Source organism: Strix uralensis, chromosome 38 (assembly GCF_047716275.1).
Source record: "Strix uralensis isolate ZFMK-TIS-50842 chromosome 38, bStrUra1, whole genome shotgun sequence".
Taxonomy (NCBI): domain Eukaryota; kingdom Metazoa; phylum Chordata; class Aves; order Strigiformes; family Strigidae; genus Strix; species Strix uralensis.
Window position 1 is genome coordinate 1,352,646 of NC_134009.1, and position 136,248 is coordinate 1,488,893.

The window sequence follows — 136,248 nt, forward strand, 5'->3', positions numbered from 1 at the left end:
CCCTGGTCCCCAGCGGTGCCCGGGGCCGGGCTGAGCATCCCCAGGGGCCGGGCTGGGGCCGTGGCGGGGGGTGCTCGCCCTGCGCTGGACTGGGGGGGCCCCCGGGAGCCCCCCGCGCAGGATGCGGCTGCGTCTGGGGGTGCTCCCGCTGCACCGGCATCACCCGGGAGCTCCCGGTGAGGGAGGGGGCCGTGCCCAGGGATGCTCCCGCTGCGTGGGAAGGGACCGTCCCCCCCGGGGAGCTCCCTGGGCAGGGTGGGGGGTCCCTCGGGAGCTGCCGGGGCTGCGGCCGCCCCACGGCAGCCGCCCCACTGACGCCGCCCTGCCCCACAGGATGAGTTCCACCCCTTCATCGAGGCGCTGCTGCCCACGTCCGGGCCTTCTCCTACACCTGGTTCAACCTGCAGGCCCGCAAGCGCAAGTACTTCAAGAAGCACGAGAAGCGGATGTCGAAGGAGGAGGAACGCGCCCGTCAAGGACGAGCTGCTGGGGCGAGAAGCCTGAGGTCAAGCAGAAGTGGGCCTCGCGCCTCCTGGCCAAGCTGCGCAAGGACATCCGGCCCGAGTGCCGCGAGGACTTCGTGCTCTCCGTCACCGGCAAGAAGGCGCCCTGCTGCGTCCTCTCCAACCCTGACCAGAAGGGCAAGATCCGCCGCATCGACTGCCTGCGCCAGGCCGACAAGGTTTGGCGCCTGGACCTGGTGATGGTCATCCTCTTCAAGGGCGTCCCGCTGGAGAGCACCGACGGCGAGCGCCTGGCCAAGGCGCCCCAGTGCGCCAGCCCCGGCCTCTGCGTCCAGCCCCACCACATCGGCGTCACCATCAAGGAGCTCGACCTCTACCTGGCCTACTTCGTCCACGCGCCCGGTGAGTGCCGCTGGCGGCGGGGGGCCGGGGGGGGTCTAAGCCGGAGCCGGCGGCGCAGCTGGGGCGTGGCGGGGGCTGCTGTGCGTGACAGGGCTGCGGGTGGAGACTCCTGGCTGTGCCCCCCCCCCCAGCTCCGGAGGGGCCCTGGGGGCACCTTCCCTGCCCCCGTGATGCCCCAGGGGCACCCGCAGCCCCAGCGAGCGCCCGGAGGGATCCTGCCCGGGGCTGGGCTGGCTCTGCGGCAGCCCCGGGGCCGGAGCGGTGCTGCAGCCACCCCGGGGTCCCCCTTCAACCCCCGGCCCTCCCGGGGTGGCCCCGGCCGGGGGTGCCGGCCCCAGCGTGCCTCGCACAAAGCCGCGCCGTGTGCCAAAGCATGCGCCGCGTGCCGCGTGCCGCGTGCCAAGCCGTGTGCCATGCGCCGTGCCAGACTGTGCACCGTGAGCCGTGCACAGAGCCGTGCCGTGCACCGAGCTGGGCGCCGGACCAAGCCCCGAGCCGTGCCGTGCACCGGGCTCCGCACTGCACCGAGCTCTGCCGCGCGCTGAGCCCCGAGCCCGTGCCGGACACCGAGCTCCGCCGGGCAGCGAGCCGGGCTGCGCCACGGGCTGGGCTCCCAGCGGGTGCTTTTGCCCTGGCCAGGGCGTGGGCGTGCAACGGGCACCCGCCCCTCGTGCCTGCGGGGCACCAACAGCGTGTGTGCACCGAGGCGGGGTGGGGGGACACGTGTGCACGGTGCTGCAGGGGCTGTGACAGGGCAGGGGGGGGGAGCGCGGGGCAGAGCTGTGTGTGTGTGTGTGTGTGTGTGTGTGCGTGCGCACGTGGGGGACACCAGCCTGGACGCCTGGTCCCATCTTTCCTGCCTGGGGGAGGTGTAATTTTGGGGCTGGAGCGAGGATTTTGGGTTGCTTTTGCCGTGCTTAGGGTCTGCTCCCGGGCACCTGGGTGCTCTCGGGGGGGTGCCCGCGCCCCCAGGTCCCTCGTCTGTCGTGGGGGATGGAGGAGGGGGCAGTTTGGGGTGTGTATCCTGTGTCCCCCCCCCCCCAACAAATCCTCCTGCCTGCCCGTGTGCCAAATCTGAGCGCGGCTGCGGGGGGGGCCTTGCAGCCCCCCCAAACACACACACACACACACACACACACACCCCCCTCCCCTGCCTGGCTGGGGGGGCTTAAATCCCCAACGCAGCTCTCGCCTGGCGCCGCCAAAATGGCCCCGGTTGGCACCGTGCCCCCATGCGCGGCACGAGGCCCCGTGCGCGGCCCCGGCCCCCGGCCCCCCCCGGCATCCCCCCTCGCCCCCCTGCCAGGGGCCCTTTGGCTGCTGTGGGCTGGGGGGGGGCGCAGTGCCAAACCCTTCCCCCCCCCCCCGTGCATAAGATGGCGCCTGTTGGCACCCGAAACGCGCTGCGGCACCGCAGCCCCGCGGCGGGACCCTCCTGGGATGGGGACCCCCCCCCCCTGCGCTGGAGACCCCCGTGCCATGGTGTGTCACCCCCCCCTGCAATAGCCCCCCCGTGCTGGGGACCCCCCGACCTGCTCCTCTTCGTGTCTTGCACACGCGTGTGCCCCGGGGCCGTGCTGGTGGTGCCCCCCCCACCACCCCCCACCTGCCCTATGGGGGGTGCGCCCAGACGCTGGGTCCCTTTCCCTGCCGGGGGCTCCAGCCCCACGCTGGGGGGGTCCTTACACGTCTATAGGGGCCTGGGGGGCACATCTGGGTCTGCAGGTGCCTGTGGAGGGACCCACGGAGTCTGTAGGTCCCTGGGGTCTCGGGGTGCAGGTGGAGCTATAGGGCTCCATAGGGCTCCGCTGGGACTTCTGGGGGTCTGGGGGGGCTCCGGGGGGGTCTATAGGGCCCGCAGGCAGCTGGAGGGTCCGTGTGGGTCGCAGGAGCCGTAGGGGCTGGGGGGTCTGGGGTGACGCACACAGTCACCGCTGGCACCGCCCGAGCGCCTGGGTCCGGGGGACGCAGGTGCAGGGGGAGGGGCCCCGCGGGGGGGTCGGGGCGCAGCTGCCCAACAGCACCTGAACCCCCCACCGGGGCTGGGGACACGGGGACGCCGGGGGGGGCTGCCGGGGGACCGGGGACCTGTAGTGACATGGGGGACCTGCTGGGTTCAGCTCAGGGCTGGAGGGGGGGCTGCGGGACGGGGGTCCTGGGAGCCCCCCAGGGCCCAGCGTCAGGGTCTGCCCCGAGCCCGGGGCTGCGGGAGGACCCGGGAGTCCGGGCGGGGGGTGGGGGTGGGGCGGCACGCGCCCGCCACGCGACCCCCCTGCGGAGGTCGTGACCCGGCACGTGCCCTGATGACCCCTGACCCCGCGGGGTGACACGGCGGGGCCAAAAGGGGGGAGGGGAGTGTCCTCCTGCCCTTCCCCCGCCCAGATGCCGGGGTCACGGGGACAGGGAGGGTGAGGGGAGCCCTGGGGCCCCGTGGGGGGGGGGGTGGGTGCTGGAGGGGACCCAGGTGTCGGCAATGGGGGGGTGCGGGGGGGGGGGACACCCAGACGTCTGGGATGGGGGTGCTGGGGAGACCCAGGTGGCTGGGGCAGATGGGGGTTGCTGCCGGGGGGGACCCAGGCGTGCGGGGGGTGTTGGGGGGGACCCAGGCGTCCGGGCGCCCCCCCCACTCGGCACAGACAATGGCTGCTTTGTTGGCGCTGCCCGTTGGCGGGGGGCCAGCGCATTCCTGGCCCCCGGCCCGGCCCCACGGCGGCCCCCAGCCCCCCCGGCCCGGCCCAGCCCGGCCCCCTGCCAGACCTGGCCCCCCCCGGCCCCCTGCGGCTGCTGCACCCCCCCCCCCCATCACCCAGCCAAGGGGCACGCGGACACCTGGGTCCCCTCGGGGGTGCGGGGTGGGGACACCCGGACGCGCGGGTGGTGTCTGGGGGCGGGGGACGCCCGGGTCCCCCGGAGGACGGGGCCTGCGGGCGCTGCCCGGGTGCAGCCGAGGTCCCGGCGGACGTTCACCTCGAACGACCCCACGGGAACAAGGGGCCCTTCAGTGCTGGCACCCAGGCGTCCGGGGCTGCCCTTCCCCCCGGGCCGGACGGGGACCCCAGCGCCGGGGGGGGGGACCCCGGCACCCAGGGCTGACCCCGTCTCTCCTGCAGACTCCGGACAATCGGACAGTTCAAACCCCCAGGGAGACGCGGACATCAAACCACTGCCCAACGGTGAGCCCCCAGTGCCCCCCAGTGCTCCCAGTGCCACCCGCTGCGGCCTCCTGGTGCTCCCAGTGCCTCCCCGTAGCCCCCAGTGCCCCCTGTCCCCAGTCCCTGTGCCCCGCCCAGCGCGGGGTCCCCCCATGTCCCCCGTGTCCCGTGTCCCCAGGGCACCTGACCTTCCAGGACTGCTTCGTGACGTCGGGTGTCTGGAACGTGACGGAGCTGGTGAGGGTGTCCCAGAGTAAGTGGGGACACTGGGGGGGGATGGGGGGGATGAGGGCGGGGGGGCGGTGGGAGGGGGGGGGGGAGGGCGGGCGGCGGAACACAGGGGTGTTGTGGGAACGGGGGGAGGCGGGGGTGTGGGACGTGGGGGACACAGGGGTGGCTGGGGGGGGTCCTGTGTGGGTCCCCCACGTTTCGCGTGTCCCCCAGCCCCTGTGGCGACGGCATCGGGCCCCAACTTCTCGCTGGCCGACCTGGAGAGCCCAGGGGGCTACTACAACATCAGTCCCGTCGCCCTCGGCCGCCGGCCCCTGGGGCCCCCTGCTGCCAGGTACCCCGGGACCCCCCGGGACACCCAATAACCCCCTGGGATCCCCCAATAACCCCCCTTGGCCCCCCTGGAACCCCCATAACTGCCCAGTAACCCCCCTGGGACACCCCCAGGACCCCCCTAACACCCTGGGACCCCCGTAAGCCCCCGGGGACCCCCCCGGGATACCCTATCCCCCCCCCAAGCCGGGCACCTTCCAGGACTCACACACATCCCTGTCTCCCCAGTGGGGGCGGGGGTGGGGGGTGCTCCAGTTCTTGGTGGGTGACAACTGCCTGTGGGGGGAGGGGTGTGGCGCTCCTGTCCCCGGAGGTGACACCCCTGTCCCTGCAGCGGCCCGAAGCGCCCCAAGGCGCTGGACGAGGGGGACCTGGAGGGTCCTGGGGACGACGTCTTCTACCCTGGGCCGGGGCGGTCCCCAGCCCCCGGCAGCAGCCAGGGACCCTGGGGGGGGGACGTTGACACCGGTGGGTGACACGGGGGGCATGGGGCCATGGGGGGGTGACAGGAGGGACACGGTGGGGCACAGGAGGTTTCCGGGGGTGAATGTGGACATGGATGGGTTACGAGGGGACATGGGGAGGGACGTTGGGGGTTAACATGGCGGGTAAAGGGCAAAGGGGGGCTATGGGGGTGCAGGGGGGCTCGGGGGGGGCTACGGGGTGCAGGGTGTCGGTGGGAGCCCGTGGGGGTCCCCTGAGAGCTGGGGAAGCTGGTCTGGGCCAGGAGGCCTGGGGGGACACTGGGGTCTGGGAAAAGTCTCGGGGTCCGGGGGGGTCCCCAGGGGGCCGTGGAGGTGCTGGGGTCCGGGTGCCCCCCCGACCCCCCCCGGCCCCCCCAGGCCCGGCGGCGCTGAAGAAGTCGGGGAAGTTGGATTTCTGCAGCGCCCTGTCGGGGCACGGGGCTGCCCCCCGCATGGCCTTCGGCCACCACCCCCTGCCCGTCCTGGCCGGCGTCCGCCCCGGTGAGACCCCACCCCCCCGGGACCCCCTGGGACCCCCCTCTCCCCTGGGCACCCTCTGCCTTCCCCTGGGACCCCGCACGGCCTCACCTCACGGCACCCCCTGACCCCCCCCCCCCCCCCCCAGCTCCTTGGGACCCCCGGTCTGGAGGGGTCGGGGTGGCCCCAGACGGTGGTGGGTGACACGGTGGACCTGGGGGGGGGCTGGGGCGGGGCGGGATGTCCCTGGACACCCGGGTCCTGTCCTTGTGTCCCCCCCTCCAAAACACCTGGCTCCTGGGAGGGCTCGGGACCCCGGGTCCTGCACCCCTGGCCGCCCGGGTCCCGCGGCCGCCCGTGCTGGCGCTGAGGGTCCCTGCAGGCAGCCCGCGGGCCACGGCCTCGGCGCTGCACTTCCCGTCGGGGTCCCTCCTGCCCCAGTCGAGCCCCTACTTCGCCCACCCCACCATCCGCTACCACCACGGGCAGGACTCGCTCAAGGACTTCGTCCAGTTCGTCTGCGCCGACGGCGCCGCCCAGGGCCCCCAGGTGGGACGGGGGGGGACGGGGCGGGGGACGCCGCGGGGACGGGGAGGGGGGGGCCGCAGGGACACGGTGACGCGGGACGTGCGGCTGCGGTGACGCTGTGGAGACGCGGGGGACGCTGCCCCCGGCCCGACCCCGCGCTCGGGGCTCCGCGGGGCTGGGACCAGTGCGGGGCCCCACGCGCGGACACTGGTCCCAGTGCAGCTCCCGAGGGGCCAGAGCGGTGCCTGGTCTCCGCGGCAATGGGTGCCCTCGGGGCGGGGCCTGTATGCAAATGAGGTCCGGGAGGCGGAGCATATGCAGATTAGTTCCCTGGAGGTGGGGCTGGTAAGCAAATGAGGCCGGGGAGGCGGGGCCTCTGCAGGACAATTCCCTGGAGGCGTGGCCTAGATGCAAATGAGGGCCAGAAGGTGGAGCCTGTATGCAAATGAGACAGTGCTGGAGTGCAAAGAGGTGGGGCTTTATGCAAATACTGCTGCAGGGGGCGGGGTCGGCATGCAAATACCACAGGGGAGGCGGAGCTTGTATGCAAATGAGCCCCAGCAGCTGCGCTGGCTGCAGCGGAGGGGCCAGGAGGGGGGTGATGGGGACCCCCACGCTGGGAACCCCCCACCCAGGGGACACCCCCCCCCCCCACGCACCTGCACCACGTGTCCCCCGTGTCCCCCGTGCCACCCTGTGCCGCTGCGCCATCCCCCTGCCCCCGCCCTGGGGGTCCCGGGGTGCCGGGTGCCCGTCACCGTGTTCTCGTTGCAGCCGTGCGGGGCGCAGGGCCGGGCCGGGGGGGCTGCGGGGGCCCCCCTGGCCCGGCCCTTGCCCCTGCCCCCGCCGGAGCCCAAAGCCCCCAGCGGCCCCCAGGGCGGAGCGCCCGCGGCACCCCGTAAGTCCCCGGCACCTGCGCCCCACTGCACCCCACTGCACCCGCAGCCGGGACCTGGGCCATGGCGAGGCAGGGAGGGGCGCAGGGGGCGGGGGGCGGCGCAGGGGGGTGCGGGCGGTGGAGCAGCGGGGCGCAGGGGCGCAGCGCGGGGTGCGGGGAGCGCAGGAGCGGGGTGCAGCCGTGCGGCGCAGGGGGTGCAGCGGGGTGGGGGCGCAGGGGCGCAGCAGCGGGGTGCAGTGGGGTGCAGGTGCCGGGCGGGGACCTCGGGGGCCAGTGGCGCAAGTGGCAGCAGTGGCCCTGGGGCGACCTGGCAGTGGCACAGGCGGGCGCAGGATGGCACCAGTGACACGGGTGGCACCGAGGTGACCCCGGGGAGGGCAGCAGGTGACAGGGGGTGACGGGGCTGACACGGGGGGGGGTGACACGAGGTGACAGGGTGGCCCAGCCCGGCCCGGCTGCCCGTGCATCATCACCTTCTCCGCATCGTCATCGCTGTCACCGTCCCCCGTCACCGTCCCCCGACCCCGGGCACGTCCGCTCCGTCCCCGCCGGCGCCTCATCCACCCCATTTTCAGTTTGTTTTTCCCCTTCTCCATTTTTTCCCCCTTTTTCCCCCATTTTCGGTGGGGGGTTGGGCGGGGGGGGGTGGCCGGATGCCTGGCTCCCTCGTGCCGCCGGGGGTCCCAGGCCTGGGCACCTGGGTCCCCTGCGGGGGCAGGGGGGCACCCGATGGCTCGAATGTTCCTTCTCCTGGCTCCATCCTCGGGGGGACACTGGGGAGGGGGGTGGGGGGTCCCCAAAGGTAAGTACTGATGGGGGGGCTCCCACGGGAGGGGGTCCTGGTGCTGTGCGGCCAGCACGGGGCACCCTGGGGTGCACAAGCACCACCCCCCCCGTGCAGTGGGCGTGCACACGCGTGTGTGTGTGTGTGCATGTGCATGTGGCCCTGGATGCACACGCGTGGGATGGTGCATGCACGGCCTTGCACACGCGTGTGCGGCCCCCCCCCCCCCCCCCAGCTCCTCACACCCGCGGCGGCGGGGGAAGGGGGGAGGTGGGGACACACACACACACACACACACACGTTCCCCTGGCTCCACGCGCACGCAGGTGCTTTTGCACGCTCGTGTGCGCGCGCTCACGGCGCCGCCGAGGCCTCCGCGGCCCCCCCGGCCCGCCCGTGCTGCGCCTCGCACGTCGGCACCGCCCGGGGCCCGCGCGGGCCCGGCTGAGCCCCCTCTCCCCGCAGCATTCGCAGCGTCAGGCGCCGCCGCTGCCCCCCGCCTTGTCGGCCTCGGACCCCGCGACGGCAACTTTCTGACCCTCCCCCAGCAGCAGGTAGGGCCCCCGGCTCCTGGTGTCCCCCCCCGGGCTACTGGTGTCCCCCCCCGGGCTACTGGTGTCCCCCCCCCCCCAGGTCTCCTGGTGTCCCCCCCCGGGCTCTGGGTCCCCCCCCGGGCTCCTGGTCCCCCCCAGGTTCCTGGTCCCCCCCCCCGGGCTCTGGGTCCCGGGCCAGGGCACGCCCCAACGCCCGCGCCCTCGCCTGCCCCTCCCTCCCATCCTGCGCTAATTAGGTGGTTAATGAGCGAGGCCCAGGCCCCCACCCCCCCCGCCCCGCCCCTGCTGCCAAACTGGGAGGCACTGGGGGGGACTGGGCCCCCCCCATCATGTCTGACCCGTCTGGTTGCCGGGGGCAACGAGACATGATGTCATGGCTGGGCCCTGCTGGGAACAATAGTGGGGCGGGGTCCTGCCCCCAGCAGCCCCCGCGGCCCTGGGCCCCCCCCCCCCCCGCACCGGGGCACCGTGGGCTGGGGGGTCGCGACCCCCAGCAGGGCGCCCCATTGGCCCCCGCGGCAGTGGCACGACGCCCGATTGGCTGCCTGCCCTGTGGCGCCGGCCCCGGATTGGCTGGCGCTGGCGCAGGCCGCGGTGCTGGCCCAGAGCCAATGGGCTTGGGGGGGGGAGGGCGGAAGGGTGGGGGGAGCAGGGCTGGCAGCCAATGGGGGGCCTCGGCGGGCCAGCCAGGCGGTGCGTGATTGGCTGGCACTGGCAGGCAGGAGGGGGCGGAGCCAGCAGCGGATTGGCTGGCACCGCGGGGCCTTGGCAGGCTGCGGGCGCTGCGGCGGGCAGGCGCGTCCCCATTGGCCGGGGCCGGTGGTGCGGTGCCCGGGCAGCCAATGGGGCGCCAGCGCCGCGCCCGGGCTGGCACGCGGGGGCGGGGGGGCGGGGCCCGGCCCGGCCGCCATGTGCCGGGTTGAGGCCGGGGCCGGCGGCGCCGCGGGAGGGGCCCGACCCCCCTCACCCCCTCCGGGACACAGCGGGGGGGTGGGGGGGGGGGCACGGGGCCGGGTCCCCCCAGCGCCGCTGACCCCCGTCTCTCCCCAGTCCTGGTTCCTCTGACGCTGCCCCCGGACGAGGAGAAACCGCCCGGAAAAAGGAGAAAAAAAGACAAAAAAAAGCCGCAGCCCCCTGGCCCCCCTGGCCCCCCCCCGCCGCCGTCCACCCCCGGGGGGGCCCCAACCCCCCCCCGACGTGGATGAGGGTTCGGCCTCTCTGATGTGTGTCCCCCCCCGGGATCCCCCAGCCCCCCCCCCCCACCCCCCGGCACAGACAGGGTCACCCCGGGCCCCCCGGGGGTGTTTGGGCCCCCCCGCTCCAGCCGCAGCTCGGGGGGGACGAGGCCCCCCGGGGGGGCACACACGTGTGCGCTCCCACCACACCGCGTGCACGCCACACGTTTGCACACACCCGCGCACGCGTGTGCACGCCCGGCACCGTGTGGTCACACTACACGCGCACACGTGTTCGCACCCCCCCCACGCCGTGCGCACGGTCACACGTGTGCACCCCCGCCCCCACACACACGCGTGTGCCCTGGTCACCAGCACTCGCACACGCACCGCACACGCGTGTGCCGGGGGGCCCCCTTGCTGCAGGCCAGCGAGCGGGGCTGGGGGGGCCCGAAACACCCTGAATTCCCCAAAACACCCCTCCCCACCCCCCCCCCGGCTTTGGGGTCCCCCCCCCCTCCCCCCCTCCCCAGCTCATTTTTTTAATTAAGTGCAATTACCCCCGGGCGAGGCCCCCCCTCCCCCCCTTGGGGTCAAACTCCCGCGTATCGGGGTCCAACCCCGCTTGGGGTCAAACCCCCCTCCCTGGGTTTGGGGTCAAACCCCCCCCCCCCCTGTTTTGGGTCAGACCCCCCCATTTGGGGCTCATCTCCCTTTTGGGGTTAATCCCCCCCTTTTTGGTCCAATCTCCCCAGTTGGGGTCAAACCACCCCGTTGTGGGTCCCCCTCCCCCTTTGGGTTTGAACCTCCATGTTTAGGGTCAAACCCCCCATTTGATGTGTGTCCCCCCCCCCCCAGGGCCAACACCACCCCCCACCCCCCCCTTGGGGTCAAACCTCCCACTCTGGGGTCAAACCCCCCCTTTTCGGGTCCCCCCCCCCTACAGCTCTCCAAGTGCTTTTTTGGGGGAACCCCCCAATTTTCCCTGTTTTTGCCCATCGGGGTCCCCCCCCCCCCCGGCAATTTTGTGTTTTTTATTATCGTTTTTGGGTAGCTTTGCCCCGCCCCCGCATTCCGGGGGTCACCGGGGGCCCCAATTCCCGACACGGGGCCCATGACTGGGGGGGGGGGGGGGCAGCCAGGGGGGGATTTGGGGGCATTTTGCTCATTTTGGGGTTTTCTGCACCTTTGGCTGATTTCGGTGTTGGGGGGACAGGATGGCCCCCCCCCCCCCCCCACCCCGGGGCAGTTTGGGGGGGTCAGCACCCCCCTGACCCCCGGGTTTTGGGGTCAGATGGACCAAAATTGCATTTGCCTTAGACCCCCCCGTGTGCCTTCCCCCCCCGATGGGCCCCCCAAAATGGGGACAATCATTAGGGCCCCCGTTTTGGGGACCCCCACTCTGGGGTGAACCCTCTCTTCGTGGCCCCCTCCCCCTGGTTTTTGGGACCCCCCAGGACCCCCACCAGCAGTGCCCCCCCCCGGGAAACAGGCCCCCCCCCCCAGTTTTTGGGCTCCTCCCGTTTTGGGGCCCCCGTTGGGGCCTCCCACCAGCAATGGGGCCCCCAACATTTGGGGACCCCCCACCAGCAATGGGCCCCTCCCCGGGCAGTGGGAACACCCCCCCCCCCCCCCCATTCTGGGTACCCCGATTTCGGGACCCCCGTCCCCCCCCCAAGCCCTGGGTGGGGGGGTGCGATGTTGGGGGACGTCGCTCTCGGGGCCCCCCCACACCAGCGTTGCACATTTGGGGACCCCCAGGTCGCCCCTCACCCCCCCGCACGTGGTGACGTCATTTCCCGTTGGGGTGGGTCGGCCCCTCCCCCCAGACCGAGGAGAAAAGGAAAAACCCCCCAAAGGCGCCGCCCGCGAGCGGGAAGGAGGAAAAATCCGCGGAAAAGGGGCAAAAAGACAAAAAAAGGAAATAAAAGTGTCGTACCCGCCCCGCCCCGCCTCGGCCCGCGCGGGGATGGGGGGGGTCGGAGGTCGGGGGGGGAGGGGGGGTCACGGGGGGCGGGGGGGGGGGCTGCAGCCCCCGCCGGCAACAGCCGCGGCCCCCAGATGGTCCCCACGGCAACGGGGTCCCCATAGCAACGGGGTCCCCTTAGCAACGGGGTGTCCACGGGGATGGGTTCCCCATAGCGACCGTACCCACGGCGACGGGGTCCCCATCGGGCTGCCCCCTCCCGGGGGGGGACACACACGGCCTGGTCCTGTGCCCGCGGGGGGGGCAGCAGAGCTCCGTCCCCCTCCCGGAGCGGGGGGGGGGGGGGGGGGCGGTGCGCGGACACCCCGGGGGCAGCCCCAAAACAGGCCGATTTCTCCCCATTCCGCGCGGGGGGGGGGGGGGGCAGGAGGGACCCAGGTGTCCGGGCCCCTCCCCCGCCGCTCTAAGAGGCAAAGGGCGGTGCCCCCACCCCCACCCGGAGGGACCCTGGCGCCCGGGCCCCTTCCCCCCCCCCCCCCAGCCACACGCTGGGCCGCGCCGCCCCTCCCGCAGCTGGAGAGGACCCCGGGACCCCCCCCCCCGACCCCGAAGGGCCCCCAGAGGTGCGGGACCCTGCCCGGCTGGTGAGATGCGGAACTGGGCAGACTGGTGGGACTGGGCCGGGCCGGGCACCTGGGTCCCTTCGAGCTCGGGGGGACCCGGACCCCTGGGTGCTCCCGGCCCCGGGGCCGAAGGCCAGAGCTTGGGGTGGGCGCCCCCCCACCCCCTCACCCCCCCACCCCAAAGCCAGGGACCCGGCGTCCGCCTGCCCCCCCCCGCCCCCACCGCACGTGGCCTCATTGGAAAACGCGGCGGGGGGGTCGCTCGCGGCCGCCTGGGTCCCGGGGGGGGCACCCTCGGACATGTGGGTCCCCGCGGGGGGAGGCGGGGGGACCCCCCCGGCCGCCGGGGTCCTGCATTAGCCGTGAGGCGGCCGCGGCCCGAAGGGATTTGGGGCGTTTCGGGGATTTCCGGCGAGGCCGGGGCTGATCCCCCTCGGGCCCCCAAGTGTCCCCAGTGCTCCCAGTGCCCCGCGGCCCGGCCCCCCCCGCGGCGGCCCCGTGTCACCGCGAGGCGTCAGGTGACGGCGGGGCAGGGGGGGGAGCGGGTGGCGCGACCCCACTTCCCCTTTTGGGCCCATAAAGCGCCGGCGGGGACACGCGAGGGGACACGCGAGGGGACACGCGAGGGTGAGTGGCCCCTGGCCCCGCGGGGTCCTGCCCCGCACCCACGGCGGGGAGGGCGGCCCGGAGCCCTGGGTGCCCTTTCAAACCGGGGGGGGGGCGGGGGGGAGCTGGGGTGCGCTGGGCGCCTGGGTCCCCATTCTGCGTTGGGGGGCCAGGGGGTGGTGCTGGGCACCCCCCCCCCCGTACAGCCGGGTCCCATGGGTGGGGACCAGAACCCCCTGGGACCCCCCGACACGTGGGTCCCATGGGTGGGGTCCGGGGCCCCTGGGACCCCCCCAGACGCCTGGGTCCCACGGGCACCGTCCGCAGATGCTGGCGCTGCTGTGGATGACGGTGACAGTGACGGTGGTGGCCGGGGGGGGCCCTGAGGGGGCGGTGCAGTTCCTGGCGGTGGGTGACTGGGGGGGTGTCCCCGACCCCCCTTTTGCCACCCCCCGCGAGGTGGCCACGGCGGCGGCCATGGGACGCGCGGCCACTGACCTCGGTGCCGACTTTGTCCTCGCCCTCGGGGACAACTTCTACTACAAGGGGGTGCGGGACGAGTGGGACCCCCGCTTCCAGGTATGGCCCCACAGCTCTGGGGTGGGGGCACCCCGAAATGCGAGGGGGGCATTTTGGGGGGTGGGGGGGCTGCGGTGAGGGGATCCCAAAATCTGCGTGGAGATTTGGGGGCGCAGCAAAATCTCAGGGGTGACCCCGGTACCTCCCTGAGGGGAACCCGCGTGTCCCCGGGGGGGTGGGGAGCCTGGCTGGGCACACTGTGCTCAGCATCCCCTGTCCCCACATGTCCCCATGTCACCCTCCGTGTCCCGCTCCCCCTGTCCCCCCCGTGTCCCCCCAGGAGACCTTCGAGCGGGTGTTCACAGCCCCGGGGCTGCGGGAGCTGCCCTGGTTCGTGCTGGCTGGGAACCACGACCACGCTGGGAACGTCACCGCGCAGCTGGCGTACAGCCGCCACTCCCCCCGATGGTAGGGACCCCCCACCGGCCGGACCCCCGTGCAGCTGCTGTCCCCTGGGTCCGCAGGGTGTCCCCAAGTGTCCCCAAGCCCCCTTTGTCCCACAGGCACTTCCTGCAGGACTACTACAGCCTGTGCTGGGTGCTGGGCTGTCCCTGCGGTGTCCCCAAGTGTCCCCAAGCACCCTGTGGCCCACAGGCACTTCCCACACTACTACTACAGCCCGCTCCTGGTGCTGGGGTGTCCCCAGACTGTCCCCAAGTCCCCCCAGGGTGTCCCCACAGTGTCCCCAAGTCCCCGTGTCCTGCAGGCACTTCCCGCACTACTACTACAGCCTGCGCCTCTCCCTGCCGGGCACCAACGCCTCGGCCCGACTGCTGGTGCTGGACACGGTGCTGCTCTGCGGCGGCGGGGATGATTTTGGGGCGGGGGGTGCCCCCAGGGGCCCCCAGGACGCAGAGGCAGCCGCAGCACAGCTGGCCTGGCTGCGGGGACGCCTGGCCGCTGCGCGCCACGACCGCTACGTGCTGGTGGCCGGGCACTACCCGGTGTGGTCGGTGGCCGAGCACGGCCCCACCGCCTGCCTGGTGCAGCTGCTGCGGCCGCTGCTGCGGCGTCACCGCGTCACCGCCTACCTCTGCGGCCACGACCACAACCTGCAGGTGAGCCCGAGGACCCCGGCCTTTGGGGGACCCCCCCAGTGGGACCCTGGCATCGAGGGGACCCCCTAGACTCGCCCAGGGGACCCCTCTCTGCCCCCAAGGCATCGCTGTCCTCTTGACACCCCCCCGCCCCCTCCAGTGCCTGGAGCAGGGGGGTGGGCAGGGACCCAGGTGTCTGGGTGGGGACCTGGGTGTCCAGACCCCTGACCCCCCCATCTTTGCCCCCCAGTTCCTGGAGGAGGGGGGGGTGGGCTACGTGGTGAGCGGCGCCGGCAACTTCGTGGAGGAGTCGCAGCAGCACGGGGGGGCCGTGCCCCCCGGCGCCCTCCGCTTCTTCTTTGGGGCTCCCGCCTCCCCCGGCGGCTTTGCCCACCTGCGCCTGGATGCCCACGCAGCCACTGTCACCTTCCTGGAGGCCACCGGCCGGGTCCTCTACCGCGTGGCCCTGCCCCCCCGTGACCTCTGACCCCCGCGGACCCCAGGACCCCTGAGAGCGGAGGGCGCACGGGGGCACCCGCTGGCGTGGGGGGACCCCCCTCATGGACACCTGGTGTCCCCAGGCCGGTGGGACCCTGCGGGGGCAGCCAGCAGGACCCGGCCCCCACCTTCACCCCCCCGGTGCTGCGGGACCCCGGGGCGGGGGCGGGGGGGGGCGGGACCCCCCGGACTCGTGACCAGAGGGACACCGGGCAGGACCCCCGGGACCCCTGACCCCGGGACCCCCAAGGCCGTGTGGGAGACCACGGCCGCGCTGCTCCCCAGTGCCCCCCTCCCCCCACCCCAATAAAGGGCTTCGGACGGAAACGTCGCTGCGATCGATCGCCCCGAAACCGCCGCGTTTCACCCCAGACCGCGGGGGGCGGGGCCACCCTCCGGTCACGTGATGGCAGAGGCGGCCCGGCCCTGCCCTCCGCTGCCGATTGGCTGCGACCGTGCGGCCGCCGTCCAATAGGCGCCGGGAGGGGGCGGGGCCCTGGCCGCTTCCGGGTCGCGGCGGCGGAAGCGCCGGTCGCTGGGGGAACCGCGGCGGGAGCGGAGCGGGACGGGCGGCAGGTGGGGCGGGGCGGGGGGGCCGAGCGCGTTCCCGTCGGGGCCCGTTGCGGTTGGGGCTGCGCCCGCGGGGCTTTCTGGACGCCGGGTCCCGGAGGGGGCCGCGTCCGCCCGGGCCGCCGGCCTGTGACCGGGTCCGTGGCGGTTCCCGCAGCCATGGGCCGCCGTAAGTCCAAGCGGAAGCCGCCGCCCAAGAAGAAGGTGACGGGGACGCTGGAGACGCAGTTCACGTGCCCGTTCTGCAACCACGAGAAGTCCTGCGACGTCAAGATGTGAGCGGGGGGGGCACGGCCCGGGGGGGGCGGGAGGAGCACGGCTGGGGGGTAGAGGGAGCACGGCCTGGGGGGGGGGCGGGAGGAGCACGGCTGGGGGTGGGGGGAGGCACGGCTCGGGAGGGGTCACGGCTGGGGGGGAGGAGCACGGCCCGGAGGGGGCCACAGCCCGGGAGGGGCACGGCCGGGGGCCGCCCGTACCACCCTGTCCCCGCTGCCCCCAGGGACCGTGCCCGCAACACGGGGGTGATCTCCTGCACCGTCTGCCTGGAGGAGTTCCAGACGCCCATCACCTGTATCCTTAGCGGGACGCCCCATCCCCCTGACCCCCCCCCGGACCCCCCCCACTCCTACCCGTTAGTGCCTTAACGTCCCCCCGAGACCTGTCGGAGCCGGTGGACGTCTACAGCGACTGGATCGACGCCTGCGAAGCTGCCAACCAGTAGTGGCTGGGTCAGCCCCTGCCCGCAGCACAACCCCAGACCCCTTGGGGGTGCTCACACCCCCGCCCCCAGACCCGAGGGGGGAAGTCCCGTCCCTGCTGCCCCTTTGGGGTGTTTCCTTTACGTTTTCTACTTTTCTGTCCCCAGGCACAGGGGCTCCAGCTCACACAGGCACCCAGGACCTGTCACCCCCCCCGGGGACGGGACCCCTGCTCGTGGGGCAGGTTTGGGGGAGGGGGCTCACCCAGCCCTGCTGGGACTTGTCCCTGTCCCAGGCGCTGAGTTGCCGCTCGCCAGCGAGCTGCAGGGACTGTGCGGGAGCGGGTCTGCAGGGACCCGGGGACAGGGACCTGGTGTGTGGGCAACGTGTTGCGGCGGAGCTGCCCTTGAATAAACGTCCTTGTGGGGCTGGGCCAGGGCTCCGTGTCCTTGTCACTGCTGGTGCCACAGCAGGGGGTGCGGGGACACATGGGGATGGCGCCGTGGGGTCTGCGGGGACAGTCGGGCCCATGGGGACCAGGCGATGCCAAAGCCCTGACAAGGCTCAGTGGCACTAACGAATCTCCTCTGGTTTCACAGCTCTGCTGGGACAAATTGGAACCCTCGGCCACCAGCTCCTGATCCCGGGGACCCCATTAGGGCCGGCTTTGTTGTCACGGGAGCCTGCGTGGGTAGGAGGGACTAGGGCTGGGTGTTTCAGGGGCTTGGGGGGGGATCACCCAGGCTTGGTGCTGCCCCGATGCGGGGAGCCTGGGTGTCCAGGGTCACCTCTGTCCCCCTTATGGCACTCTCAGGCTGTCCAGCTGCTGGAATGTCCCCTCTGTGCCACCGTGTGTTCCCTTGTCCTCCCCCTGTGCCTGCTCTGTGTCTTGGTGTCCTTCTGTCCCTGTTCCCCTTCAATGTCCCGCTGTCCCTCTGTGTGCCTCGGTGTCCCCCATCCCTGTCCCAGCTCCAAGGCCTTGTTGCCCCACACCTCATTCTGTCCCTCCCCACCTCGTGTCCCCCCAGCCCTGTGCCTCGCTGTCCCCTGTAGTCCCCCCGCCTCGTCACCCCGTGCCTTTTTGTCCCGTCTCGCCATTGTGCCTCATTGTCCCCCGTGCTGGTGCCCGTGGAGGCAGCAGGTTTGCGTGTGGGTTTTATTGTGCCTCGGTGGCTTCACGTGGGGGGCGGGGGGTGGCAGCGGGGCCAGGCCCCTGGCCGAGCCCCCCCCTCCCCCGGGCCGAGCCCCGTGGCCAGGCCAGCCCCACGGGGCCAGGGGCGCGGTGAGGCCGGTGCGGTGCAGCCCTGCGCGGGGCAGGGCGATGCGGTGCAAGCAGCCGCGGGCCGGCGGCTACTGGGAGTTGTAGAGGCCGTCGAGGCCGTCCTCGCCCAGCAGCTCGGGGCCGCCGCAGTACTTGGGGTCGTAGACCTGCCGCGGCAGCCCGTACACCGTCATGCCCTGCTGCGAGGCGCCCTTGTTGCTGCCCATCTGCAGCCCGATGGTCAGCGTGTCGCAGTGCTCCATGCCCAGCGCCGGCTCGAAGATCTGTCGCTTCGTTCCTGGTGCCGTCATCCCGGCCTGGGCAGGGACAGCGCTGGGGGTGGTGGCCTCGGCCGTCCCAGGGGTCCCCAGCCTCCCCACCAGGACTTGGGGGGGTCCCCTCTTGTCACCGGAGGGTCTCTCAGCCTCCCCCAAGGGTCTGGTGGGGGGGGTGTCCCCTTGTCCTCTCCAGGGGACCGGGGGGTGTCCTTCACCCTCCCCAGGTGTCCCTCAGCCTACTCAGGGGACCACATCTCACGATGTCGGGGGGCCTGGGGATGCCCCCCATCCCCCTCCAGTGCCATGTCCTGGCTGACCCAGGACACTGGGGTCCCCTGGGGACATGGGCATCCCTGTGTCCCCATACCTGACTGGCCCAAGACTGTGGGGTCCCCACAGGGACGGCGGTGCCCCTGTCCCCCTCCCTGCCCCTGGTGCCCTGGGGACAGCGCTTCCCCCCGTCCCCACCTGGCTGGCGCCCTTGTTGGTGCCCATCTGGAGGCTGATGGTGGCCTGGTCCAGGGGCTGGTCTGTCCCCAGCTTGGGATCGTAGAGGTGCCGCCGCGTCCCGTACGCCGTCATGCCCTGCTGGCTGGCGAACTTGTTGGTGCCCATCTGGGGACGGGGGAGAGGGGGGTCATGGACGGGGACAGGGACGGTGTCCCCAGCTGCACCAGCCGGCCCCGAGACACTGGGACCGCCCCATCCCCCGCCCCAGCGAAAGCCCGTGTCCTCAAGATGCCCCCCAGGGACGCCTGGACACCTCGTGTGCCCTGGCACCCCCCAGAGTCCCCCTGTGCTCCCCTGTGTCCTTGTGCCTGCCCCGTGTGTCCCCGTGGCACCTGGAGGCCGATGATGTTCCTGCCCTCACGCAGCTTCTCGGGGTGGAAGCGTCGCTGCTGCTTCTCCGCGTACTTCACCCCCAAACCCACGTTGTTCCCCTTCGTCTTGGCCTGCGTGAGATCCTGGGGCTCGGGGTGCGCACAGGCCCTTGCCCCAACGGAGTCACCAGACCCACATTTATCCCCAGTTCCCCTGGGACTGCCCCAAAACTCCCCCAGGCTCCCGGAGACCCCAAACCCCCACCCAGGGCTTCCCCAAGCCCCAGCTCTGCCCCGTTTGGCCCCATCACCCGCCAGACAAGGGCAGTGGGGGAGGACTGGACCCGTGTGTGGTTGGTGTCTTCCCAGGGGGCGTAGGGAACCCCCAGGGCCCCCCAGCACCCCCCCAAGGACCCCGGGCCCTGTCCCGCCCCACCAAGGTCACTTGGCCGGGGAGGGCGATGAGGGTGAACGGCACCTGCCTGTGGTCAGTGTCCTCCAAGGGGACATGGGGACCCTTCGGCACCCCCCGGGCCCCCCAGCCGCTCCCCAAAGGCCGCGGGCGCCCCCCGCCGCAGCGGGGTTACCTGGCTGGCGAGGGCGATGAGGGTGGACTGGACCTGCGTGTGGTTGGTGTTCTCGAAGAGGTCGTTGGCCTCGAAGATGTCGTGGGGCTTCACCCCGTAGCGCGTGATGGCCCGCAGGAAGTTCCCGATGTTCTCCAGCTGCGCACAGGTCAGCTCGGAGCCCGGACCCCCGGCCCGGGACCCTGACCCCCTGCAGTCCCCCCAGCACCCCCGCGGCCCCCCCCAGGCCTCAACCCCCCCATTTGGGGGCTGCTCACCTTGTGCCAGTTCTGGACGGGTTCGTTCACCTTCTGCACGGAGCCGGGCTGCAGCTTGTTGATGAGCCTGGGGGGGCCGGGGTCAGGGTCAGGGTCAGAGCAGGGGTCAACCCCCACCGGTCAGGGTCAGCCCAAGAGAGGTCAGAGAGGGGGCGAGGGATGGGGTCAAGTTTAAGGTCTGGGGTCAAGACGGGGCTGAGTTCCCGGAGGATGACCCAGAGTGGAGCCGGGGTCGGGGGTGGGCCGCGCTCCCGAAGGACAGCCCGGTCCTGGGGTCGGGGTCGGGGCTCCGGTCACCGCGCGGGGCCGTACTCGCAGAGGATGACGCCGTCCTTGAGGCCGTCCATGAAGCTGTCCCCGATGCGGCGGCCCGTGGTCCCCTCGATCCAGGCGCGCAGCTCCCGCTCCCGCTGCGGGTCGTACTTCTGCGCCAGCTGCGACGGGGGACACGGTCAGGGGGACGCGGGGGACAGCGTGAGCAGGACATGGGGACACGGGGGACACGGGGGGGCACCGTCAGGAGAACACTGTCAGGTGGGGAAGGACGCAGGAGGGGACGGGGGGGGCTGAGCGGGGGGCAGGGGAGACGCGGGGATCAGGCTGGGGGTGACACGAGCTCAGCCCCCGCTGCGGACCCACATCACGGTGGGGACCGAGCAGCGCCAGACGCCTGGGCCCCCCCCCGGTGCCGGGAGGGGGGGTTGGGAGGCGGGGGGGGCCCAGGCGTTCCGGCCCCCCACCTGCCCCGCCCCGGCCCCCCCCGGAGGACCGAGCCGGCCGGGCCCGCCGAACCTTTGCCCATATATAGCCCCGGGCCGCGGCCGCCCGCCCGCCGCGCTCCGACGCCTTATAAGGGCTCGCGGCGGGGCCGGGGGCGGCGGGGCCCCCCCGGGCCACCCGGGCCCCCCGGGTTAACCCTTCCTGCGGCGCTCCCCGCGGGCGGCGGCGGCCGGAGAGACGGGGCGCCCCCCCCCCGCGGGGCGTCTGAAGGGGGAAACTGAGGCACTGCCTGGGGGGGGGACACCCAGGCGTCCGGTTGCCGCCCCCCCCCCCCTCCACCCCCGCCCCGTACACGGCGGGGACCCGGGTGCCCGTCACCTCCCCGCCCGCAGAGGGGACCCGGGAGTCCGGGCTCCCCCGCCCGGGGCAGCACCAGGGACAGCGCCAGGTCCTGCCCCCGCCCCCCGCCCGCTCCGACCGGGTCCTGCCCCCCCCCGTCCCGGTCCGCTCCGGCCGGGTCCTGCCCCCCCCCCCTACTTTCCCGGTCCGCTCCGACCGGGTCCTGCCCCCCCCCCGTCCCGGTCCGCTCCGGCCGGGTCCCGCTGCCCCGCCCGGGGGGGTCGTTCCCGCCCGGTTCGGGTCGGTTCGGCGCCGCCCACCTTGTTCTTGACCTCGGCCGAGAGCCCGTAGGCCGGCCCGCGGTTGAAGTGCGCGTTGGACATGGGGTCGGTGGGGGGGTCCCGGTGGGTCACGTCGGGTCGGGTCGGTTCGCCCCGCTCCGGTCTGTCCCGGCTCGGCTCGGTCCCGGCGGGTCGGGTCGGTTCCTCCCGGGTCGCTCGTCCCGGTCCCGACCCGGCGCCGCCGCCACTTTTAAAAGTCGGCGGAGGGCGCGGAGCCCCCCCGGGCCGGGGCCGCCGCCAGCCAATGGGCACCGGCCGCTGCGCCGGTGTCACCGCGGGGCGGGTGGTGGCGTCATTTTTTCCACATTTAGCGGGGGGATCCCGGGGGGGCGGGGGAGCCCCGGGCCGCCCCACCCCCGCCCCTCAGCCCCCTCTCCCCTTCGCCCCTCTCCCATCCCCCCGGAGCCCCCCGGCCCCCCGCCCCCCCCGGTCCCCTGTCTCTGTGTCCATCCCCCCTCTGTCCGTCCCTCTCCGGGTCCTCCCGGTGCCGTCAGCGGATCGGACTCCGCCGGCCCCGGCGGGGAGGGACGGTTCGTCACGGGCGGGGAATGCGCCCCCCCCCCCCCGGCCCCGGGACCGCGGCCGGGGGACCCGGGGGACCCGGGGGACCCGGGCATCGGCGCCACCCTGCCCCCCGCGGGCCCCGGCGCCGCGGGGGTCCCCGTGTCGCGGGCTCGGAGGGGGCGCTCGGGGGCGACCCGGGGGTCCCGGGGCTCCGAGGCCGCCCCCCGCCCCCCCAGGTCGGAGCGGCCGTTTCCATTTATAGCAGCCGTTGCAGCTCTGACGTCACCGTGCCCCGTGTGACGTCACCGCGAGTCTCAGGCGTTGACATCACCGCGTGACCCCGCTCTGACGTCACGGGGAACCCCTCGGAGCCCCGCCCCCCCCCGGCCGCCAATCACCGCCCGGGCCCCGCCCCCGGGCAGCGGCGCGCGGCGGGACTCTGCGGGCGGCCCCGGCCCGTGACCCGGAAGCGCTTCCCGCGGGGTCGGCGGAACATGGCGGCGCCCAACGGCGCGGCCCCGCGCGGGGACGCCGGTGTCCGGCCGTGACCTCTGACCTGTCCGCGCTGCCCCCGCGGCGCCATGAGGCTGCGCTGGGCCCGCGCGCTGTCCCGGGGGCTCTGGGGAGCCCCGCAGGTGCGGGGGGGGCCCGGGAGGCGGCAGCGAGAGATGGGGGGACACGGGAGGGTGTGGGGATGGCGGCCGGGACAGCGCGAGGGCCGCGGGGGGGGCGTGGGATGGCGGGGCCGGGGGACACGGTGGGAAATGGGGGCACACGGGGGGTGCCTCGGGCGGGCGGCAGCACTGGAAGCCCAGACCCCCCCTCCGGCCCCCCCAAGCCTTGACCCCTTTCCCCTCCCAGGTCGGTCGGAGCATGTGCCAGCGCAGCCGCCGCGCAGCGGGGGACCCGGCAGGGCGGGCCTGGGGGGACACCTCGGGGGACACCTCGGGGAGCACCTCGGGGAGCGCCTCGGGGAGCGCCTCGGGGGACACCTCGTGGGACACCTCGGGGGACACCTCGGGGAGCGCCTCGGGGAGCACCTCGGGGAGCACCTCGGGGGACACCTCGGGGGACACCTCGGGGGACACCTCGGGCGCCCCGGCCCGGCCCGGCCCCCCCCGCGGGGCGCAGGGCGAGGAGCGGGGCCCTGAGGCCTTTGCGGCGGCGCTGGCCGCGCTGGAGCAGGTGCCGGGGCGGCGCGTGGGGCGCCTGGAGCTGGTGGAGGCGGCGCTGGCGGCGATGCCGGCGCTGGGGGTGGCGCGGCAGCGCGAGGCCTACCACCGCCTGCTGCGCCTGCTGCCGCGGGGGCCCTGGGTGCCCCGCGGGCCCTTCCAGCGCATGCTGGCCCCCTTCCCCCGGCAGCAGGAGTGCGGCCTCCAGATCCTGGAGCAGATGGAGCGATACGGTGGGTGCGAGTCGGGGAGGGGGTGCCACCCCCTGGGGAGGGGCCCGGATGTCTGGGTCCGCTGGGGAGTGGGTGCCTGATTCCCTGGGGGGGGGCCTGGTCCCCACGCTCACCTGGACGCCGGGGTCCCCGTGCAGGCGTCGTGCCGGACGCGGAGACGCGGTTTCTGCTCCTGGGGGTCTTCGGGCCCCGCAGCCGCCCCGTGCGCAAGTGCCAGCGGATGCTCTACTGGCTGCCACGGATGCGCCACGTGGACCCCCACCCCCTGCCCCGCCTCCTGCCCCCCTCCGGCCTGGCCACTGCCCGCCTGGGCCTGCACCGAATCGCCAACGACCCTGATGCTCGTGTCACTGTCTACCAGGTGGGACACGGGGACGGACATGGGGATGGGGGACACACCAGGGGACCATGAGGACAAGGGATGTGGGGATGGGGATGTTGGGGGACACAGGGGGATGTGGGGATGGGGATGTTGGGGGACACAGGGGGATGTGGGGATGTGGGGATGGACAGACAGGGGGTGGGGGACCAGTGTCACTGTCAGGTGGAATGGGATGGGGATGGGGGGACAGGGACAGGGACCTCACCTCACCATCAGCTGGGTGGGACACAAGGGTGAGGAGCTGAGGTGGGAGATGTGAGGATGAGGATGCAGGGGGTGCCCCTCTGTCACCATGGCCAGGTGGATAGAGGGGCTCCCATTGGGGACACAGTGCCCCAGTGAGGGCCCGATGTCCCTGGGTTGTTAAGCGGCAGCTGGTGACGACTGTCTCCTTCCTGCAGCTGCCAGTGCCAGACGAGGGGGACGACGAGGGCTCCGTCCAGCCCTACATCATCGGTGAGCACAGGGGGACCCAGAGGGACCTGGGTGTCACGGGAGGCATGTGGGCATCTGGGGGGGGGGGGGGGGGGGCGGGGCAAGTGTTTTGGGGCACACTGGTATGTGGGGGGACCCTGGCAAGTGCGAGGGACCCAGGCATTTTGGGGAGCCTCGTGTAGAGGGAGCCCTGTGGTGTTGGGTATGGGGTCCCCAGCGTTGGGGGCCCTTGTGGGGGGGTTTTGGGGTCCCCAGTGCTGGCACGGGGTCCCCAGCTCCCCTCCTGCAGGCGCCCAGAGCCCGGAGCAGCAGGCGCTGCTGGCCCGGCACGGCCCGGCACGGCCCGTCTTCGTGGAGGGGCCGTTCCCCCTCTGGCTGCGCAGCACCCGCCTGCGTTACTACGTGCTGCGGGGGGACCCCCTGCCCCCCCACCTGCGGGTGAGCCTGACGGACCGCGGGGCTCGGGGCGGGGGGGGGGGACTGGACGGAAGGGGAGGAGGCCCCCACGGCACTGGAGAGGGTGGGACATGGCTACAGAGAGGTTCCCCTGACCCAGGACAGGAGGGGCTGGGAGCCCCATGGCCCAGGCCCAGGATGGGTGGGAGGGGGCTCTCGTGGCCCAGAAGGGGACGGGACAGGACCCCCAGGGCCCAGGACAGGAGGGGAGGGAGGGGCCTCCCTGGCCAAAGACAGGAGGGGAGCCCCGGCCCAGGACCGGTAGGAGGGGACCCCCTGCCTCCACCAGGAGGAGCCCCCAGACCCCGAGCGCAGCCTGTACTACCCCCTGTACCTCGACCTGGACCTGGAACGTGGCCCCTGGGACGACGATGAATTCGATGTGGAGGAGGGTAAGGCTGGGGGACAGGGGCAGGGGCGAGGGGGGATGCCCGTGTTCTCCCCGTCCCCCTGACCCGTCCCCCGCAGTGGAGGAGGGCCCTGTCTTCGCGCTGTGCATGGCGGGGGCCGGCGACCGGCACACGCTGGGCAAGTGGATCGCGGGGCTGCAGGAGGCGAACCCCGTCCTCGGGCGCACCCCCGTCATCTTCCGCCTGGAGGAGGGGGACCCCCCGGCTGGCACCCTCGGGGATCCCCCTGCGCCCTGCCTGGGGGCGGTGCCTCCCCCGCCTGTGGTGCTGGAGCCCCCCGACCCACCGCAGGGACGTGGGCACGGCCCCGGGGGCGGTGGGGGGGCTGGTGCTGCCCCCCCAACCCTGGGGGAATAAAGGAAGTGCCGGCAGCGGAGTGGGGTGTCTTGTGTTGGGGCTGCTGGGGGGCAGCGCCCTGGGAGTGTGCAGGGTGGGGGGCGACAGGGGCGCTGGGGGCGTGGAGGGGCGGGGGGGGGGGAAGGGGTTTGGGGTGATTTGGTGGGATATGGGGGTGTTGGGGGGGGATATGGGGGGGTTTGGGGGGATATGGGGGATATAAGTGGCATTTCAGAAGGATATGGGGGCTTTTTGGGTGATATGGGAGGGTTTTGAGGTGATTTGGGGGGATATGGGGGGATTTGGTGGGATATGGGGGTGTTTGGGGGGATATGGGGGATATAAGTGGTATTTTGGAAGGATATGGGGGTGTTTGGGGGGATGGGGGAGGTTTTGAGGTGATTTGGGGAGATATGGGGGATTTAGGGGGATTTGGTGGGATATGGGGGGTTCGGGGGCATATGGGGAGGTTTTGGGGGTGACTGGGGGGGGATACGGGACCCCACGAAGAAGGGGGGGGGGGGGGGGGGCGGGCAGGGCTCTGCGCACGCGCGCCGGGCGTCCCCGGGCGCAGCCTGGCGGAAGTTCCCGCGCACGCGCGTTACACACCGACGTCGCGCCGCGCCCGGCCGCTCCCCCGCGCACGCGCACTGCGCCACGCCGCGCCTTCCCGCGCGAAAAACGGCGCGAACGGGGCCGGAAGCGGAAGTGGCGGCTGCGTCATCGGCGGCGCGCCGCGGCGCGCGGCGACGGGCCCGGCATGAGCGCGGCCGAGCGGGGCCCGGCCCCGGGGGGCGGCGGGAGCCCCGGCCCCGGGAGCGGCCCCGGGCGGGGCCCCGCGGCGGAGCCGGGCGGCGGCGGCGGCCGGAAGGCGCGGGGGCGGCCGCGGCTGACGGAGTCTGACCGGGCGCGGCGGCGGCTGGAGTCGCGGAAGAAGTACGACGTGCGGCGGGTGTACCTGGGCGAGGCGCACGGGCCCTGGGTCGACCTGCGCCGCCGCAGCGGCTGGAGCGATGCCAAGCTGGCGGCCTACCTGCTGGGGCTGGAGCGGGGGCAGCGCGCCGGGCGGCGCGGGTGAGCGGGGCTGGAGAGCCGGCAGGGGCCGGGGGGGGGACCGGGAGGCTCGGGGGGCACCGGGAGGCTCGGGTGCCCCTTCCCCTCCTGCAGCTCTCGGGGGGACGAACCCCCCGTGGGGAGGGGCGCCCCTATTTGTCCCCAGGTCACTGCCCCTCTCTCCGCAGGAAGCCGTGGGAGCAGATCCCTAAAAAGCCCAAACGGAAGAAAAGTGAGTGCTGGGGGGGTGGGGGGGGGCTGGTGGGAGCCGGGGTGTGAGCGGGGCCCCCGGGCCAGGGCGTGCTGGGAGGGCTCAGGCCTCAGGTAGGAGGCCTTGGGCTGCCAGGAGCGCAGGCAGAGGCTGGGGGCGGTGGGGAATGGGGCTGGGGCGGGTGGGCTCTGGGGGACGGGGCGGGGGGTGCCAGGCTGCCAGCAGCCCTCCCCCAGGGCGGCGGCGCAATGTGAACTGCCTGCGGCATGCGGTGATCTGGTACGAGGACCACCGGCAGCGCTGCCCCTACGAGCCGCGGCTGGCGGAGCTGGACCCCTCGGTGGGGCTCTACACCACGGCCGTCTGGCAGTGCGAGCGAGGGCACCGCTACTTCCAGGACCTGCACTCGCCTCTGCGGCCCCTCAGCGACTCCGACGGGGACAGTGACGACGGTGCGTGACGGGGGGGGGGGGGGGGTGGCTGTGGGGCCTGCGGTCCCGCGGGGAAGGGGCTGGGGACACTCATCTGGGCGGTGGGGACTTGGGGGCGGGACCCAGGTCTGGGGGACCTGACTGCATCGTTTGGGGGCCTGGGCTGTGGGTGGGGGGTCCAGGGGACTCCTTTGGCACTCGGGTGATCTTTTCTGGGGGGCGTGAGGGTCCCTCTTTGGGACTTGGGGTGTGTTCCTTTGGGGGCTCCCCTTGATTTTCCCTTTCCTACAGCAGCAGCTCCTGGCAGCTCCTCCTCCTCCTCAGGGGGCTGCAGCTCAGGCTCGGAGGCGACGCCAGGGGGGGCCCCATCAATGCCAGGGGGGGTGGCAGTGGCCCCCCAAGGAGCTCCAGGCCCCCCCGAGGGTGCTGCGGAGGGGCGGGGAGCAGCGCTGGAGGCTGTGGTCTGCGTGCCACTGCCACTGCCTCTGCGACTGGGCGCAGGGCGGGGTGCGCTGACCGAGGCGGGGCCCCCCACCCTGCTGCAGGGGCCCCCCCTCCTTATCCTGGCCAGCCCTGGCTATGATGCGCTGGGGGGACTGCAGCTGGACGTGGGGGGGGACGAGGTGCCCTGCGCTCTGCTGGAGGGGGGGGGCGCCTTCCCCCCACCCCCCCTGGACTCCCACCTCCCTAAGACAGGTATGAGGGGAGCAGGGGTCAGGGGGATGAGGTGGATTGGGGTGCTGAGACCTTGTCAGGGGGGATCGGAGTGCTGGAGGGGTTGGGGGGGGGCTTGGGGTGCTGGTGGGGCTGGGGTGGATTGGTGTCAGGAATTGAGGAGATGAGGGGCTGGGGGGGGATTGGGGGCTGGGGGGTACCAGTGCCTCACTTGCCACGCTGATGGCAGAGGAGGACGAGGTGCTGGGGCTGAAGCAGGAGGAGGTGCCCCTCCCTGCCGCCGAGCCCCCCCCACAGCCCCCTCCGGAGCCCCCCCGGGAGCCCCCCCCGCCCCCCCTGGCTGAGGATGCTGACGGTGGTGACGTGTCGGCCATCATCTACGAGATCCCCAAAGAGCCTGAGAGGTCAGGGGGGCGGGGGTTGGGGGTCACTTGGGTACTGGGGTGGGTCAGGGCTTGGGAGGGGAGTTTGGGCTGTCCCTGGGGGCTCGGGGGAAGCGGCAGATATTGGGATGGTCTTTGGGGGTCACTACAAGGTTTTCTAAGTTTCTGGGGACGTGAAAAGGGGGTCAGGGCTGGGGAAGGCTTGGGGGGGTTACAAGGCATTGAGGGACTGGGGGGGCTGCAGGGATTAGGTTTCTTTTAGGGGTGAGATCTTATGGTTACGGAGATCTTGGGGATAAGGGGGGGGGCGGGGGGGGGGGCTTTTCTGGGGGGTGGTGGCCTGGGAGAGTTTCCAGGTGCTGTGGGGGTGTTTTGGGGGGTACTCTTGGTGTGGAGCAACTCTTTGGGTTTGTGAAGGGGTTTAGGAGTTCTCAAGCCCATCACGGGATGTTGGACAAGGTCCCCCAGGGCCTGGGCCCCCCCGTACTGCAGCCTCTGGGGGTGTCTCATCCGGGGCTGTGATGTTCTCCCCCCCCCGCACAGGCGGCGGCGGAGCAGGCGGGGCCGCGCCCCCCCCCCAGACCCCGAGGAGCTCCCGGAGCCGATCGCCTGCCCCTACGCGGGCTGCGGGCAGGTCTACGTCGCGCTCAGCAGCTTCCAGGTGCGTGTCCCCCCCGCCATGTGCTCCCCGGGGTTCTCCAGGGCCCCCCCTCACCTCTCCACCGCCCCCCCAGAACCACGTCAACCTGGTGCACCGCAAGGGCCGGACCCAGCAGTGCCCCCAGCCCGGCTGCGGGAAGAGGTTTTACCTGGCCAACCACCTGCGTCGGCACATGGTCATCCACTCTGGTGAGACCCCCGCGGCCCCCCCGCGGCCCCCCCACGTCCCCTCCGCGTCCTCCCAACGTCCCCCCACGGGCCACCCCCCAGGCGTGCGGGAGTTCACCTGCGAGACCTGCGGGAAATCCTTCAAGCGCAAGAACCACCTGGAGGTGCACAGGCGGACGCACACCGGGGAGACCCCCCTGCAGTGAGTGGGGGGGGGCTCTGGGGAGGGCGCTGGGGACCCCCCCACGTGTGGGCAGGGGTGTGGGGCAGTTGCTGCTGCACTGAGTGACGGGGAGGGATCAGAGGAACCTGGGTGTGAGCTCTGCGGGTGCCCCTCACCCCCCCTTTGCCCCCCCCAGGTGTGAGCTCTGCGGGTGCCCCTCACCCCCCCTTTGCCCCCCCCAGGTGTGAGCTCTGCGGGTGCCCCTCACCCCCCCTTTGCCCCCCCAGGTGTGAGCTCTGCGGGTACCTCTCACCCCCCCTTTGCCCCCCCAGGTGTGAGGTCTGCGGGTACCGCTGTCGCCAACGTGCCTCCCTGACGTGGCACATGAGGCGCCACGGGGGGCCCGGGCTGCGCCCCTTCCCCTGCGAGCGCTGCGGGAGGCGCTTCGAGCGCCCCGAGGGCCTCAAGTTCCACGCGCTCAAGAGCCACCCCGAGCCCCGCGGCACCTAGAGGGGACCCCGCGGCACCTGGGGGGGTCCCCGCGGCACCTGGGGGGGACCCTGCCACGCCCGGGTCACCCCCGTTGCCCTGGGGTCGCTTTGCGCCCTGTGGAGGTACCTCCTGGGGGGTCCTGACCCCCCCCCACGGGGCACCCTGAGCTCTGTGCACTTGGTGGAGCCCCTCATCCCCCCCCGGGGGCTCCCCGAGCTGCCCTGGGGACCCCCACCTGCTCCCAGCACCGGGGGACTCCTGACACCCCCAGGATCCCCCCATTGCCCCGGGCCCCCCCCCCCCACTCACCCTTAATTTATTTCCTGACTCTCAGTTGTCGTCCCCTCCCCCCCCCCACCTCCCCCGAGGCAACTGGGTCTTGGGGGCGGGGGGGGGCAGTGGGGACCCTGGTTTTGTCTTGGGAGAGAGGACCCCGCCCCCCCCGGGGCCCCCCCAGTTCCATTAAAGCGATGGCTTTTACTTGCTGCTTCCTGCTCTCTGCCCGGGAGCCGCGGGGGGGGACCCGGCGCGCTGGGGGGGGCAGCAGTGCCGCGGGGGCAGCCAGGGCCCTGTCTGGGGGGGTCACACACCTGCTGCCCCCCCGCTCGGGGGTCGCGGCCCCTCCCCCGCTGGGAGGGGTCCCCTCGGCCCCGCCCCGGCGCTGTCCCCGGTGCTGAACCGGCGGCGGCTCCGCCCGCACCGGGCGCCGGGTCCGTCCGCCCCCCCCACACCCCCCCCCCGCCCCGGGTCCGGCGGTGCCGCAGCGGCGTCTTCATTGCGCCGCCGCCCCCTCCTCCTTCATCACCCCCTGCCCTTCCTCCTCCTCTTCCATCACCGCGTCTTCCTTCCCCCCCCCCCCCGCCGCTTCCTCCTCCATCGCACACACCGCCCTCCCCCCCCCCCCGCTGCTTTCTCCTCCTTCCTCCCCCTCCTCCTCCTTCCCCCCGACCGCCCCCCCCCCCCCCCCCCGTCGTCCTCCTCCTTCCCCCCGCCCCCCCCTTCTCCTCCTCCTCCCCGGGTCACGTGGGCGGGGCCGGGGGGGGGGGCTATAGGCGGTGTCTATAGGGGGGTCTTGGGGGGCGTCGGGGGGCCCCGCCCGCTCGGCAGCCAATGGGCTTCTCCGGGGGGGCTGGCGCGGGCCGTGGGGGGCAGGTCCGTTTTGGGGTGTCGGGGGGGCCGGACCGACCCACCTGCGGGCGGGGGGGCGGACGGAGCCATCGAGGAGCGGGGAGGGGGGGCCGGGCCGCGCCCACCGTGGCGGTTTGGGGGGGCCCCGCCCCGCGGCCGCCCAAGGACGTTTAAAGGACCGACGGGGCCACCGCTCACAGCGCCTGACGCCGCGGCTGAGCCCCCCCGAGCCCCCCCGCCTCGGGGCCCCCCGCAGCCCCCCGAGCCCGCTGGGCCGTGCGGGGGCCCCCCCCGAGCAGCCCCCGCGGCCACGGCCCCGCGACGATGGTGACGGTAGGAGCGGGGGGAGGGGCCGCGGTGGTTGGGGGTGTCGTCGGGGGGGCGCGGCCGGCACCCCCAGCATCCTCCATCTCCCGAAAGACCCGTCCCGTGCCTTCGCCCCCCCCCGGCCCCCCAGCATCTGCCATCCCCCGCTCCCCGCGTCCCCTCACCCCCGTGTCCCCCTGCTCCCGCGCTCCTCCACCCCCAACCCTCCAGCCCCCCCCATTCCCTCCCCCCCATCATCTCTGTGTGTCCCCCCCCACGATGCCCCTACGGGCGTGTGACACGCTTGGGCGGGGACGGGGGCACCAGCGCTTGCACGCACACGCGTGTGCACCCCATGTATTTGTGTGCAGCGGGCACACGCGTGTCACAACGGGCCGAGTGGCCTCTGTGCGGGAACACACGTGTGCCCCGTGTGCTCGCGTGGGACGCGGGTGTGCAAGGCGGGGGGACACACACTCAGCTGTCCCCTGCGCCCCCCCCCGCCCCCCCCAGTCCCTCCTCTCCGTTTGGCACCGGGGCCCTGCGGAGCCGCCGCACGCACACGCGTGTGCGCAGGCTGGCGGGGCCCGCACACAGGTGCACACGCGTGTGCCAGCGCACACGCCTCCTCCGCTTCGGCGTGTGGGCGCGGGGACACGTGTGTGCGGGGAGGGGACGCGCGGCCCCGCGCGGGGCGGGGGCGGGTGTCGCGGCGCCGCCTCGCCCCTAAATCCCATTTTCTCAATCCGATTTGGTGATTTTCGGCTTTTCCGCTTTCACTTTTCTCACCGGGTAATTTCGGCGCCGTCGCTGCCCCGCGGGTGGACGGACGGACGGACGGACGGACAGACTGGGTCCCCCCCCGGCTCGCGCCGGGCCCCCTGTCCCCCCCGTCCCCCCCAGCCCTTAAAGGCGCAGTGTCCCCCCACAGGGACCCCGCCGTCCCGCCCCCCCCGCCCTGTTTCAGCCCCTGGTCAGTTCCCGGCGGGCCCGGGCCCGGGTGTCGCGGCCGTGGCTGGCGGCCCCGGGTGTCCCGTCTCCCGGGGACAAAGGCCCATTGTCCCCCGCTATTGTGCGGGGGGGGGAGGGGCGGGGGCTCCTCTGCACAATGGGGGATTATCCCCCGGGGGGAGGGGCGCGACGGAAGCCGGAGTGTCCCGTTCCCCCCCCCCCCCACTTTGGGGACACCTCGGTCCCCTCGTGCCCTGCTGGGGTGAGGGGCGGCCCGAGGAGCCCACTGCCCCCGCGTACCCACCCGAGTTGTCCCTGTCCCCCCCTCCCGGTGTCCTCATCCCCGTGTCCCACCATGGCTCCATCCCCGCGTCACCTCGGCGATGACTCTGTGTCCCCACCACCTGGGGTTCCCCGTGCCCCTCTCCCTGTCCCCCCGCTGTCCCCGTGATGGCGACACCCTGGTGACACCCCCCCGTCCCCTCAGCAGATCCTGAGCACAGTGGAGGCCCAGGCTCCCAGCACCCCGGGGCCATCAGGCTGCGGCCCCGTCCCCGTGGCCGTGCCGGTGGTGGCGGTGCCAGGGCCGGGGGTGGCGGCGGCACTGCCCAATGGGGCCCCCCCCGGCCCCCCCGTGGCCGACGACAGCAAAACCAACCTGATTGTCAACTACCTGCCCCAGAGCATGAGCCAGGAGGAGCTGAGGAGCCTCTTTGGCAGCCTTGGGGACATCGAGTCCTGCAAGCTTGTCCGTGACAAGGTCACCGGTATGGGACAGGGGGGACGGGACACAGGGACACAGGGAGACAGGACGTGGGAAGATGGGACATGGGGAGACAGGACATGGGGACACGGAGAGATGGGACATGGGAAGATGGGACACAGGGACGGGGCAGATGGGACACAGGGAGATGGGACATGGGACACGGGCAGATAAGACGTGGGGACACGGGGCATGGGGAGACTGAACGTGGGGACCTGCGGGGACTGGGACAGGGATGGGCACGTGGATGGGATCACAGGGACAGACACAACCCCGGGAACCTCTCTGGGGATGTCGGGTCCTGCAAGCACGACCCCAGGATCCCGGGTACAGGGACGTGGGGACCCCCAGGGACAGAGATGAAGATGTGATGGAAACGGGCCTTGGGGACAGGGGTGGGGTGGGGGTGGGGACCGGGCATGGCATGACTGGGCCTGGTGCTGGGGCCACCCTCGGTGCTGACCCTGTGCTCCAGGGCAGAGCCTGGGCTACGGCTTTGTCAACTACGTTGAGGCGGGTGACGCCGACAAGGCCATCAGTACCCTCAACGGCCTCAAGCTGCAGACCAAGACCATCAAGGTGCCAGATGCTGGGGTCCCTCGGGGGGGGGTGGGCACCAGGGATGCCTCGGGGCTTGGGGGTGGATGCTGGGGTCCCTGGGGGGTGGCTGGGCACCAGGGGGTCCCTCAGCAGGGTGGGGGTCCTTTGGTGGGGGCAGATGCCTGGGTCCCTGGGTGGGCCCATGGGTGGGAGGCAGCTCTGGCACTCGGACACCCAGGTCCCCAGGGCTGACCCCCCCCCCAGGTGTCCTACGCTCGGCCCAGCTCAGCCTCCATCCGTGATGCCAACCTCTATGTGAGCGGCCTCCCCAAGGCCATGGGGCAGAAGGAGATGGAGCAGCTCTTCTCCCAGTACGGCCGCATCATCACTTCCCGCATCCTCGTCGACCAGGTCACAGGTGTGCCTGGGCGCCTGGGTCCCCTGGCAGGAGGGGGCTGCCCAGACGCCCGGGTTCCCAGGAGGGTCTACGGGGTGGGGGGATGTCACCTGGGCGGGCAGTGGGGTGTCTGGGAGGGAGGGCGCTCTTTGGGCACTGGGGTCCCACGGGTGGGTCTGCGGGGGGATTCCCCTGGTGCCGGGGTCCCATGGGTGGGTCTGTGTCTGTGACTCCCCGGACGCCCGGCTCCCGCTGTCCTGCAGCGGGGTCTCAGGGCTCTGTCCCCTGGCTGCCCTGTGCACAGGTGTCTCGCGGGGGGTGGGCTTCATCCGCTTCGACAAGCGCGTGGAGGCAGAGGAGGCCGTCCGGGGACTGCACGGGCAGAAACCGCTGGGCGCCACCGAGCCCATCACTGTCAAGTTCGCCAACAGCCCGGGCCAGAAGTCAGGGGGGGCCCTGCTCAGCCTCTGCCCCAGCACCCGCCGCTATGGTGCTCTGCATCACCCCCCCCAGCGCTTCCGGTGAGCCTGATGTGCCCGGGGGCCCCGGGGGGTGGGACACCCCCAGGAATGGGAGCACCCCTCAGGAGATGGGTGTGGGAACATCCCCAGCACCATGCGGACACTCCCCAGGGGACGGGGCCACCACAGGGCGTGGGACACCCCCACGGCGAAGACACGCCTACACGGGCACACCCTTGTGTCCCTCCTAACGGCCTCTTGTCCTCTCCAGGCTCGACAATTTGCTGAACGTGGCCTACGGCGTGAAGAGGTAACGGCCCCTCCCCACCACCCAGTCCCCCCTAGTCCAGCTCTGCGCCCCCAGCCCCATACACAGGCGGGGGACCCTGGCAGGAGGGCACCCATGTGTCCTGGGGGGGTAACGTGGCGTCTGGACGCCCTGACCCCAGGCCAGCCCGCTGTCGCTGCTGCCCAGGTTCTCCCCGTTGGCCATCGAGGCAGTGCCAGGGCTGGCTGGGGTGGGCCTGGGGGCCCCCGGCGCTGGCTGGTGCATCTTCGTCTACAACCTGGCACCCGAGGCGGACGAGAGTGTCCTCTGGCAGCTCTTCGGGCCCTTTGGTGCTGTCACCAACGTCAAGGTCATCCGCGACTTCGCCACCAACAAGTGCAAGGGCTTTGGCTTCGTCACCATGACCAACTACGAGGAGGCGGCCATGGCCATCGCCAGCCTCAATGGCTACCGCCTGGGCGACCGCGTGCTCCAGGTCTCCTTTAAGACCAGCAAACAGCACAAGGCCTGAGCTCTACCCCGCTGGCTTCCCAGCCCCTGGGACCGGGTCCCCTGACATCACCAGGCCACGGGGACCCCCACGAACACCAAGGACACCCTGGAGATCATGGAGAACCCCCCTGGACACCTGGAGACCTTGGGGACCCCCTCCATGAACGCCAAGGACACTGTGGGGACACCCTAAGGATACCCTGGAGACTGTGGGGACCCCTCCCAGGCACCAAGGATACTGTAGGGACCTCCCCACCCTGGAGACCGTGGAGAACTGCCCCGGACACCTGGAGACCTTGGGGACCCCCTCCATGGGCACGAAGGACACCATGGGGACACCTGAAGGACAACCTGGGTACCATGGACACCCCCACCTCTCCCCTAGGCACCATGGACCCTCTGAGGACTCCCCCAGGTGTCCCCGAGCTCTTGGACACTGTGGGGGCATGGAGATGGAGGGGGCACCCCCAAAGATCCTCCTGCCTCACCACCCTGGAAAGTCTGGAGAGCCCCCAGGACACTGAGGACATGCTGGGACCCCCCCAGACACCCTGAAAACTCTGGGAATTGTGAAGGAGTCTGGACACGGAGAAGAGGTCACCTCTGGAGTCCCCAGGAATGCCATGGGCACCCCAAAGACCTGGGGACCCCCCCCAGCACCCAGAGATATTGGGGGACCCTCCTGGGCACTGCAAAGACCCTCGAGGTGGGGCCCCCCCTGCCCCTTTCCCTGTACCTGGAAGCCACGGCGACCTCCGACGAGCCCAGGTACCCCGGGAACTCCCCGGCCCCCAGCACCTCCCTGGTCTGCAGGTGCCAGACCAACACACGCCCCCCCCCCCCCCCCCCCCCCTCCTTTTTTTTCCTCCTCTGGGGGGGGTTGTGCACCCCCAAACAGGGAGCAGGGGGATCCCCCCCTCCCTTAGGGGTGTCCTGCCCCCCCGGGGCGAGGTGGGGTTGTGGAGACCTCAGGGGTGCTCCGGGACCGACCCCCCGCCCCCACCCCGGGCTCCTCCCCACCGACCCCGCCCCCAGCTCGGAGACATCCCCCCCCCCCCCCCCCCCCCCCCCCCGCAGCGCCCTCTGGCGGTGGCCGGACCACCCGGAGCGGCGTCCGGGATCCGCGGGTTCGAGCCCCGGCTCCGGCCGCTGCCCCGGGGAGGGACCCCACCAGCGCACCCGATTCGGCTCATTTTGTCCCCAGGCTGGTGCCAAGTGGGGGTCGTGCCACCCTCCTCTCCGGTCCAGGAGTCCGGAGGGTGTGTCTGCTCTCTCTCTCTCTCCTCTTTTTTTCCATTTGTTTCTTTTTTTTGGAGGGGGAAATTTTTTTGGGAGAAAGAACAAACAATAATGAATAATACCACTAATGGTAGCGCTAACGGTAGCGAGGAGAGAGACCGACACGGTGAGCGGTGACTCCTCTGGAGCGACAGACACAAAACCATCTATTTTTGTAAGAGAAGAAGAAAAAAAAAAAAATTTAAAAAAAGAAATCCCCTGAAGTCCCCCCAAACCGCCCCTCTGGAGGGAAGTTGCGGGGGTGGGAATCTGTTTGCCCCCCCCCGGTTGCTTGGCGGCGGGGCCGGAGGTTGTGAGCCCCGCGCGCGGTCACAGCACGTTTTGGAGGGGCCAGTGGCACTAAAACACCACCAGGCTGAGGCTGCCAGAGGGTCCCGCTGCCCCTGAGCCTCCAGCACCCCCAAACCGGGGGGAGGTGTGTGTGTGTCTTGTCCACACTACCCCGTCCCCACCATTCTCCAAATACCCCAAAATGGGGACTTTTGCCCCAACCTCCTCAGCTTGCTGGGGCAGGTGCTTTTGCTTGGCCAGTTGGAGCGTCCTGGCCAAAGAAAAGGGCAGAAAAGCCCCTGAAACCCCCAACCCTCCCACAGGGTGAGTCCCCCAGAGCAGCCCCATCCTTATTATTATTATTATCATCATTATTATTATTATTATTGTTGTTGTTGTTGTTGTTGTTGTTACTATTGCTATTATTATTTATTTTCTCTTCTCCGTCGGGATAATTTCTTACTTTTCGGTGGTTTCGGTTCCTATTTATTTGATTCTTCGCTGGCTTTACCCAGTCCTGGCACCCCTGGGACGCTCTGCCCCTCCTGGGTCCCCTGGGACCCCAACCCCACCCCTCCCGGATCCTGCTTTTTGCGTTGCGTCGTGTCGTGCTCGTTTGCAGCTTCTCGTAGTTTTAACTTATTGTTAATGTAAATATTTATTACTCCCCCCGCCCACGTGTGCGCGTGTCCCTGGGGTGGGCGAGGGACCCAGGCAGCCGGGGTCGCCTCCACCCCCCAAGCTCTGACCCCCTGGGGCGGCTGCACCCTGGGGATCCCCACCCCGGGGGCCCAGGCAGCCCCAGCAGGACGGGGGGGCCGAGGGGACCCCAGTTCAGTAGCAATAAGAGCTGCACCCCGGGGTGGCCCCGCCTCGGCCCCGCCCTTTGTCTGGGGGGACCCAACGTGGGAGAAAGCTCCTGAGCGCGAACAGGCCCCCGCGGCGGAGCGGGGCCCCCGGCGGGGACGGGCTCCTGGCTCCCACCCCCGGACTCGACTCTTTGTACTTTTCATGGCAGAAATAATAAAATATAAAAAAACATTCAGAAATTGTCGTGTGTGATGTGGGACCCGTGTGTGCCCGCAGCGCGGGGCAGCCCCGGGGCGAGGCCCGGTGGCAGAGCCCCCGTCCTCGGCATCGCCCCGGTGGCAGAGCCCCCGTCCTCGGCATCGCCCCAGTGGCAGAGCCCCCGTCCTCGGCATCGCCCCGGTCCCTCCCAGCAGCGCCCAGGCGCGTCCTGCGCCGGCGGCCGAGGGATCCGGATACCGGGGCCAGGCCCGGGGGAACAGCGCGGGGCCGGGGTGGGCTTCCGGGAAGTGACGTGGAAGTTGCAGCAGCCTCATGAGGGGGAAGGTGAGCACAGCACCAGGAGGACGAGGAGAAAGCATCACGGGTGGCGCCCACAGCAAGGCCAGCCGCACGGCGTGTAAGGAGAGACTGAGACTTCTCATGCAGTTTTCATCCGTTTATTTTCCTTCGTTCACGATGAGGCTCTAACAAGCGCCTCCAAGGCCCCGTGGGGGCTGGGGCCCACCCCAGCTGCTGGTGATTCGTGGAAAACCAGATTCTACAACTCCGAGAGAGTTATACAGCAGGTATGGTTACTCCGGCCGGGGTGCAAGGGGATTTCTCCACAAAGCTTGCACCCCCACCGCACGTTTTACCAAAAACTTATCGAGTGTGGCTATACATATTCATTGATTACATAACACAAACATCCATATGCATGAGTGAGGCTGGGTTAGCTCTAGAGGCTGGGGGCAGCAGTTCACGTTCTCTTTGCACCTGCCCATTGCCTCCTGGGGGGCGTCGCCGGGGGTCTTTGGGAGGAAGGCTCACAGTCTTTCTCACCTTGTTTTTTCCCCAGAGCATGCGCAGATTCTCTTGGCCAATTTCTTGAACAATAAAAATATTTTTCAGCCGTTTTACTCATTCTCTTATCTAAGAGAACCAATGGAACTTCTACCATCCGTACATGGCTATCTTTACTCATTACCAGACCCAACTCGTTAGAGCACAGCTGTTTCCCAAGGACAAAACCATGACATTTTGCTGAACACTGCAGTTCTTGGTAGATTTTCACAGTAAACTGCTTTGTTTTGATGGACACAGCAGTCCTTGGTAAAATTCCACAGAACAGTCTGGGCAAGCAGGATTCTTAGCAATATTCAAAAATACTATAACTTGCTAGAAGTAAGTAAATAAGTAAATAAGTCTTAAAAAACAAGTAATCATTTCTCTGTATCACTGGCCTGGTCCTGGTTTCGCCGGCTTCTGGCCACCCCAGCATCACTGGCGGCGTGGGTGCTTGTCGGCTGAAGAGTCCTGGGAGCAGCTGGCCCTCCTCTTGGGGGGGCGCCGGGGCCCCCCGGGTGAGCAGTCCCTGCCCTGGACAGCACTGGAAGGACCTGCCACCACCTGCTCCTCATGGGGCTCCTCCTGCTCTCTGGGGTCGGGGGCAGGAGTGTCCCCCGGGGCGGCGGCAGGGCCAGGGGTGGCGGCGGGGCTGTGCTCCTGCTCCTCGGCAGCCTGGGAGTCCCGGGGCTCCAGCTGCTGCATGAAGCGCTCCCTGCAGTGCTCTGCCACGACGGCGACCAGCTGCTGCACAAACATCACCGTCTGGTGCCGCAGGAAGCGCTGCAGCTTCTGCACCAAGGCCTTCTCGTCCGGCCCGTAGTGGCACAGATGTGAGACGATGGTGGCCTGTGCCAGAAGCACCACCCACCAGCGCTGCCTGTACCTCCCCCGGAGCTGCCGTCTCAGCCAGCGCATCAGGGGCTCCAGGATGTCCCTGCAGTGCCGGAAAAGGCCCGCCCAGACATGGGGCAGAAAGCCACCCACGGGCACTGCGTTGGCAGCCCGCTGCTCGTCCTGGTGGCTGGCAACTGATGCACGGGAGGGGCTCTCCTGGAAAGTCATCTCCAGAAAATCTTCCTCTGACCGCACAGAGTAGATGATGGACTTGGCAGTCTGCCTGCAAAGGGGGCACGACGCTTTCCTGTTGGTCCACCGCACAATGCAGCCCAGGCAGAACTGGTGGAGACAGGGGGTCACATAAGCGGCACCATCTCGGGTGTCGCTGCAGATGAGGCATCTCCACTCGCTCTCTTCAGCCATGTTGGCTTGTTGCGGCAGGCTGGGGAGAGCTGAGGATGAGGAGCTGCTCCCCCTTGCTGGCGTCACACGCTGCAAAATGGAGACAGACCCCGGTCACTCACTGTCCCGGCGAGGGGAGGAAGAAATCCCCAGGCCCCTGGTGAAGGACACCCTCCGGCTCCCCGAGCCCCTTCGCCCACACCGGGGGGGACGGTCCCCGCACAGCTCACCTATGCTGCCGCGAGCGCTCCTGGCAGTGCCCGGCTGCCTGACCCAGGCAGGGCCACGGAAACACAGGGGATGGCTCTGGGACGAGCACCGAGAGCTGCCGACAGCAGCCCCCAAAGCACCACCCAGCACCCGGAGCAGCCTTGCTCGTCCCTCCAGACCTCGCAGACACGCTCGGCAGGAGTCCAGGCACGAACCAGACTGGGCCGGGCACAGGCAGAGCCTGCAGGGAGGGACGTGAGGTCACATTCCATCGCTTGCTGATGTCACAGACCACCGCACGGTGACGTCACAGTGGGCTGCCTGTCTCCATGGCGCTTGCCTGTGTCGGGGCCTGGCTGGCACTGGCACTTGTGCAGATGGAAAACGTAATCGTTCCCCTATTCCTTGAATGAAGAAACGAGCCACTCTTCTATGGCTTGTACCTGTTCCATTGCAAGCACAAGTGGTCTAGAGAAGACACAGCTGAAGCACGGCAGATGAGAAGAAGCCGTCAGTAATCCATGTCAGGAAGCTCAAAAGCAGAGGCACAGTTTGCACAGAAAATGCCCTGGTTATGGCTGAAACACAGTTCTCACTGTCAGAGATTTGTGGAGAGTTGCTCATTACAGGGAACTGACGCCCAAAAAGGGTTTCTCTGCGTTCCTTTCCCTGGTCATCACATACAGCTTAAGTTAAATTTAAACGGCAGTGCAATGGCAAATTCTGTTTGCCTGGAATTCCTCCGTTTGATAAGCTGAGAGACACGTTGGAAGTAAGACTTGAGATGGCAACAGCTGGAATAGTAAAATCTCCTGAAAAACCTGTGAGAAATCGACTCTGACGAGTCGGGGCTTCAGGGGAAGCTGTGATGGACAATGTGGGAGTTTCAGAGCTGTTTATAAGAGGGTTTAGCACCAAGTGTGGAAGAATACTCTTTAAAGAAATGGTGGATTGGAAAAAGATTATTGGATTTGCAAAGTTATGCCAAGCTTTGAGAAACAGTTAAAGCCTGGCTTTAACATCCTGCTTTGTGCATTTCCAGACTCTGGCCCGTGGATCACCCCACCCACCTCCAGCTCGCAGAGGGAGAGATCCTGGTGCTCCTTTTTGTGATAACACTGGCTATGAAACCAGTGCTGACACCTGTGAGAGCTGAAACCTTGCCACGGTACCACATTCAATAAACAGATTAAAGTCTTTGTTTCACCAGGCAGCAACGTTTCAGCTTACCATTTCCCCCACACCTAGAATTAACCCCCTCCAGAATCCCCTCCTGTCCCAGACCAGGCAGAACCCCCCGCAGAGACTCAGTCCCGGTGCTGTGAGCTAACGCCACGCCAGCCGGAACGTTTGGATCACAGATTTCCCCGAACGGCCCGTGCCTCTGCTCCCTTCCTCCCCACGCGCTGCCCCCTGACCCACGCTCGCTGCTGCCGCGTCTCCCACCCGCGGCACTTCCCTCACCTCAGCCCCCTACGGCCGGTTCGGTTCCCGTCGGGGCCGGACGCAGCGGTGCCGAGCACGTGTCCCTCCGCCGCCAGGCCCGGGTGGTGGCGCGGGCCGCACTTCCGGGAAGTGACGCGGCCGCGGGGCACGCCGGGAGCGGGAGGCGCCGGCACGGGGCTCCCGGCGGTCCCGGGGCTGCGGCGCTGCCGGGACCGGTCGCGCTTCGCTCCTCGGCGGCCGCGGGTCGGGGCGTCCCCTGCGCGCTCCTGGGGCCGGCGGGCGCGGCGGGAGGGGGATTCCTGCGCCTTGTCCCGCCGCAGGGGGAGGGGCCCGGCGCGGCCGCTCCGAGCGCCGGGAGGCGGCGGCCCCGACCCTCGCTTCTGAGCCGCGGAACCAGACCCGAGGGCCCCGAGTCACACAGCAGGTACGTCGGTGCGGTCACCGCGGCCGGGGCGCAGGGGGCTTCTCCACAGAGCCTGCACCCCCCCGCCCCCCGCACACTTTACCGGAAACTCCTCGAGTGTGGAGCCACATATTCACTGATCCCGTCACACGGACACCCGTGTGCGTGAGTGAGGCGGCTTCGCTCTAAGGCTGGGGGCAGCAGTTTGTGTTCTCTGTGCACCTGCCCATCGCCTCCTGGGGGGTCTCCGGGGTCTGTTGGAGGAAGGCTCACAGTCCTCCTCACCTGGTACTTTCCTCAGAGCATGTGCAGAGTCTCTCAGCCAGTTTCTTGAACAACAAGAGTGGTTCCCGCTGGTTTACCGCCTCTGTCTTATCTAGAAGCACCAGTATACTAATTTCTACCACCCATACGTGGCTATCTATCCATTAAAAAGGCTAAACTGGTTAGAACCCATCTGCTTTACAGAATCACAGAACCATCGGGGTTGGAAAAGCCCCTGAAGCTCCTCCAGCCCCACCATGAACCTCACACTGACCATTCCCAACCCCACCAGATCCCTCAGCGCTGGGTCAACCCGACTCTTCAACCCCTCCAGGGATGGGGACTCCCCCCCTGCCCTGGGCAGCCCATTCCAACGCCCAACAGCCCCTTCTGGACAGAAATCCTTCCTAAGAGCCAGTCTGACCCTGCCCTGGCGCAGCTTGAGGCCATTCCCTCTTGTCCTGCCGCTGGGTCCTTGGCTCAAGAGACTCCTCCCCCCTCTCTGCACCCTCCTTTCAGGGAGTTGGAGAGGGCCAGGAGGTCTCCCCTCAGCCTCCTCTTCTCAAGGGACAATGCTTTCCAAGGACATATCTGTTATTTTTGCCAAACATAATAGTTCTTGGTAGGTTTCCACAGAAAACCGCTTTGTTTTGATGAACACAGTAGCCCTTGGTGAGCTTCCACAGAACAGTCAGGGCAGGCAGGATTATTAAGCAATACTCAGAAATCATTATAAGTTGCTATAAGTAAATTAAGTTGCAAAGTGGGTGATCATTTCCTTGTATCACACCAAGGGCACCATGAGGAGAACCCCCCCGCCTTGGCCCCGTCCCGACAGCAGCCGGCCACCCTCGAGCGCGCGCTGTCTCCCATCAGTGCGGGTGCTGGCAGCGCCCCAGCGGGGCGGGCGGCGTCTCCAGGGGCTCCTGCCACAGTGGGGAGTCCTGCCGGGGTGCGCTGCCATGGACCCTGGGGGAAATGGCTGCCTGTTCTCTTCTTCCAGAGACCGTGCTGAGGGCTCGGTTGGCTGCTCCTCCCTGGGGTTGTTGCTGGCTGCACTTGCCTCAGGTTTGCGAGGGCTGTCGCTGCCTGGCCTCGTTCTCCTGGCAGTGTGGGTGTCCAGGGACTGGTGGGCACTCACTGGCTTCGGGCAGGAGCTGCTGTGGATGAAGCTTAAGAGGCTAAAAAAAGGTAAAGCGGCTGGAAAACAAAATGGAGGGAATAGAGCTGTAAAGTGCCTCCAGCCACAGACGAGAGACAGGCAGCCTTTCTGCGTGAGGAGGGGTCCCCTGAGTGGTCCTCGGCAGACCCGATCCCCAACGCGCGCCGCAGGGTCTGTGTGTGTACACGGCCGCGGGGAGGGGGGGTGCGTGCGAGGCTGCGTGTCCGGGAAGCCTCGTATCGCAAGAGCTGTAAATCACCGCTGTGTTCTCTTAGGTGGAGGACAGTGAAGCAACTGGAGCTGCAGGAGAGGGAGGGAGGGAGAGAGAAGGAGACCGAGACAGAAGCGTCTGTCCTGGACAGTTCTGTGGGCAGTGCCGACGTCGGGAGCCACGGTCAGTCCCAGGCCATTCGGGGTCATCTGCATCCTGGTCTCTCCCTGCCTGTCTCTGCATCCCCCACCCCTCCAGATCCCCGCCCACCTCTCTGTCTCTGTCGCTCTCTCTCTTCCCCTGTCTATCTGTCTGACTCCCTGTCCCCCTGTCTGGCTTCCTGACCCTTTCTTTTCCTCTGTTGACTTGTCCTTCCCTGTATCTGTGCTCTTCTCTGTTCTTGTGTCCTGCTCCCTGTCCTTTTTTTTCCTACATCCATTTCTGTCCTGCAGCCCATTACCGTTTTTTCATTCTCCAACTCTTTGTCCTGATCTGCATCCCTCTCTTATTCAGCCCTTCTGTCCTGTTCCCTTTCTCTCTCTATGTCCTGCTCCCTGTCCCTCTTTTTCTTGTTCTGAGTCCTGCTCTCTGACCCTATTTCCCTGTTTCTCTGTCCTCCCTCTCCCTCTCGTCCATCTCGCTCCCCTCCTGTGGGTCAGTGTCTCCCTCTCGACATCTATACTCTGTTCACATCCCCTCCTGAGTACCTTTGTGTCCTCGAGCTGCCATCAGGGTCTCTGGGCCCTGCAGCACCTTTCTAGTTCTGTCATGATGCTCCCTGCGAACGTCCTTGTGTTCCACGGCCATCCTTCACCTCTGCAGCAGGTTTTGTATCTTTCCTGTTCTGAGACAGCTCTTCCCCGGGCTCCCACTGTGCTCAGAGCACTCTTACCTTTCCCTCCGCCATGTCCGATGCCTCCCTGGTCCTCCGAGGACATCTGTATCCTGTCCAGATCCCCTCCCAGGTACCTCACTGTGTCAGCCATCCGTTGTTTGCCTCTATATCCACCTTCCTCCCACCTCCCGGAGCCCTCTCGTTCCCTCACGCCCCCTCCCCAGGCCATCCTCGTGCCCCACAGCACCCTTTGAGCTCTGCAGCCCTCTTTGTACAACCCCCCCCCCACCCCGGACTCAGACAGAACCCTCAGGCAGAGTTTCTCTGTGCCCCGGAGCACTCCTTCCGGACTCAGTGCTGTCTCTGTGTAGCTGTTCGTCCCCTGAGGAGATCTGTACACTGCTGGGACACCTTCTTGAGTTTGCATTGTGTCCCAGAGCCGCCTGCTGTCCCTCGGTCACTCTCAGCACCCTGCTCCTGTTGTGATGGTGCCTCCCGGGGCCATCCTCATGCCCCCAGCCCTCTTTTGGCTCTGTAGTGCCCTTTGCACCCTTCTCGCTCCCAGAGAACCTTTCCTGATGCCACCTTAGAACACTCATGGTGTCCTCTGTGCTGGCTAAGACACCTCTGTCCAGTCCCCGGTCCCCTGAGGACACCTGTAGTCTGTTCAGATCCCCTCTGGACGACTCGATCGTGTCCTTGAGTGTTCCTTTGGCTGTTCTCCTCAGAACCTCTGCTGCAGTCACGACGCCTCCCGAGGTCTCGGATGTTCCCTGCAGCACACTTTTAGCACTGTAAGCCCCCTTTGTCGCAATCACACTGCTCCTAAGATCTCTGTTCCCAAAAATGAGCTTTCTTTTTCTTCTCTGTGCCATCTAGGAGACCTTCCTTGTGCTCCACAGAATTTTGGTAGCACTTTGCCTCCCTTTTGATCCCTCTTAGGATGAGCCCTGTGTTCCCAGTCACCGTGCCTCCTCTGAGACCTTTGTGTACCACAGCCCTGTTTTAGCTCTGTAGCAGACTTTGGTCTTCTCTCGTTCCCTCCGAAACCCGCCCTTGGGTTTCTTTGCATCTCAGAGCACTCTTATTATCATCCTTTCTGCCATCTCAGGTGTCTCTGTTTGGTCCCTGGCCTCCCAAGGACATCTGTACTCTGTTCAGATCCCCTCCAGACTCCCTCCTTGTGTCCCTGAGCCTCCTTGGGTGTCTTTGGCCTCATCAGGACCCCTCTAAGGGTGTCATGATGCCTGTTGATGCCTTCAAGGTTGCCCTTGGCAGACTTAGAGCCTTTTGTAGCAGAGCTCACACCTCTCTTGTTCCATCAGGGAATTTCCCGAGTCCGTATCTGTGACCCAGCCCATTCATTCTGTCCTCTCTTCCCTTTAGCCATGCCTCTATTCATTCCCTGGCCCTCTGATGACACGTCTACTTGGTTCAGATCCCCTCTGGATTTAATTGCCACATCCCCAATCCTTTTTCAATCTCTCTGGCTCCCTCGGGACAGTTCTCCCAGTCACGATGCCTCCCAAGACCTTCCTTGTGCTCCATTTCCATCTTGTAGCAGTTTAGGTGGGGCTCTGAGCCCCAGAACCCTCCTTTGTTCCTCCATGCTCTCTAGGATTCCAGCGTTCAGTCCCTGGCCACCCCAGACCATCTGCACTCTGCTCTGATGATCACCCGAGTTCCTCCTTGTCATCCCTAAGCCGCCTTTTATCCATCAGCCCCTCTCCTCACGGGCACGATGCCACCCGAGACCTTCCTCGATCTCCACAGCACCTTGTAGCTCTTGATCTCCCATTCTCTCTCTCTCTCGTTCTGTCAGCTCCTCCTTTCTTTGCTCTGCAGTGCTCCTCGCTCCTTTATCCTTCTCTCGGCCGTCGAGGGTGTCTCCCTTTGATTGTTCTCACAGAATCACAGAATCATCCAGGTTGGAAAGGACCTTGAAGATCATCTAGTCCAACCGTTAACCCAGCACTGACAGATCCCAACTCCACCAGATCCCTCAGCGCTGGGTCAACCTGACTCTTCAACCCCTCCAGGGATGGGGACCCCCCCATGCCCTGGGCAGCCCATTCCAACGCCCAACAGCCCCTTCTGGACAGAAATCCTTCCTAATATCTAGTCTAAACCTTCCCTGGCACAACTTGAGGCCATTCCCTCTTGTCTTATTGCTCACTACTTGGCTCAAGAGACTCCTCCCCCCTCTCTGCACCCTCCTTTCAGGGAGTTGGAGAGGGCCAGGAGGTCTCCCCTCAGCCTCCTCTTCTCCACACTAAACCCCCCCAGTTCCCTCAGCCGCTCCCCATCAGACCTGTGCTCCAGACCCTGCACCAGCTCCGTTGCCCTTCTCTGGCCACGCTCGAGTCATTCAAGGGCCTTTTTGGAGGGAGGGGCCCAAAACTGAACCCACTCATTGAGGGGCGGCCTCACCAGTGCCAAGTACAGGGGTCAGATCCCTTCCCTGTCCCTGCTGGCCACGCTGGTGCTGATACAAGCCAGGATGCCATTGGCCTTCTTGGCCACCTGGGCACACTGCTGGCTCCTGTTCAGCCGGCTGTCAATCACCCCCCCCAGGTCCCTCTCTGACTGGCAGCTCTCCAGCCACTCCTCCCCAAGCCTGTAGTGCTGCTGGGGGTTGTTGTGGCCCAAGTGCAGCACCTGGCATTTGGCCTTAGTGAAGCTCATCCAGTTGCCCTCAGCCCATCTCTCCAGCCTGTCCAGATCTCTCTGCAGACCCTCCCTACCCTCGAGCAGATCAACACTCCCACCCAACTTGGTGTCATCTGCAAACTGACTGAGGGTGCACTCGATCCCCTCGTCTAGATCATCAATAAAGATGTTAAACAGGAGTGGCCCCAAAACCGAGCCCTGGGGGACACCACTCGTGACCGGCCGTCAACTGGATTTAACTCCGTTCACCACCACTCTTTGGGCCCGGCCATCAGCCAGGTTTTTACCCAGTGAAGCGTGTGCCCATCCAAGCCTCAGTCATCTCAGTCATCTGCAGTTTGCCCAGATGCCCTCCTGAGGCTCCAAGGCCCTCACTGGGTTTTTTCTTACCCTGCCCCCTCCCCATCCCTCTGCTCTCTATAATAATGTCTTCCAAGTCCTGTCTCGTACTCCACAGCACTCTTGTAGCGCTTTAGCTCCCTTTTGATTTTATTTTTTTGTGCTCTTCAGAGCGCTCTTGTCTTACTTATTGCCGTGTCAGTCCGCACGTGTATCTGGGTTGGAACTGCTCTGCCTGGGGGCATAGCAATGTCAGGCAGGGGAAGAATAACAGTAAGAGTTTATAGTTAATGCTGATATGCCCAGACTGTTTAGTTACAGACTGTACAGACCCCTCGGAGCCAGTAACCCCCAGGCAAGAATGTCAAGGGGGTGACCAGAGCTCGCTGTGAGAGGCTCCTCGAGTGGTAGTCGAACAGATGGAATCCCAAAGCTGTTAAGGCTTTTATGTGTAGGGCTTAATGCTGGCTTGTTTTTTGTGTTTTTTTTTCATGGCAGGCTGTAGTTGGGACTCTAGATGGTGTTCCTAAATGAAGTCAAGACCTCTGGAATTGTCAAGCTGTCACTCAGCATCCAGGTGTCTTGCTTAAATTTTTTTTTTCAGGTGCAGAAGGACGATATGTGCACCAAGGAGCGAGACAGCGGCGAGCGGAGGGCCGTGGGGAGGTGGGTCAGCGCGCGCTGTGGGAGGGAAGCTGTGGCCGGCGGTTACATGACTGGCTTACAGGTCTGGGATTTTTTATTTTGAAGGCACGAAGCAACGAGCAAAGCAGCGTATCGGCGCTGGGGGTGACTCAGGCGAGGTGAGACGCGTGGGCTGAAGCCACAGTTGTTTTTCAGGGGTATTGTTTTCACAGAAAATTACCAACAATACCCCTTGTTGGCGAAGTTAGAAACACCCCTTGTTGTTTGTGTCTCACAGGTGGTGCCCAAGCCTCAACGTGGCGACCTGGAAACATCAGAGGTGGGGTGGGCGAGCGGCCAAGGCGTGAAGGAGCAGGAGACGGACGCGGTGCGGGCAGCCGCGGTGCCAGGCGGTGTCTCAGCACGTGTCTCTCGCTTCGGTTTTGGCAGGTGCCGCCTGTAGCCCTGGAGGGGCGAAGCCGCGCACCGGTGAGGGGTCCGGGAAGGTGGGAGCTGGGTCGGGGTTTAGGAGCAGAGAATCACGTGGCAGCTCGATTCAGCGTTTCCCTGTGGTTTTGCAGGTGCCACGCAGGGAGCCTTTGGAATCGGATGAGCATTTGAGGTGAGCTGGGCTCGTGAAGGGGAGCGCGGGGCTGGTGATTTCTTGCAAGCACAACGGTAGTTTTCTGGTGTTTGCTATCGTAGGTGCCACAAGCCGTGATGGCCGCAGCCTCTGACACCGGAGTTGGTGCGGAGCAGGGCAGTGGAAAGCCCCGTGGCTTTTGAGGTGGAGGTGTTGTGGCAGAGGCGTGTCAGCTGACGTGATGCCAACGGCTGGCACTGGTGTTTTTGCAGATGATGAAGAGGAACGTGGCAGCTGCAGGAATAGCCTGGTTAGCTGATGTGGGTTTTGTGGAGGACGGATTCAGGCCCCCCAGCCCTCTGACAGCTAAGCTGGGGATCAGGGACCGCTGCTCTACAGCGTGTAATTTTGACTTCAGTTGGAAAGAGACTTTCCAAAATGGAAAACTTTCCCATTCAAGTTTCATTTTATGAACTTCCCATCAGAGTGAATCCTCAGAGATAATGTACTTGGCAGTAGAAGTCATAGTAACAAGTCTTTTCACTGTCTTTAAAAAAAAAAAAAAATTCCTTCCAAAGTGCGGAGCACAGCACATCTTCCAAAAGCGGATGGCATCACTGGTCTTTGGGTTCTCAGCTGTAAGAGTCGAGATGTCACAAAAACGTGTTCTCCTGCAGCGCACCCAAAAGCAGCAAATCTGCCAGGCCTTTTTGGTAGCCTTAAGTGCTGCAGCGCTGGGGATTTGATTTTTTTTTTCCCTAAAAGTAAAACCACATGGGGGATCTTTTCTCACTGATTTTTCTATCAAATGAAACAAGAAAAAAAGTTAAAATTGTATAATTTACAAATTGCATTGTTTAAACTGTCAGTGCCAAACAGCTACAGCGTGTCGTTTGTTGGGTGAGCTGAGGCAGTGAGCTGTTTGTTCTGAATGTTTAAGAAGAGGTAACTGAATGTTACGGGCTTTTTTCCTGATGTTTTGTTGGGGTGCTCTGAAGTCCTGTATTTCTGTCTCACTCAGCGGTGCGTTTCCGTGGCAGTTCAGCAGCGTCTCGTGGGCGGTGCAGCTGGCCAGACGTCCCTGCTGGTTACGGAACACACCAGCCCCCCTCGTCAAGGGGTAAGTGTGTGTTTTGGAGACGGACAGTGCGATGGTGTCAGCTCACAGCCGGGCGAGTCAGGGCAATGCAAAAGGAGAATCAAATACTTACACATCTAATAAAAACACTTCTATAAAATATGCCCACCTTTGTACTAAAGAGTGAAGGACTGAGCTTTATTCTTTTTTTTTTTATTTTACTCTTTAACATTTTACATTTCTGCTTTTCTTGACCCAGCAGGATGTGCAGCAGCAGCAGCAGCAGCGTGAGGGCCGCGGCTGTCGCGGCGGATCCGTGAGCTGGAGGTTCTGAGGACGGTACGACCTCGTCCTGCAGCCTCGCAGGGTTCCCTCCCTGCAGCCCAGTAAGGATGGGATGAGACATTCCGACACCAGCAAGAGCATTTGCTTTTATGGGCAGAACATGCTCAAAATCGTATCAGTTGGCCTGACTAGTGATTTGAAGAGTTGAAACCGCTCCGGCCTTGCCAGGGTGCTGTACGTGGGGCTGAGCTGTTACACAGAGTCCTCCCGAGCTCCACTGCTCTCCTGTCCCTTATTCTGATGGAACTTTCTTCTGTGTTATTTTTTTTAAGATGCTAGAATAGGATTTGGGGTTTTTGTTTTTCAGATGTGTTGTTGTAACTCTGGTGACGCTCGATAGCTCCCCTCCACACCCCGGGCCAGGTTTGCCCGCCGGCCGTTAACCCCCTGACAGCAGGGCCAGCCCTGTGTCGCTGCCACGGCACAAAAATACCCCAAACCCCCTGATTCTGGGTCTGCAATGGGAGGAAAAAAACCAATTTTTTGGGGAAAAAAACCTTCAATTTGGGGCTCCTGGGAAAGCCAAATCTGCCTGGATTTGTGCAGCTGGAGAGGAGAAAATCTGCCATTTTCATGGACAAAACCAAAATTCACCAATTTTTATGTTGTGGAGAAGTGCTGAAAAAAACCAAAATGGAATATTTTGGAAAAGCAAAAAACCCCAATTTTTGTATTACAGAAGAGCAAAAAAAAGAAACCCCAGACCCAGTTTGGGGTGAGACATGGGCTGTTTGAGGGGCGTTGCTGGGGGTTCTCTGGTGCGGATTATCGGTGCAGGTCAGTTCTCCGGAGCGGATCATCTGTTGGGGCTGTCCCAGGTGAGTGATCTGCTGCGGGTTACCCCGGGTGAACCCCCTGGTGTGGGTCATCCCCACCCGTGTCCCCCCACACCTGTCTCTACCCTCCTGCCGTGTCCACCCCAGGTTTCCCCCCACCCCCACATGAGGTTTTTTTTCCCCACACAAGGTGGGGGAGGGTGGTTTGTGGTGGGTGATGTTTTTTTCTTTTAAATTATTAAACTCTTTCCATCTCAACCCATGAGTTTTCTCACTTTCCCCTCCCCGTTCTCTCCCCGTCCCGCTGGTGGGGCTGTGAGCGAGCGGTCGTGTGGTGCTCAGTGTCCAGCCCTGCCCGGCTGATGCTTCAGGCTCTCCTTGTTATTGCCACCACCCCGATGGGCCGTCCTCGTTCTTCACTGCTGCTTCCTAGTGCCTGTTGCTCCGTAAGCAGCAGCGCTCGCGCTGTGCCCGCAGACCCGTCTGCCGACCTCTGGGACGTAACTGCCAAAGAGAAAGAGCGAAGCGGCCCCGGCACAATCTGCAGCCGTTCTGCCTCTGAAGGGACCCGCTGGCCCTTCTCCTGCCCCTTCCTCTGCCCAGCTGGGTTGTTGCAGAAGCTGCTCCACACCCTGGGGTTCCTTCTTAGGCTGTCGGCTTTGCCCTGTGGGACGCAGGCAGCCTGGAGAGCTTTACCCCACGTCCTTCCTTTCCCCTTTGGGCAGCCGCTTTCTTGGGGGTGAGGGGCCGGGACGGCACCAGGCCGCTGCCCGCTCCAGTCGGAGGAAGAGGCTGTTCTCTGGGCACCCGGCGCAGGGCAAGCGCAGGGACGTTCTGCGCTGCCGGTGGCTCTTCCTGAGGGAGCTGTGCTCTGGTTTGAGCAGAAAAAGGTGTTGGTCCCAGGCAGCTGCGTATCGCCGTGCACAGCTATTTGGCCGGTGTCTTGCTTGTTTGAGTAAACGTGTATTTCTTGCCTTGCAGTCCTGCTGACAGGTCAGAGGTTGGAGTTACAAAAGCCTTTTGCCATCAAAGCAAGATGACCGCTAGATATCTACCAGCACTGGATGTCAGCCGTGTCTCTAGCTGCAAAGGGCTGGCAGGCCAGGAGATAGCTAGAGGGGTCTCGGTTAAAGAAAGCGAGGGTCGAAGTGTGTGTTTGAAGGAGGTGAATCAGGCAGCCGAAGGCACTGAGCTGCTCGCCTGACCCACAGGTGGAACAGCCCCTCCAGCCCACCGAGTATCGTGTGGTGCAGGCAGCAAAGCGCTCGCTGGCAGGAGCAAAGACAGAAGCTCCCGGGCTCTGTGGTCACCTGCCAAGGACATCTCACAGACCAACGTGCCTCTTCGCTTTCCCCGCTGCACGGCTCGCTGCGCGCTGGGAAGGAACTTTGTGCGGCGTCTCTTCTCGAAGTGACTGTGTGAGTTATCGAAGCCAACTGGGGGAGTTTCATGAAGGCCAAATGCCGGGCGCTGCACTTGGGCCACAACAACCCCCAGCAGCGCTACAGGCTTGGGGAGGAGTGGCTGGAGAGCTGCCGGTCAGAGAGGGACCTGGGGGGGGTGATTGACAGCCGGCTGAACATGAGCCAGCAGTGTGCCCAGGTGGCCAAGAAGGCCAATGGCATCCTGGCTTGTATCAGCACCAGCGTGGCCAGCAGGGACAGGGAAGGGATCTGACCCCTGTACTTGGCACTGGTGAGGCCGCCCCTCAATGAGTGGGTTCAGTTTTGGGCCCCTCCCTCCAAAAAGGCCCTTGAATGACTCGAGCGTGGCCAGAGAAGGGCAACGGAGCTGGTGCAGGGTCTGGAGCACAGGTCTGATGGGGAGCGGCTGAGGGAACTGGGGGGGTTTAGTCTGGAGAAGAGGAGGCTGAGGGGAGACCTCCTGGCCCTCTACAGCTACCTGAAAGGAGGGTGCAGAGAGGGGGGAGGAGTCTCTTGAGCCAAGGGACCAGCACCAGGCCAAGAGGGAATGGCCTCAAGCTGCGCCAGGGCAGGGTCAGACTGGCTCTTAGGAAGGATTTCTGTCCAGAAGGGGCTGTTGGGCGTTGGAATGGGCTGCCCAGGGCAGGGGGGGAGTCCCCATCCCTGGAGGGGTTGAAGAGTCGGGCTGACCCAGCGCTGAGGGATCTGGTGGGGTTGGGAACGGTCAGGGTGAGGTTCATGGTGGGGCTGGAGGAGCTTCAGGGGCTTTTCCAACCTCCATGATTCTGGGATTCTGTGACAGGCCCTGCCCAGGAAGCCTCGTGTGGATGCAGGAGCAGAGCCCTGGTAGCACAGAGGTGAGGAAAAGTGCAAACAGCACAGCGGACCCGCGGGTCCCCGGCGCGTCACCGCTCCCGTGCAGCTCAGCCGCTGGCCCCGGCTCTGATGGGCCGCGCTGGCACAAAGCCGCTTCCCGACGCTTCCCTCCCGCCGTCAGCACATGGTCTGTGCTGCCCCCCGCTGCCCCCCGCTGCCCCCCGCTGCCCCCCGCTGCCCCCCGCTGCCCCCCGCTGCCCCGGGGGAGCCGCCGCCGGGGGGGGGGGCGGGGGGGGCGGCCCCGGGCGTCGTTTCCGCTGCCGGGAGCGCTCGGGAGGGGCGAGACGGGGCGATGGCGCCACCTGGCGGCCGCGCTGGGAGCTGCAGCCCCGGCCCCGCGCTGCGATCGGTGCTGCGGGGCGGGGCCGCCGCGCTCGCCGCTGCCTCCCGGTGAGGAACCGCCGCCGGCGGGCGCTTGGGGCAGCGCCGGTGCCGCCCCTGGGCAAGCGCCGCCCGCCTCAGGGGCGAAATGCGGAGCCGCAGCCCGGCGTTCGCCGGGGCCACCGGGGAGGGGACCGAGCCCCTTCGGCGGGGCGGGGTGTTTGCGCCCGGCGGGGGCGGCCCGGGAAGCTTCACCCCGCCGCTGCGGCAGGTCCCGTTCCGCTGGGGGCGAGCCGGGCCGGGGCAGCCCCGGGAGTTACCGAGAGCCGGTAGAGGGGAGGAGGGGCAGGAGGCGGGCGCCCCCCCGGGGGCAGTCGCCGGGCGCCTCCGCAACTCGCCAGAGCTCCCCCGGAGCCGGCTCTGGCCCCGCTCGCCCGCTGCAGCTGCCCCGAGCTCCAGCACCTGCCCTGAAGCCTGTCCCGTAGCCCCGGGCCACCCCAAGCCCTGTGGCGAGGGCAGCAGGCTGGCCCCCGGTGCGTCTGCAGAAGCCCCGGTGGAAGGGGGGGCTCCGGCCGGGGGCGATCTCCGGCAATAACGGTCAGTGCTGCCTCTTTCCCACTCGCTGAGGCCGCGCTGGTCCGTTCCTGCCCTGGGGATGCCGTTGACTGCGCCCGCCTTGGGCTTGCGTGGGGTGTCTCTGCCTGGCCCTGCACTTCTCACGGCACGGGGACAAAAAGGGACAGGCAGAGACTTGTGGCTGCGGCCAGCGGACAGGAGCTGCCGTGGCTGGAGCTGGAGAGGCCAGAGAAATGGAAAGAAGGAGAAAATCAAGGCCATCTGGGCAGCACCCGCCTCCCACTGCAGACGAGAGAGCCTGCCTCTCTGGGTGAGGAAGGAGCCCTCCTCACACCCTGCAGCAGGCCAGACCGCCAGCGGGCACCCAGGGGCTGTTGTGTCACCCCAGGGGCTGTGTGTGTCACCCCGAGGGCGGTACGGCCGCGTAGTGCGCGAGCGAGCGAGGCTGCGTGTGTCGGAAACCGCATCTTGCAAGAGCTGAGAGACGCCCGCGGGTGCTTTTAGGGGGAGGACAGCCAGGCCACTGGTGCTATGGAAGAGGAAGGGAGGAGAAGGAGAACGAAGGGTCTGAAGTGGCAAATGTCCCTGGCAGCGCTGAGAGCGACGGCTGCGGTGAGTCCTGGGACCTGGGGGCCCCGTCACCCCTCCTGTGCTTTTTGGGCCCTCCCCTGTCCCCCTCTACCCAACGCTGCTGTGATTTTCTTTGTTTCCCTTTACCTCTGCTCTCCTCTCTCCTTCTCTCCTGCTCCCTCTCCATCTTTCTCTGTCTTCTAGCTTTCCCTCTTTCTTTTTCTCTATATGCCTTTGTCCTGCTCCCTCTCCTTCCTTTTTTTCATCCTCTGTCTCTCTCCTGCAGCCTACTGCTCTTTTTTTCCTTTTCCAGTTCTTTGTCCTGATCGGCATCAGTCTCTTTTCCCCCACAACTTCTCTGGCCTGTTCCCTGACGTTCTTTTCCTCTCTGTGCCTGTCTGTGCTGCTCCATATCCCTGCCTTTCTGTCTCCCTGCCTCCTTCTCTTCCTCCATCTATCCCATAATCTCGCTCACTGCTGCCCTCCCGGCCCCCTGTATCTCACTGTCCCCATCCTCCCCGCTGTTCACCTCGCCCTCTCTCTGACACTTTGGGCTGCTCCCTGTCCCGACTATTGATGGCTTCATCTCTCTGTCTTGTTCTCTGTTCCTGTCTCCTCTCGTGTTCCACCTCTCTCATTCCCTCTGCTGCTCTTGTTGGTTCCAGGCCAGCATCCTGCTCCCTGTCCCTCTCTCCCTTCTGCAGTCGTCTGCTGCTCTCTGGCTCCATGTCCCTCACCCGCCTTCTGGACCCCTCTGTCCTGCCTCCTCTCTCTCCTGATCCCTCTGGCCTGCTGCCCATCGCTGCCTTGACGTTCTTTCTCCACCTCTCTGCCTCGCTCCTGTCCCTCTCCTCATCTCTTGGGTTCTACTGTTTCTTTCTCCATCACTGCCTCGCTCTCTGTCCCTTTTCTCTTCTCTCTGTCCTCCAGCCTCTCCCGAACATTTTGCCTGTTGCTCCATACCACTCCCTGTCCCGTTGTTTCCCGGAATAACCCCATTATTAGGATTATACAACCTGTCCTGCTCCGTGGCCTTTCCCCTTCACCCTCCAGCCCATCACGGGCTTTTCTTTCTCCCTCTCTTTGTCCCGATCCCTCTCCCTTTCTCCCTCTCTCCTTTCTCATCCCCTCGGTCCCTCTGCCCTGTTTACCATCTCTTTCTCTCCCTCTCTCCCACCTTCCTTTCCCCCCACATTTGATTTCTCTCTCTCTGTTCTTTCTACTCCCCACTCATCATTATCTCTCTCCCTCCGTCTTGCTCCCTGACCCAGTTTTTCTTCCACCCTGTCCCTGCAGGACTCCTCATTCCTTTTCTAGTGATTTCTCCAGCTCTACTTCCCTCACGTCCTCCCACCCCTTTTTGGCTTCCCAGCCCTTTTCAAACTCTAACGCCCCTCAGACCTCGCACCACGTTTCGGCATCTACTTTTTTCTGACCTACTTTTGCCCTCCAGCCTACACTTGCAATCCGGCCTTCCAGCCCTTTTCGGCCTCCGCTTTTTTCTGGCCTCTATTTCCCTTCCAGCCTCCCTTGCTGACCTCCTGCAGCTTTTCAGCCCCCCGTTTATTCAGGCCTTTATGTTCTCTTTGAACTTCCGACCCTTTTTTGCCCGCTCAGCCCTTTTCTGTCTCCCACCCCTTTTTGCACTCCACAATTTTCTGCCCTTTACTTGCCCTCTGGCCTTACACCTGCAGAAGAATTTTAAATGTAACCTCTGGTATATTTGAAATAGAATTTAAGGCCTAGTGAAATGCGTTCAGGACTGAGCTATCTTGTAATATTACCAAGGCAACCGGAATGGTGCTCAACAGGCCTGAGAAGTGTTCTTAGCCTGCTGCTTGTACAGTCCCAACCCACGGCTGGTTTAAAACCTGGTCAAGCTGATCCTATAGAGACAGTTTTAACAAAGGGTGGTTAATTGACTAAACACAGGGGTTTTGCTAGATTAAGAGAATTCAGTATGTAGAAACTGCTCGCTCTACCTAAGCTTTTAATAGAACATCTTGAAGTCTTTCTCAAAATTGTGTGAGATGAAAACTAGTGGAGGAAAGATGAAGATGATAACCCAAAAGATGACCCTGAAACTGAAACAAGGATTGGAACCAGAAGAGAAGAATTTGGCTGAGACAGGGGATTGTAGTGAACTTTAATAAATGATGAGAATCAAGAACTAAAAGGTTGAGTGAAAACTTACAAAGACTTTGTACTTGAGTAATAGATTTAGAAATAGTGTATAAACTGCACCAGTCCTTTGGACATTGGCCACTCACTGCGGTGCTGGCCCAATGCTGAGTTGTCAATAAAGCAAACCCAGAGATGCCCACGTCTGGTCATTCTGTTTCTTCCTTGAACACATCCCAAGGGACAACCACCCTCTGAAGTGGTTTAACACCGGGGCACATCACCCTTGGGGTGTTTAACTCTGGGTTCCCGTCACCCCTTGGGCCCATCACCCTTGCCATGGTTAACCTTGGACCCATCACCCTTGGGGCAGTTAAAGCCAGGGCCTAACACCCTTTGGGCACATCACCCTTGGGGTGATTAACCCCTGGGGCCCATCAACTTGTGGGCCCATAACTCCTGGGGTGGTTAACCCTGGGGGCCCATCACCCTGGGGGCCACCACCCTCGGTATTTGTTACCCTTGGGGCCCCTTAGGCCTTGGTCCCATCAGCTTGGGGTGGTTGACCCATCAGACCCTCTGGGCCCATCACATCGAGGCCCCATCACCCTGGGGGCTGTGAACCCCGGGGGCCCATCAACCCGGGGGCCCATCACTTTTTGCTTCAAAGGACCTTGGGGTCGTGGCACCCACTGAAGTGACCATGAAGGGTGTCACCATCCTGGGTGGCGCTCGGAGGGGCGTGGCAGTAGGGTCCTGTGCTTCTTCCACTCCACTGAGCACTGAGGAGCCCAGCTGTTGGCCACTGGGTCTAAGTCCTGGGCTACCAGTACAGGAGAGATGGAGTGACTGGGAGAGAGCCCAGTAAAGAACTGTTCAGCCTGGAGAAGATTTGGGTGTCGGGAGTCCCACCCAGGTGGGGCCTCAGCAGTGGCAGTGACAGGACAAGGGGCGCAGGGCACAAACCTTGACACAGAGTGATTTGGGGGGACACGTTTTTTACTGGGGGGGGTGACTGAGGCTCCTTGGGGAGGTTCTGGGGTCTCTGACTGTGGAGGGATAAAAGGCCACCTGGATGTGGCTACGGTGGCCTCCCAGGGGCTTGCCTGAGCCCCCCAGGACCCTGTGAAGTTCCCTGCAGCCCCTCCAAGGACCATCTCAAGCCCCGCCCCCCCCCCCCCCCCCAGACCCTGTGAAGGTCCCAGCTGACCCCCAGGGACCCATCTGAGCCCCCCCGCACCCCATGAAGGTCCCTTCTGCTCCCCAGAGAACCTCCCAATCCCCTCCAGGACCCCACAAATATCTCTGCTGCACCCTGGGGACCCACAGGACCTTTTCCAGGAGGAGGGGGACAGCCGGTGACACTGAGGACATCGCGGGGGCTCAGTGTCTCCCCCAGGCCAGTACGGGGAGGCGCTGGGCAGCATCCCAAAGCTGCCCATGGTGCAGCCCAGGGGGGATGGACGCCAGTCCCCCCACAAACCCCAGCAGCAATGGTTCCTGTCAAGTCGTTGTCCCCACCATGCAGCACCCCGCTGGCACACAATGTCCCCCCAGCATCCGCCAGCTGCCAGCAGGGCCTCCAGGGCCACCATGGGCGCCTTGTGGTCGCTGCGCCCGGGCCACCCCTCCAGTACCCAGCCCAGGTTTGCCACGTCCCGCTCAGCCGGTGACAGAAGGGGTGGCACCTGTGGCGGGCCACGACCCCCCAGCGGACCCTGGGATTCCAGGTACCTGCAGGGGCATGGGACAGTGAGGTCACTGGGGACACCGGAGTCATTGAGGGCATGGGGACACTGGGGTCACTGGGGATATTGGGGTCAGCAGGGACAGTGGGGTCATGGGGACACTGGGTATATTGAGGTCAGCAGGGACACTGGGGTCACGGGATACTGGGGTCACTGGGGATATTGGAATCAGTGGGGACACTGGAATCACTGGGGATATTGGGGTCAGAAGAGACACTGGGGTCACTGGGATCAGCAGGGACACTGGGGTCACTGGGGATATTGGGGTCAGCAGGGCCAGTGGGGTCATGGGGACATTGGACATACTGGGGTCAGCAGGGACACTGGGGTCACGGGATATTGGGGTCACTGGGAATATTGGAGTCAGCAGAGACGTGGGGATATTGGGGACACAGGAGACATGGGGACACTGGAGTCACTAGGGACACTGGCGTCACTGGGAACATTGGGGTTGTCAGTGTCACCAGTGACAGTGGGGTACATGGTGACATGGGGGGGCACTGGGCTGTGGCTCTCCAGCAGCCCCTGTGACATGAGGTACTTGTGGGAACATTGGGGACAACTGGGGCATGGTGGCAGCGGGTGCAGTGGGGACACCAGTAACACCAGGGACACTGATGTCACTGGGAGTCGGGGGTGGCCCTGGGCCAGATTCCCACAGCTGAGGGTGGCAGCACTGGTGGGGACATGGGGACACAGGGTGGGCACTGGTGGTCCTGCAGCCAGACTGGGCACTGGGATCAGCAGTGACACCAGTGACCGAGGCGTCGCCAGGACTGGGAGAGAGCCTGGTGGGCACCAGTGACCCCTGAGCCCCTCCTGGTGCTCCCAGTGACCCCCTCACCGGTGCCAGGCATCCCCCAAGAAGGGCCAGGCAGCAGCGTTGTCCCCCACGGCCCCCCAGCACTCTCCACATAGTCCCACGCGAGGCGCAGGACCCGCAGCAGCTCGGCCCCCCCCCCCTGCTCTGGGGGCACCCCTGAGCCCCCAGCGCCCCAAAGAGGGCCACCGCCAGCGCCCCGAGGGACCCTGCAGGGGACAGGGGTTTCACGGGTCTCCAGTGTCCCCTGGTCCGTCCCCACCCCATCCTGGGAGAGCAGGGGGCTGCAGGGACAGAGGAGAGGGCTACCGCGGGTGGCCTTCTGCCCGAGGTCTGGGCAACCCTTTTTCAGGAATTTGGGGTGCTCAGGAGTCTTCCTATTTCTCCTGAGTTTTGGGGTGTTGTCCTGGTTCAGCTAGGATAGGGTTAAGTTTCCCCAGCAGTGGGGGGAAGCTCTAGCCGGGTTATTCAATACCATGCTGACGTCACCTCCTGGCGCCCAAGCGCGGGAGCGCGGGAGAATCGGGGAACGCGTGTGTAGTGCGATCTCTCTCTCTCACTGCTGTATCGGTATATTTCTTGCTCTGTTCATTGTTATTACTGTTATTGTTATTGTTATTGTTGTTGTTTGTTGTGTTGCTGTTGCACTGTTGTATTAAACCTCTCCTTATCTCAGCCCCGGGGCTTTGTATTTCACTCCCTTTGTGGGGGGGGGCAGCGGCCACGTGGTCTCAGGCCCCGGCAGGGCCTAAACCACCACAGTCACACACCAGGTCACAGGGCCAGACAACTGTCTCTGTGGCCCTCTTATCTGGCTCACACACACAAAGACGGATACATTCAAGATAGACGTGTTTTATGATGTTTAAGCTACATCTTCTATGTATATTTCACTAATGACTACATACTGGGTTAGCAGTTTTGGTTCAGGGCCTGTTGCTCAGGCTTCAATACTCCCACCTTTTACATCAGAATAGGTGGTTTGCTATCACTTAGTATAATACCTATTAGCACAATGGTTATCAGTTATGAAATATACAGGATTCATCTATAGGTCAACTCTGGCTTGGGCCTGTTGTCCAAGCCTTAGCACTTCACCAGCTTCCTCCCCGGGGGCAAGAGGGGCTCCCTCTCCTGGGGTGCAGGTGGCCTTTGGTGGCTGCTGCCCCAGCACGGGTCCGCAGCGCAATCTGCAATAGTTCCTCCTTTGCACTCCGTCCCTGCTCCCACCCCCGTGTGCTGCATGTTTGCGCTGCAGTTCTGCCACGATGTCCCTTTTAGCCAAGTCCTAACAGACCTGCTTGTCTGCCTTCCCAGCAGGCTGGACCCTTCTTCTGCCTGGAGGATGCTCTCCTTAATGGTCTGCCAGCTCTCCTCAGCTCCTGCACCTTCCAGAGCGGCCTGCCATGGATCCCACCTGCCTGCTCCCCCTGCCTAAGCCCAACCCTGCTCACCTGAAGTCTAGGCATTGTACTTTCCTAAACGATTTTTATTTTCTCTTTCTCTTATGTCAACTTTGTTGTGCATGTTCCTGTAGGACTCATTCAGCAGGTTCTTGCCTGAAAAGGGGTTTTCTTAATTGCCCCTGGGGCTTTTTTCAGACTGTAGTACCTTTTAGGCAGAAAATTCCTTCTGCTCTATGTGTGAATATACCTAATTCAAGGGAAGCACAACTCTCTTCTTTTGCAAATTAGGGTAAACCTAGGGGGGTGGGGGGGAAATAAATAAATAAAAGACATGTGCTTAATGTTGCACACAACTGCACACAAAAACATGACCTTTGAGGGGCCAGGTATATACCACATTCATCTCGGAGCAGGATTTCCGTGCTGTTAAACAAGGGAGTAGAATAGGAGTCTTTTCAGTTATGGCATCAACTATAGCATCTTAACCTTCAATGGGATGCGGGATCGGAAGTACTAAACATATTCTTTAGTTAATCTAACCTAACTGAAAAAAAATGCAACTCTGTACCAGGGGTGAACAAGCTGGATCCTGACTTGAAAGGATCATCCGTGGTTTTCAGATGGCTCTGGATGGTAGAGGAAAGGAAAGACAAAAGTCGGAAAATGTGGTAAGAAACTTGATTCTGATGAAAAGACAATGAGATTTGCAGCAGTCCAGCAGAAACTTCAGTCTCTTCGTACTGTTGGGTTGTTCAGGAAGGCTCCAGAATAGAAAGAATATGTTGATGGAAACTTTCCGTTGAAACCCAGGATGGGTTTTTTAGTGCTCTCTGGTCGTGCCTCGTAAGTCGACGAATACTCTTAAGGAGCTCCAAATGGGCACAGTGGTAGGAAGAGGCAGCAGCTTGGGGGGAAACGGTGCTCCACTGCTTCAGGATATGAGATAACCTGGTACAGACATTTTGGAAAGGGAAGCTTCTGAACTGCTAAAAGATCTCTTTCTATGAAGCCCTTAAAAACATTATTGTTCCAGCTCCATCTGCAATACTTCTAATGAACACGAGAACCGTTTCTCATGCACAGTTTCAAAACATGAGAAGGCATTTTTGAATTGGATTGCGTGACCTGGAGATGATCATTTTCCTCGGGCTAGGAGGCTGCAAGGAAATAAATCTCAGCTAGATGATAAAGAAAAGCACCTTCCTCCAGTAGAGGATTTTATTGTATGTTACATGGAACACCGTCCTTCTGTGAAAAATAGAAAAGAGAATCTGACTGCTTAATTAAGATTTCACAGAAACATCTGTTATGTGCTAAGAGAACAGTCACTGACGTGGACATTTGTGGGAGAGAGGCAAGTTGACATCGGGCCTGTCAGCCCTGCACAGCCCCTGAGAAGCAGCAAGGCTTTGATGAGAAACAGGCCTTGGGGGAAAGATCAGAAACTGCCGAGTTGTGCCAAGGTGTTTGCTGCCTGGTAAAACAAAGACTTTAATCTGTTTATTGAATGTGGTACCGTGGCAAGGTTTCAGCTCTCACAGGTGTCAGCACTGGTTTCATAGCCAGTGTTATCACAAAAAGGAGCACCAGGATCTCTCCCTCTGCGAGCTGGAGGTGGGTGGGGTGATCCACGGGCCAGAGTCTGGAAATGCACAAAGCAGGATGTTAAAGCCAGGCTTTAACTGTTTCTCAAAGCTTGGCATAACTTTGCAAATCCAATAATCTTTTTCCAATCCACCATTTCTTTAAAGAGTATTCTTCCACACTTGGTGCTAAACCCTCTTATAAACAGCTCTGAAACTCCCACATTGTCCATCACAGCTTCCCCTGAAGCCCCGACTCATCAGAGTCGATTTCTCACAGGTTTTTCAGGAGATTTTACTATTCCAGCTGTTGCCATCTCAAGTCTTACTTCCAACATGTCTCTCATCTTATCAAACGGAGGAATTCCAGGCAAACAGAATTTTCCATTGTACTGCCATTTAAATTTAACTTAAGCTGTATGTGATGACCAGGGAAAGGAACGCAGAGAAACCCTTTTTGGGCGTCAGTTCCCTGTAATGAGCAACTCTCCACAAATCTCTGACAGTGAGAACTGTGTTTCAGCCATAACCAGGGCATTTTCTGTGCAAACTGTGCCTCTGCTTTTGAGCTTCCTGACATGGATTACTGACGGCTTCTTCTCATCTGCCGTGCTTCAGCTGTGTCTTCTCTAGACCACTTGTGCTTGCAATGGAACAGGTACAAGCCATAGAAGAGTGGCTCGTTTCTTCGTTCAAGGAATAGGGGAACAATTATGTTTTCCATCTGCACAAGTGCCAGTGCCAGCCAGGCCCCAACACAGGCAAGCACCATGGAGACAGGCAGCCCACTGTGACGTCACCGTGCGGTGGTCTGTGACATCAGCAAGCGATGGATTGTGACCTCACGTCCCTCACTGCTTATATTCGGGCGCCGGCAGAGCCCGGCCCAGTCTGGCTCGTGCCTGGACTCCTGCCGAGCGTGTCTGCGAGGTCTGGAGGGACGAGCGAGGCTGCTCCGGGTGCTGGGTGGTGCTTTGGGGGCTGCTGTCGGCAGCTCTCGGTGCTCGTCCCGGAGTCATCCCCTGTGTTTCCCCGGCCCTGCCTGGGTCAGGCAGCCGGGCACCGCCAGGAGCGCTTGTGACAGCATAGGTGAGCTGTGCAGGGACCATCCCCCCAGTGCGGGCAAAGGGGTTTGGGGAGCCGGAGGGTGTCCTTCACCAGGGGCCTGGGCATTTCTTCCTCCCATCGCCGGGACAGTGAGTGACCGGGGTCTGTCTCCATTTTGCAGCGTGTGACGCCAGCGATGGGGAGCAGCTCCTCAGCTCTCCCCAGCCTGCCGCAACAAGCCAACACGGCTGAAGAGAGCGAGTGGAGATGCCCCATCTGTGGAGAGACCCAAGATGGCGTCGCTTATGCGACCCCCTGTCTCCACCAGTTCTGCCTGGGCTGCATTGTGCGGTTGGCCAAGAGGAAAGCGTCGTGCCCCCTTTGCAGGCAGACTGTCAAGTTCATCATCTACTCTGTGCGGTCAGAGGAAGATTTTCTGGAGATGACTTTCCAGGAAGGCCCCTCCCATCCATCGGTTGCCGGCCACCAGGACGAGCAGCGGGCTGCCAACCCAGTTCCTGTGGGTGGCTTACTGCCCCGTGTCTGGGCGGGCCTTTTCCGCGACTGCAGAGAGATCCTGGAGCCCCTGATGCCCTGGCTGAGGCAGCAGCTCCCGGAGATGTACAGGCGGCACTGGAGGCTGATGAATGTGGCACAGGCCACCGTCGTCGCACAGCTGTGCCGCTACGGGCCGGACGAGGAGGCCTTGGTGCGGGAGCTGCAGCCCCTACTGCAGCACCGGACGGTGACGTTTGTGCGCCAGCTGATCGCCGTCGTGGCAGAGCGGTGCAGGGAGCGCTTCATGCAGCAACTGCACCCCCGGGACTCCCAGGCTGCCGAGGAGCAGCAGCACAGCCCCGCGGCCACCCCTGGCCCTGCCGCCACCCTGGGGGACACTCCTGCCCCCGACCCCAGAGCGCAGGAGGAGCCCCGTGAGGAGCTGGGGCAGGCGGTGGCAGGTCCCTCCACTGCTGGCCAGGGCACGGACTGCTCACCCAGGGGGCCCCGGCAACGCCCCAAGAGGAAGGCCAGCTGCTCCCAGGACTCTTCAGCCCACAAGCGGCCACGCCGCCGGCGACGCTAGGGTGGCCAGAAGCCGGCGAAACCAGGGCCGGGACAGCAGCTGGGATGTGTGCCTGCCCCCAAGGGGACTTGGAGGCGCTTGTTAGAGCCTCATCATGAAAGAAGGAAAATAAAATGATGAAAACTGCATGAGAAGTCTCAGTCTCTCCTTACACACCGTGCGGCTGGCATTGCTGTGGTCGCCCCCCATGATGTTTTCTCCTCTTCCTCCTGGTGCTGTGCTCACCTTCCCCCTCATGAGGCTCCTGCAACTTCCACATTGTCTACCACAGCTTGTCCTGAAGCCCTGATTCATCCGTCAGAGAGTGTATTTCTCAGAGGCTCTTCCAGAGATTCGACTGGTTTCTCTGTTGCCATCTCAAGTCTTACTTCCAACGGGTCTCAGGTTATTATCTAATCAATGAATTCCAGGCCAACAGAATTTTCCATTTCTCTGCCATTTAAATTGAACTGCTGCTGTCTTTTATTCTGTGATCCACTAACAATCATCAAAGAAGACTAGTTATGGCATTTAAATATCTTTTCAAATTTAGCCTAAGACTCTTCCCCTTTTTGAATTCTTCCCTTGAGTAGTTTGTATAGACATCCCGCGAGTGTACAGACTTAATTCTTCCTGTAGAGAGATTAACATATTGCTAATCCTCCAGAAACAGGTCTTTAGTGTTTTTCAAACATTCGAAATAGTGGTAGGATATTTGAAATGGAGCTTTTGTTCAACAAGCCAGCAATAATTCTGGAAATAAACGGTCCTGAGCCTTGGTTGCCTACTCGCGGACAGGCCAAAGGCGGGCGGCCGCTCTCTGCCTTGGCTGGAGGACTGTTTCCCTGAAGCACCGCCCCTCCGTCCTGTTCCCAGCTTGCCTCGCCTGCAGTTCGGATGTGCGGAGGGACGGGGTGTGTTGCAGCAGGGCAGCTGGGGCACAGCCTGAGCTGGGGCTGCGTGCCGGGCCTGGAAACAGGCCCAGGTGCTCGGTCTTCCAGAAACCTGCTCCACAGGCAAAGATGGGCCGCTTGTGGACAAACACCAATACGGCATTACCGCCTTTTCCCATGGGACCTCTTCCCTGCCCCGGGGGTCACGCAGTGTGGCCACCTCTTCCCGACAAACAGCCAAGCCATCGCCCTGGGCTGAGGGTCACTGTGTGCCTGCAGAGCTTGACGACGGGGTGGCTGCTGAAGAGATCCAGCTTCAGCTTACAACGTCTGCTCAAACCGAGGGCAGAATTCCCCGCGCTTCAGCAGTGGAGGACTGCGCCTGTGCTCTGTGGTTTTACAACGGAATCGCTCTCTTGGACAAAGCTAAGCACGCAGAGGTGTTCACAGCTCCCCAGAACTGAATTGAAAAATACACATATAGAATTTCCACGCTAACTCTCCGTTTCATTTCTGTTCCTTATTTCTTCCCACAGGTTTCACATGTGGACCTTTACTACTCTTTTTTGGTAAGTAAAAGCTGCAGCATCATTCCCAGTTGTTTTGTTTGCACTACTGAGAATTACTTCAAGAATTTCCTTAATCACGTCTGCAGAAAAGGCTTTCCTTTTCTGAAAATCTATGTCTTTAATAAATACATTCTGCACTAACGTACTTAAATGACGGTAAGAGCAGAGCACTTGTACTAAAACTGCATTTCTTTATAAATTCCCATTGCCCCTTCTAGATGCTTTGAACATCCGCTTGGGCTTTTATTATTTATATTTATGCTTTCCCCACATCAACTTCTGGGAAGGCAAGACTCATTGATGCGTTTCACTATGAAAAGGTGATATCAGTTATTTTTGATTAGGTTCTTATCATCAAAGATCTTTCTGTTTCTATTCAGAAAAAAAGCATCCTCCTTAAAGTGATAACTTAGGTGAAGTACTGTTTGTGACAGTAACTTGGTTAGATTACATGTCTGATGCCTTTTTCAATATTTATCCTCTTTTTCCATCTCAAGATTTGGACTAAAACTGACCTTTTAACTGGCAGTTACAGAGAAACCTCTTTCCCACAGCAAAGAGGAGATTGGAAACTCCAAACATTTGCGACGACTATGAAAGGGAATGATATTCTCATCTTTTCTTCAAAACTGGAACGGTTTTTCCCAGTCTTGTGCAGTGTTTACAATCAAACGTGAGTTCTTTCCTGTCATAGCCTTCAATTTAAAGTTCACAGGCAAGTTCACTCCCTAGTTCCTATTTCCCAATGCAAATTGAATATATTCAGATGTGTATGATGTCTGGGGAATGTTTGAAATTAACAAACACATCCTATAAAACAGTGGGTTTAAGCATCGTGGTAAAACATACCTATTTGCAGCTTTGCAGAATCACATTTTTGCAAAAAATATCACAAATTTTGAAGAGGTACTACATGAAACTGCAGACTTCATTGCATATGTAACGCAGCAACCATGAGATAATTTTGGAAAACTCTTCCTGATTCTTCAGAAAGCAGAAGAAAAGTATTTCCCCTGCATTCTGAATAACGCTTTTATTTTCCCTGTCTTACAGGAGGGAGAAATGAGGATGCTGCAGCCCAGGCACGCAGCAAGGAGGAAGCAGAGAAATGACCAGACGAGACGGGTGTTTCTTGTGTGGTTCTTGCTGAGGCCATATTGCTGGGGTCTCTGCAAACCAAAGATTAAAGGCTCTTTGTCATTCCACCAGATAATTGGGAAGGAGAAAAAGTCCATTCCATTTTTTCTTGTCAGCTGAAACTATCCAGAAAATTCAAATGGAATTCAGGAAATCCTCAGGATTGGCTGAAACTGAAAGTTTTCTCCGAAATTGTTACCGAAAAACTCGGAATAAAACTTATCAACACCAATTTGATGTAGATAAGCAGACACTTCTTTATTGACGGCCGGGTGCGCGGGTGAATCCTTTCACCAACGACGCACACCATGCACCAAAATCATACATGTTATCTAGAACTCATTCATACATATTCATTAAGTATTCATGCATAAACATAACAATTCCTGGAAATCATTATCATACTCTCCTCCTATTTCCGATTCTGCGCAGTAGAGTCCAGAAACACCTGGAAATGGGTCTGGGGTGTAATGTGAGTCGGTGGTTAATGAGTCGGTGGTCGCAATCTCCCCCTGTCGGAATTACCTGTAGCCTGAGGACACCGTTTCTTGTCTTAAACTTACATGTTGCTTCAGCCGATTTCCCCATTTTCCCATTAATTTGGATTCTGACATCTCTCTGCATTCTTTCAGGTTATTAAATACCTTATAAGTAAAATTATCTTGAATCTTAAGCCTGTTAGCTATAGTTCTAAATGTTCCTACTAGGTGATTCTGACCAATTCCTTCGGCCTTGGTACAGGGCTGTACAGGGGAGTTCGTAGTAGCCTCGGTTCCTTCATAGAGTGCAAATGCAGCATATGATTTTTACTAAATATCTCCTATAATTCTATATTCCTATTAAAATTAAACAAATTAATACTAATCTATATTAAATCAATAACATATCAAATCAGTAACAAAATAATTGACTGACTCCTCATGTCCTTCAAAACTGGTCATTCAAGCCACGTGCACTTGGGTGTTCTTCAGCAGGAATTCACTGGTAACTTATTACTGTAATCACAACAACGGCGGGGAGAAGGGGAACAAGCTGGCACGGTTATTTGCAGATTCCAAAGCTTCTGGCAAAGTCCACCACAAAAGGCTCTTTAACGACATATAGTTACAGATGAGGCGCAAAGTGCTTTTATAGATTCAAAGAGACATGAAACGAGGCAGGAAGGCAAATGACTTCTTTTTCAACTGGTAACACTCCCCCCACCCCACCCCCACCCCGAACAACACACAACAAAAAGCAGCAATCAGTAAGATGGGAACTTCTGTACGTTCTTTAGGTGGTCCAGGACAAGACAAAGCCAAGACAGAGTTCATAGTATGGTCCCTGGACAACTCCATTACCGGCTTAATGCAGCACTGGTGAACTTAGTGCAATGTAATATGCACTACAATGAGACGTTCAGTGACGAATAGTAGAAAGAAATACAATCACATCAAGAAAGCTGTGGATAGCACTCAAGGGCAGGTGCTGAAAACCTTTCTTCATTGCAAAGTAGTGGCTGACTAACGAGGAAAAATTGTAAGTGGAATAGACTACGATGGCAAGCAGTACGGTAAATATTGCTTAGATACTGGATTCACTTAACATTTGGGGGTTTTTTTTAATGGATGTAGCAAAATGTGAGAAAGATGCTGGAAACAGTGATAGAAATTAGGAGAAAGAAGCTTCTAAGGGAAAAAAGAAGACTGAAAAAAGCAGGAGAGGAATGGGAGGGCGTGACAGAAATATACAGAATATCGGATGGCATTTCTTCAGTACTTCAGGAAAAAGGGAGTGTTGCAAATTGCCCACTCTTGCAGAAGGCGAAATTACCTACACGCCGTTGTACAAAGTGGCTCACTGACCACTTGGGAGGCTTCAGGAGTGCCCAGCTGTTTTGCTGATTAGGGATATCAATTAAACTCAGACAGCAGAGTGAAAAGAGCAGGTGTATTTTACTAGAAATACCTAAATAATATAAGAGAATAATACAGAAAACATAGAGTAAGAAAAGACAGAATAGTGCACTTAAACAAATAGGAAAATACAGGGTAATGCATCACATCATTATTACCTGAGAGAGAGAAGAGTGATTAAGGAAGATCCATCACCACTCGCACCCGTTCCCATCATCCAGACCCGCAGGCGCTGGGCAGCCCCGGTTACAGCGAGGATTTGTTGAGCCTGTCCTGGCAAGTGGGAAATCCTACGCGGTGCGTGCACCTGTAGGTGAGGCTTCCAAAGTCGCTGTGAGCGGGTCCAGCCTTATATACCTAAAAATCAGCAAGCCAGAATAGCTGGCACCTTTGTTTTAAGCGGAAATATCTGTTTTCCATCTCACATTAGCTTCCCCCAGAGCCTGGCCAGGGCTCAAGGGAGAAGCTAAGGGAGTTTCTCTGCTTATCGAGTTGATTTATGAGCAAGGTCACTGTCCTGGTTCAGCTAGGATAGGGTTAAGTTTCCCCAGCAGTGGGGGGAAGCTCTAGCCGGGTTATTCAATACCATGCTGCAGGAGCGCGGGAGAATCGGGGAACGCATGTGTAAATGTGATCTTTCTCTCTCACTGCTGTATCGGTATATTTCTTGCTCTGTTCATTGTTATTACTGTTATTGTTATTGTTATTGTTGTTGTTTGTTGTGTTGCTGTTGCACTGTTGTATTAAACCTCTCCTTATCTCAGCCCCGGGGCTTTGTATTTCACTCCCTTTGTGGGGGGAGGGGCAGCAGCCGTGTGGTCTCAGTCCCCCTTCCCCTACTCTTGGGGGGGGATGCATGGGTCCGTGCACTCCCCTCCCCTCCCATTTGCATGGCCCAGGGGGGTCCTCACCATCGCCCCCCCCACCCCTAGGGGGAACCCCTCTTGCAGGAGGTGGCTCACCAGTACGTGGCCGCCATGGGTGACATGGAGGGGTGCAAGCCGGGGCCCACCAGCATCCTATGTGAGTGGGGTGGGACACACACAGTCTGGAGGGGGTTCAGCAGTCCCAGGGGGGTCTCACTCCCCGCCAACACCCCCTCGCAAGCACCTCACATCTGCGGCCGGGGGGAGCCTGAGGGCTATCGCATCCCCTGAACCCCTGCGGCACCGGCTTCAGGGTCACTGTTTGCAGCCTGGCCATCGGCCTCAGGTGGGGACAGGGACAGCGGGGGACAGCGGTGGGGGGCGGACATGGGCAGACACACGGGGATGAGGGTGGGGGTATCAGAGCTTGGGGGGCTGGGAGTGGGTGGGGAGGGGTATGTGGGGGTGTCAGAGCTGGAGGGGACAGGGATGGGAACACCGGACTGTCAGACCTGGGGGGGAGGGATGGGGACATGGGGGTGTCAGAACTAGAGGGGAGAAAGATATGGAGGGGACAGGGATGGGGACACGAGGCTGTCAGACGTAGGGAGGGATTGGGGATGGGTACCCCTGGAACCCCTGTCCCCTGCAGGGTACCTCGGGGCACTGGTGGTGGCCCTCTTTGGGGTGTCAGGGGCTTGGGGGGAGCTCCCAGAGCGGTGGGGGGCCAAGCTGCTTGTGACACCCAGCACCCGAGCGCTGCAGGGGCGGCAGCCTGCGCAGGAGGCACCTCCTCCTCCTGCCTCCCTCAGAGAGGGGCTGACTGGGCGCAGCGCTGTTACCTGTGGCAGGTTACAGTGATGGAAAACTCATCCTTGAGAATCTAGAACCACTCCTTGAGATCCTGGGATTTAGCTCGTGACACTGACGTTTGTGACAAAGCAAGCAGATGCCTGTTGGCAAGCTCAGAGGTGATGGAGGGAAACCTCTGAGACCCCGAGTTATTCCACAGCCTGATCCTGGGGTGTCACACTTGTTAGATGTTGTAAGTGTGGGAAAAGCAAACCAATGAGAAATCTGCAAAACACCCATTTCCTTGGTACATGGTGTCCAGAACAAACACAGGACAGGATGAAGATCCAGTGATTCGTGTTTGCTGTGGCACCAAGGAGGAATGCGAAGCGAGGTGGAGGCCGCGCGGTCCCATTCTTTCACGTCTCTCCTCTCAAGGACTGTTTTGCAGCAGTCTGCCACCTTGTCTCTCACCCTTCCTCTTCGCCCACAAAAACCAGCACACTCCTCGCACCAAGGAACGTGCTGTGTTGTTGTTCAAGAGATAATGGCTTGACCACAGTCCCACCCACTCACACATACATGCTATGATAAATACTGCCCCAAGTTTGTACTTAACTGGGGAGGACAAGAATCCGACACCAAATCGGAGGGACAGATGGACGGGTTTGTGCTCTTGCCCGCCCCAGAAGGGATGCCTTTTGGTAAGATTCCCTCGGCTACGCCAAGTGATTACCCGGGAACTAAGTGTGTGTGATTACAATGGTTTTCCTTTTTGAGTGTGGTGTTATATAACCAACCTGCAGTTTGTGCATTTATCACAGGCAATCTTAAAGAATCTACAAATGTTGCATAAAAAATAAACCGTATTATTTGTGAACCTGAGTGCTTGTCTTGTATGCAACTGGACCTACAGTTATGGGCTGTTCATGCATCTGGTGTCAGGCCTATAGTCACGGCCCCAACTGGCACAGCTGTTAAGGGATAAGTCCAGCCGCCCCCAGCCCCTCTGCTCTCTGAGGATCGGCTAGAACATGAGGGGAGTCATAAAGAATCCCTGCTGAACAGTTATACTCAATTCTGACTTCACCTTGCAGCTCATGAACCTGGTTGCCCTTGAGGGCAGGTAGCCCATAGGCACGCTGGGCTAGCGCCGCAGAGTCTGTAGATGAAGGCACCCGAAGCTCATGGCAAAGCAGGGAATTGAGCTGAACATATCGGTTGGATTACTTTGACTTTCCCACACATCAAATTGCTTTTACTATCATTTCAATGTTTCCTAACATCTGTGTATGAACAGGGTGGAAAAATGGGAAGGTAAAGAGGACTGCCAAAAGCCCCAACGCACAGGAGATGGGAAAGGTAAGGAACGTGGGGGTGTCCATAGGGTGGTGGAGTGGGAAAGGGCTGAGGGTGAGACAAAGGATGCGAGACGTTGGGCTTTACTCCTCTGGTGAAAGTGGAGCTCCTGTTGCCTGCTGTCTGCTCTGGGCCAGACTAAGGCACCGTGACAATTACACTCTGTCTGCATGCGTCATTCGGGGGTTTTTTTTGGGAAAAAAATCCCAGAACGTTGATGGGCTTTATGATTTATAATGTCAGCCAGGGCTCCAACAGAAGCCTAGTGTCATCTTTCAAAGATGAAGAAAACTTTCTAAAATCAAGAAGCTTGCACAACTGGAAAGTTTAGAAGCTCTACATCCAACAGCTCTCTACTTTCCCTTTGAGTTGTTAGGGTTAACGCTTTTAACAACAGTGTTGATGAACAAGGAAAATGGAGGTTCACACGTAATCGCCTTGTTTCAGGAGCCTGGGATTTAAGATGAGCAACATACGACAGTACTAAACTTTCATTAAAATGACCGATTTCCCTTTGTAAATAACTAGATCCTCCACCATCTAATGTCTTCACAAGGCTCTTCACGATCTGATGTCTTTGTGAGCTCTGACAGTCTCTGCCCCTCCATTCCTCCCCTGCATTTGTGGGACGATATTTGCTCCTTCTCAGATAACATGCCTACAAACGTTAACCAACACTTTGTAGAGTAGGAGATGAAGTGTCTGCTATTACATCAATTCACATTTATCATTCAGTCCACAGTTCAAGCAAGTAAATAGATGGCCAAATCTTCCAAAACAGAAGAAAACCAGAACAGGGACTGACTTCACTGACTTCGCACCAGTGCTGTGGATTTATTTCAGCCTTTAGCAACGTACCTTACAGTCTGCATCTGCTTTCATCATTCAACTCACATGCACAGTGCAAACGAATGACTTATTGACAATTCTGTCTTCTCCAGAGCATCCCTCCCTACTCAGCAATTTCAAGTAGTATTTGAGGTACCTAGGCTTAAAAGTGCAGCAAGGGATTACAAACCCCTCACTTTTTAAATAGTCCCAGTTTAAGAGTTTACAAAGAAAAGAAAGCTGTTGCTGTGATTCAGATTCAGTTTTTATTTAGATAGGTGTTAACTAAGATCACCTGTTGGTAGGCAGGAAGAAAAACATTGATCCCACCAACCTGGGTAATATCTTTTTCCTCTTGGAGGAAATTCCAATCCTCCAACACCTGATTTTGTGGAGGAACATTTAATCCCTTGCACTTCTAACAAATTCTAAATTTCTGTCTTGCAAATAACTCTGTTTTGTGGGCAGCATCAACACACACAGACACGGAAAGTCTGAAGAGAAGCCGATGTAGAAGCCCTCCAAGTGCAGTTTCATGCCTTTGCCTCATTTTCTGCCACTGGTAGAAATGAAAGTCTTTACTTCCCTCTCAGAAGTTAATGCAGGGCCAGAGCTACCCGGTGCCTCGGCAGCGTTCTAGAGAGGTGCAGAAACACACGGCACGACTGGCAGGTCTTATTGTTGGCTAATGGTTCTTTTTTATAGTGAAAATGTTGGTGGCATTCATGCCCTAATAACAGACCTAACTCGGCTGTTTCATTGTGCTCCGTGTCTCACCCCGAGCAGAGTCCTTAAGTGCAGGGCTCAGGAAGGCCTCTCCTACTCCTTCCAAGTGAAAGTGGTTCTAGGAAAGCGACAGGACATTCCTGGGGATAAAATAAAAGAGCTGCAATCCTGTCTGCCCTCCTCCACTAGCCCTGAGTTAGATGATCACAGTATTAATTTTCTAGAATAAAATTAAGGTGTAATCATGCTAGTGCTACTCACTTTCTTTTTGCTAGCAGGAAACCTTTCTTTCCTGCCTGCCTTGCTCCCCTTCACTGTCAGAAGGTGGTGCTGGGTGTGACACTGGGGCAGGATGACAGAGAAGGTGGATGGTAGAAATGTCCCCTTTGTTATAGAGTTGCCAGTTTGCTATTGAGATATTCACGTCTCGGGCAGGTGTTTAAGTTTTCTCCCAAGCTGCAGGAGGCAGAGCGGCACCCGTTTGTCTTTCTGGGAGGGAGTGCCATGGCTTTGTCGAAGCAGGAGCCTTCTGCAGCAGATGCAGCCTCCACATGTCCAAAGCCAGAGGAGCGTGGGCTTCTGCAACCCCCAATTCCCACCTTTTGTTAAACAAAGATGAATTTTCATTTGATTCAGCCTAGAGCTCCTCTCCCCTCCCTGGCTGGCCCCTGTCCTCCGTTCCGCAGCTGGGGCGGGCAGCGGGGGGGATGAAACAAAGAGCTTCACTCCACAGTCAGAACTGAGTATAACTGCTCAGCAGGGATTCTTTATTCGCAGCGCTGGGCAGCACTGGGGATCGCTCCACCACAAGTGCCACACTTACTAACAAAACACTCTGACTAATATACACAAAAACCATACATGCGCAGTCTTATGCTAATGGGTTCTCAGAATTCATTTACATAGTCTGAGCATGCGTAGTAAAAATAGAGTGAGGGTCTTCTCCCGCCTTAGTGGTCCACATAGTCTTCCTCACACTGTCTGTTAGTTGAACTTTAGGTTTCTTGTGTCCATCTCTGGTCATAGCGTTACTTCATCCATCCTTAGCTCCTGTTTGTTCCAAGGAGGTTAGTTGAGACCAGCTTCCCGTCACTTATCTTGACACTGGCGTCTTCTTAGACACTTGTTTTTTAGGTTCCTGCTATCAAGGATGTACACAGGGAGTTTTTCAGACTGTCCAAGGTCTGTCTTATCTTCACTAGGCAAGGAGTTGCAGGTTTCAAAACATCTTACAAGTGGGTAATGACTACAGAGGGTAGTTAGGAAAAAAAGTATAAATGAAATTGCATACTTTGCAGTAAAATACAGGAAAAAGAAAAGCTAGTAAAACACAAGTGATTGTTAATGTTAAAACTAAATGTCCTGCTTTACAGGTCCCTGTACATTAGCAATTTCAACTATACTCGTAGCAACTTCCCTTCATTCCCTTGCTGTATAACTCCACTTAATGAGGTGTAACCCGCTAAGTTCTTGGCCCAAGGATACAGCCTCATTTTCTGCCCTGTGAATTTTCAGATTCTGGGTGCTTTTGATCTAGAGAAGAGCAAGTGTGGTGTGGTACTGAGACCTTTGATGTCTTACACATCCTTGACTGGGTGAGAGGGGACGCGCTGGATCGGCGGGCAGCTGAGCATCGTACGTCAGCTCAAGACGAGTAATGACTCTGAGAGCTGCGGAGTCATTCTGGGTTTGTATCAGTGGGATTAAAGGTCGGTTTGATGTGAGGCAGAGTATTTCACAGGTCACAGCACCTGTACTGCTCTTCACGTTTCCTTTCCCAAACAGCCAATTGTTCTTCCAACCTCCATCCACCCATTGACAAATGTTTCTTCTAATTTCCCCTGGGGCAATATTCACTGAATCTCTCATTATGGGTGTGTCAGTATGCATGAGAGAGAGTGAATTCTGCTGTGAATTACAGCTACTATTTGCAGATTGCGCTGCCGACCCGTGCTGGGGCAGCAGCCACCAAAGGCCACCCACACCCCAGGAGAGGGAGACCCTCTTGCCCCTGGGGAGAAAGCTGGGCACTCCTGAAGCCTCCCAAGTGGTCAGTGAGCCACTTTGTACAACGGTGTGTAGGTAATTCTGTCTTCTGCAAGAGAGGGCAATTTGCAACACTCCCTTTTTCCTGAAGTACTGAAAAAATGCCATCCGATATTCTGTATATTTCTGTCGCGCCCTCCCATTCCTCTCCTGCTTTTTTCAGTCTTCTTTTTTCCCTTATGTTGAGGTTTGAACTCAGCTGGCAGCCAGATGCCACGTGGCCAGCCATTCACCTCCCCCCTCCCTGGTGAAATAGGGGACGGACAAAAAAAGAAGAGAATTCGTAGGTTGAATAAAAAGAAATAATTTACTAAATATAACAAGAGAACAACAGTAACAATAGTGAGTCCAAAAAGAAACGGGTAAAATGCAGCAGTGGCTTACCGAGCGCGGCGACCGCCCCCACAGCAACACACACCAGGGCTGGACCCGAAATCCTGTGCCTGCCTGAGAGCGCCTGGCCATCTGTATCCCTGGGCATGGCATCCCATGGTGTAAATACTCCAATGAAAGTTAACTCCATCCTGGTTGAAACCAGGACAGTTTAGAAGCTTCTTTCTCCTCCTAATTTCTATCACTGTTTCCAGCATCTTTCTCACATTTTGCTACATCCATTAAAAAAAAACCCCAAATGTTAAGTGAATCCAGTATCTAAGCAATATTTACCGTACTGTTTGCCATCGTAGTCTATTCCACTTACAATTTTTCCTCGTTAGTCAGCCACTACTTTGCAATGAAGAAAGGTTTTCAGCACCTGCCCTTGAGTGCTATCCACAGCTTTCTTGATGTGATTGTATTTCTTTCTACTATTCGTCACTGAACGTCTCATTGTAGTGCATATTACATTGCACTAAGTTCACCAGTGCTGGATTAAGCTGTGTGGTGGTGCAATCCTTACCCCCCCCGCCCCTCTTTGTTGGGCTGCTTGGTGCTAGGTGCGATTCCACCCACATCCTCCGAGCTGTACACCAGTCTGTGGAGATAAGGACTGACAATGTTAACGAGCCTGGCTCCTGCCCCTCCCGATTGCTCGGAAATGGTTAAAATGGCCCATCAACTCCTAAGGGCCTGGCACACCTGTGCCTGGGATGTGGTCAAATGGGAACAATAACAGAGTCGCACATTAATCAAATTCTTTTGTAACTGCTGGAAGGCACCAGAAGGCATTTGACAAAAGTCAATTATCTTGGACCCTATAAATGGCGACCACCAGGGAGACCCTTTGAGCTCTCCTGGATTGCAGTGGGCCTGTGACCAGCATCTCCCCTGAGCTGGGACGCCTCTCAGGTACCAAACCCTTGAGGTGTCGTCTGCTCCAGACGGAAGGCCAGGGCGAAGTCCCCCGCTCGAGTCTCAATTATCGCCCGTTGAGGAATGCCAAGGCATTGTGAGTATTTACTCTAAACTCGAGAGGGAAATTTTCTTTGAGCTAGCTTCTCTTTACTCTGTGTGTGTGTGTGTGTGTGTGGGTACGTACCCTTGTTTCTGTGTGTGTATGTCTGTTCTGTGTTCATTCTACTGAATCCAAACACCTTTGTTTCTGTATGTTTGTCCATTTTGTTATGTGCATGCATGTGTATATATGTATATATAGGTACCGTTAAGTAAGTTAGTGTGAATCTTGTCATTTTAGAATCTGAATAAGTCGCTTTTCTTTCTTTTAGTATTTCTGAATTATTTTATAATAACAAATTGCTGTTAGTTATTAATAAACCTAGATTTCTTACTAAATATTACCGTGTCAATACTTTCATCCGCGACAAGCTGGTGATGGAGTTGTCCAGGGACCATACTGTTATAAGTAGATTTCTCAAATTGATGTGAGTCAGAGCCAATCAAAATTTCAATTGTTTACTTAGCAAGCGGCAACAAGCAAAACAGCGCTGGGCGGCCGGGGAGTCCTTGCTCCACCAATGGCGAGCACGCACTTCCCGAGGGTCCGTCTTTTTTATATCCTCCGCCTTCCGGTATCGGGTCTCTCTGAGAGGTGTATCCTGCGTCTGCGCACTTTGCAGCTAGGGGGTCGCTCCATCCGGGTCTTCCTCGCGTCACCAATTCCTCATATTTCCTGCTTTCCTGAGAGTGGCTCACAAAGCTTTTGTTTATATCTTACAGAGTATAGACACTACCCCTTTTTCCTTCTCCCCTTTGTCTTTCTCCCCTTTGTCCTTCTTCCCTTTCTCCCTCTTTTCAGTCTTTTGTACAATAGGAGTCCTTGCTTCAGCATTTCAACTTAGATAAGCACTTGCAGTCGTTACACAGTGTAATAGTTAAGAATAGGATTAGGCCTACATAGTTTATGGAATAACATGTCAAGAGCTCCAAGTATCTTTAATGGAATTTGGTGAACAAACAGTTTACTGTCTATCACACATACTATGAACTCTGTCTTGGCTTTGTCTCGTCCTGGACCACCTAAAGAACGTACAGAAGTTCCCATCTTACTGATTGCTGCTTTTTGTTGTGTGTTGTTTGGGGTGGGGGTGGGGTGGGGGGAGTGTTACCAGTTGAAAAAGAAGTCATTTGCCTTCCTGCCTCGTTTCATGTCTCTTTGAATCTATAAAAGCACTTTGCGCCTCATCTGTAACTATATGTCGTTAAAGAGCCTTTTGTGGTGGACTTTGCCAGAAGCTTTGGGATCTGCAAATAACCGTGCCAGCTTGTTCCCCTTCTCCCCGCCGTTGTTGTGATTACAGTAAAAGTTACCAGTGAATTCCTGCTGAAGAACACCCAAGTGCACGTGGCTTGAATAACCAGTTTTGAAGGAGATGAGGAGTCAGTCAATTATTTCAGAGAAAACTTCCAGTTTCAGCCAATCCTGAGGATTTCCTGAATTCCATTTGAATTTTCTGGATAGTTTCAGCTGACAAGAAAAAATGGAATGGACTTTTTCTCCTTCCCAATTATCTGGTGGAATGACAAAGAGCCTTTAATCTTTGGTTTGCAGAGACCCCAGCAATATGGCCTCAGCAAGAACCACACAAGAAACACCCGTCTCGTCTGGTCATTTCTCTGCTTCCTCCTTGCTGCGTGCCTGGGCTGCAGCATCCTCATTTCTCCCTCCTGTAAGACAGGGAAAATAAAAGCGTTATTCAGAATGCAGGGGAAATACTTTTCTTCTGCTTTCTGAAGAATCAGGAAGAGTTTTCCAAAATTATCTCATGGTTGCTGCGTTACATATGCAATGAAGTCTGCAGTTTCATGTAGTACCTCTTCAAAATTTGTGATATTTTTTGCAAAAATGTGATTCTGCAAAGCTGCAAATAGGTATGTTTTACCACGATGCTTAAACCCACTGTTTTATAGGATGTGTTTGTTAATTTCAAACATTCCCCAGACATCATACACATCTGAATATATTCAATTTGCATTGGGAAATAGGAACTAGGGAGTGAACTTGCCTGTGAACTTTAAATTGAAGGCTATGACAGGAAAGAACTCACGTTTGATTGTAAACACTGCACAAGACTGGGAAAAACCGTTCCAGTTTTGAAGAAAAGATGAGAATATCATTCCCTTTCATAGTCGTCGCAAATGTTTGGAGTTTCCAATCTCCTCTTTGCTGTGGGAAAGAGGTTTCTCTGTAACTGCCAGTTAAAAGGTCAGTTTTAGTCCAAATCTTGAGATGGAAAAAGAGGATAAATATTGAAAAAGGCATCAGACATGTAATCTAACCAAGTTACTGTCACAAACAGTACTTCACCTAAGTTATCACTTTAAGGAGGATGCTTTTTTTCTGAATAGAAACAGAAAGATCTTTGATGATAAGAACCTAATCAAAAATAACTGATATCACTTTTTCATAGTGAAACGCATCAATGAGTCTTGCCTTCCCAGAAGTTGATGTGGGGAAAGCATAAATATAAATAATAAAAGCCCAAGCGGATGTTCAAAGCATCTAGAAGGGGCAATGGGAATTTATAAAGAAATGCAGTTTTAGTACAAGTGCTCTGCTCTTACCGTCATTTAAGTCCGTTAGTGCAGAATGCATTTATTAAAGACAAAGATTTTCAGAAAAGGAAAGCCTTTTCTGCAGACGTGATTAAGGAAATTCTTGAAGTAATTCTCAGTAGTGCAAACAAAACAACTGGGAATGATGCTGCAGCTTTTACTTACCAAAAAAGAGTAGTAAAGGTCCACATGTGAAACCTGTGGGAAGAAATAAGGAACAGAAATGAAACAGAATCACAGAATCATTGAGGTTGGAAAGGACCTTGAAGATCATCTAGTCCAAACGTTAACCTAGCACTGACATATCCCAACTACAGCAGATCCCTCAGCGCTGGGTCAACCCACCTCTTGAACACCTCCAGGGATGGGGACTCCACCACCTCCCTGGGCAGCCCATTCCAACGCCCAACAAGCCCTTCTGGAAAGAAATACTTCCTAATATCTAGTTTAAACCTTCCCTGGCACAACTTGAGGCCATTCTCTCTTGTCCTGGCGCTCATTACTTGGTTAAAGAGGCTCATCCCCCCCTCTCTGCACCCTCCTTTCAGGGAGTTGCAGAGGGCCAGGAGGTCTCCCCTCAGCCTCCTCTTCTCCACACTAAACCCCCCCAGTTCCCTCAGCCGCTCCCCATCAGACCTGTGCTCCAGACCCTGCACCAGCTCAGTTGCCCTTCTCTGGACACGCTCGAGTCATTCAATGGCCTTTTTGGAGTGAGGGGCCCGAAACTGAACCCAGTCATCGAGGTGCGGCCTCACCAGTGCTGAGTACAAGGGCAAGATCTCTTCCCTGTCCCTGCTGGCCACGCTAGTGCTGATACAAGCCAGGATGCCATTGGCCTTCTTGGGCACCTGGGGCACACTGCTGGCCTTAGTGAAGCTCATACAGTTGGCCTCAGCCCATCGCTCCAGCCTGGCCAGGTCTCTCTGGACAGAGCCTCCCTACCCTTGAGCAGATCAACACTCCCACCCAACTTGGTGTCATCTGCAAACTGACTGAGGGTGCACTCGATCCCCTCATCTAGATCATCAATAAAGATGTTAAACAGGAGTGGCCCCAAAACTGAGCCCTGGGGGACACCACTCATGACTGGCCGCCAACCGGATTTAACTCCGTTCACCACCACTCTTTGGGCCCGGCCATCCAACCAGTTCTTTACCCAGCGAAGCGTGTGCCCATCCAAGCCGCGCGTAGTCAGTTTCGCCAGGAGAATGGTGTGGGAAACGGTGTCAAAGGCCTTACTGAAGTCGAGGTAAACTACATCCACAGCCTTTCCCTCATCCAATAAGCAGGTCACCCTGTCATAGAAGGAGATCAGGTTTATCAAGCAGGACCTGCTTTTCATAAGCCCATGCTGACTGGGCCTGATCCCCTGGTTGTCCCGCAGGTGCTGTGTGATGGTACTCTGGATGAGCTGCTCCATCAGCTTCCCAGGCACTGACGTCAAGCTGACAGGCCTGTAATTTCCCGGATCATCCTTCTGACCCTTCTTATAGAGGGGCGTCACATTGGCCAGTTTCCAATCTGTCGGGACCTCCCCGGTCAGCCAGGACTGCTGGTAAATGATGGAATTTGATTGTCATCCCTAGATAATTATACAATCAAATCTTAAACTACCAACCCTCCAACCATACAACGTATTACAATCAAAATTGAGGAAGCTGATTAACCATCCCAGCAAGGAAAATTCAAACATATCCAATTAATCAATCAATGCCCAATACAACAACACCAAGTCCAATCACATTCTTCTGAAGGCTGCCAATTTCACAAGATTCGTTCGCCACCCTGTTGTCATCCAAATCTTGATTGTCCATATGGATCCCCACGGCCAGGCAGGATGTTGAAATCATCTGTTCCTCCAAGATCCTAATAAAAAAACAGAACTAGGCCTCGGATCAGAACCTGGGCATCAAATTAAAAATCAGGGATTATCCATCGGGCACTAATTCGGTGCGTTTTTCCACCTTTATCTAAAGCCTCCCAGCCACATAAACCCCTAGATTTTACCAGGGTCATAGGCACAATGCCAACAGAGGGCAACTTCACCATGACAGGCTGGCCTGCATATATTTTCAGGGGACACTGGCCCTTATGATTGTCAAATATAGGGGCATCACCACCTGATAATCCCATGGGTCAAAATGCTCATATTTTTGGATTCCCATAATGTCCCCAGCGGTTATTAACAATAAAAACCGCTTGTGCCAACCTCATGTCCCAATTAGGCTATGAAACATTGGCATGTCTCTTGATCAAGCCATTAGTTCGCTCAACCATGCCATTAGCTTGAGGGTAATATGGTGTATGAAACACCCACTTAATACCTTCCCCTCGTGCCCAGTCTTGCACCACTGCAGCTGTAAGATGTGACCCTTTATCACTCTGAATACATTCAGGGATGGGCAAGATGCCAAACCATTCTCTTAAAACTCGGATTGTTTGGTCTCCAGTAGCTACATTAACAGCTGTAGGCATGGTTAATCCTGATACCACCTCTAGTCCCACCAAGATATATCTTCTTCCATGAGATGGTTTTAAAGGACCAATATAATCAACTTGCCAGGTGCTCCAAAGTGCCTTACCTTCTTTAATATGTTGGGCTGGTGCTTGATTTGGATGATTAATCTTAAGCCTCATTTGACATTGTGGACAAGCTGTAAGAATTGCTTCACACATCTTCATTGACACAGGCCATCCTTGGGACCGACACTCATAATAGAGATCTGTTTTCCCTGAGTGACCTCGCTTAATACATAGCCACTCAGCCAACCGATCCCAATCTCCTTTATCACTATTAATTACCCTAATTTGGGCCAAATGATCTTCTTGTTGATTCCATTTTGCAGCAGGGGTTCCATCTCTTGCATGGCCTTTTACCCACCCCACCTTCAGGGGTCGTGATCTACTTATTTCCAACAATCGTTGCCAGTCCCCAGCTCTTCACACCTCTGTACGACCTGCCTGCCACTGATTGGATTCCCACTGGCATATCCACTCTGTAGCACCCTTATACGTTGCATAGGAATCAGTATAAACCACAGTGGCACCATTTTCTACTGCTAGCAAAAGAGCATGCAACTCCCCCGCCTGCGCACTACCTTCTCCCTCCTCTATAATTGTCTTACCACAACAACCCCCAGCAGGTGCGGCCTTACCAGGGCCAAGTACAGGTGCAAGATCACTTCCCTGTCCCTGCTGTCCACGCTAGTGCTGATACAAGCCAGGATACCATTGGCCTTCTTGGCCACCTGGGCACACTGCTGGCTCATGTTCAGCCGGCTGTCAATCACCCCCCCAGGTCCCTCTCTGACTGGCAGCTCTCCAGCCACTCCTCCCCAAGCCTGTAGCGCTGCTGGGGGTTGTTGTGGCCCAAGTGCAGCACCCGGCATTTGGCCTCGTTGAAACTCATACAGTTGCCCTCAGCCTATCGCTCCAGCCTGTCCAGATCTCTCTGCAGAGCCTCCCTACCCTCGAGCAGATCAACACTCCCACCCAACTTGGTGTCATCTGCAAACTGACTGCAGGTGCACTCGATCCCCTCGTCTGGATCATCAATAAAGATGTTAAACAGGAGTGGCCCCAAAACTGAGCCCTCGGTGACACTACTCGTGACCGGCCGTCAACTGGATTTAACTCCATTCACCACCACTCTTTGGGCCCGGACATCCAGCCAGTTTTTTACCCAGCAAAGCGTGTGCCCATCCAAGCCGTGAGCAGTCAGTTTCGCCAGGAGAATGGTGTGGGAAACGGTGTCAAAGGCCTTACTGAAGTCAAGGTAGACAACATCCACAGCCTTTCCCTCATCCAATAGTGGGTCGCCCTGTCGTAGAAGGAGATCAGGTTTGTCAGGCAGGACCTGCCTTTCATAAACCCATGCTGACTAGGCCTGATCCCCTGGTTGTCCATTATATGACTTGTAATGGCACTCGAGATGACCTGCTCCATGACCTTCCCTGGCACCGAGGTCAGACTGACAGGTCTATAGGTTCCTGGATCCTCCTTCCTGCCTTTCTTGTAGATGGGTGTCACATTTGCCACCCTCCAGTCCAATGGGACCTCCCCAGTTAGCCATGACTTCAGGTAAATCATGGACAGCGGCTTGGCGAGCACATCTGCCAACTCCCTCAGCACCCTTGGGTGTAACCCATCCGGTCCCACAGACTTGTGTGCATCCAAGTGGTGTAGCAGGTCTCTGACCACCTCCTCTTCAACTGTGCTGACCTCAGGCTGCTTCCCCTCCCCATCTCCCAGCTCATGAGGCTGGGTGTCCAGGGAACAGCCAGTTCCACTGCTAAAGACTGAGGCAAAGTAGGCGTTGAGCACCTCAGCCTTCTCCTCATCCTTAGTTACCATGTTTCCCTCTGCATCCAGTAGGGGAGGGAGATTTTCTCTAATCCTTCTCTTGCTGTTAACGAATTTATAGAAAGATTTTTTGTTATCCCTAAAAGCTGCAGCTAAGCTGAGCTCTAGCTGTGCTTTGGCTCTCCTAATGTTCTCCCTGCATAGCTTCACTACGACTTTATAGTCTTCATGAGAGACCTGGCCCCTCTTCCAAAGGCGATAGATTCTCCTTTTGTTCATGAGATGCAGCCAAAGGTCCCTGTTTAGCCAGGCCGGTCTCCTTCCCCTCCTGCTTGTTTCCCGGCACACGGGAACAGCCCGCTCCTGTGCCTTTAAGACTTCACTCTTGAAGTATGTCCAGCCTTCCTGGACTCCCATATCCTTCAGGGCAGCCTCCCAAGGGATTTTGCTAATCAGTCTCTTGAACAGGTCGAAGTTAGCCCTCCGGAAGTCCAAGGTGGCAGTTTTACTACTGTCACGGTCCACTCGGTGGACTCGTGATGGTTCATTTGCTACGATCTCGAAAGTGCAAAATTAAGGTGACCAACACCAAAGGGGATAGCAGTAATCAAACAGTGAAACTTTATTGGGTTGCCTGTGAAGAGGCACGCGATAGTTAAAGATGGGTGAAAGAAAGGAGAAAAGTAAAGTCAAGTTTAGAGAGAAGAGGGAGAGAGGTTATAGCTACCACCGCTGATCTCACGATGTCCTAACGGTCCCGGGTCCAGCTGATGCTGCGTCGTCGATCGTTGTGGTCCTTGGTGGGGAAGCTTCCCATTTTCGTTGTCCAGAAGTCATCTTTTATGCTTAGTAACACACCTTGCTCCACCTCTGCCTCAGGGGTCTCCGCCCTTCTTAGAATTCAATTATCATATCTCCACCCCTCTCGAGCAAGGCCATCGCGCGTGTGCGGGGGGGAGTGTCCGAGGTGTGGTCAGTCTCGGAGGCGGGTAACCTTCAACCAGGAGATGTGTTTTGGTATTATAATGAAGCAAAGTTCATCTGAGGTTCATGATTTCTTCATCGGTGTTATGGCAACAGTCGCGATCCATCTTTTTGACAATGGCTATGCAATTATCACTAGCCGCTCTGGCTAGGCCCAGGTACCGAACAATAGCACAACACTCTTTGTACTGCACGGCTCAGGCACCAAAGAACAGCACTGCACTGCCTGCACCACACGGTTCAGTACTCAGGAGAACAGCACAGCACTGGCTGTGCCACACAGTTCTTCATTCAGGAGCCTTTGCACCACATTCCATTCCAGGGGTCGGCAGCTGCACTCCAAACAGGCCATTGTCGGGTACCTCAATGTCCATGTCCCTGATGACAATGTTGAGACAATGCTGATCTTCTGACCGACTCTTACAACTACCCCTTCTCTTTGTTTCTCGAAGGATCAAAAATTCGATCATTTCATGATCACTGCACCCTAGACAGCCTCCAACCTTTACCTCCCCCACAAGCTCTTCCCTGTTCACAAGCAGCAGGTCCAGGAGGGCACCTTCCCTGGTCGGTTCACTCACCAGCTGTGTGAGGAAGTTATCCTCCACACATTCCAGGAACCTCCTGGATTGTTCCTTCTCCGCTGTGCTGTGATCCCAGCAGATACCCGGGAGGTTAAAGTCCCCCACAAGAACAAGGGCAAGTGACCGCGAGATTTCTATTTTATTAAGATTTCTATTTCACTATTATGAACAATAGTGGGAGAATGCTTATACCCTTGTGGGAGTCGATTGAAAGTATATTGAATCCCCTCCCAGGTAAAAACAAACTGAGGTTTATCTTCATCTCTCAGAGGAATCATAAAAAACGTATCTTTAACATCTAAAGCAGCCATCCATAAGTGAGCAGCTGCCTGTATTGCTGCTACTACTGATGACATATTTGGGATGGCGCCTGTTAAAGGTGGGGTATTACTGTTCAATCTCCGATAATCAATTTTTAACCGCCACTGCCCATCTGGCTTACAGACCGGCCAAACTGGAGAGTTATAAGGGGAATGTGTTCGACTTACAATTCCTCTTTTTTCAAGATCATTAATCACTTCTAAAATGCCCTGTTCAGCAGCAGTTGGCAATGGATATTGTGAAACACAGGTCACTTTAGACTGTGGTAATGAAGGAGCAACCTGCAAAGTTTTTACATGAACACTTCCTATACCCCTACCTCCAAAGCTCCACACTCTGCCATCTGGCAAACACCACTGTTTACCTGCTAGAGCATCAAACCCCAATATATTTCCTTTATAAGGACTTAAAATGACTTCCAGCACTGTCATCCTTTTTTCCCCTGGTAACCAAAATTGTGTTCTCACTAGGGGACATTTTGCTATTGCCCCCATCACACCTACTATATTTATAAATTTCCTCGCTGGTTTAAGTCCTAATTCAATGGCTTATTGTCTATTTAAAACACTAACTTGAGCCCCTGTGTCAATTAAAAACTCCAAACTTACCCGTTTAGGACCCACAGGGATATGTATAATAAGGTTCCTTGTCAGCGGACCATTGGCAGGAATTCACCATGCGGAGTGGGCAGCCCGATCCCCAAACCGCACCTACTAGTTTTTTGACTCTCTCAACTCCCCCCTCGATACCACAAAAGGGTTAATTTTCCCTTCCCGAGGGAGTAGGTTACCTGTGTTTCCTTTTGTTCTCGAGTTTTCCCCTCCAGCAATTCCACAAACTTTAGAATATTATCAGTAGATTGCCCATGCAACACTGCCCGGGCTGCCCCCAGTGCACATGTCTTTCCTCCAACTCCTTTATTTCCTCCGAGCCACTTTCATCAAACTCTCCCCAAATATCTCCATCCCACTCCTCAAGATCTACACTGGTAATTAACTTTTGCATCTGAACAACACTAGGGGGCCTTTTTGCTCGTGCCAGCATAATTTCTTTTTTTTTTTTTCTAATAACAACCTTCTCTCTCTTTCTCGTAATAATTCTGTCTTTAAGCGATCAATTTCCAACCGCTCCTCCAAGGCATCTCTCTCCACTGCTACGAAATAATCCTGCGCCTGAATCACGCAGGCACCTAATATGGCACACATTTTTCCTTCACTTCCGCTTATCCACCAACTTCCCCGGCTTTGTTCCAATTTTCTCACAACTTCCACCGGATCAAACCACCTCTCTTTCGCACATTGTATCTCTAAGGGAGAAGGGGTACGACTATATTTCTGTAACAACTCCTCTATCGACATCCTGCTGACTACACCAATTTGTTAGAGAGGCTTCCAAATAAACAACCAACCACCAATTTAAAAGAATAAATAAATTTATTTTTTAATAAAACAACCAACCAGCTCTCCGTAAGTTACAGATTCGAATGTCCGCGAGAGGAGAACAGAACAACTTTCTGGGGTTTAACAGCAACCCAAAACACTTTACAAAGCCGCATTCTCTAGGGGTTTAACGGCAACCCCAAAGGCAAAACAAAGCTTCACTTCCTGGGGTTTAACAGGAACCCAAAATGTAAAACAAATCCTCACACCCTAGGGGTTTAACGGCAACCCCAAATGCAAAACAAAACTTCACTACCTAGGGTTTAACGACAACCCAAAACTCTCTATCACTCACATGATAAGTGAGGGCTCTGAACCTCGAGGACCTGCTCAGGGCAGCGTCCCAACCCAAGGCACCTCGAGGAGTTTCCTTGGGCAGCGTCCTGACCCAAGGGGAGAGTCCTCAACCGCAGCATGCTGCTCCAGGGGGACGAGCTCAAAATGGCTCCCCCAGGGGACTCCATTTATACCCAGGCCCAATCTGACCTGTAGTCAATAGCGGCTCCCATTGGTCAAAGGTCTCAACTACCGCGAGACCTTGAAAACAAAGACAGCCAGAAGCTGCCACACCTCAGCAGCCATGAAGCTCTGCTTTCACTGGGCGGATGCACCTGCCACAGTGTCTATGTGATGCTGTAGGTCACTGACTGTCTCCTGGATTGTGGGGGGGTCGTTCTCCCAGTCTCTGTCCTCTGGCTGAGGAGGCTGGATTCCCTCAATACAACTAGTCTTGTTATTAAAGACTGAGGCAAAGAAGGCATTAAGGACCTCAGCCTTCTCCTCATCACTTGTTACCATGTTTCCTCCTGCATCTAGCAGGGGATGGATACTCTCCCTGGTCTTTCTTTTGCTACTGACATAGTTATAGAAACATTTCTTGTTATCCTTGAAATGGAGAGTTAGTGTGGAAATTCTATATGTGTATTTTTCAATTCAGTTCTGGGGAGCTGTGAACACCTCTGCGTGCTTAGCTTTGTCCAAGAGAGCGATTCCGTTGTAAAACCACAGAGCACAGGCGCAGTCCTGCACTGCTGAAGCGCGGGGAATTCTGCCCTCGGTTTGAGCAGACGTTGTAAGCTGAAGCTGGATCTCTTCAGCAGCCACCCCGTCGTCAAGCTCTGCAGGCACACAGTGACCCTCAGCCCAGGGCGATGGCTTGGCTGTTTGTCGGGAAGAGGTGGCCACACTGCGTGACCCCCGGGGCAGGGAAGAGGTCCCATGGGAAAAGGCGGTAATGCCGTATTGATGTTTGTCCACAAGCGGCCCATCTTTGCCTGTGGAGCAGGTTTCTGGAAGACCGAGCACCTGGGCCTGTTTCCAGGCCCGGCACGCAGCCCAGCTCAGGCTGTGCCCCAGCTGCCCTGCTGCAACACCCCGTCCCTCCGCACATCCGAACTGCAGGCGAGGCAAGCTGGGAACAGGACGGAGGGGCGGTGCTTCAGGGAAACAGTCCTCCAGCCAAGGCAGAGAGCGGCCGCCCGCCTTTGGTCTGTCCGTGAGTAGGCAACCAAGGCTCAGGACCGTTTATTTCCAGAATTATTGCTGGCTTGTTGAACAAAAGCTCCATTTCAAATATCCTACCACTATTTCGAATGTTTGAAAAACGCTAAAGACCTGTTTCTGGAGGATTAACAATATGTTAATCTCTCTACAGGAAGAATTAAGTCTGTACACTCGCGGGATGTCTATACAAACTACTGAAGGGAAGAATTCAAAAAGGGGAAGAGTCTTAGGCTAAATTTGAAAAGATATTTAAATGCCATAACTAGTCTTCTTTGATGATTGTTAGTGGATCACAGAAGATAATAAAAGACAGCTGCAGTTCAATTTAAATGGCAGAGAAATGGAAAATTCTGTTGGCCTGGAATTCATTGATTAGATAATAACCTGAGACCCGTTGGAAGTAAGACTTGAGATGGCAACAGAGAAACCAGTCGAATCTCCGGAAGAGCCTCTGAGAAATACACTCTCTGACGGATGAATCAGGGCTTCAGGACAAGCTGTGGTAGACAATGTGGAAGTTGCAGGAGCCTCATGAGGGGGAAGGTGAGCACAGCACCAGGAGGAGGAGGAGAAAGCATCACGGGTGGCGACCACAGCAATGCCAGCCGCACTGCGTGTAAGGAGAGACTGAGACTTCTCATGCAGTTTTCATCATTTTATTTTCCTTCTTTCATGATGAGGCTCTAACAAGCGCCTCCAAGTCCCCTTGGGGGCAGGCGCACATCCCAGCTGCTGTCCCGGCCCTGGTTTCGCCGGCTTCTGGCCACCCTAGCGTCGCCGGCGGCGTGGCCGCTTGTGGGCTGAAGAGTCCTGGGAGCAGCTGGCCTTCCTCTTGGGGCGTTGCCGGGGCCCCCTGGGTGAGCAGTCCGTGCCCTGGCCAGCAGTGGAGGGACCTGCCACCGCCTGCCCCAGCTCCTCACGGGGCTCCTCCTGCGCTCTGGGGTCGGGGGCAGGAGTGTCCCCCGGGGTGGCGGCAGGGCCAGGGGTGGCCGCGGGGCTGTGCTGCTGCTCCTCGGCAGCCTGGGAGTCCCGGGGCTCCAGCTGCTGCTGCATGAAGCGCTCCCTGCAGTGCTCTGCCACGACGGCGACCAGCTCGTGCACAAAGGTCACCGTCCGGTGCTGCAGGAGGGACTGCAGCTCCCGCACCAAGGCATCGTCCGGCCCGTAGTAGCACAGACGTGCGACGACGGTGGCCTGTGCTACGACGGTGGCCTGTGCCACATTCATCAGCCTCCAGCGCTGCCTGTACAACTCCCGGAGCTGCTGCCTCATCCAGGGCATCAGGGGCTCCAAGATCTCTGTGCAGTCACGGAAAAGGCGTGCCCAGGCACGGGACAGAAAGCCACCCACGGGCAGTGGGTTGGCAGTCCGCTGCTCGTCCTGGTGGTCGGCAACCGATGGACGGGAGGGGCTCTCCTGGAACTTCAACTCCAGAAAATCTTCCTCTGACCGCACAGAGCAGATGATGGAATTGACAGTCTGCCTGCAAAGCGGGCACGACGCTTTCCTGTTGGCCCACCGCACAATGCAGCCCAGGCAGAACTGGTGGAGACAGGGGGTCGCATAAGCGACGCCATCTTGGGTCTCTCCACAGATGGGGCATCTCCACTCGCTCTCTTCAGCCGTGTTGGCTTGTTGCGGCAGGCTGGGGAAAGCTGAGGAGGAGCTGCTCCCCATCGCTGGCGTCACACGCTGCAAAATGGAGAAAGGCCCCGGTCACTCACTGTCCCGGCGATGGGAGGAAGAAATGCCCAGGCCCCTGGTGAAGGACACCCTCCGGCTCCCCGAGCCCCTTCGCCCGCACCGGGGGGACGGTCCCCGCACAGCTCACCTATGCTGCCGCGAGCGCTCCTGGCGGTGCCCGGCTGCCTGACCCAGGCAGGGCCACGGAAACACAGGGGATGGCTCTGGGACGAGCACCGAGAGCTGCCAACAGCAGCCCCCAAAGCACCACCCAGCACCCGGAGCAGCCTCGCTCGTCCCTCCAGACCTCGCAGACACGCTCGGCAGGAGTCCAGGCACGAGCCAGACTGGGCCGGGCTCTGCCGGTGCCCGAACATAAGCAGTGAGGGATGTGAGGTCACAATCCATCGCTTGCTGATGTCACAGACCACCGCACGGTGACGTCACAGTGGGCTGCCTGTCTCCATGGCGCTTGCCCGTGTCGGGGCCTGGCTGGCACTGGCACTTGTGCAGATGGAAAATGTAATTGTTCCCCTATTCCTTGAACGAAGAAACGAGCCACTCTTCTATGGCTTGTACCTGTTCCATTGCAAGCACAAGTGGTCTAGAGAAGACACAGCTGAAGCACGGCAGATGAGAAGAAGCCGTCAGTAATCTATGTGAGGAAGCTCGAAAGCAGAGGCACAGTTTGCACAGAAAATGCCCTGGTTATGGCCGAAACACAGTTCTCACTGTCAGAGATTTGTGGAGAGAATGTTGCTCATTACAGGGAACTGACGCCCAAAAAGGGTTTCTCTGCGTTCCTTTCCCTGGTCATCACATACAGCTTAAGTTAAATTTAAACGGCAGTGCAATGGAAAATTCTGTTTGCCTGGAATTCCTCCGTTTGATAAGCTGAGAGACACGTTGGAAGTAAGACTTGAGATGGCAACAGCTGGAATAGTAAAATCTCCTGAAAAACCTGTGAGAAATCGACTCTGACGAGTCGGGGCTTCAGGGGAAGCTGTGATGGACAATGTGGGAGTTTCAGAGCTGTTTATAAGAGGGTTTAGCACCAAGTGTGGAAGAATACTCTTTAAAGAAATGGTGGATTGGAAAAAGATTATTGGATTTGCAAAGTTATGCCAAGCTTTGAGAAACAGTTAAAGCCTGGCTTTAACATCCTGCTTTGTGCATTTCCAGACTCTGGCCCGTGGATCACCCCACCCACCTCCAGCTCGCAGAGGGAGAGATCCTGGTGCTCCTTTTTGTGATAACACTGGCTATGAAACCAGTGCTGACACCTGTGAGAGCTGAAACCTTGCCACGGTACCACATTCAATAAACAGATTAAAGTCTTTGTTTTACCAGGCAGCAAACACCTTGGCACAACTCGGCAGTTTCTGATCTTTCCCCCAAGGCCTGTTTCTCATCAAAGCCTTGCTGCTTCTCAGGGGCTGTGCAGGGCTGACAGGCCCGATGTCAACTTGCCTCTCTCCCACAAATGTCCACGTCAGTGACTGTTCTCTTAGCACATAACAGATGTTTCTGTGAAATCTTAATTAAGCAGTCAGATTCTCTTTTCTATTTTTCACAGAAGGACGGTGTTCCATGTAACATACAATAAAATCCTCTACTGGAGGAAGGTGCTTTTCTTTATCATCTAGCTGAGATTTATTTCCTTGCAGCCTCCTAGCCCGAGGAAAATGATCATCTCCAGGTCACGCAATCCAATTCAAAAATGCCTTCTCATGTTTTGAAACTGTGCATGAGAAACGGTTCTCGTGTTCATTAGAAGTATTGCAGATGGAGCTGGAACAATAATGTTTTTAAGGGCTTCATAGAAAGAGATCTTTTAGCAGTTCAGAAGCTTCCCTTTCCAAAATGTCTGTACCAGGTTATCTCATATCCTGAAGCAGTGGAGCACCGTTTCCCCCTAAGCTGCTGCCTCTTCCTACCACTGTGCCCATTTGGAGCTCCTTAAGAGTATTCGTCGACTTACGAGGCACGACCAGAGAGCACTAAAAAACCCATCCTGGGTTTCAACGGAAAGTTTCCATCAACATATTCTTTCTATTCTGGAGCCTTCCTGAACAACCCAACAGTACGAAGAGACTGAAGTTTCTGCTGGACTGCTGCAAATCTCATTGTCTTTTCATCAGAATCAAGTTTCTTACCACATTTTCCGACTTTTGTCTTTCCTTTCCTCTACCATCCAGAGCCATCTGAAAACCACGGATGATCCTTTCAAGTCAGGATCCAGCTTGCTCACCCCTGGTACAGAGTTGCATTTTTTTTCAGTTAGGTTAGATTAACTAAAGAATATGTTTAGTACTTCCGATCCCGCATCCCATTGAAGGTTAAGATGCTATAGTTGATGCCATAACTGAAAAGACTCCTATTCTACTCCCTTGTTTAACAGCACGGAAATCCTGCTCCGAGATGAATGTGGTATATACCTGGCCCCTCAAAGGTCATGTTTTTGTGTGCAGTTGTGTGCAACATTAAGCACATGTCTTTTATTTATTTTTTTTTTCCCCCCTTAGGTTTACCCTAATTTGCAAAAGAAGAGAGTTGTGCTTCCCTTGAATTAGGTATATTCACACATAGAGCAGAAGGAATTTTCCGCCTAAAAGGTACTACAGTCTGAAAAAAGCCCCAGGGGCAATTAAGAAAACCCCTTTTCAGGCAAGAACCTGCTGAATGAGTCCTACAGGAACATGCACAACAAAGTTGACATAAGAGAAATAGAAAATAAAAATCGTTTAGGAAAGTACAATGCCTAGACTTCAGGTGAGCAGGGTTGGGCTTAGGCAGGGGGAGCAGGCAGGTGGGATCCATGGCAGGCCGCTCTGGAAGGTGCAGGAGCTGAGGAGAGCTGGCAGACCATTAAGGAGAGCATCCTCCAGGCAGAAGAAGGGTCCAGCCTGCTGGGAAGGCAGACAAGCAGGTCTGTTAGGACTTGGCTAAAAGGGACATCGTGGCAGAACTGCAGCGCAAACATGCAGCACACGGGGGTGGGAGCAGGGACGGAGTGCAAAGGAGGAACTGTTGCAGATTGCGCTGCGGACCCGTGCTGGGGCAGCAGCCACCAAAGGCCACCCGCACCCCAGGAGAGGGAGCCCCTCTTTCTCCCGGGGAGGAAGCTGGGCACTCCTGAAGCTTCCCAAGTGGTCAGTGAGCCACTTTGTACAACGGCGTGGAGGTAATTTCGCCTTCTGCAAGAGTGGGCAATTTGCAACACTCCCTTTTTCCTGAAGTACTGAAGAAATGCCATCCGATATTCTGTATATTTCTGTCACGCCCTCCCATTCCTCTCCTGCTTTTTTCAGTCTTCTTTTTTCCCTTAGAAGCTTCTTTCTCCTAATTTCTATCACTGTTTCCAGCATCTTTCTCACATTTTGCTACATCCATTAAAAAAAACCCCCAAATGTTAAGTGAATCCAGTATCTAAGCAATATTTACCGTACTGCTTGCCATCGTAGTCTATTCCACTTACAATTTTTCCTCGTTAGTCAGCCACTACTTTGCAATGAAGAAAGGTTTTCAGCACCTGCCCTTGAGTGCTATCCACAGCTTTCTTGATGTGATTGTATTTCTTTCTACTATTCGTCACTGAACGTCTCATTGTAGTGCATATTACATTGCACTAAGTTCACCAGTGCTGCATTAAGCCGGTAATGGAGTTGTCCAGGGACCATACTATGAACTCTGTCTTGGCTTTGTCTTGTCCTGGACCACCTAAAGAACGTACAGAAGTTCCCATCTTACTGATTGCTGCTTTTTGTTGTGTGTTGTTCGGGGTGGGGGTGGGGTGGGGGGAGTGTTACCAGTTGAAAAAGAAGTCATTTGCCTTCCTGCCTCATTTCATGTCTCTTTGAATCTATAAAAGCACTTTGCGCCTCATCTGTAACTATATGTCGTTAAAGAGCCTTTTGTGGTGGACTTTGCCAGAAGCTTTGGAATCTGCAAATAACCGTGCCAGCTTGTTCCCCTTCTCCCCACCGTTGTTGTGATTACAGTAATAAGTTACCAGTGAATTCCTGCTGAAGAACACCCAAGTGCACGTGGCTTGAATGACCAGTTTTGAAGGAGATGAGGAGTCAGTCAATTATTTCATAGTGAAACGCATCAATGAGTCTTGGCTTCCCAGAAGTTGATGTGGGGAAAGCATAAATATAAATAATAAAAGCCCAAGTGGATGTTCAAAGCATCTAGAAGGGGCAATGGGAATTTATAAAGAAATGCAGTTTTAGTACAAGTGCTCTGCTCTTACCGTCATTTAAGTCCGTTAGTGCAGAATGCATTTATTAAAGACAAAGATTTTCAGAAAAGGGAACCGTTAACCTAGCACTAACAGATCCCAACCCAGATCCCTCAGAGCTGGGTCAACCCGCCTCTTGAACACCTCCAGGGATGGGGACTCCACCACCTCCCTGGGCAGCCCATTCCAACGCCCAACAACCCCTTCTGGAAAGAATTACTTCCTAATATCTAGTTTAAACCTTCCCTGGCACAACTTGAGGCCATTCCCTCTTGTCCTATCGCTCATTACTTGGTTAAAGAGGCTCATCCCCAGCTCTCTGCAGCCTCCTTTCAGGGAGTTGGAGAGGGCCATGAGGTCTCCCCTCAGCCTCCTCTTCTCCAGACTAAACCCCCCCAGTTCCCTCAGCCTCTCCCCATCAGACCTGTGCTCCAGACCCTTCACCAGCTCCGTTGCCCTTCTCTGGACACGCTCGAGTCATTCAATGTCCTCTTTGGAGTGAGGAGCCCAAAACTGAACACAGTAATCGAGGGGCGGCCTCACCAGTGCTGAGTACAAGGGGAAGATCTCTTCCCTGTCCCTGCTGGCCACGCTAGTGCTGATACAAGCCAGGATGCCATTGGCCTTCTTGGTCACCTGGGCACACTGCTGGCTCATGTTCAGCCACCTGTCAATCAACACCCCTAGGTCCCTCTCTGACTGGCAGCTCTCCAGCCACTCCTCCCCAAGCCTGTAGCCCTGCTGGGGGTTGTTGTGGCCCAAGTGCAGCACCTGGCATTTGGCCTTAGTGAAGCTCATACGGCTGCCGTCAGCCCATCGCTCCAGCCTGGCCAGGTCTCTCTGGACAGAGCCTCCTTACCCTCGAGCAGATCAACACTCCCACCCAACTTGGTGTCATCTGCAAACTGACTGAGGGTGCACTCGATCCCCTCGTCTAGATCATCAATAAAGATGTTAAACAGGAGTGGCCCCAAAACCGAGCCCTGGGGGACACCACTCGTGACCGGCCGCCAACCGGATTTAACTCCATTCACCACCACTCTTTGGGCCCGGCCGTCCAACCAGTTTTTTACCCAGCGAAGCGTGTGCCCATCCAAGCCGCACGTAGTCAGTTTCGCCAGGAGAATGGTGTGGGAAACGGTGTCAAAGGCCTTACTGAAGTCGAGGTAAACTACATCCACAGCCTTTCCCTCATCCAATAAGCAGGTCACCCTGTCGTAGAAGGAGATCAGGTTTATCAAGCAGGACCTGCCTTTCATAAGCCCATGCTGACTGGGCCTGATCCCCTGGTTGTCCCGCAGGTGCTGTGTGATGGTACTCTGGATGAGCTGCTCCATCAGCTTCCCAGGCACCGACGTCAAGCTGACAGGCCTGTAATTTCCCGGATCATCCTTCTGACCCTTCTTATAGAGGGGCGTCACATTGGCCAGTTTCCAAACTGTCGGGACCTCCCCGGTCAGCCAGGACTGCTGGTAAATGATGGAAAGCGGCTTGGCAAGCACCCCAGCCAGATCCTTAGCACCCTTGGGTGTATCCCGTCTGGTCCCATAGACTTGTGTGTGTCTGTTACGGAGGCTTCCAAATGAGCAACCAACCACCAATTTAAAAAAATAAATAAATTTATTTTTTAATAAAACAACCAACCAGCTCTCCGTAAGTTACAGATTCGAATGTCCGCGAGAGGAGAACAGAACAACTTTCTGGGGTTTAACAGCAACCCAAAACACTTTACAAAGCCCCACTCCCTAGGGGTTTAACGGCAACCCCAAACGCAAAACAAAACTTCACTACCTAGGGTTTAACGACAACCCAAAACTCTCTATCACTCACCTGATAAGTGAGGGCTCTGAACCTCGAGGACCTGCTCAGGGCAGCGTCCCAACCCAAGGCACCTCGAGGAGTTTCCTTGGGCAGCGTCCTGACCCAAGGGGAGAGTCCTCAACCGCAGCATGCTGCTCCAGGGGGACGAGCTCAAAATGGCTCCCCCAGGGGACTCCATTTATACCCAGGCCCAATCTGACCTGTAGTCAATAGCGGCTCCCATTGGTCAAAGGTCTCAACTACCGCGAGACCTTGAAAACAAAGACAGCCAGAAGCTGCCACACCTCAGCAGCCATGAAGCTCTGCTTTCACTGGGCGGATGCACCTGCCACAGTGTCTATGTGATGCAGTAGGTCACTGACTGTCTCCTGGATTGCGGGGGGGTCGTTCTCCCAGTCTCTGTCCACTGGCTGAGGAGGCTGGATTCCCTCAATACAACTAGTCTTGTTATTAAAGACTGAGGCAAAGAAGGCATTAAGGACCTCAGCCTTCTCCTCATCACTTGTTACCATGTTTCCTCCTGCATCTAGCAGGGGATGGATACTCTCCCTGGTCTTTCTTTTGCTACTGACATAGTTATAGAAACATTTCTTGTTATCCTTGAAATGGAGAGTTAGTGTGGAAATTCTATATGTGTATTTTTCAATTCAGTTCTGGGGAGCTGTGAACACCTCTGCGTGCTTAGCTTTGTCCAAGAGAGCGATTCCGTTGTAAAACCACAGAGCACAGGCGCAGTCCTGCACTGCTGAAGCGCGGGGAATTCTGCCCTCGGTTTGAGCAGACGTTGTAAGCTGAAGCTGGATCTCTTCAGCAGCCACCCCGTCGTCAAGCTCTGCAGGCACACAGTGACCCTCAGCCCAGGGCGATGGCTTGGCTGTTTGTCGGGAAGAGGTGGCCACACTGCGTGACCCCCGGGGCAGGGAAGAGGTCCCATGGGAAAAGGCGGTAATGCCGTATTGGTGTTTGTCCACAAGCGGCCCATCTTTGCCTGTGGAGCAGGTTTCTGGAAGACCGAGCACCTGGGCCTGTTTCCAGGCCCAGCGCCCAGCCCCAGCTCAGGCTGTGCCCCAGCTGCCCTGCTGCAACACACCCCGTCCCTCCGCACATCCGAACTGCAGGCGAGGCAAGCTGGGAACAGGACGGAGGGGCGGTGCTTCAGGGAAACAGTCCTCCAGCCAAGGCAGAGAGCGGCCGCCCGCCTTTGGTCTGTCCGCGAGTAGGCAACCAAGGCTCAGGACCGTTTATTTCCAGAATTATTGCTGGCTTGTTGAACAAAAGCTCCATTTCAAATATCCTACCACTATTTTGAATGTTTGAAAAACGCTAAAGACCTGTTTCTGGAGGATTAGCAATATGTTAATCTCTCTACAGGAAGAATTAAGTCTGTACACTCGCGGGATGTCTATACAAACTACTGAAGGGAAGAATTCAAAAAGGGGAAGAGTCTTAGGCTAAATTTGAAAAGATATTTAAATGCCATAACTAGTCTTCTTTGATGATTGTTAGTGGATCACAGAAGATAATAAAAGACAGCTGCAGTTCAATTTAAATGGCAGAGAAATGGAAAATTCTGTTGGCCTGGAATTCATTGATTAGATAATAACCTGAGACCCGTTGGAAGTAAGACTTGAGATGGCAACAGAGAAACCAGTCGAATCTCCGGAAGAGCCTCTGAGAAATACACTCTCTGACGGATGAATCAGGGCTTCAGGACAAGCTGTGGTAGACAATGTGGAAGTTGCAGGAGCCTCATGAGGGGGAAGGTGAGCACAGCACCAGGAGGAAGAGGAGAAAACATCATGGGGGGCGACCACAGCAATGCCAGCCGCACGGTGTGTAAGGAGAGACTGAGACTTCTCATGCAGTTTTCATCATTTTATTTTCCTTCTTTCATGATGAGGCTCTAACAAGCGCCTCCAAGTCCCCTTGGGGGCAGGCGCACACCCCAGCTGCTGTCCCGGCCCTGGTTTCGCCGGCTTCTGGCCACCCTAGCGTCGCCGGCGGTGTGGCCGCTTGTGGGCTGAAGAGTCCTGGGAGCAGCTGGCCTTCCTCTTGGGGCGTTGCCGGGGCCCCCTGGGTGAGCAGTCCGTGCCCTGGCCAGCAGTGGAGGGACCTGCCACCGCCTGCCCCAGCTCCTCACGGGGCTCCTCCTGCGCTCTGGGGTCGGGGGCAGGAGTGTCCCCCGGGGTGGCGGCAGGGCCAGGGGTGGCCGCGGGGCTGTGCTGCTGCTCCTCGGCAGCCTGGGAGTCCCGGGGCTCCAGCTGCTGCTGCATGAAGCGCTCCCTGCAGTGCTCTGCCACGACGGCGACCAGCTCGTGCACAAAGGTCACCGTCCGGTGCTGCAGGAGGGACTGCAGCTCCCGCACCAAGGCCTCGTCCGGCCCGTAGTAGCACAGACGTGCGACGACGGTGGCCTGTGCCACGACGGTGGCCTGTGCTACGACGGTGGCCTGTGCCACATTCATCAGCCTCCAGCGCTGCCTGTACAACTCCCGGAGCTGCTGCCTCATCCAGGGCATCAGGGGCTCCAAGATCTCTGTGCAGTCACGGAAAAGGCGTGCCCAGGCACGGGACAGAAAGCCACCCACGGGCAGTGGGTTGGCAGTCCGCTGCTCGTCCTGGTGGTCGGCAACCGATGGACGGGAGGGGCTCTCCTGGAACTTCAACTCCAGAAAATCTTCCTCTGACCGCACAGAGCAGATGATGGAATTGACAGTCTGCCTGCAAAGCGGGCACGACGCTTTCCTGTTGGCCCACCGCACAATGCAGCCCAGGCAGAACTGGTGGAGACAGGGGGTCGCATAAGCGACGCCATCTTGGGTCTCTCCACAGATGGGGCATCTCCACTCGCTCTCTTCAGCCGTGTTGGCTTGTTGCGGCAGGCTGGGGAGAGCTGAGGAGGAGCTGCTCCCCATCGCTGGCGTCACACACTGCAAAATGGAGAAAGGCCCCGGTCACTCACTGTCCCGGCGAGGGGAGGAAGAAATGCCCAGGCCCCTGGTGAAGGACACCCTCCGGCTCCCCGAGCCCCTTCGCCCGCACCGGGGGGACGGTCCCCGCACAGCTCACCTATGCTGCCGCGAGCGCTCCTGGCGGTGCCCGGCTGCCTGACCCAGGCAGGGCCACGGAAACACAGGGGATGGCTCTGGGACGAGCACCGAGAGCTGCCAACAGCAGCCCCCAAAGCACCACCCAGCACCCGGAGCAGCCTCGCTCGTCCCTCCAGACCTCGCAGACACGCTCGGCAGGAGTCCAGGCACGAGCCAGACTGGGCCGGCCTCTGCCGGTGCCCGAACATAAGCAGTGAGGGATGTGAGGTCACAATCCATCGCTTGCTGATGTCACAGACCACCGCACGGTGACGTCACAGTGGGCTGCCTGTCTCCATGGCGCTTGCCCGTGTCGGGGCCTGGCTGGCACTGGCACTTGTGCAGGTGGAAAATGTAATTGTTCCCCTATTCCTTGAACGAAGAAACGAGCCACTCTTCTATGGCTTGTACCTGTTCCATTGCAAGTACAAGTGGTCTAGAGAAGACACAGCTGAAGCACGGCAGATGAGAAGAAGCCGTCAGTAATCCATGTGAGGAAGCTCGAAAGCAGAGGCACAGTTTGCACAGAAAATGCCCTGGTTATGGCCGAAACACAGTTCTCACTGTCAGAGATTTGTGGAGAGAATGTTGCTCATTACAGGGAACTGACGCCCAAAAAGGGTTTCTCTGCGTTCCTTTCCCTGGTCATCACATACAGCTTAAGTTAAATTTAAACGGCAGTGCAATGGAAAATTCTGTTTGCCTGGAATTCCTCCGTTTGATAAGCTGAGAGACACGTTGGAAGTAAGACTTGAGATGGCAACAGCTGGAATAGTAAAATCTCCTGAAAAACCTGTGAGAAATCGACTCTGACGAGTCGGGGCTTCAGGGGAAGCTGTGATGGACAATGTGGGAGTTTCAGAGCTGTTTATAAGAGGGTTTAGCACCAAGTGTGGAAGAATACTCTTTAAAGAAATGGTGGATTGGAAAAAGATTATTGGATTTGCAAAGTTATGCCAAGCTTTGAGAAACAGTTAAAGCCTGGCTTTAACATCCTGCTTTGTGCATTTCCAGACTCTGGCCCGTGGATCACCCCACCCACCTCCAGCTCGCAGAGGGAGAGATCCTGGTGCTCCTTTTTGTGATAACACTGGCTATGAAACCAGTGCTGACACCTGTGAGAGCTGAAACCTTGCCACGGTACCACATTCAATAAACAGATTAAAGTCTTTGTTTTACCAGGCAGCAAACACCTTGGCACAACTCGGCAGTTTCTGATCTTTCCCCCAAGGCCTGTTTCTCATCAAAGCCTTGCTGCTTCTCAGGGGCTGTGCAGGGCTGACAGGCCCGATGTCAACTTGCCTCTCTCCCACAAATGTCCACGTCAGTGACTGTTCTCTTAGCACATAACAGATGTTTCTGTGAAATCTTAATTAAGCAGTCAGATTCTCTTTTCTATTTTTCACAGAAGGACGGTGTTCCATGTAACATACAATAAAATCCTCTACTGGAGGAAGGTGCTTTTCTTTATCATCTAGCTGAGATTTATTTCCTTGCAGCCTCCTAGCCCGAGGAAAATGATCATCTCCAGGTCACGCAATCCAATTCAAAAATGCCTTCTCATGTTTTGAAACTGTGCATGAGAAACGGTTCTCGTGTTCATTAGAAGTATTGCAGATGGAGCTGGAACAATAATGTTTTTAAGGGCTTCATAGAAAGAGATCTTTTAGCAGTTCAGAAGCTTCCCTTTCCAAAATGTCTGTACCAGGTTATCTCATATCCTGAAGCAGTGGAGCACCGTTTCCCCCTAAGCTGCTGCCTCTTCCTACCACTGTGCCCATTTGGAGCTCCTTAAGAGTATTCGTCGACTTACGAGGCACGACCAGAGAGCACTAAAAAACCCATCCTGGGTTTCAACGGAAAGTTTCCATCAACATATTCTTTCTATTCTGGAGCCTTCCTGAACAACCCAACAGTACGAAGAGACTGAAGTTTCTGCTGGACTGCTGCAAATCTCATTGTCTTTTCATCAGAATCAAGTTTCTTACCACATTTTCCGACTTTTGTCTTTCCTTTCCTCTACCATCCAGAGCCATCTGAAAACCACGGATGATCCTTTCAAGTCAGGATCCAGCTTGTTCACCCCTGGTACAGAGTTGCATTTTTTTTCAGTTAGGTTAGATTAACTAAAGAATATGTTTAGTACTTCCGATCCCGCATCCCATTGAAGGTTAAGATGCTATAGTTGATGCCATAACTGAAAAGACTCCTATTCTACTCCCTTGTTTAACAGCACGGAAATCCTGCTCCGAGATGAATGTGGTATATACCTGGCCCCTCAAAGGTCATGTTTTTGTGTGCAGTTGTGTGCAACATTAAGCACATGTCTTTTATTTATTTTTTTTTTCCCCCCTTAGGTTTACCCTAATTTGCAAAAGAAGAGAGTTGTGCTTCCCTTGAATTAGGTATATTCACACAAAGAGCAGAAGGAATTTTCCGCCTAAAAGGTACTACAGTCTGAAAAAAGCCCCAGGGGCAATTAAGAAAACCCCTTTTCAGGCAAGAACCTGCTGAATGAGTCCTACAGGAACATGCACAACAAAGTTGACATAAGAGAAATAGAAAATAAAAATCATTTAGGAAAGTACAATGCCTAGACTTCAGGTGAGCAGGGTTGGGCTTAGGCAGGGGGAGCAGGCAGGTGGGATCCATGGCAGGCCGCTCTGGAAGGTGCAGGAGCTGAGGAGAGCTGGCAGACCATTAAGGAGAGCATCCTCCAGGCAGAAGAAGGGTCCAGCCTGCTGGGAAGGCAGACAAGCAGGTCTGTTAGGACTTGGCTAAAAGGGACATCGTGGCAGAACTGCAGCGCAAACATGCAGCACACGGGGGTGGGAGCAGGGACGGAGTGCAAAGGAGGAACTGTTGCAGATTGCGCTGCGGACCCGTGCTGGGGCAGCAGCCACCAAAGGCCACCCGCACCCCAGGAGAGGGAGCCCCTCTTTCTCCCGGGGAGGAAGCTGGGCACTCCTGAAGCTTCCCAAGTGGTCAGTGAGCCACTTTGTACAACGGCGTGGAGGTAATTTCGCCTTCTGCAAGAGTGGGCAATTTGCAACACTCCCTTTTTCCTGAAGTACTGAAGAAATGCCATCCGATATTCTGTATATTTCTGTCACGCCCTCCCATTCCTCTCCTGCTTTTTTCAGTCTTCTTTTTTCCCTTAGAAGCTTCTTTCTCCTAATTTCTATCACTGTTTCCAGCATCTTTCTCACATTTTGCTACATCCATTAAAAAAAAACCCCAAATGTTAAGTGAATCCAGTATCTAAGCAATATTTACCGTACTGCTTGCCATCGTAGTCTATTCCACTTACAATTTTTCCTCGTTAGTCAGCCACTACTTTGCAATGAAGAAAGGTTTTCAGCACCTGCCCTTGAGTGCTATCCACAGCTTTCTTGATGTGATTGTATTTCTTTCTACTATTCGTCACTGAACGTCTCATTGTAGTGCATATTACATTGCACTAAGTTCACCAGTGCTGCATTAAGCCGGTAATGGAGTTGTCCAGGGACCATACTATGAACTCTGTCTTGGCTTTGTCTTGTCCTGGACCACCTAAAGAACGTACAGAAGTTCCCATCTTACTGATTGCTGCTTTTTGTTGTGTGTTGTTCGGGGTGGGGGTGGGGTGGGGGGAGTGTTACCAGTTGAAAAAGAAGTCATTTGCCTTCCTGCCTCATTTCATGTCTCTTTGAATCTATAAAAGCACTTTGCGCCTCATCTGTAACTATATGTCGTTAAAGAGCCTTTTGTGGTGGACTTTGCCAGAAGCTTTGGAATCTGCAAATAACCGTGCCAGCTTGTTCCCCTTCTCCCCACCGTTGTTGTGATTACAGTAATAAGTTACCAGTGAATTCCTGCTGAAGAACACCCAAGTGCACGTGGCTTGAATGACCAGTTTTGAAGGAGATGAGGAGTCAGTCAATTATTTCATAGTGAAACGCATCAATGAGTCTTGGCTTCCCAGAAGTTGATGTGGGGAAAGCATAAATATAAATAATAAAAGCCCAAGTGGATGTTCAAAGCATCTAGAAGGGGCAATGGGAATTTATAAAGAAATGCAGTTTTAGTACAAGTGCTCTGCTCTTACCGTCATTTAAGTCCGTTAGTGCAGAATGCATTTATTAAAGACAAAGATTTTCAGAAAAGGGAACCGTTAACCTAGCACTAACAGATCCCAACCCAGATCCCTCAGAGCTGGGTCAACCCGCCTCTTGAACACCTCCAGGGATGGGGACTCCACCACCTCCCTGGGCAGCCCATTCCAACGCCCAACAACCCCTTCTGGAAAGAATTACTTCCTAATATCTAGTTTAAACCTTCCCTGGCACAACTTGAGGCCATTCCCTCTTGTCCTATCGCTCATTACTTGGTTAAAGAGGCTCATCCCCAGCTCTCTGCAGCCTCCTTTCAGGGAGTTGGAGAGGGCCATGAGGTCTCCCCTCAGCCTCCTCTTCTCCAGACTAAACCCCCCCAGTTCCCTCAGCCTCTCCCCATCAGACCTGTGCTCCAGACCCTTCACCAGCTCCGTTGCCCTTCTCTGGACACGCTCGAGTCATTCAATGTCCTCTTTGGAGTGAGGAGCCCAAAACTGAACACAGTAATCGAGGGGCGGCCTCACCAGTGCTGAGTACAAGGGGAAGATCTCTTCCCTGTCCCTGCTGGCCACGCTAGTGCTGATACAAGCCAGGATGCCATTGGCCTTCTTGGTCACCTGGGCACACTGCTGGCTCATGTTCAGCCACCTGTCAATCAACACCCCCAGGTCCCTCTCTGACTGGCAGCTCTCCAGCCACTCCTCCCCAAGCCTGTAGCGCTGCTGGGGGTTGTTGTGGCCCAAGTGCAGCACCTGGCATTTGGCCTTAGTGAAGCTCATACGGCTGCCGTCAGCCCATCGCTCCAGCCTGGCCAGGTCTCTCTGGACAGAGCCTCCTTACCCTCGAGCAGATCAACACTCCCACCCAACTTGGTGTCATCTGCAAACTGACTGAGGGTGCACTCGATCCCCTCGTCTAGATCATCAATAAAGATGTTAAACAGGAGTGGCCCCAAAACCGAGCCCTGGGGGACACCACTCGTGACCGGCCGCCAACCGGATTTAACTCCATTCACCACCACTCTTTGGGCCCGGCCGTCCAACCAGTTTTTTACCCAGCGAAGCGTGTGCCCATCCAAGCCGCGCGTAGTCAGTTTCGCCAGGAGAATGGTGTGGGAAACGGTGTCAAAGGCCTTACTGAAGTCGAGGTAAACTACATCCACAGCCTTTCCCTCATCCAATAAGCAGGTCACCCTGTCGTAGAAGGAGATCAGGTTTATCAAGCAGGACCTGCCTTTCATAAGCCCATGCTGACTGGGCCTGATCCCCTGGTTGTCCCGCAGGTGCTGTGTGATGGTACTCTGGATGAGCTGCTCCATCAGCTTCCCAGGCACCGACGTCAAGCTGACAGGCCTGTAATTTCCCGGATCATCCTTCTGACCCTTCTTATAGAGGGGCGTCACATTGGCCAGTTTCCAATCTGTCGGGACCTCCCCGGTCAGCCAGGACTGCTGGTAAATGATGGAAAGCGGCTTGGCAAGCACCCCAGCCAGATCCTTAGCACCCTCGGGTGTATCCCGTCTGGTCCCATAGACTTGTGTGTGTCTGTTACGGAGGCTTCCAAATGAGCAACCAACCACCAATTTAAAAAAATAAATAAATTTATTTTTTAATAAAACAACCAACCAGCTCTCCGTAAGTTACAGATTCGAATGTCCGCGAGAGGAGAACAGAACAACTTTCTGGGGTTTAACAGCAACCCAAAACACTTTACAAAGCCCCACTCCCTAGGGGTTTAACGGCAACCCCAAACGCAAAACAAAACTTCACTACCTAGGGTTTAACGACAACCCAAAACTCTCTATCACTCACCTGATAAGTGAGGGCTCTGAACCTCGAGGACCTGCTCAGGGCAGCGTCCCAACCCAAGGCACCTCGAGGAGTTTCCTTGGGCAGCGTCCTGACCCAAGGGGAGAGTCCTCAACCGCAGCATGCTGCTCCAGGGGGACGAGCTCAAAATGGCTCCCCCAGGGGACTCCATTTATACCCAGGCCCAATCTGACCTGTAGTCAATAGCGGCTCCCATTGGTCAAAGGTCTCAACTACCGCGAGACCTTGAAAACAAAGACAGCCAGAAGCTGCCACACCTCAGCAGCCATGAAGCTCTGCTTTCACTGGGCGGATGCACCTGCCACAGTGTCTATGTGATGCAGTAGGTCACTGACTGTCTCCTGGATTGCGGGGGGGTCGTTCTCCCAGTCTCTGTCCACTGGCTGAGGAGGCTGGATTCCCTCAATACAACTAGTCTTGTTATTAAAGACTGAGGCAAAGAAGGCATTAAGGACCTCAGCCTTCTCCTCATCACTTGTTACCATGTTTCCTCCTGCATCTAGCAGGGGATGGATACTCTCCCTGGTCTTTCTTTTGCTACTGACATAGTTATAGAAACATTTCTTGTTATCCTTGAAATGGAGAGTTAGTGTGGAAATTCTATATGTGTATTTTTCAATTCAGTTCTGGGGAGCTGTGAACACCTCTGCGTGCTTAGCTTTGTCCAAGAGAGCGATTCCGTTGTAAAACCACAGAGCACAGGCGCAGTCCTGCACTGCTGAAGCGCGGGGAATTCTGCCCTCGGTTTGAGCAGACGTTGTAAGCTGAAGCTGGATCTCTTCAGCAGCCACCCCGTCGTCAAGCTCTGCAGGCACACAGTGACCCTCAGCCCAGGGCGATGGCTTGGCTGTTTGTCGGGAAGAGGTGGCCACACTGCGTGACCCCCGGGGCAGGGAAGAGGTCCCATGGGAAAAGGCGGTAATGCCGTATTGGTGTTTGTCCACAAGCGGCCCATCTTTGCCTGTGGAGCAGGTTTCTGGAAGACCGAGCACCTGGGCCTGTTTCCAGGCCCAGCGCCCAGCCCCAGCTCAGGCTGTGCCCCAGCTGCCCTGCTGCAACACACCCCGTCCCTCCGCACATCCGAACTGCAGGCGAGGCAAGCTGGGAACAGGACGGAGGGGCGGTGCTTCAGGGAAACAGTCCTCCAGCCAAGGCAGAGAGCGGCCGCCCGCCTTTGGTCTGTCCGCGAGTAGGCAACCAAGGCTCAGGACCGTTTATTTCCAGAATTATTGCTGGCTTGTTGAACAAAAGCTCCATTTCAAATATCCTACCACTATTTTGAATGTTTGAAAAACGCTAAAGACCTGTTTCTGGAGGATTAGCAATATGTTAATCTCTCTACAGGAAGAATTAAGTCTGTACACTCGCGGGATGTCTATACAAACTACTGAAGGGAAGAATTCAAAAAGGGGAAGAGTCTTAGGCTAAATTTGAAAAGATATTTAAATGCCATAACTAGTCTTCTTTGATGATTGTTAGTGGATCACAGAAGATAATAAAAGACAGCTGCAGTTCAATTTAAATGGCAGAGAAATGGAAAATTCTGTTGGCCTGGAATTCATTGATTAGATAATAACCTGAGACCCGTTGGAAGTAAGACTTGAGATGGCAACAGAGAAACCAGTCGAATCTCCGGAAGAGCCTCTGAGAAATACACTCTCTGACGGATGAATCAGGGCTTCAGGACAAGCTGTGGTAGACAATGTGGAAGTTGCAGGAGCCTCATGAGGGGGAAGGTGAGCACAGCACCAGGAGGAGGAGGAGAAAGCATCACGGGTGGCGACCACAGCAATGCCAGCCGCACTGCGTGTAAGGAGAGACTGAGACTTCTCATGCAGTTTTCATCGTTTTATTTTCCTTCTTTCATGATGAGGCTACTAACAAGCGCCTTCAAGTCCCCTTGGGGGCAGGCGCACACCCCAGCTGCTGTCCCGGCCCTGGTTTCGCTGGTGTCTGGCCACCCTAGCGTCACCGGCGGTGTGGCCGCTTGAGGGCTGAAGAGTCCTGGGAGCAGCTGGCCTTCCTCTTGGGGCGTAGCCGGGGCCCCCTTGGTGAGCAGTCCCTGCCCTGGCCAGCAGTGGAGGGACCTGCCACCACCGCCTGGCCCAGCTCCTCATGGGGCTCCTCCTGCGCTCTGGGGTCAGGGGCAGGAGTGTCCCCCAGGGTGGCGGCAGGGCCGGGGGTGGCGGCGGGGCTGTGCTCCTGCTCCTCGGCAGCCTGGGAGTCCCGGGGGTGCAGCTGCTGCATGAAGCGCTCCCTGCAGTGCTCTGCCACGACGGCGACCAGCTGGCGCACAGAAGTCACCGTCCGGTGCTGCAGGAAGCGCTGCAGCTCCCGCACCAAGGCCTCCTCGTCCGGCCCGTAGCGGCACAGATGTGTGACAATGGTGACCTATACCACGTCCAACACCCACCAGCACTCCCTGTACATCTCCAGGAGCTGCTGCCTCAGCCAGGGCATCAGGGTCTCCAAGATCTCCCTGCCGTCCCGGAAAAGGCCCGCCTGGACACGGGGCAGTAAGCCACCCACGGGCATTGGGTCCGCAGCCCGCTGCTCGTCCTGGTGACCGGCAACCGATGGATGGGAGGGGCCCTCCTGGAAAGTCATCTCCAGAAAATCTTTCTCTGACCGCACAGAGTAGATTATGGAATTGACAGTCTGCCTGCAAAAGGGGCACGACCGTTTCCTGTTGGCCCACCGCACAATGCAGCCCAGGCAGAACTGGTGGAGACAGGGGGTCGCATAAGCGGCGCCATCTCGGGTCTCTCCACAGATAAGGCATCTCCACTCGCTCTCTTCAGCCATGTTGGCTTGTTGCGGCAGGCTGGGGAGAGCCGACGACGACAAGCTGCTCCCCATCGCTGGCGTCACACGCTGCAAAATGGAGAAAGGCCCCGTCACTCACTGTCCCGGCAAGGGGAGGAAGAAATCCCCAGGCCCCTGGTGAAGGGCACCCTCTGGCTCCCCAAGGCCCTTTATCCGCACCGGGGGGACGGTCCCCGCACAGCTCACCTATGCTGTCACAAGCGCTCCTGGCGGTGCCCAGCTGCCTGACCCAGGCAGGGCTGGGGAAACACAGGAGATGGCTCCGGGACAGGCACCGAGAGCTGCCGACGGCAGCCCCCAACGCACCACCCAGCACCCGGAGCAGCCTCGCTCGTCCCTCCAGACCTCGCAGACACGCTCGGCAGGAGTCCAGGCACGAGCCAGACTGGGCCGGGCTCTGCCGGCGCCCGAATATAAGCAGTGAGGGATGTGAGGTCACATTCCATCGCTTGCTGATGTCACAGACCACCGCACGGTGACGTCACAGTGGGCTGCCTGTCTCCATGGCGCTTGCCCGTGTCGGGGCCTGGCTGGCACTGGCACTTGTGCAGGTGGAAAATGTAATCGTTCCCCTATTCCTTGAACAAAGAAACGAGGCACTCTTCTATGGCTTGTACCTGTTCCATTGCAAGCACAAGTGGTCTAGAGAAGACACAGCTGAAGCACGGCAGATGAGAAGAAGCCGTCAGTAATCCATGTTAGGAAGCTCGAAAGCAGAGGCACAGTTTGCACAGAAAATGCCCTGGTTATGGCCGAAACACAGTTCTCACTGTCAGAGATTTGTGGAGAGTTGCTCATTACAGGGAACTGACGCCCAAAAAGGGTTTCTCTGCGTTCCTTTCCCTGGTCATCACGTACAGCTTAAGTTAAATTTAAACGGCAGTGCAATGGAAAATTCTGTTTGCCTGGAATTCCTCCGTTTGATAAGCTGAGAGACATGTTGGAAGTAAGACTTGAGATGGCAACAGCTGGAATAGTAAAATCTCGTGAAAAACCTGTGAGAAATCGACTCTGATGAGTCGGGGCTTCAGGGGAAGCTGTGATGGACAATGTGGGAGTTTCAGAGCTGTTTATAAGAGGGTTTAGCACCAAGTATGGAAGAATACTTTTTAAAGAAATGGTGGATTGGAAAAGGATTATTGGATTTGCAAAGTTATGCCAAGCTTTGAGAAACAGTTAAAGCCTGGCTTTAACATCCTGCTTTGTGCATTTCCAGACTCTGGCCCGTGGATCACCCCACCCACCTCCAGCTCGCAGAGGGAGAGATCCTGGTGCTCCTTTTTGTGATAACACTGGCTATGAAACCAGTGCTGACACCTGTGAGAGCTGAAACCTTGCCACGGTACCACATTCAATAAACAGATTAAAGTCTTTGTTTCACCAGGCAGCAACGTTTCAGCTTACCATTTCCCCCATACCTAGAATTAACCCCCTCCAGAATCCCCTCCTATCCCAGACCAGGCAGAAACACCCAGCAGAGACACAGTCCCGGTGTTGTGAGCTAACGGCATGCCAGCCAGGCCAGGAATGTTTGGATAACAGATTTGCCCGAACGTCCTGAACCTCCGCTCCCTTCTTCCCCACACGCTGCCCTCTGACTCACGCTCGCTGCTGCCGCGTCTCCCACACGTGGCACTTGCCTCACCTCAGCTACCTACAGCCAATTCGTCTTTCCCGTGTGGGCCAAAACGCAGCGCGCAGAGTAATGACGTGAAGGACAGCACGAGTGTGTGCACCTGGAGTCGTGTGCCTCAGCAGCTCTGAGCTGATATGCCAGCAGATGTCACAGCCTCCCCTCACATTCTTGGTCATTCCCAGGATTCTCCTCCAATTTCCCTTTCCTTTAGCTTCCAATTTCTTTGCTCTTAGAAAAACACTTTGTGCAGCGTAACCAGAGCTCCTGCCTAGTTTTTCCTTTATTTGGCCTATATCACTCTAGAGGAGATCAACCCTGACTTCTGAGCTCTCCTTACCTTCGCGAAGACCCACGGTAAGAACATCGCTGTCCGAACAAGAAAAAGTGCTCCAAAATAACACATCCTTTGCAATGCTGTGAAAGAGTTGGGTTCAGTCAGAGCATTGGTGAGCGCCAAAGGACACTGCAGTATAGAAAATTTCCTTCTAGGTAATAAGGAAAGAATAGAATAGTCTGCTAAAAGGACAGACATAAATGCTAATGAGCAGAAGAGAGCAGCCGTTATCAGTAAGACACAAGGAGAAGGTTGTGTGCAGAGAAGCAAAAGATTATTGTATTTGTTGAGAGCAAAAGAACGTTGAACCAGGTAAAGATAGCAAAGAATTAGGGAATTAATGAAGAATTCAATAAGGGATTACATTGTCCTTTGGGATTTTATCTTTAAATTTAACTCCCTTTCATCATTGTTTTTTTTTTTTTTTTTCCCCCCAAGGCAGTGAATACCTGGCCCTGTACAAAGACTCCAGGGTTAACAGACTGAAATACCTGCTCTTCCTGCCCGCATGACAGCAAGAGGGAGTTTAAGGCTGGGAGGAAGGAGAGGGACTCTTCATTGATTCCTCTCCATGAAAAAAGGGTATAATATGTGATAGACAGTAAACTGTTTATTCATCAAATCCCGTCAAAGATACTGGAAGCTTGTGTTATGTTATTCTATAAACTATGTAAACCTAGCCTAGGATTAATCTTAACTATTACATTGTGTAATGACTAACAGACTATAAGTGCTTATCTAAGTTAAAATGCTGTAGCAAGGACTTACGCTGTGTAAGAGACTAAAAGGAGGGAAAAGGTAGGGGGGGTTGAGAAGGGCAAAGGGGAAGTGTCTGTACTCTGTGAGGTATAAACAAAAGCTTTGTGAGACAACCCTCAGGAAAGCAAGAAATACGAGAAATTTGTGACGCGAGGAAGACGTGGAGCCTTCATCCCCATGACCACCGGGAGGCAGAAAATGACCCCCTAGCAACAAGGTGCGCAGACGCAGAATACACCCTTTGACGAAACACAGATACCGGGAGAAGGAGGATATAAAAAGAAAGACTTTTGGGAGGTGTGCGCGCGCCGTTGGCGGAGTTGAACTCCCTGGCTGCCCAGCGCTGTTTTGCTTGTTGCCGCTTGCTAAATAAACAATTGGGATTTTTATTGGCCCTGCCTCACATCAATTTGAGAATTTAATTATAACATAGTATTCTCCAAAAGATGGTAGATAGCACAGTATTTTCCAAATAAGCCAGTGTGCCTATTATTAATGGAATCAGCAAACCTGTTGAGATTTTTTTTTTCACTCAAGGGGATTCATTTGCAATGTCCACATCAGTGACTGTTCTCTTAGCACATAACAGATGTTTCTGTGAAATCTTAATTAAGCAGTCAGATTCTCTTTTCTATTTTTCACAGAAGGACGGTGTTCCATGTAACATACAATAAAATCCTCTACTGGAGGAAGGTGCTTTTCTTTATCATCTAGCTGAGATTTATTTCCTTGCAGCCTCCTAGCCCGAGGAAAATGATCATCTCCAGGTCACGCAATCCAATTCAAAAATGCCTTCTCATGTTTTGAAACTGTGCATGAGAAACGGTTCTCGTGTTCATTAGAAGTATTGCAGATGGAGCTGGAACAATAATGTTTTTAAGGGCTTCATAGAAAGAGATCTTTTAGCAGTTCAGAAGCTTCCCTTTCCAAAATGTCTGTACCAGGTTATCTCATATCCTGAAGCAGTGGAGCACCGTTTCCCCCTAAGCTGCTGCCTCTTCCTACCACTGTGCCCATTTGGAGCTCCTTAAGAGTATTCGTCGACTTACGAGGCACGACCAGAGAGCACTAAAAAACCCATCCTGGGTTTCAACGGAAAGTTTCCATCAACATATTCTTTCTATTCTGGAGCCTTCCTGAACAGCCCAACAGTACGAAGAGACTGAAGTTTCTGCTGGACTGCTGCAAATCTCATTGTCTTTTCGTCAGAATCAAGTTTCTTACCACATTTTCCGACTTTTGTCTTTCCTTTCCTCTACCATCCAGAGCCATCTGAAAACCACGGATGATCCTTTCAAGTCAGGATCCAGCTTGTTCACCCCTGGTACAGAGTTGCATTTTTTTTTAGTTAGGTTAGATTAACTAAAGAATATGTTTAGTACTTCCGATCCCGCATCCCGTTGAAGGTTAAGATGCTATAGTTGATGCCATAACTGAAAAGACTCCTATTCTACTCCCTTGTTTAACAGCACGGAAATCCTGCTCCGAGATGAATGTGGTATATACCTGGCCCCTCAAAGGTCATGTTTTTGTGTGCAGTTGTGTGCAACATTAAGCACATGTCTTTTATTTATTTATTTCCCCCCCACCCCCCTAGGTTTACCCTAATTTGCAAAAGAAGAGAGTTGTGCTTCCCTTGAATTAGGTATATTCACACAAAGAGCAGAAGGAATTTTCTGCCTAAAAGGTACTACAGTCTGAAAAAAGCCCCAGGGGCAATTAAGAAAACCCCTTTTCAGGCAAGAACCTGCTGAATGAGTCCTACAGGAACATGCACAACAAAGTTGACATAAGAGAAATAGAAAATAAAAATCGTTTAGGAAAGTACAATGCCTAGACTTCAGGTGAGCAGGGTTGGGCTTAGGCAGGGGGAGCAGGCAGGTGGGATCCATGGCAGGCCGCTCTGGAAGGTGCAGGAGCTGAGGAGAGCTGGCAGACCATTAAGGAGAGCATCCTCCAGGCAGAAGAAGGGTCCAGCCTGCTGGGAAGGCAGACAAGCAGGTCTGTTAGGACTTGGCTAAAAGGGACATCGTGGCAGAACTGCAGCGCAAACATGCAGCACACGGGGGTGGGAGCAGGGACGGAGTGCAAAGGAGGAACTGTTGCAGATTGCGCTGCGGACCCGTGCTGGGGCAGCAGCCACCAAAGGCCACCCGCACCCCAGGAGAGGGAGCCCCTCTTTCTCCCGGGGAGGAAGCTGGGCACTCCTGAAGCTTCCCAAGTGGTCAGTGAGCCACTTTGTACAACGGCGTGGAGGTAATTTCGCCTTCTGCAAGAGTGGGCAATTTGCAACACTCCCTTTTTCCTGAAGTACTGAAGAAATGCCATCCGATATTCTGTATATTTCTGTCACGCCCTCCCATTCCTCTCCTGCTTTTTTCAGTCTTCTTTTTTCCCTTAGAAGCTTCTTTCTCCTAATTTCTATCACTGTTTCCAGCATCTTTCTCACATTTTGCTACATCCATTAAAAAAAACCCCCAAATGTTAAGTGAATCCAGTATCTAAGCAATATTTACCGTACTGCTTGCCATCGTAGTCTATTCCACTTACAATTTTTCCTCGTTAGTCAGCCACTACTTTGCAATGAAGAAAGGTTTTCAGCACCTGCCCTTGAGTGCTATCCACAGCTTTCTTGATGTGATTGTATTTCTTTCTACTATTCGTCACTGAACGTCTCATTGTAGTGCATATTACATTGCACTAAGTTCACCAGTGCTGCATTAAGCCGGTAATGGAGTTGTCCAGGGACCATACTATGAACTCTGTCTTGGCTTTGTCTTGTCCTGGACCACCTAAAGAACGTACAGAAGTTCCCATCTTACTGATTGCTGCTTTTTGTTGTGTGTTGCTCGGGGTGGGGGTGGGGTGGGGGGAGTGTTACCAGTTGAAAAAGAAGTCATTTGCCTTCCTGCCTCATTTCATGTCTCTTTGAATCTATAAAAGCACTTTGCGCCTCATCTGTAACTATATGTCGTTAAAGAGCCTTTTGTGGTGGACTTTGCCAGAAGCTTTGGAATCTGCAAATAACCGTGCCAGCTTGTTCCCCTTCTCCCCACCGTTGTTGTGATTACAGTAATAAGTTACCAGTGAATTCCTGCTGAAGAACACCCAAGTGCACGTGGCTTGAATGACCAGTTTTGAAGGAGATGAGGAGTCAGTCAATTATTTCATAGTGAAACGCATCAATGAGTCTTGGCTTCCCAGAAGTTGATGTGGGGAAAGCATAAATATAAATAATAAAAGCCCAAGTGGATGTTCAAAGCATCTAGAAGGGGCAATGGGAATTTATAAAGAAATGCAGTTTTAGTACAAGTGCTCTGCTCTTACCGTCATTTAAGTCCGTTAGTGCAGAATGCATTTATTAAAGACAAAGATTTTCAGAAAAGGGAACCGTTAACCTAGCACTAACAGATCCCAACCCAGATCCCTCAGAGCTGGGTCAACCCGCCTCTTGAACACCTCCAGGGATGGGGACTCCACCACCTCCCTGGGCAGCCCATTCCAACGCCCAACAACCCCTTCTGGAAAGAATTACTTCCTAATATCTAGTTTAAACCTTCCCTGGCACAACTTGAGGCCATTCCCTCTTGTCCTATCGCTCATTACTTGGTTAAAGAGGCTCATCCCCAGCTCTCTGCAGCCTCCTTTCAGGGAGTTGGAGAGGGCCATGAGGTCTCCCCTCAGCCTCCTCTTCTCCAGACTAAACCCCCCCAGTTCCCTCAGCCTCTCCCCATCAGACCTGTGCTCCAGACCCTTCACCAGCTCCGTTGCCCTTCTCTGGACACGCTCGAGTCATTCAATGTCCTCTTTGGAGTGAGGAGCCCAAAACTGAACACAGTAATCGAGGGGCGGCCTCACCAGTGCTGAGTACAAGGGGAAGATCTCTTCCCTGTCCCTGCTGGCCACGCTAGTGCTGATACAAGCCAGGATGCCATTGGCCTTCTTGGTCACCTGGGCACACTGCTGGCTCATGTTCAGCCACCTGTCAATCAACACCCCTAGGTCCCTCTCTGACTGGCAGCTCTCCAGCCACTCCTCCCCAAGCCTGTAGCCCTGCTGGGGGTTGTTGTGGCCCAAGTGCAGCACCTGGCATTTGGCCTTAGTGAAGCTCATACGGCTGCCGTCAGCCCATCGCTCCAGCCTGGCCAGGTCTCTCTGGACAGAGCCTCCTTACCCTCGAGCAGATCAACACTCCCACCCAACTTGGTGTCATCTGCAAACTGACTGAGGGTGCACTCGATCCCCTCGTCTAGATCATCAATAAAGATGTTAAACAGGAGTGGCCCCAAAACCGAGCCCTGGGGGACACCACTCGTGACCGGCCACCAACCGGATTTAACTCCATTCACCACCACTCTTTGGGCCCGGCCGTCCAACCAGTTTTTTACCCAGCGAAGCGTGTGCCCATCCAAGCCGCGCGTAGTCAGTTTCGCCAGGAGAATGGTGTGGGAAACGGTGTCAAAGGCCTTACTGAAGTCGAGGTAAACTACATCCACAGCCTTTCCCTCATCCAATAAGCAGGTCACCCTGTCGTAGAAGGAGATCAGGTTTATCAAGCAGGACCTGCCTTTCATAAGCCCATGCTGACTGGGCCTGATCCCCTGGTTGTCCCGCAGGTGCTGTGTGATGGTACTCTGGATGAGCTGCTCCATCAGCTTCCCAGGCACCGACGTCAAGCTGACAGGCCTGTAATTTCCCGGATCATCCTTCTGACCCTTCTTATAGAGGGGCGTCACATTGGCCAGTTTCCAAACTGTCGGGACCTCCCCGGTCAGCCAGGACTGCTGGTAAATGATGGAAAGCGGCTTGGCAAGCACCCCAGCCAGATCCTTAGCACCCTTGGGTGTATCCCGTCTGGTCCCATAGACTTGTGTGTGTCTGTTACGGAGGCTTCCAAATGAGCAACCAACCACCAATTTAAAAAAATAAATAAATTTATTTTTTAATAAAACAACCAACCAGCTCTCCGTAAGTTACAGATTCGAATGTCCGCGAGAGGAGAACAGAACAACTTTCTGGGGTTTAACAGCAACCCAAAACACTTTACAAAGCCCCACTCCCTAGGGGTTTAACGGCAACCCCAAACGCAAAACAAAACTTCACTACCTAGGGTTTAACAACAACCCAAAACTCTCTATCACTCACCTGATAAGTGAGGGCTCTGAACCTCGAGGACCTGCTCAGGGCAGCGTCCCAACCCAAGGCACCTCGAGGAGTTTCCTTGGGCAGCGTCCTGACCCAAGGGGAGAGTCCTCAACCGCAGCATGCTGCTCCAGGGGGACGAGCTCAAAATGGCTCCCCCAGGGGACTCCATTTATACCCAGGCCCAATCTGACCTGTAGTCAATAGCGGCTCCCATTGGTCAAAGGTCTCAACTACCGCGAGACCTTGAAAACAAAGACAGCCAGAAGCTGCCACACCTCAGCAGCCATGAAGCTCTGCTTTCACTGGGCGGATGCACCTGCCACAGTGTCTATGTGATGCAGTAGGTCACTGACTGTCTCCTGGATTGCGGGGGGGTCGTTCTCCCAGTCTCTGTCCACTGGCTGAGGAGGCTGGATTCCCTCAATACAACTAGTCTTGTTATTAAAGACTGAGGCAAAGAAGGCATTAAGGACCTCAGCCTTCTCCTCATCACTTGTTACCATGTTTCCTCCTGCATCTAGCAGGGGATGGATACTCTCCCTGGTCTTTCTTTTGCTACTGACATAGTTATAGAAACATTTCTTGTTATCCTTGAAATGGAGAGTTAGTGTGGAAATTCTATATGTGTATTTTTCAATTCAGTTCTGGGGAGCTGTGAACACCTCTGCGTGCTTAGCTTTGTCCAAGAGAGCGATTCCGTTGTAAAACCACAGAGCACAGGCGCAGTCCTGCACTGCTGAAGCGCGGGGAATTCTGCCCTCGGTTTGAGCAGACGTTGTAAGCTGAAGCTGGATCTCTTCAGCAGCCACCCCGTCGTCAAGCTCTGCAGGCACACAGTGACCCTCAGCCCAGGGCGATGGCTTGGCTGTTTGTCGGGAAGAGGTGGCCACACTGCGTGACCCCCGGGGCAGGGAAGAGGTCCCATGGGAAAAGGCGGTAATGCCGTATTGGTGTTTGTCCACAAGCGGCCCATCTTTGCCTGTGGAGCAGGTTTCTGGAAGACCGAGCACCTGGGCCTGTTTCCAGGCCCGGCACGCAGCCCCAGCTCAGGCTGTGCCCCAGCTGCCCTGCTGCAACACACCCCGTCCCTCCGCACATCCGAACTGCAGGCGAGGCAAGCTGGGAACAGGACGGAGGAGCGGTGCTTCAGGGAAACAGTCCTCCAGCCAAGGCAGAGAGCGGCCGCCCGCCTTTGGTCTGTCCGCGAGTAGGCAACCAAGGCTCAGGACCGTTTATTTCCAGAATTATTGCTGGCTTGTTGAACAAAAGCTCCATTTCAAATATCCTACCACTATTTCGAATGTTTGAAAAACGCTAAAGACCTGTTTCTGGAGGATTAGCAATATGTTAATCTCTCTACAGGAAGAATTAAGTCTGTACACTCGTGGGATGTCTATACAAACTACTGAAGGGAAGAATTCAAAAAGGGGAAGAGTCTTAGGCTAAATTTGAAAAGATATTTAAATGCCATAACTAGTCTTCTTTGATGATTGTTAGTGGATCACAGAAGATAATAAAAGACAGCTGCAGTTCAATTTAAATGGCAGAGAAATGGAAAATTCTGTTGGCCTGGAATTCATTGATTAGATAATAACCTGAGACCCGTTGGAAGTAAGACTTGAGATGGCAACAGAGAAACCAGTCGAATCTCCGGAAGAGCCTCTGAGAAATACACTCTCTGACGGATGAATCAGGGCTTCAGGACAAGCTGTGGTAGACAATGTGGAAGTTGCAGGAGCCTCATGAGGGGGAAGGTGAGCACAGCACCAGGAGGAAGAGGAGAAAACATCATGGGGGGCGACCACAGCAATGCCAGCCGCACGGTGTGTAAGGAGAGACTGAGACTTCTCATGCAGTTTTCATCATTTTATTTTCCTTCTTTCATGATGAGGCTCTAACAAGCGCCTCCAAGTCCCCTTGGGGGCAGGCGCACATCCCAGCTGCTGTCCCGGCCCTGGTTTCGCCGGCTTCTGGCCACCCTAGCGTCGCCGGCGGTGTGGCCGCTTGTGGGCTGAAGAGTCCTGGGAGCAGCTGGCCTTCCTCTTGGGGCGTTGCCGGGGCCCCCTGGGTGAGCAGTCCGTGCCCTGGCCAGCAGTGGAGGGACCTGCCACCGCCTGCCCCAGCTCCTCACGGGGCTCCTCCTGCGCTCTGGGGTCGGGGGCAGGAGTGTCCCCCGGGGTGGCGGCAGGGCCAGGGGTGGCCGCGGGGCTGTGCTGCTGCTCCTCGGCAGCCTGGGAGTCCCGGGGCTCCAGCTGCTGCTGCATGAAGCGCTCCCTGCAGTGCTCTGCCACGACGGCGACCAGCTCGTGCACAAAGGTCACCGTCCGGTGCTGCAGGAGGGACTGCAGCTCCCGCACCAAGGCCTCGTCCGGCCCGTAGTAGCACAGACGTGCGACGACGGTGGCCTGTGCTACGACGGTGGCCTGTGCCACATTCATCAGCCTCCAGCGCTGCCTGTACAACTCCCGGAGCTGCTGCCTCATCCAGGGCATCAGGGGCTCCAAGATCTCTGTGCAGTCACGGAAAAGGCGTGCCCAGGCACGGGACAGAAAGCCACCCACGGGCAGTGGGTTGGCAGTCCGCTGCTCGTCCTGGTGGTCGGCAACCGATGGACGGGAGGGGCTCTCCTGGAACTTCAACTCCAGAAAATCTTCCTCTGACCGCACAGAGCAGATGATGGAATTGACAGTCTGCCTGCAAAGCGGGCACGACGCTTTCCTGTTGGCCCACCGCACAATGCAGCCCAGGCAGAACTGGTGGAGACAGGGGGTCGCATAAGCGACGCCATCTTGGGTCTCTCCACAGATGGGGCATCTCCACTCGCTCTCTTCAGCCGTGTTGGCTTGTTGCGGCAGGCTGGGGAGAGCTGAGGAGGAGCTGCTCCCCATCGCTGGCGTCACACACTGCAAAATGGAGAAAGGCCCCGGTCACTCACTGTCCCGGCGAGGGGAGGAAGAAATGCCCAGGCCCCTGGTGAAGGACACCCTCCGGCTCCCCGAGCCCCTTCGCCCGCACCGGGGGGACGGTCCCCGCACAGCTCACCTATGCTGCCGCGAGCGCTCCTGGCGGTGCCCGGCTGCCTGACCCAGGCAGGGCCACGGAAACACAGGGGATGGCTCTGGGACGAGCACCGAGAGCTGCCAACAGCAGCCCCCAAAGCACCACCCAGCACCCGGAGCAGCCTCGCTCGTCCCTCCAGACCTCGCAGACACGCTCGGCAGGAGTCCAGGCACGAGCCAGACTGGGCCGGCCTCTGCCGGTGCCCGAACATAAGCAGTGAGGGATGTGAGGTCACAATCCATCGCTTGCTGATGTCACAGACCACCGCACGGTGACGTCACAGTGGGCTGCCTGTCTCCATGGCGCTTGCCCGTGTCGGGGCCTGGCTGGCACTGGCACTTGTGCAGATGGAAAATGTAATTGTTCCCCTATTCCTTGAACGAAGAAACGAGCCACTCTTCTATGGCTTGTACCTGTTCCATTGCAAGCACAAGTGGTCTAGAGAAGACACAGCTGAAGCACGGCAGATGAGAAGAAGCCGTCAGTAATCTATGTGAGGAAGCTCGAAAGCAGAGGCACAGTTTGCACAGAAAATGCCCTGGTTATGGCCGAAACACAGTTCTCACTGTCAGAGATTTGTGGAGAGAATGTTGCTCATTACAGGGAACTGACGCCCAAAAAGGGTTTCTCTGCGTTCCTTTCCCTGGTCATCACATACAGCTTAAGTTAAATTTAAACGGCAGTGCAATGGAAAATTCTGTTTGCCTGGAATTCCTCCGTTTGATAAGCTGAGAGACACGTTGGAAGTAAGACTTGAGATGGCAACAGCTGGAATAGTAAAATCTCCTGAAAAACCTGTGAGAAATCGACTCTGACGAGTCGGGGCTTCAGGGGAAGCTGTGATGGACAATGTGGGAGTTTCAGAGCTGTTTATAAGAGGGTTTAGCACCAAGTGTGGAAGAATACTCTTTAAAGAAATGGTGGATTGGAAAAAGATTATTGGATTTGCAAAGTTATGCCAAGCTTTGAGAAACAGTTAAAGCCTGGCTTTAACATCCTGCTTTGTGCATTTCCAGACTCTGGCCCGTGGATCACCCCACCCACCTCCAGCTCGCAGAGGGAGAGATCCTGGTGCTCCTTTTTGTGATAACACTGGCTATGAAACCAGTGCTGACACCTGTGAGAGCTGAAACCTTGCCACGGTACCACATTCAATAAACAGATTAAAGTCTTTGTTTTACCAGGCAGCAAACACCTTGGCACAACTCGGCAGTTTCTGATCTTTCCCCCAAGGCCTGTTTCTCATCAAAGCCTTGCTGCTTCTCAGGGGCTGTGCAGGGCTGACAGGCCCGATGTCAACTTGCCTCTCTCCCACAAATGTCCACGTCAGTGACTGTTCTCTTAGCACATAACAGATGTTTCTGTGAAATCTTAATTAAGCAGTCAGATTCTCTTTTCTATTTTTCACAGAAGGACGGTGTTCCATGTAACATACAATAAAATCCTCTACTGGAGGAAGGTGCTTTTCTTTATCATCTAGCTGAGATTTATTTCCTTGCAGCCTCCTAGCCCGAGGAAAATGATCATCTCCAGGTCACGCAATCCAATTCAAAAATGCCTTCTCATGTTTTGAAAATGTGCATGAGAAACGGTTCTCGTGTTCATTAGAAGTATTGCAGATGGAGCTGGAACAATAATGTTTTTAAGGGCTTCATAGAAAGAGATCTTTTAGCAGTTCAGAAGCTTCCCTTTCCAAAATGTCTGTACCAGGTTATCTCATATCCTGAAGCAGTGGAGCACCGTTTCCCCCTAAGCTGCTGCCTCTTCCTACCACTGTGCCCATTTGGAGCTCCTTAAGAGTATTCGTCGACTTACGAGGCACGACCAGAGAGCACTAAAAAACCCATCCTGGGTTTCAACGGAAAGTTTCCATCAACATATTCTTTCTATTCTGGAGCCTTCCTGAACAACCCAACAGTACGAAGAGACTGAAGTTTCTGCTGGACTGCTGCAAATCTCATTGTCTTTTCATCAGAATCAAGTTTCTTACCACATTTTCCGACTTTTGTCTTTCCTTTCCTCTACCATCCAGAGCCATCTGAAAACCACGGATGATCCTTTCAAGTCAGGATCCAGCTTGTTCACCCCTGGTACAGAGTTGCATTTTTTTTCAGTTAGGTTAGATTAACTAAAGAATATGTTTAGTACTTCCGATCCCGCATCCCATTGAAGGTTAAGATGCTATAGTTGATGCCATAACTGAAAAGACTCCTATTCTACTCCCTTGTTTAACAGCACGGAAATCCTGCTCCGAGATGAATGTGGTATATACCTGGCCCCTCAAAGGTCATGTTTTTGTGTGCAGTTGTGTGCAACATTAAGCACATGTCTTTTATTTATTTTTTTTTTCCCCCCTTAGGTTTACCCTAATTTGCAAAAGAAGAGAGTTGTGCTTCCCTTGAATTAGGTATATTCACACAAAGAGCAGAAGGAATTTTCCGCCTAAAAGGTACTACAGTCTGAAAAAAGCCCCAGGGGCAATTAAGAAAACCCCTTTTCAGGCAAGAACCTGCTGAATGAGTCCTACAGGAACATGCACAACAAAGTTGACATAAGAGAAATAGAAAATAAAAATCATTTAGGAAAGTACAATGCCTAGACTTCAGGTGAGCAGGGTTGGGCTTAGGCAGGGGGAGCAGGCAGGTGGGATCCATGGCAGGCCGCTCTGGAAGGTGCAGGAGCTGAGGAGAGCTGGCAGACCATTAAGGAGAGCATCCTCCAGGCAGAAGAAGGGTCCAGCCTGCTGGGAAGGCAGACAAGCAGGTCTGTTAGGACTTGGCTAAAAGGGACATCGTGGCAGAACTGCAGCGCAAACATGCAGCACACGGGGGTGGGAGCAGGGACGGAGTGCAAAGGAGGAACTGTTGCAGATTGCGCTGCGGACCCGTGCTGGGGCAGCAGCCACCAAAGGCCACCCGCACCCCAGGAGAGGGAGCCCCTCTTTCTCCCGGGGAGGAAGCTGGGCACTCCTGAAGCTTCCCAAGTGGTCAGTGAGCCACTTTGTACAACGGCGTGTAGGTAATTTCGCCTTCTGCAAGAGTGGGCAATTTGCAACACTCCCTTTTTCCTGAAGTACTGAAGAAATGCCATCCGATATTCTGTATATTTCTGTCACGCCCTCCCATTCCTCTCCTGCTTTTTTCAGTCTTCTTTTTTCCCTTAGAAGCTTCTTTCTCCTAATTTCTATCACTGTTTCCAGCATCTTTCTCACATTTTGCTACATCCATTAAAAAAAAACCCCAAATGTTAAGTGAATCCAGTATCTAAGCAATATTTACCGTACTGCTTGCCATCGTAGTCTATTCCACTTACAATTTTTCCTCGTTAGTCAGCCACTACTTTGCAATGAAGAAAGGTTTTCAGCACCTGCCCTTGAGTGCTATCCACAGCTTTCTTGATGTGATTGTATTTCTTTCTACTATTCGTCACTGAACGTCTCATTGTAGTGCATATTACATTGCACTAAGTTCACCAGTGCTGCATTAAGCCGGTAATGGAGTTGTCCAGGGACCATACTATGAACTCTGTCTTGGCTTTGTCTTGTCCTGGACCACCTAAAGAACGTACAGAAGTTCCCATCTTACTGATTGCTGCTTTTTGTTGTGTGTTGCTCGGGGTGGGGGTGGGGTGGGGGGAGTGTTACCAGTTGAAAAAGAAGTCATTTGCCTTCCTGCCTCATTTCATGTCTCTTTGAATCTATAAAAGCACTTTGCGCCTCATCTGTAACTATATGTCGTTAAAGAGCCTTTTGTGGTGGACTTTGCCAGAAGCTTTGGAATCTGCAAATAACCGTGCCAGCTTGTTCCCCTTCTCCCCACCGTTGTTGTGATTACAGTAATAAGTTACCAGTGAATTCCTGCTGAAGAACACCCAAGTGCACGTGGCTTGAATGACCAGTTTTGAAGGAGATGAGGAGTCAGTCAATTATTTCATAGTGAAACGCATCAATGAGTCTTGGCTTCCCAGAAGTTGATGTGGGGAAAGCATAAATATAAATAATAAAAGCCCAAGTGGATGTTCAAAGCATCTAGAAGGGGCAATGGGAATTTATAAAGAAATGCAGTTTTAGTACAAGTGCTCTGCTCTTACCGTCATTTAAGTCCGTTAGTGCAGAATGCATTTATTAAAGACAAAGATTTTCAGAAAAGGGAACCGTTAACCTAGCACTAACAGATCCCAACCCAGATCCCTCAGAGCTGGGTCAACCCGCCTCTTGAACACCTCCAGGGATGGGGACTCCACCACCTCCCTGGGCAGCCCATTCCAACGCCCAACAACCCCTTCTGGAAAGAATTACTTCCTAATATCTAGTTTAAACCTTCCCTGGCACAACTTGAGGCCATTCCCTCTTGTCCTATCGCTCATTACTTGGTTAAAGAGGCTCATCCCCAGCTCTCTGCAGCCTCCTTTCAGGGAGTTGGAGAGGGCCATGAGGTCTCCCCTCAGCCTCCTCTTCTCCAGACTAAACCCCCCCAGTTCCCTCAGCCTCTCCCCATCAGACCTGTGCTCCAGACCCTTCACCAGCTCCGTTGCCCTTCTCTGGACACGCTCGAGTCATTCAATGTCCTCTTTGGAGTGAGGAGCCCAAAACTGAACACAGTAATCGAGGGGCGGCCTCACCAGTGCTGAGTACAAGGGGAAGATCTCTTCCCTGTCCCTGCTGGCCACGCTAGTGCTGATACAAGCCAGGATGCCATTGGCCTTCTTGGTCACCTGGGCACACTGCTGGCTCATGTTCAGCCACCTGTCAATCAACACCCCCAGGTCCCTCTCTGACTGGCAGCTCTCCAGCCACTCCTCCCCAAGCCTGTAGCGCTGCTGGGGGTTGTTGTGGCCCAAGTGCAGCACCTGGCATTTGGCCTTAGTGAAGCTCATACGGCTGCCGTCAGCCCATCGCTCCAGCCTGGCCAGGTCTCTCTGGACAGAGCCTCCTTACCCTCGAGCAGATCAACACTCCCACCCAACTTGGTGTCATCTGCAAACTGACTGAGGGTGCACTCGATCCCCTCGTCTAGATCATCAATAAAGATGTTAAACAGGAGTGGCCCCAAAACCGAGCCCTGGGGGACACCACTCGTGACCGGCCGCCAACCGGATTTAACTCCATTCACCACCACTCTTTGGGCCCGGCCGTCCAACCAGTTTTTTACCCAGCGAAGCGTGTGCCCATCCAAGCCGCGCGTAGTCAGTTTCGCCAGGAGAATGGTGTGGGAAACGGTGTCAAAGGCCTTACTGAAGTCGAGGTAAACTACATCCACAGCCTTTCCCTCATCCAATAAGCAGGTCACCCTGTCGTAGAAGGAGATCAGGTTTATCAAGCAGGACCTGCCTTTCATAAGCCCATGCTGACTGGGCCTGATCCCCTGGTTGTCCCGCAGGTGCTGTGTGATGGTACTCTGGATGAGCTGCTCCATCAGCTTCCCAGGCACCGACGTCAAGCTGACAGGCCTGTAATTTCCCGGATCATCCTTCTGACCCTTCTTATAGAGGGGCGTCACATTGGCCAGTTTCCAATCTGTCGGGACCTCCCCGGTCAGCCAGGACTGCTGGTAAATGATGGAAAGCGGCTTGGCAAGCACCCCAGCCAGATCCTTAGCACCCTCGGGTGTATCCCGTCTGGTCCCATAGACTTGTGTGTGTCTGTTACGGAGGCTTCCAAATGAGCAACCAACCACCAATTTAAAAAAATAAATAAATTTATTTTTTAATAAAACAACCAACCAGCTCTCCGTAAGTTACAGATTCGAATGTCCGCGAGAGGAGAACAGAACAACTTTCTGGGGTTTAACAGCAACCCAAAACACTTTACAAAGCCCCACTCCCTAGGGGTTTAACGGCAACCCCAAACGCAAAACAAAACTTCACTACCTAGGGTTTAACGACAACCCAAAACTCTCTATCACTCACCTGATAAGTGAGGGCTCTGAACCTCGAGGACCTGCTCAGGGCAGCGTCCCAACCCAAGGCACCTCGAGGAGTTTCCTTGGGCAGCGTCCTGACCCAAGGGGAGAGTCCTCAACCGCAGCATGCTGCTCCAGGGGGACGAGCTCAAAATGGCTCCCCCAGGGGACTCCATTTATACCCAGGCCCAATCTGACCTGTAGTCAATAGCGGCTCCCATTGGTCAAAGGTCTCAACTACCGCGAGACCTTGAAAACAAAGACAGCCAGAAGCTGCCACACCTCAGCAGCCATGAAGCTCTGCTTTCACTGGGCGGATGCACCTGCCACAGTGTCTATGTGATGCAGTAGGTCACTGACTGTCTCCTGGATTGCGGGGGGGTCGTTCTCCCAGTCTCTGTCCACTGGCTGAGGAGGCTGGATTCCCTCAATACAACTAGTCTTGTTATTAAAGACTGAGGCAAAGAAGGCATTAAGGACCTCAGCCTTCTCCTCATCACTTGTTACCATGTTTCCTCCTGCATCTAGCAGGGGATGGATACTCTCCCTGGTCTTTCTTTTGCTACTGACATAGTTATAGAAACATTTCTTGTTATCCTTGAAATGGAGAGTTAGTGTGGAAATTCTATATGTGTATTTTTCAATTCAGTTCTGGGGAGCTGTGAACACCTCTGCGTGCTTAGCTTTGTCCAAGAGAGCGATTCCGTTGTAAAACCACAGAGCACAGGCGCAGTCCTGCACTGCTGAAGCGCGGGGAATTCTGCCCTCGGTTTGAGCAGACGTTGTAAGCTGAAGCTGGATCTCTTCAGCAGCCACCCCGTCGTCAAGCTCTGCAGGCACACAGTGACCCTCAGCCCAGGGCGATGGCTTGGCTGTTTGTCGGGAAGAGGTGGCCACACTGCGTGACCCCCGGGGCAGGGAAGAGGTCCCATGGGAAAAGGCGGTAATGCCGTATTGGTGTTTGTCCACAAGCGGCCCATCTTTGCCTGTGGAGCAGGTTTCTGGAAGACCGAGCACCTGGGCCTGTTTCCAGGCCCGGCACGCAGCCCCAGCTCAGGCTGTGCCCCAGCTGCCCTGCTGCAACACACCCCGTCCCTCCGCACATCCGAACTGCAGGCGAGGCAAGCTGGGAACAGGACGGAGGAGCGGTGCTTCAGGGAAACAGTCCTCCAGCCAAGGCAGAGAGCGGCCGCCCGCCTTTGGTCTGTCCGCGAGTAGGCAACCAAGGCTCAGGACCGTTTATTTCCAGAATTATTGCTGGCTTGTTGAACAAAAGCTCCATTTCAAATATCCTACCACTATTTTGAATGTTTGAAAAACGCTAAAGACCTGTTTCTGGAGGATTAGCGATATGTTAATCTCTCTACAGGAAGAATTAAGTCTGTACACTCGCGGGATGTCTATACAAACTACTGAAGGGAAGAATTCAAAAAGGGGAAGAGTCTTAGGCTAAATTTGAAAAGATATTTAAATGCCATAACTAGTCTTCTTTGATGATTGTTAGTGGATCACAGAAGATAATAAAAGACAGCTGCAGTTCAATTTAAATGGCAGAGAAATGGAAAATTCTGTTGGCCTGGAATTCATTGATTAGATAATAACCTGAGACCCGTTGGAAGTAAGACTTGAGATGGCAACAGAGAAACCAGTCGAATCTCCGGAAGAGCCTCTGAGAAATACACTCTCTGACGGATGAATCAGGGCTTCAGGACAAGCTGTGGTAGACAATGTGGAAGTTGCAGGAGCCTCATGAGGGGGAAGGTGAGCACAGCACCAGGAGGAGGAGGAGAAAGCATCACGGGTGGCGACCACAGCAATGCCAGCCGCACTGCGTGTAAGGAGAGACTGAGACTTCTCATGCAGTTTTCATCGTTTTATTTTCCTTCTTTCATGATGAGGCTACTAACAAGCGCCTTCAAGTCCCCTTGGGGGCAGGCGCACACCCCAGCTGCTGTCCCGGCCCTGGTTTCGCTGGTGTCTGGCCACCCTAGCGTCACCGGCGGTGTGGCCGCTTGAGGGCTGAAGAGTCCTGGGAGCAGCTGGCCTTCCTCTTGGGGCGTAGCCGGGGCCCCCTTGGTGAGCAGTCCCTGCCCTGGCCAGCAGTGGAGGGACCTGCCACCACCGCCTGGCCCAGCTCCTCATGGGGCTCCTCCTGCGCTCTGGGGTCAGGGGCAGGAGTGTCCCCCAGGGTGGCGGCAGGGCCGGGGGTGGCGGCGGGGCTGTGCTCCTGCTCCTCGGCAGCCTGGGAGTCCCGGGGGTGCAGCTGCTGCATGAAGCGCTCCCTGCAGTGCTCTGCCACGACGGCGACCAGCTGGCGCACAGAAGTCACCGTCCGGTGCTGCAGGAAGCGCTGCAGCTCCCGCACCAAGGCCTCCTCGTCCGGCCCGTAGCGGCACAGATGTGTGACAATGGTGACCTATACCACGTCCAACACCCACCAGCACTCCCTGTACATCTCCAGGAGCTGCTGCCTCAGCCAGGGCATCAGGGTCTCCAAGATCTCCCTGCCGTCCCGGAAAAGGCCCGCCTGGACACGGGGCAGTAAGCCACCCACGGGCATTGGGTCCGCAGCCCGCTGCTCGTCCTGGTGACCGGCAACCGATGGATGGGAGGGGCCCTCCTGGAAAGTCATCTCCAGAAAATCTTTCTCTGACCGCACAGAGTAGATTATGGAATTGACAGTCTGCCTGCAAAAGGGGCACGACCGTTTCCTGTTGGCCCACCGCACAATGCAGCCCAGGCAGAACTGGTGGAGACAGGGGGTCGCATAAGCGGCGCCATCTCGGGTCTCTCCACAGATAAGGCATCTCCACTCGCTCTCTTCAGCCATGTTGGCTTGTTGCGGCAGGCTGGGGAGAGCCGACGACGACAAGCTGCTCCCCATCGCTGGCGTCACACGCTGCAAAATGGAGAAAGGCCCCGTCACTCACTGTCCCGGCAAGGGGAGGAAGAAATCCCCAGGCCCCTGGTGAAGGGCACCCTCTGGCTCCCCAAGGCCCTTTATCCGCACCGGGGGGACGGTCCCCGCACAGCTCACCTATGCTGTCACAAGCGCTCCTGGCGGTGCCCAGCTGCCTGACCCAGGCAGGGCTGGGGAAACACAGGAGATGGCTCCGGGACAGGCACCGAGAGCTGCCGACGGCAGCCCCCAACGCACCACCCAGCACCCGCAGCAGCCTCGCTCGTCCCTCCAGACCTCGCAGACACGCTCGGCAGGAGTCCAGGCACGAGCCAGACTGGGCCGGGCTCTGCCGGCGCCCGAATATAAGCAGTGAGGGATGTGAGGTCACATTCCATCGCTTGCTGATGTCACAGACCACCGCACGGTGACGTCACAGTGGGCTGCCTGTCTCCATGGCGCTTGCCCGTGTCGGGGCCTGGCTGGCACTGGCACTTGTGCAGGTGGAAAATGTAATCGTTCCCCTATTCCTTGAACAAAGAAACGAGGCACTCTTCTATGGCTTGTACCTGTTCCATTGCAAGCACAAGTGGTCTAGAGAAGACACAGCTGAAGCACGGCAGATGAGAAGAAGCCGTCAGTAATCCATGTTAGGAAGCTCGAAAGCAGAGGCACAGTTTGCACAGAAAATGCCCTGGTTATGGCCGAAACACAGTTCTCACTGTCAGAGATTTGTGGAGAGTTGCTCATTACAGGGAACTGACGCCCAAAAAGGGTTTCTCTGCGTTCCTTTCCCTGGTCATCACGTACAGCTTAAGTTAAATTTAAACGGCAGTGCAATGGCAAATTCTGTTTGCCTGGAATTCCTCCGTTTGATAAGCTGAGAGACACGTTGGAAGTAAGACTTGAGATGGCAACAGCTGGAATAGTAAAATCTCGTGAAAAACCTGTGAGAAATCGACTCTGATGAGTCGGGGCTTCAGGGGAAGCTGTGATGGACAATGTGGGAGTTTCAGAGCTGTTTATAAGAGGGTTTAGCACCAAGTATGGAAGAATACTTTTTAAAGAAATGGTGGATTGGAAAAGGATTATTGGATTTGCAAAGTTATGCCAAGCTTTGAGAAACAGTTAAAGCCTGGCTTTAACATCCTGCTTTGTGCATTTCCAGACTCTGGCCCGTGGATCACCCCACCCACCTCCAGCTCGCAGAGGGAGAGATCCTGGTGCTCCTTTTTGTGATAACACTGGCTATGAAACCAGTGCTGACACCCGTGAGAGCTGAAACCTTGCCACGGTACCACATTCAATAAACAGATTAAAGTCTTTGTTTCACCAGGCAGCAACGTTTCAGCTTACCATTTCCCCCACACCTAGAATTAACCCCCTCCAGAATCCCCTCCTATCCCAGACCAGGCAGAAACACCCAGCAGAGACACAGTCCCGGTGTTGTGAGCTAACGGCATGCCAGCCAGGCCAGGAATGTTTGGATAACAGATTTGCCCGAACGTCCTGAACCTCCGCTCCCTTCTTCCCCACACGCTGCCCTCTGACCCACGCTCGCTGCTGCCGCGTCTCCCACACGTGGCACTTGCCTCACCTCAGCTACCTACAGCCAATTCGTCTTTCCCGTGTGGGCCAAAACGCAGCGCGCAGAGTAATGACGTGAAGGACAGCACGAGTGTGTGCACCTGGAGTCGTGTGCCTCAGCAGCTCTGAGCTGATATGCCAGCAGATGTCACAGCCTCCCCTCACATTCTTGGTCATTCCCAGGATTCTCCTCCAATTTCCCTTTCCTTTAGCTTCCAATTTCTTTGCTCTTAGAAAAACACTTTGTGCAGCGTAACCAGAGCTCCTGCCTAGTTTTTCCTTTATTTGGCCTATATCACTCTAGAGGAGATCAACCCTGACTTCTGAGCTCTCCTTACCTTCGCGAAGACCCACGGTAAGAACATCGCTGTCCGAACAAGAAAAAGTGCTCCAAAATAACACATCCTTTGCAATGCTGTGAAAGAGTTGGGTTCAGTCAGAGCATTGGTGAGCGCCAAAGGACACTGCAGTATAGAAAATTTCCTTCTAGGTAATAAGGAAAGAATAGAATAGTCTGCTAAAAGGACAGACATAAATGCTAATGAGCAGAAGAGAGCAGCCGTTATCAGTAAGACACAAGGAGAAGGTTGTGTGCAGAGAAGCAAAAGATTATTGTATTTGTTGAGAGCAAAAGAACGTTGAACCAGGTAAAGATAGCAAAGAATTAGGGAATTAATGAAGAATTCAATAAGGGATTACATTGTCCTTTGGGATTTTATCTTTAAATTTAACTCCCTTTCATCATTGTTTTTTTTTTTTTTTTTTTTCCCCCCAAGGCAGTGAATACCTGGCCCTGTACAAAGACTCCAGGGTTAACAGACTGAAATACCTGCTCTTCCTGCCCGCATGACAGCAAGAGGGAGTTTAAGGCTGGGAGGAAGGAGAGGGACTCTTCATTGATTCCTCTCCATGAAAAAAGGGTATAATATGTGATAGACAGTAAACTGTTTATTCATCAAATCCCGTCAAAGATACTGGAAGCTTGTGTTATGTTATTCTATAAACTATGTAAACCTAGCCTAGGATTAATCTTAACTATTACATTGTGTAATGACTAACAGACTATAAGTGCTTATCTAAGTTAAAATGCTGTAGCAAGGACTTACGCTGTGTAAGAGACTAAAAGGAGGGAAAAGGTAGGGGGGGTTGAGAAGGGCAAAGGGGAAGTGTCTGTACTCTGTGAGGTATAAACAAAAGCTTTGTGAGACAACCCTCAGGAAAGCAAGAAATACGAGAAATTTGTGACGTGAGGAAGACGTGGAGCCTTCATCCCCATGACCACCGGGAGGCAGAAAATGACCCCCTAGCAACAAGGTGCGCAGACGCAGAATACACCCTTTGACGAAACACAGATACCGGGAGAAGGAGGATATAAAAAGAAAGACTTTTGGGAGGTGTGCGCGCGCCGTTGGCGGAGTTGAACTCCCTGGCTGCCCAGCGCTGTTTTGCTTGTTGCCGCTTGCTAAATAAACAATTGGGATTTTTATTGGCCCTGCCTCACATCAATTTGAGAATTTAATTATAACATAGTATTCTCCAAAAGATGGTAGATAGCACAGTATTTTCCAAATAAGCCAGTGTGCCTATTATTAATGGAATCAGCAAACCTGTTGAGATTTTTTTTTTCACTCAAGGGGATTCATTTGCAATGTCCACATCAGTGACTGTTCTCTTAGCACATAACAGATGTTTCTGTGAAATCTTAATTAAGCAGTCAGATTCTCTTTTCTATTTTTCACAGAAGGACGGTGTTCCATGTAACATACAATAAAATCCTCTACTGGAGGAAGGTGCTTTTCTTTATCATCTAGCTGAGATTTATTTCCTTGCAGCCTCCTAGCCCGAGGAAAATGATCATCTCCAGGTCACGCAATCCAATTCAAAAATGCCTTCTCATGTTTTGAAACTGTGCATGAGAAACGGTTCTCGTGTTCATTAGAAGTATTGCAGATGGAGCTGGAACAATAACGTTTTTAAGGGCTTCATAGAAAGAGATCTTTTAGCAGTTCAGAAGCTTCCCTTTCCAAAATGTCTGTACCAGGTTATCTCATATCCTGAAGCAGTGGAGCACCGTTTCCCCCTAAGCTGCTGCCTCTTCCTACCACTGTGCCCATTTGGAACTCCTTAAGAGTATTCGTCGACTTACGAGGCACGACCAGAGAGCACTAAAAAACCCATCCTGGGTTTCAACGGAAAGTTTCCATCAACATATTCTTTCTATTCTGGAGCCTTCCTGAACAGCCCAACAGTACGAAGAGACTGAAGTTTCTGCTGGACTGCTGCAAATCTCATTGTCTTTTCGTCAGAATCAAGTTTCTTACCACATTTTCCGACTTTTGTCTTTCCTTTCCTCTACCATCCAGAGCCATCTGAAAACCACGGATGATCCTTTCAAGTCAGGATCCAGCTTGCTCACCCCTGGTACAGAGTTGCATTTTCTTTTTAGTTAGGTTAGATTAACTAAAGAATATGTTTAGTACTTCCGATCCCGCATCCCATTGAAGGTTAAGATGCTATAGTTGATGCCATAACTGAAAAGACTCCTATTCTACTCCCTTGTTTAACAGCACGGAAATCCTGCTCCGAGATGAATGTGGTATATACCTGGCCCCTCAAAGGTCATGTTTTTGTGTGCAGTTGTGTGCAACATTAAGCACATGTCTTTTATTTATTTCCCCCCCCCCCCCCCCCCCAGGTTTACCCTAATTTGCAAAAGAAGAGAGTTGTTCTTCCCTTGAATTAGGTATATTCACACAAAGAGCAGAAGGAATTTTCCGCCTAAAAGGTACTACAGTCTGAAAAAAGCCCCAGGGGCAATTAAGAAAACCCCTTTTCAGGCAAGAACCTGCTGAATGAGTCCTACAGGAACATGCACAACAAAGTTGACATAAGAAAAATAGAAAATAAAAATCGTTTAGGAAAGTACAATGCCTAGACTTCAGGTGAGCAGGGTTGGGCTTAGGCAGGGGGAGCAGGCAGGTGGGATCCATGGCAGGCCGCTCTGGAAGGTGCAGGAGCTGAGGAGAGCTGGCAGACCATTAAGGAGAGCATCCTCCAGGCAGAAGAAGGGTCCAGCCTGCTGGGAAGGCAGACAAGCAGGTCTGTTAGGACTTGGCTAAAAGGGACATCGTGGCAGAACTGCAGCGCAAACATGCAGCACACGGGGGTGGGAGCAGGGACGGAGTGCAAAGGAGGAACTGTTGCAGATTGCGCTGCGGACCCGTGCTGGGGCAGCAGCCACCAAAGGCCACCCGCACCCCAGGAGAGGGAGCCCCTCTTTCTCCCGGGGAGGAAGCTGGGCACTCCTGAAGCTTCCCAAGTGGTCAGTGAGCCACTTTGTACAACGGCGTGTAGGTAATTTCGCCTTCTGCAAGAGTGGGCAATTTGCAACACTCCCTTTTTCCTGAAGTACTGAAGAAATGCCATCCGATATTCTGTATATTTCTGTCACGCCCTCCCATTCCTCTCCTGCTTTTTTCAGTCTTCTTTTTTCCCTTAGAAGCTTCTTTCTCCTAATTTCTATCACTGTTTCCAGCATCTTTCTCACATTTTGCTACATCCATTAAAAAAAACCCCCAAATGTTAAGTGAATCCAGTATCTAAGCAATATTTACCGTACTGCTTGCCATCGTAGTCTATTCCACTTACAATTTTTCCTCGTTAGTCAGCCACTACTTTGCAATGAAGAAAGGTTTTCAGCACCTGCCCTTGAGTGCTATCCACAGCTTTCTTGATGTGATTGTATTTCTTTCTACTATTCGTCACTGAATGTCTCATTGTAGTGCATATTACATTGCACTAAGTTCACCAGTGCTGCATTAAGCCGGTAATGGAGTTGTCCAGGGACCATACTATGAACTCTGTCTTGGCTTTGTCTTGTCCTGGACCACCTAAAGAACGTACAGAAGTTCCCATCTTACTGATTGCTGCTTTTTGTTGTGTGTTGTTCGGGGTGGGGGTGGGGTGGGGGGAGTGTTACCAGTTGAAAAAGAAGTCATTTGCCTTCCTGCCTCATTTCATGTCTCTTTGAATCTATAAAAGCACTTTGCGCCTCATCTGTAACTATATGTCGTTAAAGAGCCTTTTGTGGTGGACTTTGCCAGAAGCTTTGGAATCTGCAAATAACCGTGCCAGCTTGTTCCCCTTCTCCCCGCCGTTGTTGTGATTACAGTAATAAGTTACCAGTGAATTCCTGCTGAAGAACACCCAAGTGCACGTGGCTTGAATGACCAGTTTTGAAGGAGATGAGGAGTCAGTCAATTATTTCATAGTGAAACGCATCAATGAGTCTTGGCTTCCCAGAAGTTGATGTGGGGAAAGCATAAATATAAATAATAAAAGCCCAAGTGGATGTTCAAAGCATCTAGAAGGGGCAATGGGAATTTATAAAGAAATGCAGTTTTAGTACAAGTGCTCTGCTCTTACCGTCATTTAAGTCCGTTAGTGCAGAATGCATTTATTAAAGACAAAGATTTTCAGAAAAGGGAACCGTTAACCTAGCACTAACAGATCCCAACCCAGATCCCTCAGAGCTGGGTCAACCCGCCTCTTGAACACCTCCAGGGATGGGGACTCCACCACCTCCCTGGGCAGCCCATTCCAACGCCCAACAACCCCTTCTGGAAAGAATTACTTCCTAATATCTAGTTTAAACCTTCCCTGGCACAACTTGAGGCCATTCCCTCTTGTCCTATCGCTCATTACTTGGTTAAAGAGGCTCATCCCCAGCTCTCTGCAGCCTCCTTTCAGGGAGTTGGAGAGGGCCATGAGGTCTCCCCTCAGCCTCCTCTTCTCCAGACTAAACCCCCCCAGTTCCCTCAGCCTCTCCCCATCAGACCTGTGCTCCAGACCCTTCACCAGCTCCGTTGCCCTTCTCTGGACACGCTCGAGTCATTCAATGTCCTCTTTGGAGTGAGGAGCCCAAAACTGAACACAGTAATCGAGGGGCGGCCTCACCAGTGCTGAGTACAAGGGGAAGATCTCTTCCCTGTCCCTGCTGGCCACGCTAGTGCTGATACAAGCCAGGATGCCATTGGCCTTCTTGGTCACCTGGGCACACTGCTGGCTCATGTTCAGCCACCTGTCAATCAACACCCCCAGGTCCCTCTCTGACTGGCAGCTCTCCAGCCACTCCTCCCCAAGCCTGTAGCGCTGCTGGGGGTTGTTGTGGCCCAAGTGCAGCACCTGGCATTTGGCCTTAGTGAAGCTCATACGGCTGCCGTCAGCCCATCGCTCCAGCCTGGCCAGGTCTCTCTGGACAGAGCCTCCTTACCCTCGAGCAGATCAACACTCCCACCCAACTTGGTGTCATCTGCAAACTGACTGAGGGTGCACTCGATCCCCTCGTCTAGATCATCAATAAAGATGTTAAACAGGAGTGGCCCCAAAACCGAGCCCTGGGGGACACCACTCGTGACCGGCCACCAACCGGATTTAACTCCATTCACCACCACTCTTTGGGCCCGGCCGTCCAACCAGTTTTTTACCCAGCGAAGCGTGTGCCCATCCAAGCCGCGCGTAGTCAGTTTCGCCAGGAGAATGGTGTGGGAAACGGTGTCAAAGGCCTTACTGAAGTCGAGGTAAACTACATCCACAGCCTTTCCCTCATCCAATAAGCAGGTCACCCTGTCGTAGAAGGAGATCAGGTTTATCAAGCAGGACCTGCCTTTCATAAGCCCATGCTGACTGGGCCTGATCCCCTGGTTGTCCCGCAGGTGCTGTGTGATGGTACTCTGGATGAGCTGCTCCATCAGCTTCCCAGGCACCGACGTCAAGCTGACAGGCCTGTAATTTCCCGGATCATCCTTCTGACCCTTCTTATAGAGGGGCGTCACATTGGCCAGTTTCCAAACTGTCGGGACCTCCCCGGTCAGCCAGGACTGCTGGTAAATGATGGAAAGCGGCTTGGCAAGCACCCCAGCCAGATCCTTAGCACCCTCGGGTGTATCCCGTCTGGTCCCATAGACTTGTGTGTGTCTGTTACGGAGGCTTCCAAATGAGCAACCAACCACCAATTTAAAAAAATAAATAAATTTATTTTTTAATAAAACAACCAACCAGCTCTCCGTAAGTTACAGATTCGAATGTCCGCGAGAGGAGAACAGAACAACTTTCTGGGGTTTAACAGCAACCCAAAACACTTTACAAAGCCCCACTCCCTAGGGGTTTAACGGCAACCCCAAACGCAAAACAAAACTTCACTACCTAGGGTTTAACGACAACCCAAAACTCTCTATCACTCACCTGATAAGTGAGGGCTCTGAACCTCGAGGACCTGCTCAGGGCAGCGTCCCAACCCAAGGCACCTCGAGGAGTTTCCTTGGGCAGCGTCCTGACCCAAGGGGAGAGTCCTCAACCGCAGCATGCTGCTCCAGGGGGACGAGCTCAAAATGGCTCCCCCAGGGGACTCCATTTATACCCAGGCCCAATCTGACCTGTAGTCAATAGCGGCTCCCATTGGTCAAAGGTCTCAACTACCGCGAGACCTTGAAAACAAAGACAGCCAGAAGCTGCCACACCTCAGCAGCCATGAAGCTCTGCTTTCACTGGGCGGATGCACCTGCCACAGTGTCTATGTGATGCAGTAGGTCACTGACTGTCTCCTGGATTGCGGGGGGGTCGTTCTCCCAGTCTCTGTCCACTGGCTGAGGAGGCTGGATTCCCTCAATACAACTAGTCTTGTTAGTAAAGACTGAGGCAAAGAAGGCATTAAGGACCTCAGCCTTCTCCTCATCACTTGTTACCATGTTTCCTCCTGCATCTAGCAGGGGATGGATACTCTCCCTGGTCTTTCTTTTGCTACTGACATAGTTATAGAAACATTTCTTGTTATCCTTGAAATGGAGAGTTAGTGTGGAAATTCTATATGTGTATTTTTCAATTCAGTTCTGGGGAGCTGTGAACACCTCTGCGTGCTTAGCTTTGTCCAAGAGAGCGATTCCGTTGTAAAACCACAGAGCACAGGCGCAGTCCTGCACTGCTGAAGCGCGGGGAATTCTGCCCTCGGTTTGAGCAGACGTTGTAAGCTGAAGCTGGATCTCTTCAGCAGCCACCCCGTCGTCAAGCTCTGCAGGCACACAGTGACCCTCAGCCCAGGGCGATGGCTTGGCTGTTTGTCGGGAAGAGGTGGCCACACTGCGTGACCCCCGGGGCAGGGAAGAGGTCCCATGGGAAAAGGCGGTAATGCCGTATTGATGTTTGTCCACAAGCGGCCCATCTTTGCCTGTGGAGCAGGTTTCTGGAAGACCGAGCACCTGGGCCTGTTTCCAGGCCCAGCGCCCAGCCCCAGCTCAGGCTGTGCCCCAGCTGCCCTGCTGCAACACACCCCGTCCCTCCGCACATCCGAACTGCAGGCGAGGCAAGCTGGGAACAGGACGGAGGGGCGGTGCTTCAGGGAAACAGTCCTCCAGCCAAGGCAGAGAGCGGCCGCCCGCCTTTGGTCTGTCCGCGAGTAGGCAACCAAGGCTCAGGACCGTTTATTTCCAGAATTATTGCTGGCTTGTTGAACAAAAGCTCCATTTCAAATATCCTACCACTATTTTGAATGTTTGAAAAACGCTAAAGACCTGTTTCTGGAGGATTAGCAATATGTTAAAAGGAAGAATTAAGTCTGTACACTCGCGGGATGTCTATACAAACTACTCAAGGGAAGAATTCAAAAAGGGGAAGAGTCTTAGGCTAAATTTGAAAAGATATTTAAATGCCATAACTAGTCTTCTTTGATGATTGTTAGTGGATCACAGAAGATAATAAAAGACAGCTGCAGTTCAATTTAAATGGCAGAGAAATGGAAAATTCTGTTGGCCTGGAATTCATTGATTAGATAATAACCTGAGACCCGTTGGAAGTAAGACTTGAGATGGCAACAGAGAAACCAGTCGAATCTCC

At 57.2% G+C, this 136,248-nt stretch overlaps 9 protein-coding genes across 16 annotated transcripts; 7 read left to right on the forward strand and 2 right to left on the reverse strand.

Moving 5' to 3' along the window:
- The first annotated feature begins 431 nt into the window (after positions 1-431).
- On the forward strand, positions 432-11,405 carry LOC141937231 (nuclear factor 1 X-type-like). Its single transcript, XM_074854787.1, is given in 11 exon segments — positions 432-470; positions 472-489; positions 491-866; positions 3,977-4,039; positions 4,197-4,271; positions 4,463-4,583; positions 4,917-5,050; positions 5,425-5,547; positions 5,906-6,072; positions 8,199-8,287; positions 9,338-11,405. Coding segments are annotated over 10 exon segments (1,173 nt in total). The 5' UTR covers positions 432-446; the 3' UTR covers positions 8,271-8,287; positions 9,338-11,405.
- A 1,014-nt stretch (positions 11,406-12,419) lies between these two features.
- On the forward strand, positions 12,420-15,059 carry ACP5 (acid phosphatase 5, tartrate resistant). The gene is made up of 5 exons (XM_074854765.1): positions 12,420-12,639; positions 12,946-13,197; positions 13,478-13,605; positions 13,904-14,255; positions 14,485-15,059. The coding sequence occupies exons 2-5, from the start codon at positions 12,946-12,948 to the stop codon at positions 14,719-14,721; spliced, it is 969 nt and encodes a 322-aa protein (XP_074710866.1). The 5' UTR covers positions 12,420-12,639; the 3' UTR covers positions 14,722-15,059.
- Positions 15,060-15,206: 147 nt separating this feature from the next.
- On the forward strand, positions 15,207-16,432 carry ELOF1 (elongation factor 1). The gene is made up of 4 exons (XM_074854810.1): positions 15,207-15,308; positions 15,460-15,577; positions 15,802-15,872; positions 15,959-16,432. Exons 2-4 carry the CDS (start codon positions 15,462-15,464, stop codon positions 16,021-16,023), a joined length of 252 nt encoding a protein of 83 aa, XP_074710911.1. The 5' UTR covers positions 15,207-15,308; positions 15,460-15,461; the 3' UTR covers positions 16,024-16,432.
- A 710-nt stretch (positions 16,433-17,142) lies between these two features.
- CNN1 (calponin 1) lies at positions 17,143-20,852 on the reverse strand. The gene is made up of 7 exons (XM_074854801.1): positions 20,584-20,852; positions 19,517-19,638; positions 19,205-19,271; positions 18,948-19,085; positions 18,382-18,492; positions 18,008-18,154; positions 17,143-17,578 (listed from the first exon to the last, which is right to left on the reverse strand). Exons 1-7 carry the CDS (start codon positions 20,644-20,646, stop codon positions 17,351-17,353), a joined length of 876 nt encoding a protein of 291 aa, XP_074710902.1. The 5' UTR covers positions 20,647-20,852; the 3' UTR covers positions 17,143-17,350.
- A 726-nt stretch (positions 20,853-21,578) lies between these two features.
- ECSIT (ECSIT signaling integrator) lies at positions 21,579-24,567 on the forward strand. Its single transcript, XM_074854723.1, has 7 exons — positions 21,579-21,743; positions 21,970-22,513; positions 22,651-22,874; positions 23,297-23,351; positions 23,620-23,768; positions 24,076-24,178; positions 24,255-24,567. The coding sequence occupies exons 1-7, from the start codon at positions 21,690-21,692 to the stop codon at positions 24,551-24,553; spliced, it is 1,428 nt and encodes a 475-aa protein (XP_074710824.1). The 5' UTR covers positions 21,579-21,689; the 3' UTR covers positions 24,554-24,567.
- A 725-nt stretch (positions 24,568-25,292) lies between these two features.
- Positions 25,293-29,248, forward strand: ZNF653 (zinc finger protein 653). Of its 4 annotated transcripts, XM_074854703.1 has the most exons (9): positions 25,293-25,606; positions 25,774-25,817; positions 26,033-26,248; positions 26,519-26,923; positions 27,132-27,306; positions 27,829-27,946; positions 28,020-28,134; positions 28,216-28,315; positions 28,609-29,248. In XM_074854703.1, the coding sequence occupies exons 1-9, from the start codon at positions 25,293-25,295 to the stop codon at positions 28,784-28,786; spliced, it is 1,665 nt and encodes a 554-aa protein (XP_074710804.1). In that variant the 3' UTR covers positions 28,787-29,248. The 4 variants fall into 4 exon arrangements, with proteins under 4 accessions (XP_074710804.1, XP_074710802.1, XP_074710805.1 ...); XM_074854701.1 differs by having other exon boundaries at positions 28,020-28,315; XM_074854704.1 differs by lacking the exon at positions 28,216-28,315.
- Positions 29,249-30,022: 774 nt separating this feature from the next.
- On the forward strand, positions 30,023-34,924 carry ELAVL3 (ELAV like RNA binding protein 3). 2 transcript variants are annotated; one of them, XM_074854822.1, is made up of 7 exons: positions 30,023-30,229; positions 31,644-31,920; positions 32,392-32,495; positions 32,721-32,874; positions 33,158-33,374; positions 33,586-33,624; positions 33,769-34,924. In XM_074854822.1, exons 1-7 carry the CDS (start codon positions 30,221-30,223, stop codon positions 34,112-34,114), a joined length of 1,146 nt encoding a protein of 381 aa, XP_074710923.1. In that variant the 5' UTR covers positions 30,023-30,220; the 3' UTR covers positions 34,115-34,924. The 2 variants fall into 2 exon arrangements, with proteins under 2 accessions (XP_074710923.1, XP_074710924.1); XM_074854823.1 differs by having other exon boundaries at positions 30,027-30,229; positions 33,790-34,924.
- Positions 34,925-37,114: 2,190 nt separating this feature from the next.
- LOC141937258 (uncharacterized) lies at positions 37,115-89,412 on the reverse strand. Of its 4 annotated transcripts, none has more exons than XM_074854835.1 (3): positions 40,435-40,528; positions 38,991-39,764; positions 37,115-38,850 (listed from the first exon to the last, which is right to left on the reverse strand). In XM_074854835.1, exon 3 carries the CDS (start codon positions 38,779-38,781, stop codon positions 37,954-37,956), a length of 828 nt encoding a protein of 275 aa, XP_074710936.1. In that variant the 5' UTR covers positions 38,782-38,850; positions 38,991-39,764; positions 40,435-40,528; the 3' UTR covers positions 37,115-37,953. The 4 variants fall into 4 exon arrangements, with proteins under 4 accessions (XP_074710936.1, XP_074710937.1, XP_074710939.1 ...); XM_074854836.1 differs by having other exon boundaries at positions 38,991-39,211; positions 40,435-40,522; XM_074854838.1 differs by lacking the exons at positions 38,991-39,764; positions 40,435-40,528 and adding an exon at positions 89,288-89,412.
- LOC141937135 (uncharacterized) lies at positions 39,061-49,964 on the forward strand. Its single transcript, XM_074854571.1, has 10 exons — positions 39,061-39,225; positions 40,332-40,517; positions 40,574-40,840; positions 42,521-42,639; positions 46,905-46,966; positions 47,051-47,103; positions 47,223-47,264; positions 47,506-47,546; positions 48,529-48,627; positions 48,845-49,964. The coding sequence occupies exons 1-10, from the start codon at positions 39,061-39,063 to the stop codon at positions 48,903-48,905; spliced, it is 1,095 nt and encodes a 364-aa protein (XP_074710672.1). The 3' UTR covers positions 48,906-49,964.
- Positions 89,413-136,248: the final 46,836 nt, after the last annotated feature.

Bases quoted from the DNA above. Each gene is read 5' to 3' on its own strand.
- ELAVL3 (XM_074854822.1), top strand. The intron at 32,496-32,720 runs GTGCCAGATGCT...CCCCCCCCCCAG, and splicing joins TGCAGACCAAGACCATCAAG to GTGTCCTACGCTCGGCCCAG. The intron at 33,375-33,585 runs GTGAGCCTGATG...TGTCCTCTCCAG, and splicing joins CACCCCCCCCAGCGCTTCCG to GCTCGACAATTTGCTGAACG.
- ELOF1 (XM_074854810.1), top strand. From the start codon at position 15,462: ATGGGCCGCCGTAAGTCCAAGCGGAAGCCGCCGCCCAAGAAGAAGGTG. The intron at 15,578-15,801 runs GTGAGCGGGGGG...CGCTGCCCCCAG, and splicing joins AAGTCCTGCGACGTCAAGAT to GGACCGTGCCCGCAACACGG. The intron at 15,873-15,958 runs GTATCCTTAGCG...CGTCCCCCCGAG, and splicing joins GTTCCAGACGCCCATCACCT to ACCTGTCGGAGCCGGTGGAC.
- LOC141937135 (XM_074854571.1), top strand. From the start codon at position 39,061: ATGGCTCTGGGACGAGCACCGAGAGCTGCCGACAGCAGCCCCCAAAGC. The intron at 40,518-40,573 runs GTGGTGGCGCGG...GCACGCCGGGAG, and splicing joins CCCTCCGCCGCCAGGCCCGG to CGGGAGGCGCCGGCACGGGG. The intron at 47,265-47,505 runs GTGGGGTGGGCG...GTGGTTTTGCAG, and splicing joins GCGACCTGGAAACATCAGAG to GTGCCACGCAGGGAGCCTTT.
- ACP5 (XM_074854765.1), top strand. From the start codon at position 12,946: ATGCTGGCGCTGCTGTGGATGACGGTGACAGTGACGGTGGTGGCCGGG. The intron at 13,198-13,477 runs GTATGGCCCCAC...GTGTCCCCCCAG, and splicing joins AGTGGGACCCCCGCTTCCAG to GAGACCTTCGAGCGGGTGTT. The intron at 13,606-13,903 runs GTAGGGACCCCC...CGTGTCCTGCAG, and splicing joins AGCCGCCACTCCCCCCGATG to GCACTTCCCGCACTACTACT.
- LOC141937258 (XM_074854838.1), bottom strand. From the start codon at position 38,781: ATGGCTGAAGAGAGCGAGTGGAGATGCCTCATCTGCAGCGACACCCGA.
- ECSIT (XM_074854723.1), top strand. From the start codon at position 21,690: ATGAGGCTGCGCTGGGCCCGCGCGCTGTCCCGGGGGCTCTGGGGAGCC. The intron at 23,352-23,619 runs GTGAGCACAGGG...CCCCTCCTGCAG, and splicing joins CGTCCAGCCCTACATCATCG to GCGCCCAGAGCCCGGAGCAG. The intron at 24,179-24,254 runs GTAAGGCTGGGG...CGTCCCCCGCAG, and splicing joins TGAATTCGATGTGGAGGAGG to TGGAGGAGGGCCCTGTCTTC.
- ZNF653 (XM_074854701.1), top strand. From the start codon at position 25,293: ATGAGCGCGGCCGAGCGGGGCCCGGCCCCGGGGGGCGGCGGGAGCCCC. The intron at 26,249-26,518 runs GTGCGTGACGGG...CCTTTCCTACAG, and splicing joins CGACGGGGACAGTGACGACG to CAGCAGCTCCTGGCAGCTCC. The intron at 28,316-28,608 runs GTGAGTGGGGGG...TTGCCCCCCCAG, and splicing joins ACCGGGGAGACCCCCCTGCA to GTGTGAGGTCTGCGGGTACC.
- CNN1 (XM_074854801.1), bottom strand. From the start codon at position 20,646: ATGTCCAACGCGCACTTCAACCGCGGGCCGGCCTACGGGCTCTCGGCC. The intron at 18,493-18,947 runs GTAACCCCGCTG...GATCTCACGCAG, and splicing joins TCATCGCCCTCGCCAGCCAG to GCCAAGACGAAGGGGAACAA. The intron at 18,155-18,381 runs GTGCCACGGGGA...CCCCGTCCCCAG, and splicing joins GGAACATCATCGGCCTCCAG to ATGGGCACCAACAAGTTCGC.